The sequence below is a fragment of the Macaca fascicularis genome, chromosome X, assembly GCF_037993035.2.
Source record: "Macaca fascicularis isolate 582-1 chromosome X, T2T-MFA8v1.1".
NCBI lineage: Eukaryota > Metazoa > Chordata > Mammalia > Primates > Cercopithecidae > Macaca > Macaca fascicularis.
In genome coordinates this window covers 95,099,441-95,243,619 of record NC_088395.1, presented here as the reverse complement: position 1 = coordinate 95,243,619, position 144,179 = coordinate 95,099,441, and the positions used below count along the sequence as shown (strand labels likewise).

At 35.9% G+C, this 144,179-nt stretch overlaps 2 long non-coding RNA genes across 2 annotated transcripts; both read right to left on the bottom strand.

The window, feature by feature from the left end:
* Window positions 1-56,163: 56,163 nt before the first annotated feature.
* LOC135969144 (uncharacterized) lies at window positions 56,164-115,374 on the bottom strand. The gene is made up of 3 exons (XR_010584208.1): window positions 115,269-115,374; window positions 102,970-103,041; window positions 56,164-56,259 (listed from the first exon to the last, which is right to left on the bottom strand). It is a non-coding gene; the product is annotated as an uncharacterized lncRNA (long non-coding RNA).
* Window positions 115,375-132,802: 17,428 nt separating this feature from the next.
* On the bottom strand, window positions 132,803-140,343 carry LOC123571055 (uncharacterized). Its single transcript, XR_006695226.3, has 2 exons — window positions 139,669-140,343; window positions 132,803-133,658 (listed from the first exon to the last, which is right to left on the bottom strand). It is a non-coding gene; the product is annotated as an uncharacterized lncRNA (long non-coding RNA).
* Window positions 140,344-144,179: the final 3,836 nt, after the last annotated feature.

Here is a 144,179-nt window from a genome sequence, read left to right as displayed (position 1 = left end):
TTCATTGATATATGTGTGTTTTATTACAATTCCATGCCTTTTACATTTTTGTTCCTTTTTTATTTAAGTGAAAAATACATATATAATTTATTATTTTGCTGTTTTGAAATGCACAGTTTAGTGGTAATATATGCTTATGTGCTTATTATATATATGAAATCTTCTTTGTTTCGTTCATTTCCACCTTTGATAACCATTAATCTACTCTTCATTTTCATGAGATTCACTATTTTAGCTCCATCATATGAGTGAGAAAATGTGATATTTGTCTTTCTGTGCCTGACTTATTTCACTTAATATAGTGATCTCCAGTTCCATCTGTGTTCCTTAAAATGATAGGATTTCATTCTTTTTTATAGCTGAATAAAATTTTATTATGCATATATGCCATATTGTCTTTATCCACTTATTCGCTGGTGAGTATTTATGTTGATTCCATATTTTGAACTATTCTAAATAATGCAACAATAACATGGAAATGCAGACATCTCTTTGATGTACTGATTTCCTTTCTTTTGACTATATACCCAGTAGTATAATTGCTTAATCATATGGTACATATGGTAGCTTTGTTTTTTTTTTTACAGAGTCTTTCTCTGTTACCTGGACTGGAGTGCATTGGGGTGATCTTGACTCACTGCAACCTCTACCTGCTGGGCTCCAATGATCCTCAGCCTCTCTAGTAGCTGGAACTACAGGTGCATGCCACTGTGCTGGGCTGATTTTTAAATTTTTGTGTGGAGATGAGGTTTCACCATATTGCCCAGGCGAATCTTGACATTGGGCTCAAGCAATTCACCCACCTTGGCCTCTTAAAGTGTTGGGATTACAGGTGCGAGCCACTATGCCTAGCAGTATATCTATTTTTTCTTCTTTGAGAAACCTCCATAATTTTCTCCATAGTCACACTATTAATTTATATTCTCAGCAACAATGTACAAGAATTTTCCTTTCTCAATACTCTTGTGAGTTACTATTGCCTGTGTTTTTGATAAAAACTCTGTTAACTGGAGTAAGATGATGTCTCACTGTGATTTTGATTTGCATTTTTCTGATGATTTGTCTTTTTTAACATTTTTCATACATGTTTGTGGTTTATGTACTTTTGAGAAATGTTTATTCAGACCTTTTGCTTTTTTTTTTTTTTTTTAATACAAAGTTTCGCTCTTGTCACCCAGGTTCAAGAGATTCGCATGCCTCAGCCTCCTGAGTAGCTGGGATTAAAGGCGCCTACCACCATGCCCAGCTAATTTTTATATTTACAGTACAGACGGCTTTTCACCATGTGGGCCAGACTGGTCTTGAACTCCTGACCTCAGGTGATCTACCCACCTTGGCCTCCCAAAGTGCTGGGATTACAGGCATGAGCCACCATGCATGGCCTTTTGCTCATTTGTTAATTGGACTGTTATTCTTATTTTGCTCTTGAACTGTTTGAGCCACTTATATATTCTGATTATTAATCCTTTGTCAGATCAATAGTTTGCAACTGTTTTCTTCAATTCTATAGATCGTCTTCATTTTTTTTTGATTGTTTCATTTGTTGTGTGAATGCTTTTTAGCTTGAGGAATCTTATTTGTCTGTTTTTGCTTTGGTACCCTGTGCCTTTCAGGTCTCACACACAAAAAAATTTGCCCAGACCAATTTCCTAGAGTATTTCCCCAATGTTTTCTTCTAGTAGTTTCCTAGTTTCGGGTAGCAGATTATAGTTTCTAATTTACTTTTATTTTATTTTTGTATATGGTAAAAGATGGCAGTCTAATTTTATTTTTTGGCATAGAGTTAATCAATTTTTCCAACATATTTGTTGAAACAACTGTCCTTTTCCCGTTGTGTGTTCTTGGCACCTGTGTGGAAGATGAGATTCTTTTTGCAACTGGGATAATTTATATCTGTGTTCTCTATTCTGTTCTATTGCTCTACGTGTCTGTTTTTCTGCCAATATCATGGTGTCTTAGTTATTATAGCTTTATTTACATATATATATATATATATATATATATATATATATAAATAAAAAATACTTCAAGTTCTGGGATACATGTGCAGAACGTGCAGGTTTGTTACATAGGTACAAATGTACCATGGTGGTTTGCTGAACCCAACAAACCATCATCTACATTAGGTATTTCTCCTAATGCTATCCCTCCCCATACCCCCCACCCCACAACAGGCCCCAGTGTGTGATGTTACCCTCCCTGTGCTCACATGTTCTTATTGTTCAACTCCCACTTATGAGTGAGAACATGCAGTATTTGATTTTCTGCTCCTGTGTTAGTTTGTTGAGAATGATGGTTTCCAACTTCAGCCATGTCCCTGCAAAGGATGCGAACTCATCCTTTTTCATGGCTGCATAGTATCCCACAGTGTATATGTGCCACATTTTCTTTATCCGGTCTAATATTGATGAGCATTTGGGTTGGTTCCAAGTCTTTGCTATTGTGAATAGTGCTGCAATAAACATATATGCACATGTGTCTTTATAGTAGAATGATTTATAATCATTTGGGTATATACCCAGTAATGGGATTGGTGGGTCAAACGGTATTTCCAGTTCTGGATCTTTGAGGAATCACCACACTGTTGTCCACAATGATTGAACTAATTTACAGTCCCACTGAGAGTGTAAAAGTGTTCCTATTTCTCCACATCCTCTCCAGCATCTGTTGTTTCCTGACTTTTTAATGATTGCCTTTGTAACTGGCATGAGATGGTATCTCATTGTGGTTTCGATTTGAATTTATCTAATGACCAGTGATGATGAGCTTTTTTTCATATGTTTATTGGCTACATAAATGTCATGTTTTGAAAAGTGTCTGTTCATATCCTTTGCCCACTTTTTCATGGTTTTTTTTTTTTGTTTTTTGGTTTTTCTTTGTACATTTGTTTAAGTTCCTTGTAGATTCTGGATACACTCTAGAATAAACAGACTTAACAGCTATTTACAGGACATTCTACCCCAAAACTGCAGAATATACATTCTTCTCATCAATACATGGAACATTCTCCAAGATAGACTCTATGGCAGGCCAAAAACACAAGTCTCAATACATTTAAGAAAATTGAAACCATATTAAATATCTCTTCAGAACACAGTGGATTAAAACCAGAAATAAACATCAAAGGGAACCCTTAAAATTATACAAATACATGGAAAATAAATAATCTACTTTGGAATGATTTCTGGGTTAGCAAGGAAATCAAGATGGAAATACACATTTTTTAAATGATAATAGTGACACAAGTTATCAAAACCTCTGGGATACAGCAAAAGCAGTGCAAAAGGAAAGTTAATAGTTAAATGCCTACATCAAAAAGTCTGAAAAAGCACAAATTGACAACATAATGTACCACCTCAAGGAACCATAGAAACAGGAACAAACTAAACCCAAAGACAGCAGAAGAAAAGAAATAACAAAGATCAGACAACTAAATAAAGTTGAAACAAAAAAATACCAAATATAAATGAAACAAAAAGCTAGTTCTTTGAAAAGATTAGCAAAAGTGTGAGACCGTTAGTAAGACTGACAAAAAATGAAGAGAGAAGATCCATATAAGCTCAATTTGAAATGAAACTGGAGACATTACAACACATGCCCCAGAAATACGAAAGATCATTTGAGACTACCATGAACACCTTTATGCACACAAAATACAAAACCTAGAGGGAATGAATAAATTCCTGAAAACACACAATCCTCCTAGATTCAATCAGAAAAATAAATAGAAATCCTGAACAGACCAATAACAAGCAGGAAAATTGAATCAATAATTTTTAAAAAGCCAACAAAATTCCCAAAACCATATGGATTCACAGCTAAATTCTAACAGAAATTCAAAGAACAATTGTTGCAAATCTTACTGAAACTATTCCAAAAGATTGAGAAACACGGAATTCACGTGAAATAATTATTTGAAGCCAATATCACCCTGATACCAAAACCAGGAAAGAAAATAATAATAAAAAAACCATAGACCAATACCCCTGATAAACTCTGATACACAAATCCTCAAGAAAATACTACCTAACTGAATCCAACATCACATCAAAAAGATAACACATCATGTCCAAGTGGGTTTTGTCCCAGGAATGCAGAGATGGTTTAACATATTCAAGTCAATAAATGTTATAGATCACATACACATAATTAAAGACTAAAGTATACAATCATCTTAAAAGATGCAAAGCATTTGATAAAATCCAGCATCTGTGTATGATAAAAATCCTCAATAAACTAGGCATAGAAGAGACTTACCTCAAAATAATAAAAGCCATATATGACCTACCCACAGCAAACATCATACTAAAAGGAAAAAAGCTGAAAAATTTCACCCTGAAAACTTTAAGAAGAGAAGGATGCCCATTTTCACCACTTCTATTTAACACAGTACTAGCAGTCTTAGAGCAATCAGGCAAGAGAAAGAAATAAAGGACATCCAAGTATAAAAAGAGGAAGTCTTACTAGTGCTATTCACTGATAAGATTCTATACCTAGAAAACTCTAAAGGCTGTTTCAGAAGACTACTAGATCTGATTAATGAACTCAGTAAAATCTCAGGATGCAAAATCAATGTACACAAACCAGTAAAAATGGTAAATACTAAAAATGTCCAAGCTGAGAATTAAATCAGGAACTCAATCTTGTTTACAGGAGCTAAAAAAATCTAGGAATATACTTAGACAAAGAGGTAAAGTATATTTACAAAGAAAACTACAAGACACTGCTGAAATAAATCAGATGACACAAACAAATGGAAACTTATCCCATGCCCATGGGTGGGAAAAATTTGTATTGTAAAAATGACCCTACTGCCCAAAGCAATCTACAGATTCAAAGCAATTCTCATAAAAACGCCACCACCAGCCGGGCACGGTGACTCACGCCTGTATCCCAACACTTTGGGAGGCTAAGGCGGGTGGATCATGAGGTCAGGAGATCGAGACCATCCTGGCTAACATGGTGAAACCCCGTCTCTACTAAAAGTACAAACAAATTAGCTGGCTGTGGTGGCGGGTGTCTGTAGTTCCAGCTACTCAGGAGTCTGAGACAGGAGAATGGCATGAACCCAGGAGGCAGAGCTTGCAGTGAGCCAAGATTGCACTGCACTCCAGCCTGGGTGGCAGAGGGAGACTCAAAAAAAAAAAAAAAAAAAAAAAAACAAACAAACAAAAAAAAAAACAACACCATCACCATTTTTCACAGAAGTAGAAAGAACAATTCTAAAATTCATATGGAAACAAAAAAGAGCCTCAATAGCCCAAGCACTACTAAGCAATAAGAAGAAATCTGGAAGCATTACATTACAGAGTTCAAAATATACTATCCATGAGTGTAAGTTTCCTTAGGCCTCCCAGTCATGCTTCCTGTTAAGCCTGCAAAACTGTGAGTCATTTAAACCTTGTTTTCTTTACAGATTACCCAGTCTCGGGTAGTTCTTTATAGCACTGTGATAATGGACTAATACAGAAAAATGGTACCAGAGTGGGATACTGATATAAAGATAACTGAGAATGTGGAAGCAACTTTAGATCTGGGTAATGGGCATTGGTTAGAACAGTTTTGAGTGCTCAGGAGACGGGAAGATGTGGGAAAGTTTGGAACTTCCTAGAGACTTTTTGAATGGTTTTGTTAAAAATGCTAATTGTGATATGGACAATGAAGTACAAGCTGAGGTGATCTCAGATGGAGATGAGAACTGGTGTAAAGGACACTTTTGCTTTGCTCTAGCAAAGAGACTGGTAGCATTGTGTCCCTGCCCAAGAGATATGTGAAACTTTTAACTTGAGAGATATGATTTAGGGTATCTGGTGGAAGAAATGTCTAAGCATCAAAGCATTCAAGATGTGATCTGGCTGTTTCAAAAAGTGTATGCTCACATGTGTCAGAAAATAGATGGTCTAAAATTGGAACTTATATTAAAAAGAAAATCAGAACATAAAAGTTTGGAAAACTTGCAGCCTGACCATGTGGTAGAAAAGAAAAACTCATTTTTTTGAGAGAAATTTAAGTCTGCTGCAGAAATTTGCATAAGTAAAGAGGAGTGGAATGTTAATAGTCAAGAAAATATCTCCAGGGCATATCAGAGAGCTTCATTTCAGTCCCTCCCATCACAAGCCTGGAGGCCTAGAAGGGAAAAATGGTTTCGTGGGCCAGGCCCAGGGCCCAGATGCTTTGTGCAGTCTTGGGACATGGTTCCCTGTGTCCCAGCTGCTCAAGCTCCAGTCGTGGCTGAAAGGGCCCAAGATACAGCTCAGGCCATTGCTTCAGAGTGTGCAAGCCCCAAGATTGGGCAGCTTCCATGTAGTGTTGTGCCTGCAGGTACACAGAAGGCAAGAGTTGTGGCTTTGGCAACTCCACCTAGATTATGAAGGATGTATGGAAATGCTTGGATGGCCAGGAAGAAGTCTGCTGCAGGGGCAGAGCCCTCATGGAGTACCTCTACTACAGCAGTACAGAGGGGAAATGTGGGGTTGGAGCCCCCACACAGAATCCCCACTGGGGCACTGCCTAGTGGCACTGTAAGAAGAGGGCCACCATCCTCCGTAGTGCAAAATAGTAGATCAGCTGACAGCTTGCACCATGTTCCTAGAAAAGCCACAGACACTCAATGCAAGCCTATGAAAGCAGCTGTGGTACTGTACCCTGCAGAACCAGAAAGGCAGAGCTGCTTAACGCCTTGGAAGCCCACCCCTTGCATCAGTGTGCTTTGGATTTGAGACTTGGAGTCAAAAGACATTATTTTATAGCTTTGAAATTTAATGACTGCCCTGTTGTATTTCAGACTTTCATGAGGCCTGTAGCTCCTTTGATTTGGCCTATTTATCCCTTTTGGATTGGGAGCATTTACCCAATTCCTGTATCCTTATCGTATCTTGGAAGTAACTTGCTTTTTATTTTACAGTCTCGTAGACGGAAGGGACTTGTCTCAGATGAGACTTTGAATGTGAACTTTTGAGTTAATGCTGGAATGAGTTTAGACTTTGGGTGACTGTTGGCAAGGCATGATTGTCTTTTGAGATGTGAAAACAACATGAGATTTGAGAGGGCCAGGGGCAGAAAGATATGGTTTGGTCCTGTGTCCCCACCCAAATTTCATCTCGAATTTTAATTCCCACATGTTGGGGGAACAGCCTGTAGAAGGTGATTGGATCATGGGGGTGAATTTTCCCCTTGCTGTTCTCATGATAGTGAATGAGTTCTTATAAGATCTGATTATGTAGAAGTATGAGGCACCTCCCCCTTCTCTCTCTGTCTCTCCTGCTGCCATGGTAAGATGTGCTTGCTTCCCCTTCACTTTCTGCCATGATTGTAAGTTTCCAGAGGCCTCCAATTCATGCTTCCTGTTAAGCCTGCAGAACTATGAGTCAATTAAACCTCTTTTCTTCATAAATTACCCAATCTCAGGTCGTTCTTTATACAACTGTGAGAACACACTAACACAACACCTTATTCAATAAATGGTGCTGGGAAAACTGGCAAGCCATGGGTAGAAGCATGAATCTGGATCCCCATCTCACATCTTATACAAAAATCTACTCCAGATAAATCAAAGATTTAAATCTCAGATCTGAAACCTCAAAATTCTAGATGAGCATAGATTAGATGAGCATAGATAAAACTATGGACATTGCCTAGGTAATGATTTTATGATAAAGACCCCCAAAACAATGAAAAAATAAGTTGGATATAATTAAACTAAAAAGTTTTATCACAACAAAAGAAAGAATTAGCAGAGTAAACAGACAACCCACAGAATGGAAGAAAATATTTGCAAATTATGCATCTCACAAAGGACTAGTGTCCATAATCTACAAGCAACTCAAATCAGCAGGAAAAAAAAAAAAAAAAAGAAACAAAAAAACCCTAAATAATTCCATCACAAACTATACAGAGGACATGAATAGACATTTCTGAAATGAAGATATACAAAAGGCCAACAAACATTTGAAAAAATGCTCAACATCAGTAATAATCAGAAAAATGCAAAGTAAAAACGAAACACTTTTACACTGTTGGTGTGAATGTAAATTAGTACGACCTCTATGGAAAACAATATGGAGATTCCTTAAAGGACTAAAATTAGATCTAGTGTTTGATCCTGCAGTCCCACTATTGGATATCTACTCAAGGAGAAGAAGTCTTGTATGTTCACATGCATGTTTGTAGCAGCACAATTCACAATTGTAAAGCTGTGGAACCAAAGTATCCATCAATTAACATGTGAATAAAGAAATGTGGTATATATACACCATGGAAAACTACACAGTCATCAAAAGGAACAAAATAATGTTGTTTGCAGCAACTTGAAAGGGGTAGGAGGTTATTATTCTAAGTGAAGTAACTCAGGAATGGAAAATCAAATATTGTATGTTCTCACATATAAGTGGGAGCTAAGCTATTTAGATGCAAAGGCATAAGAATGATATAATAGACTTTGGAGACTCAGGGCAAAGGTTGGGAGGAGAATGAGGGATAAAAGACTACATATTGGATAAAGTGTACAATATTTGGGTAACAGGTGCACTGAAATCTCAGAATTTACCAGTATAGAATTCATCCATGTAACCAAAAACTACTTGTTTCCCAAAATCTATTAAAATAAAATTTAAAAATCAGACTACACAGGAAGCAAACGGAGGAAATTGAGACTATGTAGAGAATATGAAATAATTTTCATGTTGATAGCAATATTTTAAGTTTGAATAAAACTTTATCTTTGGCTGGGTGCGGTGGCTCATGCCTTAATCCCAGGACTTTGGGAGGCCGAGGTGGGTGGATCATGAGGTCGAGAGATCGAGACCATCCTGGCCAACATGGTGAAACCCCTTCTCTACTAAAAATACAAAAATTAGCTGGGTGTGGTGCCGTGTGCCTGTAGCCCCAGCTACTCAGGAGGCTGAGACAGGGGAATTGCTTGAACCAGGGGGGCAGAGGTTACAGTGAGCCGAGATCGTGCCACTGCACTCCAGCCTGGTGACAGGGTGAGACTCCGTCTCAAAAAAAAAAAAAAAAAAAAACTTTATCTTTGCCAAAATACATTTTGACATACACCAAAATTCTCAAAAATTATCTAATTTACATGTTTTAATAATTTGTTTTTTTCTTATTTAAGCTTCATGAGAACAAGAACATTCCTTGCTTTTTCCTCACTGCTCAATCCCTAGTTTCTAGAACAATGTGTAACATAGTAATTGATCAAATATGTATTTGTTGAAAAAAAATTTTAAATATCAAATTTGTTTCTTATTTTATTCTATGATACAGGAAAGCAGACATGATAAATATTATGGTTTTTATTTTATGGATAAGTAAGTAATTAAAGTTCAGCGGGTAAACTTGTTTCCATGGAAAAATAGAATCTGATTCATGTCCTCTTAAAAATATTATCTGTTAATTGTTTGACATAATATCATTGTGCATAACTTTTAAATAAAAAATATACCTTTTGTATAACCTCAAATTGCTTTACATATGATTCTGACAGCCTAGACCTCTTCTATATTTTAATTATTCTAATAAAATGTGTTTTATTTATTTAATTCAGATTTATGGGTTACATGTGCCGATTTGTTACATAAATATATTGTGTGATGCTGAGGTTTGTGCTTCTATGGAAACCATCACCCAAATAGTAAACATAGTATCCAATATGTAATTTTTAACCCTTCTCCCCATATCCCTCCAGTTTTTTGGAATCTGCAGTGTCTTTTGGTCCCATATTTACGTCCATGTGTATGCAATGCATAGCTCTTACTTATAAGTGAGAACGTGTGGTATTTGGTTTTCTGTTTCTCTGTTAATTCCTTTAGGATAATGATCTCCAACTGCATCCATGTTGCTGCAAAGGATGTGATTTCATTCTGTTTGTGGCTGCATAGTATTTCATGGTATATATGTACAACATTCTTTATCCTATCCACCATTGATCGGCACCTAGGTTGATACAATATCTTCACTATTATGAATACTGCTGCAATGAGCATATAAGTGCAGATTATTTTTGGTAAAACAATTTATTTTCCTTTGTAAAAGGAAATTCAAAAAAAGAGATTGCTGGGTCAGATGACAGTTCTGTTTTTAGATCTTTGAGAAATTTCCAAATTGCTTTCCGCAGAAGTTTAACTAAATTACATTCCTACCAACAGCGTATAAGCATTTCCTTTTCTCTGCAACCTCACCAATATCTGTTACTGTTTGACATTTTAGCCGTAGCCACTCTGACTGGTGTGAGACATTATCTTATGTTTTATCAATTTGCATTTCTTTGATGATTAATAATAGTGGGCATTTTTTTCATATGTTTGTTGGCTGTTTGTATGTTTTTAGAGAAGTGTCTGTCCATGACTTTTGAACACTTTTTAATAAGATTTTTTTTTTCTCATTGTTTTCTTTAATTTCCTTATGGATTCTGGATATTAGTTCTTTGTTAGGTGCACAGTTTGCAAATATTTTCTCACGTTCTGCAGCTTGTCTATTCACTGTGTGGATGGTTTATTTTGCTATACAGAAGCTGTTTAATTATGTCCCACTTGTATATTTTTGGTTTTGTCATGTTTGCTTTTAAGAACTTAGTCGGAAATTCTTTGCTTAGACCAATGTCCACAAGAACTTTTCCTAGGTTTGCTTGTAGGATTTCAACAGTTTGAGGTTTTACATTTAAATATTAATCCATTGTGAGTTGACTTTTATATATGGTATGAGATAGTGGTCCAGTTTCATTCTTTTGCATGTGGTTAGTCAGATATCTCAGCTTCATTTATTAAATAAGATCTCCTTCCCCCACTTATTTTTCCAAATTTGTCAAAGCTTATTTAACTGATTGTAAGTGTGTGGCTTTATTTTTGGTGTTCTGTCTTCTGTTTCACTCATCTCTGTGTCTGTTTTTGTACAAGCACCATGATCTTTACATTACTGTAATCTTGTAGTGTAGCTGGAAGTCAGGTAATGTGATACCTTCAGCTTTGTTTTCCTCCCAGGATTGCCTTGGCTATTCAGGATGTCTTTTGTCTTAATACAGATTTTAGAATTTTTTTAATTCTGTAAAAAATGACATTGGTGGTTTGACAGAAATTGTGTTGAATCTACAGATTCCTTAGGGCTGTGTGACCATTTTAGTGATGTTGATTCTTCCACTTTATGGGCATAAAACATTTTTTTCATTTGTGCCATCTATGATTTCTTTCCCACAGCAAACATTATACTGAATGGGCAAAAGCTGAAAACATTACTTTAAAGAACTAAAACAAGAAAAGGATGTCCAATGTCACTACTCCTATTCAACATAACACTGGGATTCCTAGTCAGATAAATCAGGCAACAGAAAGAAATAAAAGGCCTCCAAATAGGAAAATAGGAAGTCAAATTATTTCTCTTCACTGATGATGTTTCTGTACTTAGAAAACTCTTAAGATTCCAGCAAAAGACTCCTAGACCTAATAAACAACTTCAGTACAGTTTCAGGATACAAAACCTATGTACAAAACTCAGTATAGCATTTCTATACACCAATAATGTTCAAGCTGAGAATCAAATCAATAACACAATTCCATTTATAATAGTCACACAAAGAATGAAGTACTAGAAATACTTCTAACCAGGGAGGTGAAAGATCTCTAAAATAGAACTACAAAACACTGATGAAACAAATCATAAAGTGTGTTTATCAATTTCAGATAACTTTTGGAAGTATACAGAAGAATAATTTTAATCTTGTTCTTATATTCAATCCCAGGAAACTTCCTGGTATACTACTTCTCTAAGTGCAGCATAAACCTTAAATATTCTTGGACCATTGACTGAACCTTTGTGTCTAGTTTCTTTTCTCAGCAGTAGTATGTGTTTCTATGTGGGAGTGGGACTGGGTGTTTAATTTATTTAAATGTGATTCTATGGTCATTTCAAACCTTTTACTGAGCAAACAGGGTGTCAGTAACATCATCCTACATTTGTGTTAATAAATATTAAATTGTAGAATGGCATTAGATTTACAGAATAGTTGCAAAATTACTACAGAAAGTTCTCATATGCTCCACACCTAGTTTCCCCTATTATTAATACCTAACATGAATATGGCACATTGTTCAAATTTACAAATCAATTAACCCAATTTGGCACATGTTAAGATTTACAAATCAATTAACCCAATTTGACACATGTTAAAATTTACAAATCAATTAACCCAATTTGACACACTATTATTAATTAAACTCACTATTTTTTTTTTATTATTTTTTAGTTTTAACCTAATGTCTTTTTTTTTTCTTTTTTTTTTCAGTATCCTATCTAGGATATGTCTTCAAAATTAGTCATTATGTTTTCTTACGCATCACATACTCTTTTTGGCAGTGGAAATTTCTCAGGTTCTCTTGGTGTTTGATGACCTTGACAGTTTTTGAGAGGCTCTGCTCAGGTATTTTGTAGAATGACCCTCTATTCCCTCTATTGGTATATGTCTGATAGTTTTTCATGGTTAGACTCAGTTTACAAGTTTTGAGGAGGAAGATCATAAATCTAAAGTACCGCTCTTATCCCATCATAACAAGAGTATGATGTAGATCTTAGTCATCAGTCTGAGGTAGTGTGTGCTAGTTTTATCCACTATAAAGTTCTTCCTCTTTCTTTTTTCATGTTGTGCACTTTGGAAGAAGGTCACAGGTAAAGCCCAGATGTTACAAGTTGTGGTTATGCTCTTGTTACTTCCTATATAAATCATTTGAAATTCTTTTCCACCAGAGATGTATCTATTCTCCTTCATTTATTTCCTTTCAGCCATTTATTTTTATATCAGTATGGATTCAGTATTGGAACTCTCAGTTGGTCACTATCCTCTACTGATTAAGGTTTCTTATTCTTCTGAGAGGTATTTTCTTTTAAAAAGAGAGAGGAGGGCCGGGCGCGGTGGCTCAAGCCTGTAATCCCAGCACTTTGGGAGGCCGAGACGGGCGGATCACGAGGTCAGGAGATCGAGACCATCCTGGCTAACACGGTGAAACCCCGTCTCTACTAAAAAAATACAAAAAAAACTAGCCGGGCGAGGTGGCGGGCGCCTGTAGTCCCAGCTACTCGGGAGGCTGAGGCAGGAGAATGGCGTGAACCCGGGAGGCGGAGCTTGCAGTGAGCTGAGATATAGCCACTGCACTCCAGCCTGGGCGACAGAGCAAGACTCTGTCTCAAAAAAAAAAAAAAAAAAAAAAAAGAGAGAGAGAGAGAGGGAGAGAGGATATTTGTTAATTAAAATCTCAAACTGGTGAATTTTTACACAGAAAGCTACATGTAGTAAATAAATTCTGACATAGGGAGAAGAAATTTTTGGTGCATTGTGTCCACTCTCCCTGAAAATCTACTCCTAGGACAAGTTCCTCTGATTCTCAGTATCTTTCCCTAGGAATTTTTATGTTCGTGAAAAAACTTACGTTACACAGTAGTTCTTTTCTTTATTTTTGTTATTTCAATAGCTTTAGTGGTACAAGTAGTTTTTCTTTACATGGTTGAAGTCTAGGATTTTGGAGCATCACCTGAGTAGTGTATATTGTACCCAGTAAGTAGCTTTTTGTCCCTCATTCCTCTCCCATTTTTTCCCTCTTCTGAGTTTCCAGTGTCCACTATACCACCATGTATGCCTTTGTGTACTCGTAGTTTTGCTCTAATTTGTAAATGAGAACATGTGGTATTTGGCTTTTCATTCCTGAATTACTTCATTTAGAATAATAGCCTCCAGTTCCTTCCAAGTTGCTACGAAATACTTTATTTCATTTTTGATGACTGAGTAGTATTCCACTGTGTGTGTACGTGTGTCTGTGTATGTGTGTGTGTCACATTTTCTTATCCACTCATCAGTTGGTGGCACTTAATTTGATTACATATCTTTGCAATTGTGAACTGTGCTTCAGTAAACATACATTTGCCTGTGTCTTTTTGATATAGTGACTTTTTTTCCCTTTGGGTAGATACCCAGTGGTGGGAATGCTTGATTAAATGATAGATCAATTTTTTGTTCTGTGAGAAACTTCCCTACTGTTTTCCATAAAATTTGTACTAATTTGTATTGCCACCAGCAATGTATTAGGGTCCCTTTTTCACAACCTCTATTCCACCTTCTTTTTAACTTTTTAATAAGACCATTCCGGCTGAGGGAAGGTAATATCTCACTGTGGTTTTAATTTGCATTTTCCCAATGATTAGTGATGTTGAGCATTTTTCATATATGTATTGGTATTTTCTTTGTCTTAATTGATCAGAGAAATGATCATTTGTTCAAAACTATAACAGGAACAAAGTATTTGATTATATGCATTTATGTATATAACTCTCATAAAAATAAAATAATGAAATTTTATGTCATTCAGTTTTTAAATATAAGCTGTAGGAAGATGCTATAATTATATTCTCTCAGTTTCCCAGAAAATAAGCCCCTCAAAATGAGAGAAAATGTAAAAACTTATATCAATATTGAAATTACAAAGAATATTCTAGATACTGCCAGAATCTGGAATAAATGTTCACTCTCCACATTTACTGTGAAGCTTGCAAGAGACAATTTTTGGGAGTGCTATCAGACTTCCAGATCCTCTTTTTTGGGATTTCTTGCACCTTTCATTCAGACAGTAGGTTACATAGGTTATGGTTGTACAATGTGACTCTGTGTCCTGGGCCGCAATTCATATTGATCCACAGTGGCCATTTGTTTTTTTCACTGTTATATGGCCTTTTTAGCCACAAAGATATTTTACTTTTATAACAGTATACAACTATAAAATAAACAAATATTTCCATATTTTTATTTTTATATATTTGTTTCTATAGTTAGAAAACCATTGCCAAACCCCCAAATTTATGGCTTATTATTTTATTTATTTATTTATTTATTTATTTATTTATTTGAGACAGAGTCTCACTCTGTCGCCCAGGCTGGAGTGCAGTGGCACGATCTCGGCTCACTGCAAGCTCCGCCTCCCAAGTTCACGCCATTCTCCTGCCTCAGCCTCTTGAGTAGCTGGGACTATCTAGCCACCCACTGCCACACCTGGGTAATTTTTTGTATTTTTAGTAGAGACGGGGTTTCACCTTGTTAGCCAGGATGGTCTTGATCTGCCCTCGTGATCTGCCTGCCTCGGCCTCCCAAAGTGCTGGGATTACAGGCATGAGCCACCGCGCCTGGCCTATTTTTTAAAAAGTTTTAAATCTCAGGGGTACATGTGCACATTTGTTATATAGGCAAATTGTGTGTTCTGGTAGTTTTGTGTACACATTATTTTGTCGCCCATGTAATAAGCATGGTACCTGATAGGTAATTTTTTTTATTTTCACTTTTCTCCTACCCTCAGCCCTTGAGTAGGCCTTTGTGTCTATTGCTGTCTTCTTTGTGTCCATATGTATTCTATGTTTAACTCCCACTTATAAGTAAGATATACGGTATTTGGTTTTCTCTTTCTGCATTAGTTTGTTTAGGATAATGGGCTTCTTCTCCATCCATGTTGCTACAAAGGACATGATCTTGTATTTTTATGGCTTTATATTATTCTATCATGTATATGTACCACATTTTCTTTATACAGTGTACCACTGATGGGCATCTTGGCTGATTTCATGTCTTTGCTATTGTGAACAGTGCTGCAGTGAAACCACACGGGCAGATGTCTTTATGGTAGAACAATTTATATTCCTTTGAGTATATACCCAATAATGGGATTCCTGTGTCAAATAAGTTTTGTTTTAGTTCTTTGAGAAATTGCTGAATTGCTTTCCACAGTGGCTGAGCTAAGTGACATTTTCACCAGCACTGTACAAGCATTCCCTTCTCTCTGTGCCCTTGCCAGCATCTGTTATTTTAAAAATTTTTAGTAATAGCCATTCTGGCTGGTGTGAGATTAGATCTCATTTTTATTTTGATTTGTATTTATCTAATAATTAGTGATACTGAGCATTTTTTATAAGCTCATTGGCTGCGTGTATGTCTTATTTTGAAGTGTCTGTTCAGGCCAGTTATGGTGGCTCATGCCTATAATCCCACCACTTTGGGAGGCCAAGGTGGGCAGATCACGAGATCAGGAGATCAAGACCATCCTAGCTAACATGGTGAAACCCCGTCTCTACTAAAAATACAAAAATTAGCCAGGCATGGTGGCGGGCTCCTGTTATCCCAGTTACCCGGGAGGCTGAAGCAGGAGAATGGTGTGAACCCAGGGGGCAGAGCTTGCAGTGAGCCAAGATCACACCACTGCTCTCCAGCCTAGGCAACAGAGCTAGATTCTGTCTCAAAACAACAATAACAACAACAACAACAACAACAAAAAGTGTCTGTTCATGTCTTTCACCCACTTTTTCACAGAGTTGTTTTTCGCTTGTTGATTAAAGTTTCCTCTAAAGTCTGCATATTAGACCTTTGTTGGAAGCATAGTTTGCAAATATGTTCTCTGATTCTGTGGTTTCTGTTTACTCCATTGATAGTTTTTGGTTTCTTTCTTTGTTTTGCTGTGTTTGTTTTGCTGTGCAGAAGCAAAGTAGTTTAATTAGGTCCCATTTGTCAATTTTTATTTTGTTTCAATTGATTTTGGCATCTTCATCATAAAGTCTTTGCCAGGGTCTATGACCAGAATGGTATTTCCTATGTTTTTATCAAGGATTTGTATAGTTTTATGTTTTATATTTCAGTCTTTAATCCATCGTGAATTGATTTTTGTATATGCGAAAGAAAGGTCCCAGTGTCAGTCTTCTGCATATTACTAGCCAGTTACCTCAGCAACATTTATCAAATAGAGAGTATTTCCCCAATTGCTTGTTTTAGTCAACTTTGTCAGGAATCAGATGGTTTTAGGTGTGCAGTTTTATTTCCAGGATCTCTAGTCTGTTAAATTGGTCTATGTGTCTGTTTTTGTACTGGTACCATGCTCTTTGGGTTACTGTAGCCTTGTAGTATATTTTGAAGTTACATAATGTGATGCCTTCAGCTTTGCTGTTTTTGCTCAAGATTTTTTTTTTTTGGAAAAGTTTGTACTAATTTTGTGAAGAATGTCATTAGTAGTTTGATGGAAATTACATTTAATTTATAAATTACTTTGGGCAGTATGTCGATTTTAACAATATTTATTCTTTCTATCCATGGGCATGGAATGTTTTTCCATTTGTTTATATAATCTCTGATTTCTTTGTGCTGTGCTTTATAATTGTTGTAGAGATCTTTCACCTCTGTTGTTAACTGTATTTCTAGGTGTTTTATTTGTATGTGTATGACTATTGTGAATGGAACTGCATCTTGATTTGGCACTTAGCTTGGACATTATTGTTGTATGCTAATCATTTTTGTATGTTGATTTTTTTTTTTTGAAACAGAGTCTCACTCTGTCACCTAGGCACAATTTCGGCTCACTGCAACCTCCACCTCTCGGGTTCAAGCAATTCTCCTCCCTCAGCCTCCCAAGTAGCTAGGATTACAGGCACCCACCACCACACCTGGCTAATTTTTGTATTTTAGTAAGAACAGGGTTTCATCATGTTGGCTAGGCTGGTCTCAAGCTCCTGGCCTCAAATGATCCACCCACCTTAGCCTCCCAACGTGCTGGGACTACAGGGGTGAGCCACAGCACCTGGCCCAAGTATGTTGATTTTTGTATCTTGAAACTTTGCCAAAGTTGTTTATCAGATCAAGAAGATTTTGGTGAGAGATTATGGCATTTTCTAGGTATAGAATCATGTAGTCTGCCAATAGGGATAGTTTTACTTCCTCTCTTCCACTTTGGATGCCTTTTATTTCTTTCTTTTGCCTGACTGCTCTGGCAAAGGCTTCCAGTATTATGTTGAATATGGGTGGTGAAAATATGCATCCTTGTCATGTTCCTGTTTTCAAGAAAAATTCTAGCTTTTGCCCATTCAGTATGGTGTCAACTGTATTTTTATAGATAATTCTTATTGAGATACATTAAATGCCTCATTTGTTGAGAGATTTTACGATGAAGCAATGTTGAATTTTGTCAACATCCTTTTCTGCATTTATTCAGATCATCTTGTGGTTTTTAGTTTTAGTTCTGTTTATTTGAGGAATCAAATTTGTTAATTTGCATATGTTGAACCAACCTTGCATTCCAGTGATAAATCTGTCATGACCATGGTGAATTAGCTCTTTGATGTGCTGCTGGATTCAGTTTAATAGTATTTTCTTGAGGATTTTAGCATCTATGGTCATCAAGGATTTTGATCTGAAGTTTTATGTTTGTGTTTCTGCCAGGTGTTGGTATCAGAATGATGCTGGTCACATAGAATAAGTTAGGAAGGAGCCCCTTCTTCTCAATTTCTTGGAATAGTTTTAGAACGAATGGTACCAGCTCTTCTTTATGCATCTGGTAAAATTTGGCTGAGAATGTATCTATTCCTGGGAGTTTTCTTGTTGGCAGCCTTTTTATTACTGATTTGATTTCTGAACTCATTATTGGGCTCTGTTCAGGATTTCCCTTTCTTCGTGGGATATTACCAGTGACCCAGAAGAAATACAAAAGATCTGCAGAGGCTACTGTGAATACCTCTATGCAAACAAACTGGAAAACCTAAAAGAAATAGATAAGTTCCTGGAAGCATGCAACCTTCTAAGATTGAAGCATGAAGAAGTCATTTTAGAGTAGGTTGTTTAATTTCCTTGTAATGGTATGGTTTTCAGTGATCTTCTTAGTATTAGTTTCTATTTTTATTGCACTGTGGCTCATGAGCATTGTTGGTATGTTTTGGCTTTTTATAATTTGTTGAGAATTGTTTTATGGCTGATTGTGTGGTTGGTTTTAGAGTATGTGTTATGTGAAGATGAAAAGAACATATATTCTGATTTTTGGGGTAGAGAGTTTTGTAGGTGTTTGTTATGTCCACTAGGTCAAGTGTGAAATTTTGGTCTTGAATATCTTTGCTAATTTTCTGCCTCAATAATCTATCTAATATGGTCAGTAAGGTGTTGATATCCCTGGCTATTATTGTGTGGTTATCTAAATCTCTTCAAAGATGTCTAAGAACTTGTTTTATCAATCTTGATGCTCCTGCATTTGGAGCATATATATTTAGGATAGGTAGGTCTTGTTTAATTGAGTCCTTTACCATTATGCAATATTACTCATTTCTTTTGTAATCATTGTTGGTTTAAAGTCTGTTATGTCTGAAATTAAAACAACAGTCCCTGCTTTGTTGTTGTTGTTTTCCAGTTGCATGGTAGATTTTTCCTCATCCCTTTCTATGAGCCCAAGAGTGTCACTGCATGTGAGATTTGTCTCTTTAAGGCAGCATGGGTACTGTTTCTTTATTCAACTTGCCATTCTGTTCCTTTTAATTGGGACACTTAGCTTGTTTACATTCAAGGTTAATCTTGACATGTGGCAGATTTGATGATATCATCATGTTGTTAGCTGGTTATTATGCATACTTGATTGTGTGCTTGCTTTCATAGGGTCAGTTGTCTTTGCATTTAAGGTCGTTTTTGTTGTGGGCAGTAATGGTCTTTTGTTTCCATATTTAGTACTAGCTTAAGGACTTTTTGTTAGGCAGGTCTGGTGATAATGAATTCCCTTAACATTTGCTTGTCTGAATGGTACCTTATTTCTTCTTCATTTATGAATATTAGTTTTGCAGGATATGGAATTCTTGGTGGGAGGTTCTTTTCTTAAGAATATTGAGTATTGGTTCTCAGTCTCTTCTGTCTTGTAAAGTTTCTGCTGAAAGGCCCACTGTTAGCCTAATGGGTTCCCTTTGTAAATGAACTGCCCCTTCTTCCCAGCTGCCATTAGTATTTTTCTTTCATTTTGACCTTCTACAATCTGATGACTGTGTGTCTTGGGAATGGTCATCTTGTGTAGTGTCTCAAAGAGGTTCTCTGCATTTTCTGAATTAGAATGTTGGCCTCTATGGCGAGGTAGGGAAAATTTTGGTAGACAGTATCTTCAAATATGTTTTGCAATTTGTGTGCTTTCTCACACTGTCTTTCAATGAATTATATGCTTGTCATTTCAACTAGCTCAGCCTGATTTAAGAAACATCACTGGGGAAGTAGTGCAGTCATTTGAAGTTTAGAAGACACTCTGGCTTTTTGAGTTTCCCAAGTTCTTGTGCTGGTTCTTTCTCATCTTTGTGGGCTGATATTTCTTTTATCTTTGAAGGCACGGTCCTTTGGATGGTTTTTTGCCTTTCTTTTCTTTGTTGTTCTTGGGGTTTTGATTGTGAAATAAGGTGTGTTTTGTGAACTGGCTTTCATTCTCAAAAGATTTCACAGGGCCAAGCCTGAGATCATCACTCTTGGGCTGCATGCTCAAACTCTGGAGGGATGGTGCCAAGTCTTGGCTTTGCTCTTTGGCCCCTTGATGTTAGAAGCCTGTTGTGCTGGAGGGGCCAAAGTGTTCCTGATTCTTTGACCTCAACACCCTAATGACACATGTCAGCCAAGGCGCTTTACAAGGGTAGTGGCAGTGGGATTTTTGCTCACTCGTGTGTGCCAGCAGCCATGGCAGCACAACGGGGTACACATGTGTTGGCTGGGACAGGCCACTGGTGGGAGCCTTTGTCTTAATTTTCATAATTGCTGTATGCTGGAAAAATATTTTGGTGTTTTATTTGGGGCTGTGATCCTGTAGGAGGGGCTTATGAATATTACTCAGCAGATAAGCTCTCACTCTACTGCACAGCTCTTTTGGGTTTTGGTGAAGTTGGCAGTAGTGCCCTGTGGTAGAGGGGGAAAGAGATGGCCCCCTCACCTAGACTACTCCTTAGCCTTGGAGGAGCCCCCTCTGATTACTGGCTTTGTGCCTACATTTCTTTTTGGGGGTATTCTGTTCCGAGAGGCTCCATCAGGCAGGGACAACAGTTTGCAGACCAGCTGTATCCTTGCCGTTGTCAGCCCTGTGGAGGCTGGCACTCCCTCTCCACCACTGGCCTGTGAACCTGGGGATCTCATGTCTCTCAGTGATCCAAGAGTGAGGGCCCATCTTTGCTTAAGCACCACACAAGACAGCAATTCCCACTTGGCTAGGAGATTTGGGCGTGGCTGCCGTCTCCTAATCTGTCCACATGCTTCCCAGGGGAACATGGGGTTGTCCCTGCCCACAGAGTTCAGGCAGAAACAATATCACTGGACTGGAAGCTCTAGTGGGTGTGGCCCATCTGGTTATGAGAGGCAGAAGTGGGTGTGTAGTTTCTCACCCAGCCATCCAGGTGTTTCCCAGGATAACAGGATGCCGTGACCCTCAGCAAAATTCAGGCAGAAGTAGGACTGCTGGGCTAGAAGCTCTATCAAGTATTGCCCACCTGGCTACAAGAGGCAGGGATGGGTGAAGCTGCTCACCGTGACGTCTGGGTATTTCCCAGGATAGCAGGAGGATGCACTCACTTGCTGAGTTCAAACAGTAGTGGGACTACTGGGCTGAAAGCTGTAGCAGGTGTTACCCTCCTGGCTAACAGCAGCCGAGTGAGTGAGGTCACCTGCCCTTTTATCTGCTTCCCAGAACAACAAGAGGGTGGAGCTACTGACTGAGTTTGGGCAGTAGTGAGACCACTGGGCTGGAAGCTAATGCTGAGCCTTGTTTGGCAAGGGAGGGTGGAGCAATCTTACTGTCCCCAAGTGTCATGACTGTTGTGTCTATTGGTACTATGGCACTGGTGCAGGTCTGTTTCATGGTGCATGGCTTGTAGAGGTATCCAAGGACTTGAGGGTTGCCTCTGCCAAACACCTGGGTGGCTTTCTGTACCATTTATAAGTGTGGAGGGGTTTGGGAAGGCAGGGGGATTCTCCAGTTCCCAGTCTTGCACAGGTCCCTCTGGAGAATGTGAATCTGCCAGGGGGCTCTCACTTACCCTTTCCCGTGTTGGGGAGTTTCTCCTAGCTGCACATTGATTCCAAATAGGCTGTGCCCAGCTTTACTCCTTTCTGCTCCGTGTATCCCCTTGCTGCCTTTATTGATCCTGATTTGATGTCTTAGATGATTGGCCTGTAGGGTCAGTGTTCAGTAGCTTAATTATTATATTTTTTCTGTGAGAGTGGCACACATGAACTGCTTTTAGTCTGCCATCTTGACCCAACCCACCACTCAGTAGTTCTTAGGACAATTATAATGGCTGTCATCATGGTGGGATACAGAACAGTTTGGAAAAAGGTAATATGTTTCAAAGATTTATGTTATATGTTATTCATTTTTGCATCGCTAGCAAATGGCACACAGGTGTTCTGCAATAAATAACTGCTTTTTTTCCTATCACCTGCATGCCTACCTGCTGTGCTATGATTAACGTGTCTACAAATTATTACTTCTGCTTAGAGAAGTTTAGAATATTGGAAATTTCAATGATTTGAAACTAGAGAACTTAAACTGAAATCCTTGCTCTGTCACATTAAGTATTTAACCTTTCAGAACCTTAACTGTTTAAATAATAAAAGAAGCAAACATAAAACCAAGTTTTTAGTCTTCAACATGACTGACTAGGGACATTACATGCCAGCTCTCCCTTGAAGAAAGATAAATATTAACAGTGAATGGACAAGTTTAGAGTGGAAAATGAATAGAGGAGAGTCAGGATCTGTTGGAGCACCCATTTGAAGAAGCTTGGGTGCGCAAAGAGAAAAAGCACTAAAATTTTGGCTGGGATCAAACCCCAAGGAGCTCAGAGCTCAGCAGAAAGGGTAGGTGGGAGTTCTTCTCTCCTCCTCTCATCTCTCTGACACAAATTGAATACTTAAAAATAGATGACACCAAGTAGAAGAAAGAATTTAACAGCTCAAAAATTAGCTATTCAAATTAACATAGATAAAAATAATAAAAATCTGAACAAAGACTTTGAGAAATATTGGATTATGTAAAGTGATCAAACCTATGATGTATTAGCATTCCTGAGAGAGAAAAGAAATTAAGAAATTTGGAAAACATATTTGATGACATAATTCTAGAAAATTTTCCCAATCTTCTAGAGAGGCCAACATCCAGATACAAGAAATTCAGAGAAATCCTGTGAAACACTATATAAGAAGATGATGCCCAAAGCACAGTCATCAGACTATCCAAGATTGAAGCTAAAGGAAAAAATGTTAAAGCAGCTAGAGAAAAAGGGCAAATTATAAAAGAAATCCCATTAGAGTAACAAGGGACTTCTGTGCAGAAACCTTAGAAATCAGAAGAAATGAGGGCCTATTTTTAGCCTTCTTAAAGAAAAGGAATGGCAGCCAATAATTTCATATCCTGACAAACTGAGCTTCATAAAACAAAGGAGAAAAAAAGACTCTCAGAAAAACAACTGCTAATGGAATTCATCAACACCAGATCAGTCCTACGAGAGATGCTTAGGGAGTAATTTTTAAAATATAATTTAGACTTTCATTTTATATTCAGAGGATACAGGTGCAGGTTTTTTACATGAGTATATTATGTGAGATTGAGATTTCGGCTACAAATGATTCTGGCACACAGCTAGTGAGTATAGTACCCAATAGGTAATTTTTCGGTCCTAGCCCCCATTGCTCTCTCCCTCTTGTAGTAGTCCTCAGTGATTTTTCTTTCCATACATACACAATGTTTAGTCCCCATTCATAAGTAAAACATGCAATATTTGATTTTCTGTTTTGGCATTATTTTTTATTAGAATGATGGTCTCCAACTGCATGCATGTTTCTGCAAATAGCATTATTCAATTCCTTTTTATGACTGCATAGTATTCCATGATGAATATGTAGTACATTTTCTTTATGCAAACCACCATTGATGGGCACCTAAGTTGATTCTGTATCTTTCCTATTGTGAATACTGCTGCAATGAACATACAAGTGCAGGTGTCTTTTTGGTAGAACAATTTAATTTCTTTTGGGCATATACTGAATAATGGAATTACTGGGTTTAATGGTAATTGTGCTTTTACTTTTTTTGAGAAATTTCCAAACTGCTTTCCAAAGTGATTTCCAAACTGCTTCCCAAAATTTACATTCCCACTAACAGTCCATAAATGTTCTCTTTTATATGCAGCCTCACCATCATCTGTTATTTTCTGTATTTTCAATAATAGCCATTCTGGCTGGAGACAGATAGTATCTCATTTTGGTTTTGATTTGCATTTCTCTGATGACTAGTGATGTTGAGCATTTTTTATGTTTGTTGGCCACTTGTATGTGTTCTGTTGAGATATGTCTGTTCGTGTCTTTGGCCTATTTTCAATGGAGATATTTTTTTCTTGTTTTTGAGTTAAGTTCTTTGTGGATTCTGGATATTAGACTTGTCAGATGTGTGGTTTGCAATTAATTTCTCTAAGTCTGTGTGTTGTCTGTTTACTCTGTTGATAGTTTGTTTGGCTGTGCAAAATATCTTTAGTTTAATTAGATCACACTGGTCAATTTTTATTTTTGTCGTGTTTAGTTTTGAAGACTTAGTCACAATTATTTGCTAAAGTCAGTATTCAGAATTATATTTTCTAGGTTTCTTCTAGGACTTTTATACTTTGAAGACATGCATTTAAATATTTCATCCATCTGGAGTTAATTTTGTATATAGGGAAAGGTAGAGGCCCAGTTGTATTCTTCTCCACATAGCTAGCCAGTTATCCCGGCACCATTTATTAAACGGTGAGTCCTTTCCTCATTGCTTGTTTGTGTCAACTTTGTCAAATATGAGATGTATGTATGTGTGCAGCTGTATTTATTTCTGTGTTTTATATTCTGTTCTATTGGTCTCTGTCTGTTTTTGTACCAGTGCAATTCTGTTTTGGTTGCCATAGCCTTAAAATAGAGTTTGAAGTTGGTTAATGTGATGTCTGCAGCTTTGTTCTTTTTGCTTAGGATTGATTTGGCTATTCAGGCTCTTTGTTGGTCCTGTATGAATTTTAGGATATTTTTATATACTTCTGTGAAAAATGATGTTGGTAGCTTGACAGGGGTAGTATTAAGTCTTTAGATTGCTTTAGGCAGTATGACCATTTTAATGATATTAATTATTCCAATTTGTGATTATGGAATGATATTTGTTTGTGTCATTTCTGATTTCTTGCAGCAGAGTTTTATAGTTCTCCATTTAGAGATCCTCCATTTCCTTTGTTAGATGTATTCTTAATATTTTATTCTTTTTGTGGCTATTTTAAATGGGATTGTGTTATTTGTTCCTCAGCTTGAACATTATTGGTGTATAGAAGTGCTACGGATATTTTACATTGGAATTGTATCCTGAAATTCACTGTAGTTGTTTATCAGGTCTAGGGGATTTTGTCAGTTTTTAAGGTTTTTTAAGTATAGAATCATATCATCAGTGAAGATAGACAATTTGGCTTATTTTATTCCTATTTGAATGCCATTTATTTCTTTCTCTGGCCTGGTCTCTGACTAGGCCTTCCAGTACTATGTTGGATAGGAGAGATGAGCGTCATCATCCTTGTCTTGTTCTGCTTCTCAAGGGGAATCCTTCTAGCTTTTGTCTATTCAGTATAATATAGGCTCTGGGTTTCTCACAGATGACTCTTATTATTTTAAGATATGTTTCCTGGATACCTTGTATGTTTAGTGTGTTTATCATGAAGGAATGATGAATTTTATTGAAAACTCTCTGCACTTAATGAGATAATTGTATGTTTTTAAAATTATGTTTATGTGGTGAATGACATTTATTGACTTGATTACTTTTTAAAAAATTTTTATTTCCACAAGTTTTTTGAGGAACAGGTGGTATTTGGTTACATGAGTAAGTTCTTTAATGGTGATGTGTTAGATTTTGGTACACCCATCACCCAAGCATTACATACTGAATGCAATTTATAGTCTATTATCCCTCACTCCCCTCCCACCCTTTTCCCGGGTCCCCAAAGTTCATTATATCATTCTTATGCCTTTGCATCCTCATAGCTTAGCTCCCACTTATGAGTGAAAATATATGACATTTGTTTTTCCATTCCTGAGTTACTTCACTTAGAATAATAGTCTCTAGTCTAATTCAGGTTGCTGTGAAAGCCAATAATTTGTTTCTTTTTATGGTTGAGTAGTAGTCCATCATATATATACATATATATACACACATATATATCACATATATATACTGTACACACACACACACACACAGACACATACCTACCACAATTTATTTATCCACTCATTGATTGATGGACATTTGGGCTGGTTCCATGTTTTTGCAGTTGCGAATTGTGCTGCTATAAACATGTGTGCAGAGATCTTTTTCACATAATGACTTCTTTTCCTCTGGGTAGATACCCAGTAGTGGGATTGCTGGACCAAAAGGACTTCTAGTCCTTTAAGGAATCTCCACGCTGTTTTTCATAGTGGCTATACTGGTTTACATTCCCACCAGCAGTATAGACGTGTTCCCTTTTCACTGCATTCTCGCTAACATCTATTATTATTTTTTTGATTTTTTGATTATGGAAATCCTTGCAGGTGTAAGGTGGTATCATATTGGGGTTTTGATTTGCATTTCACTGATCATTAGTGATCTTGAGCATTTTTTTCACCTGCTTGTTGGCCATTTGTGTATCTTCTTTTGAGAATGTCTACTTATGTCCTTAGTGTATTTTTTGATGGGATTGTTTGTTTGTTTTTCTTGCTAATTTGTTTGAATTCCTTGTAGAGTCTGGATATTAGTCCTTTGTCAGATGTAGAGATTGTGAAGATTTCTCCCACTCTGTGCATTGCCTGTTTACTCTACTGACTGTTCCTCTGGCTGTGCAGAAACGCCTTAGTTTAATTACATCCCACCTATTTATCTTTGTTTTTGTTGCATGTGCTTTCCAAACCTAAACCCAGCAGAAGAAAAGAAATAACAAAGATCAGACCAGAACTAAATGAATTTGACATAAACAAGCTAAACAATACAAAAGATAAATGAAACAAAAAGCTAGTTCTTTGAAGAGATAAATAAAATAGACCTTTAACAAGATTAACCAAGAAAAAAAGAGAGAAATAAGCTCAATTAAAAATAAAATGGAAGATATTACAACTAGCAACACAGAAATACAAAAGTTCATTCAAGGCTACTATGGACACCTTTATGCACATAAAATAGAAAACCTAGAGGAGATAGTTAAATTCCTGAATATATACCCTTCTAACTTAAATGAGGAAGTATTAGAAACCTTGAACAGACTAATAACAAGCAACGGGATTGAAATTGTAATAAAAAAATTACCAACAAAAAAAGTCCAGGGCTAGCCAGATTCTCAGCTGATTTCTATCAGACACTCAAAGAAGTATTGGTACCAATCCTATTGACACTATTCCACAAGATAGAGAAAGAGGGAATCTTCCCTAAATCATTCTATGAAGCCAGTATCATCCTAATACCAAAATCAGTAAAGGACACAGCAGCAACAACAACAAAAAAACTATAGACCAATATCCGTGATCAACATAGATGCAAAAATCCTCAGCAAAATACTAACTAACCGAATCCAACAGCATATCAAAAAAAAAATTCACCATAATCAAGTGGGTTTCATACCAGGGATGCAGGGATGGTTTAACATATGCAAGTCAGTACATGTGATACATGACATAAACAGAATTAAAAACAAAAATCACATGATCATTCCAATAGATGCAGAAAAAGCATTTGACAAAATCCAGCATCCCTTTATGATTAAAACCCTCAGCAAAATTGGCATACAAGGCCTCAATGTAATAAAAGTCATCTATTACAAACCCTCAGCCAACATAATACCGAACAGGGAAAAGTTCTCTCTCAGAGAACTGAAACAAGACAAGGATACCCACTCTCATGACTTCTACTTATCATAATAGTGAAAGTCATAGCAAGAGCAATCAGAGAAGAGAAATAAATAAAGGCATCCAAAGTAAAGAGGAGGTCAAACTGTCGTTGTTTGCTGATGATATGATCATAAACCTAGAAAACCCTAAAGACTCATCCAAAAAGCTCCTAGAACTGATAAATGAATTCAGCAAAGTTTCAAGACACAAAATTTACACAAATTAGTAGTTCTGCTATATACCAACAGCAACCAAGCTGAGAATCAAATCAAGAACTCAACCCCTTTTACAATAACTGCAAAAACAAAAACAAAAACAAAAACAAAACAAAACAAAAAAAAACTTAGGACTGTACCTAACCAGGGAGGTGAAAACCTCTACAAGGAAAAATATAAAACACTGCTGAGCGAAATCATAGATGACACAAATGAATGGAAATACATCCCATGCTCATGGATGCATAGAATCAATATTGTGAAAATAACCATATTGCCAAAAGCAATCTACACATTCAGTCCAATTCCCTTCAAAATACTATCATCATTCTTCACAGAACTCGCAAAAACAATCCTAAAATTCGTATGGAACTAAAAACGAGCCCGCAAGAGCCCGCAAGAGCCTGCATAGCCAAAGCAAGACTAAACAAAAAGAACAAATCTGGAGGCAACATGTTACCTGACTATACTATAATGCCATAGTCACCAAAACAGCATGGTACTGATATGAAAATAGGCACATAGACCTATGAAACAGAATAGAGAACCCAGAAATAAACCTAAATACTTACAACCAACTAATCTTCAACAAAGCAAACAAAAACATAAAGTTGGGGAAACGACACCTTATTCAACAAATGGTGCTAGGATAATTGGCAAGCCACATGTAGGAGAATGAAACTGGATTCTCATCTATTGACTTGATTCGTAGGTGAGTTCTTAACACAGAAACAATACTTGCTGCCACAAAATCACATCTAAGTACATAGCCCATGCACCCTATGAAGCAACTACACAGTTGACACTAAAATGCAACTATGTAACAACATTATGACAAGAGCAAAACCTCATATATCAATATTAATCTTGAATGTAAATGTCCTAAATGCTTCCCCTAAAAGACCTAGAGTGACAAATTGAACTAGACAGTATGAACATATTAACAATATTGATTCTTCAAATCCATGAGCGTGGACTATTTTTCCATTTGTGTCATTCTATGATTTCTTTCAGCACTGTTTTGCAGTTCTCCTTGTAGCTATTTTTCACTTCCTTCATTATAAGTGGTCTCCTAGGTATTTTAATTATTGTTGCTATTGTAAATGGAATTGCATTATTGATTTGGTTCTTAACTGAAATGCTATCAGTGTATAGAAATGCTACTGGTTTTGCATGTTGATTTTGTACCATAAAACTTTACTGAAGTTATCAGGTCTAGGAGTCCTTAGGTGGAATCTTTATGTGTTTCTAGGTATAGAGTTATATCATCAGTGAAGAGAGAGATAAATTGACCTCCTGGTTTCCTATTTAAATGCCTTTTCTTTCTTCCCCTTGCCTTATTGCTCTGGCTGGAACTCTCAATACTTTGTTAAATAGTAGAGAGCGTGGAAACTCTTGTCTTGTCCACAGTTATAGAGGGAATACTTCCATCTTTTTCCTGTTCAGTATGTTGGTTTGGGGTTTGTCATAGATGGTTCTTACTACTTTGAGATGTGTCCCTTCACTGCCTAGTTTGTAGAGGGTTTTTATCATCAAAAGATGTTGGATTTCATTGAATTTCATTGCATCAACTGAGATAGTTTTATATGTTTTGTTTTTGATTCTGTTGAATAAATGTGTGAATCACATTTATTGATTTGTGTACATTGTATAATGCTTGCATCCCAGGAAGAACGCCCAGATAATCATGGTGAATTATCTTTTGGATATGCTGCTTAACTCCATTTGCTAGTATTATGTTGAAGATATTTGCACCTATGTATATCAGAAAACATTGGCTTGTTTTTGTTGTTGTTGTGCTCTTTTCTGATTTTGGAATCAAGACGATACTGGCTTCATCAAATTCGTCAGGGAAAACCCCTTTCTCCTCAAATTTTTAGAATGGTTTAAGTCAGAAAAATGATAACTATTTTTTATACATCTGGTAAAAATTTTCCTGTGAATATGTATGATCCAAGGCTTTTTTATTTGGTGGATAGTTTTTTGGGTTTTTTTTTTTTTTTTAATTACTGTCTCAATTTGTTGTTATTGGTCTGTTCAAATTTTTAATTTCTTCCTTGTTTATGTGTGTTTTCAGGAATTTATCAGTTTCCTCCTGACTTTCTAGTTTGTGCACTTCGAGATGTTCATAATAGTCTCACAGACTATGTTGTATTTTTGTTGGGTTGGTTGTAAAGTTACCGTTGTTGTTTTTGATTGTGCATATTTAAATCTTCCATTTTTTTTCTATGATCTAGCTGATGTTCTATTAATCTTGTTTCCATTTTTGAGGGAACAACTTTTGTATTTTGTTAATCCTTGTATTTTGTCTCAATTTCATGCTGTTCCACTCTGATGTTTAGTATTTTTTTCTTCTGCTAGCTTTGGGTTTAATTTGCTCTTGTTTTTCTAGTTTGTTTTGGTGCAACATTAGGTTGTTAATTTGAGAAATTTCTATCTTCTTTATGTAGGCATTTAGCTCTATATACTTTTCTTATAACATTGGTTTTGCTGCATCCCAGAGGTTTGACTTACGTTGTCTCTTTGTTTTCATTTCTTTCAAGTTTTTTTTTTTTTTTTTTTTTTTTTTTTTTTTTTTTTTTTGCTTTGTGTTCTTTACCCAAAAGTCACTCAGGAGCAACTTGTCTACTTTTCATTTTCTGTGTTGTTTTCTTTTCATTTTCTGTGTTGTTTTAAGAGTTCCAATTGACATTGCTTTATAATTTTATTTCCCAGCACTCTGAGATGATGCTTGGTATGATTTTGATTTTTTTTTTTTAATTTATTGAGACTACTTTTATGGCCAACCATGTGGCCAGTCTTTGAGTATGTTCTGTCTGCAGATGATAATGTGTATTCTGTAGCTGTTGAGTAGAGCATTCTGTAGGTATCTATTAGACCCAATTTGTCAGGTGTCCATATAAATCTGGAATTTCTTTATTAGTGTTCTACCTTGATGAGCTGTCCGAGGCTGTCAGTGGGGTGTTGAAGTCCCTTGTTATTCTTGTGTGGCTGTATATCTCTTTGCTTAGCTCTAGTAGTAATTCTTTCATTAGTCGTGGTGTTCTGATACTGGATGCATATACACATATTTGCAAACTGTGCATTTGCCAAGGGGCAAATATCCAGAATCTATAAGGAACTTAAATCAACAGAAAAAAAACAAAAACAAAAACAAAAACAGATAACTCAATTCAAAGTGAGTAATGATCAACAGACATTTCTCAAAAGAAGATATACAAGTGGCTAGCAAACAGATTTTTTAAATGCTTAACATCACTAATCATGACAGAAATGAGAATCAAAACCACAATGAAATACCATCTCACACTAATCAGAATGGCCATTATTGAAAAGTCAAAAAATAACAGATGTTGGCAAAGTTGCAGAGAAAAGGGAATGCTTATATACTGTTGGTGAGAATGCAAATTAGTTCAACCCCTGTGACATGCAGTTTGAGTGTTTCTCAAAAAACTAAAAATAGAAGTACCATTTGACCCAGCAATTTCATTACTTGGTATATAAGCAAAGGAAAACTAAGCACTCTACCAAAAAGACACCTGCACTTGTATTTTTATTGCAGTAGTATTCACAATAGCAAAGGCATGGAATCAACCTAGGTGCCCATCAATGTTAGTTTGGATAAAGAAAATGTGGTATATATACATCATGGAATACTCTGCAGTCATAAAAAACAGCAACATTATATCCATCAGAGCAACATGGATGCAGCTGGAGGCCATTATCATAAGTGAATTAACACAGAAACAGAAAAAGCAATGCTGCATGTTTTCACTTATAAGTGGGAGGTAAACATTGGATATGTATGAACTAAGCATCTTTATGTATTAGACATAAAGATAAAAACAATAGACAGTGGAGACACCAAAGCTGTGGAAGGAGGGTTGGAGTCAAGGTTTGGAAACTACCTATTGGGTACTATATTCACTATTTTGGTGACAGATTCAATAAAAGCCCATACATCACAATCTTGCAATATATCTATTTAACTAACTGGCACATGTATCCCCAAATCAGAAAAAGGAAACAAAGCAAGCAAACAAAACAAAGCAAATAGTTTTTACCTCAAATGGATAAAGTAATCCATTGAGGAAATGTGTAATGTTTAGGACATTTTTGGACACATGGAAAATGCTCAATAAATTACAAAAGTTATGCATATAATTGTCATTATCACCATCTCCATTGTCATCAAAATATTCACTGTGCATCCTTGGGCAAGTTGCTTTGTTTTATGTGCCTCAGTTATGTTTTTTCCAAAATGAGGAAAATCCTAATACCTACCCTATAGGATTGTTGTGTAAATTGAACCAAATAGTAAATGCAAAATGTTTAGCATTTATGGATGACACAAAATGAAGGCTCACTAAATGTTAACAATAGTAATAGTATATATTTTTTTATTGTTTTGTTTTGTTTTCTTTTGTTTTTGTTTTTGAGACGGAATCTTGCTCTGTCGCCCAGGCTGGAGTGCAGTAGCGAGATCTCGTCTCACTGCAGGCTCCACCTCCTGGGTTCACGCCATTCTCTTGCCTCAGTCTCCCGAGTAACTGGGACTACAGGCGCCCGCCACCACGCCCGGCTAATTTTTTTTTTTTGTATTTTTTAGTAGAGACTGGGTTTCACCGTGTTAGCCAGGATGGTCACTATCTCCTGACCTCGTGATCCACCCGCCTCGTCCTCCCAAAGTGCTGGGATTACAGGCGTGAGCCACCGCTCCGGGCCAGTTGTAGTTATAATCATTATGAAGCTATGGAATGATAAAACGCTGTCAAGTTTCAATGCCAGAGTGAATATGATCAGAGTAATGACCTAGAGCTGGTTTGCGGTGTATTGTTTGATGAAAGAAAACTCAGGTAAGAAGAAACATTGGTGACGTCTGGCACTGAGAATTATAGAACAAAGGGCAGTTAAATGCAGTAGAGGTAATTGGGTGTGGGAGAACTGTTAACTATTAAGAGAGAGACTTGTCTAAGGCATGGGAAGGACCTCAGACCCTAGGAGCATTGTGGCACTTACTTTTCCAAAATACAGTGAAGTAGTTCTCTGTTCATTTTTTAATTATCTGACATCTGTGTTTTTATATTTATCTAGATTCTCCCTAAAGATAAGCATGAAGCTTTTAGAGCCCAGCTATCCTCAAAAAATTTATTAAATTGGATAGAACTCTGCTTTAAAATCAAACAGGTGAATCCAAATCTTGCATACCCCACTATCATGTTTATATGCTTCATAAGTTAATTAAATATACTTAGCTCCAGTTTCCTGTTCTTTCAAATGGACATGCAACTTAATTCACAGCACTTTTAAGTATTACATAAGATTTGTTCATGAAGTCTCAGGTGACTGGCACATAGTTCATGTATTTTAAATGTCTATCTCTACAATACTATGTATATGGTAAAATAATTGGGACCATGATACCCAAAGATGGACTGGAAATTTGTTTTAAAAAAGACTTTCTTGCAAATTTATCTAAATAATTTCATAGAACTTATTATATGTTCAACATGTTCAACAACATAGATGTATGTATTGTCCTATCAATTATTACATCAATGTATTTTCATTTTCAGACAGTTATTACAAGGCATGTATGTAATTATGTTTTGAATCACAATTGATCTTTTGGATTTTTTTCCTTCAATGTGTGTTTTCCTTCAGTTTAGCGAAGATTTGAAAATTAATTAGGTCAGGCAATACATATCACTGATACAATTTTATAAAAATCCCGTAAATAGCTTTAAAAACATTGTTATTGTTCTCATAAATGTAATGTTCTGTTTGTGCCCTCAGATTAATTTATTCATTCAGAATGACCTATAATGACTTTAATAATTTTTAAATCTCACTTGTCTTACACACCACCCACCTTCACTTTTTATGTTTCCAGTCCTAGAAATGGAAATTGTCGAATATTAAAGTAGATATTTCAAGCTCATCTAAACATTTATAACCTTAAGATAACAGTTTCCTTTGTTTTTCTGATTTAATTATATTTACTTCAGTGATTCTCAAAGTGTGGTCTTCAGATTAGCAGCATCAGCAACAAATGGGAAAGTGTTAGAGATGTCAATTTGTGGGCTCCACCCCAGACTTGCTGAATCAGAAACTCTTGGAATTGGGACCAGTAATCTGGATTTAGCAAACTTTTTAAGTGACTCTTATGCACACAAAAGTTGGAGAGTGATGGTCCAGAGTATGTTTTGGACATATATTGGAGAGAGGGTGTGTGTATGTGTGTGTGTGTGTGTGTGTTTGTGTGTGTGTGTGTCTGAGAGAGACAGAGACAGAGACAGATATGATTACATGCAAAATATACATATTGGTAATATTAAAGCTCACATCTAGAATTTCAATTAGAATATGAGTGCTTACACTTATAATTCTTACTCTCTTAGTAGTATGTGTTACAGCAGTTTGAGTTTTTTAAACTCATTCTCTAAATTTTTTATGATAGTATAACATCTAAACAGAAAAATATACAAATTGTAAATTTTTACAATGTGAACATACCCATATAACCAATGACTTAGTGGTTTGAATAATTTATGGACTTACAGTATAATAAGACCTGTTGGATCCAGGGCCAGGTGAAGTACAGGTGTTCTGCCTGATGGAGGAACTATCTGGGAAGGGAGCCTTTCCCACTGGGTTGGAGGAACATAAACTGGCATAAGCAATGAAACTCACAGCTAGGCCTTTGGGGCCCTATGAGTGTCAAAGTTGTAAAGGCCGGGCTTGAAATTCTGTATTTTACAGTACGATTGATCCTTGATGCCTTGGCATCCATTTAAACATCAATGATGACTAAAACTAGACTAGAAAGAGGAGAAATGCCTCCCTGGGAAGGAAAGTAGGCATTTCACCAGGAGGAAATGGCCATGTGGTGAAGCGGTCACCAAAAACATGAACCTTAGAGGTGTTCCCAACTTTACGGTCAATGAAGGCAAATGAGGGAACTTTATGGCATTGGTGTAGGGAGTGGATGTTCCCAGAGGGCTTGAACTTAGACTAATTGGTCACTGTGGAAATAGCGACACTAAACAGAGGATCTACTTATCTCTTTATAACTTAAGTAAAAATTCCTTTAGGAGCCCATTATGCCTCTCAATTTAATGGGTTCTCTGGATCCTATCAAGGAGATGAAAGTTCCATTGAATGTTTTTCCAAGAGCTAAGTACTGTGTATTGTGAGAAGTGAAGCATGTGTCTTGGTCACTATCAGTAAAATCTGCAGCTCCAAATGAGATAAGGAGAGACCTGATGAGGCATTTTATTATGGCCTTATCATATGTAGAGACACCTGTACCTTTGGTTTACATTTTGGGCATCTGTGAGCGAAGACATTCCCCAGACTTATCTTCTACAAAGGGAGTAAATCTTGGGAAATAGTCCAAGAGTTTGTAAAAATGCTTGGGTAGATCTATGTGTTGGTCAAGGTATCCAGTGCTAAGATGAATGACTTAAGTTTGACCAATTGTGTTGATCCTAGGACCCTGCCCTTTATCGGGAACATCCTGATTAAGGGGATGGAAATGGCCACATTCTACTGAGCAACATCACTTATGATGGTGTTGTTAATATAGTCTGTGCCATCCATAAAGTGTATAGCCTCCCTTGTTATTTGCTCAGTTAATCCTAAGGGGCTCCCTGTGTAGCCAAGGAGTCTTGGGGAGGAATAAGCTCCTCTAGCACAATAGCACCTGTCAAGGCACTTGGCGACAGGGCAGGCTACCCCAAACTGCAAGTAGAATATGTCAGAGGGCCCATATTTGCCTCCATATTGTAGCAAGCAGTCCTTGGTAGCAGTGTCAAGCTTGTGGGACACTACTTCATGACCCAGTGAATAATGGGTAGCAGGGTATGTAGGATCAGAGGCTCAAGGTCTATTAGAACCTCTATTTCCAGAATATTATGTGGCCAGCAATTGCCACTGTAATGGTGTATAGTGCTGAGAAGGGCAGGTTCTTGTCTCAGAAGCTCATGGGCAACTGATGGCCATGATAAGTGGTGCAAAGACTCCATGAGGCATAATAAAGGTTGCTCAAGCCACTGCAGTGACATAGTCTCTGGTACCTGCTGATTTCAATCTGGACTGATTATAGAGCCTTTTATTGGAGGAAGATTTGTTTAAGGAGGGCCCATTTGTACATAACAACATCAGTGAGATTAAGTAAAATTTTAAGTGAGGAAAATGTTGCCTCCAGAACCCAAAAAGAATAAAGATGATGGACTTATATACCCTTAGTGAGTGTGTCAAATAAATTTCTCCAGAGGGGGGTATCATTAATGTGATGCCATACCTTTGTTCCTGGAGAAAATTAGATGCAATGAAAAAGCTGCTGAAGTATCCCATGAGTAACCTGGTAAAGTCGTACTTTATCCCTTTAAAGGGGAAAGCAAACTGCAGCTACAAGGCTTTTCAGGTGGATACTAAATCAAACATGTTAGCCAAATTTATAATTTTAAAATATTTACTAGTTGCTGATTGGATAGATTTGGTAATTTTAATAATATTGGGTGTTGATATGTGGGTTCATTGGATTAGATCAATAAGTTTGAATTAATCTACTGTGAGGCACCATTCATTCTTTCTTTTGTCAGTTTAACAGCAGTCAAAATTGGCCTGCTAAATAAAAAGAGCGATAATTACTACTCCACTAATTAAAGTTTTATAGAATAAATTCCAATTATTGAAGGCTCTGTTTTAACTTCTATTGGGTCATATTAACAATTTTACCTGTGAGGTCCATTGGGTCTCATTATTTCAAGCCAATTTGTAAGTGCAAAATAATCAAGTCTGATATATTTATCATTCTATCAGAACATCTGTGTCCACCATAGGGTATTTTAGGGCAATGGATGCAATGACTATGGGAAATTTAGTCAAGTTAGTAGTTCTGATTGTTAAGGTAGAGCATATGTATTTAATTTCTATTTTATATTTAGTTAATCATCTAAGACTATAGATAATATGAATATCATGCTTAAATTTACTGGGACCAATTATTTTGATCCTTGGACCCTGCCCTTTATTGGGCACATCCTGATTAAGGGGATGGAAATGGCCACATTCTACTAAGCAAAATCACTTACGATGTTGCCATTAATGTAGTCTAACTAATTTTAGCCCCAACATTGATTAAGTTCATGAAGGTTTTCTATTTGGTGCATTTTGGCAAATTTTAAAGTTAATTCACACCAATGTGAAGACACACAAAAGCTGATCAGTACCCCTTTATATTATTTTACTGTATAAGTTATTTTAGCATGTTTTGGATTTCCAGTTGGGTCAAACTATTGACCTTTCATTCTAATTCTGCTGATTTCTTCTCCCTGTGTTCTGGTTTCTTTCTTATCTTTATTTTTCTTTTTTTCTCACAGATATATTTGGGGGGAGGAGGTTTTTTTTTTTTTTTTTTTTTTTTTCCCTCTGCTTCCATTCATAAGTTTCTTCCACTAAAGAGCCTCAAATCAGTATCATCAGGGCTAGGGACCTTTCCCATGGCAATGGTTATATGGTTTTTAAGAATGTCTAACTTTAGTCAGTTTTGAATGAACCCCTTAACTGTGCTACAAGGATACCATAGGTGTTTCCACAATGATAGTGAAAATTAGGACTTTTATTTCAATAGAGCCATAAGTAGGGGACTGGTGCAGTTGAAGAGTTATAGGCCCACAATCCAGAAGCTGACAGGTTAAAACCATCTTCTATTATGACTCCTGCCATTTTCTGCTGCACAGTCTTTCATCGTTTGGGTACCTAGCCATCAGATAGTTTCTGTCTCTATCTGATTATTCAAAAATCAGATCTTCATTTGATCACTCATCATGTGTCTCTCTGGATAGTCATAAGAAAAGAGATGAGGGGGCAATAGAAAATTCTCCTTCTCTGAGAATGCCCCAATCAATCTCTTCATCAATTGGGTCCAGAGATAATAAAGCTATTTTGTCTATGGCTTAGATGAGGGCCACCAAGCCTTGTGATCACAAGATTAGCATTTCGTTTGCTGTTTTGCAGCAGCATTGAGAAAAGCCCAGGTGCACCGACCAGGAGTTTTACATTGGAGAACAGAGAATACCAAATTCTCCTCTACACGTTTTTTCTAATCAGTGTTGGAAAACACGATATTATGAATGTGTAATTTGATTTCTTTGGAGTTCAGGAGTGCACTCATGAAAGCATCAAGGAAAGCAACAACAACACAGGAGATGGGAAAGGACCCAACGTTTACCTGAACAACAGTCATTCTTACAAGGGATTCAGAAAATGGTTCCTAATTCCTTTCTCATTGGTAGCCAGGATTTTGCCTTTCTCAAGCACTTAGGAGGTAAGCACCAGGCTACGTGCATGTTTTGGGGAGGTACTTTCTCTACTAATGGATGGCCAGGTGATCACTCCAAATAATCTCTCATCAACAGCCTACATGCAGTACACTGGAATCTTTATCCTTCAGGGCCTTGGCTTGATAGTCCACCAAAGGGACAGCCAGTTCCAGACGTTGTGTTCTTGTGGTCCCTACTATTAATGGCATATCAGCTTGCCATTGTCCATTATACAACCTTGTTGGTAGTCCCTCTGCCTTAGAATGAGTGGTGGAAGTCCCAGAGACCATCTGCCAGACGCAGGCCCCACTTGTTGCCATTTCATGACAGCATATAATTAACAATAGCTATCTCCTCAGTAGTGAGAATGACACTTTAGGTGGAAGGAGGTGCCAGTACTTGAGATAAACCATAGAACACAATGCAAATCTAAAGTGCAAGCTGGCAGTTCCATCCCAGGCACCCTTCGTGGTATCAGGAACTTATTCATTAGCAAAAGAGCAGTTAATTAAATCTGTCCATATGTTCTTGGTCCTGATTGAGCCATTTGGTTTGTGAAATAAATTGTTCTGTTCACCTACTCTTCACCCCATTGGTGAAAGAGGGATCCCATTCCCTAACAGTACAAGATTGTTGAACACAGACCCCTGACACTAGACAGACAAGATAAACACTTGTTTATTAGTTACATCTATTTACAACCCTGTGGAAGTAGGAGACCACACACCATACAGAGTCACAAGGAGGGTGACACTGGGTAACAGACTAAAAGAGCAGGCCTACAGAATGCCTTCTTTCTAATAACAAGAGGACGGGGTGCTCCTTGGTCCCTGTGTAAAGATGTTATTGGCTTCTTTGAATAATTTTGCCATTTGTCGAATAACTGAAACCTATTAGGTCAACGACTGAGTGGGGTGCAGCTGGTTTGGCCGATGAGGAAACTATCCTGGTGGGAAATTTTCCCACAGTGTGGGGAGCCATATCAGGTTGGGGGAACACATGGCTAGGACTTTGGGACCCTGTGAAACTCAAAGATGTCAAAGTAGCACTTGAAATTAGAGGTCTGACAAAACAGAATGTCCTAATAAATTACCACGGACATGGTGCTTAAAACAACAGAAATATATTCTCTCTAACAGTTCCGGTGGCTTCATGTTCAACATCAGTATCACTGGGCAAAAATCAAGGTGTGGTCAGGATCACACTCTGGAGGCACTAGAGGAGAATATTTCCTGTCGTGTCTACTTCTAGTGGATGCTTGCATTCCTTTGCTTGTGGCTGCACTGCTCCAATTTCTGCCTTCACGTTGCTTTCACGTATTCTGTGTGTGTAGTGGTTTAATCTCTCTCTGCATCTCTCTTATAAGGAAAGTTGTGATTGAATTAAAGGCCACACTGATAAACCAGGAGAATCTCTCCTACTTCAACATTCTTAACCTAATTACATCTGCAAAGGACCTTTCTCTTATAAAGTAACATTTAGAGATTCCAGGGATTAAAACTTGATATCTTTGGATGGTCATTACTTATCCTGCCAAAATTAGTTGGGTCATTTAAAAAATCTGTTCTAACAATCTCTGACTTTAAATTCTTGTGTGTAAACATTTACAATAATGTAATAATTGATATGTTCAGATTTAGGTACACCATTTTATTATTTGTTTTCTACTTGTTTCTTGTGATTTTTGTTGCAATATTTCCTTGTACTCTGTTTTTGGGGGTTATTTAAACATTTGTTCTAGTCCACTATAATTAATCTAATATAATTTTGACTATATCGCTTTATATAATTTTCAGTGGATCCTCTAAGGATTAAAAAATAAATACATAATTTTTACCGTATATTTAAAATCAATATTTTAAAACTGAAATTGGAACATCGATACTTTATCACATTTAGGTCTTCTTAACCCTCCTAACTTTATGGCAACATTTTTTGTAAACTTAGTTATCTTCTCTGATTGGCATCATTAAAATAACAAGATTTTGAAACTTGTAATCTGTAGATGATAAGCCCCTTACCATGGTCTTCTTTGATTTATCTCAAAAATATTTTGTAGTTTTCAATGTAGCAAGCTTGCATATATTTCTTTAAATTTATTCAGAAATATTTGATGTTTTATGATGCTATTATAAATGGTGTTACATGCTTTTAAAATTTATGCTTTATTTAATTGTTACTCATATATTAAAAAACAATTTATTTATATTGACTTCTATAGAGCAAGTTGGCTAAATTTACCTGTGAATGCAAATAATTTTCCTATAGAAGCTCATGAATTATCTATGCACAGAAGTACATAATCTTCTAATACAACCATTTAAAAGTCTTTGTTCTATTGTATTTTTATTCATTTTGCTTATGTTTTCCCCTTGTTTTACTATGAATGATATAGTGGACAAGTTTGTTCTTTTTTGGATCTCAAGAGATAATCTTTCAATATGTCTTCGACATATTACCTACTATTTTGTTTGTAGTAGTGCTTTACTGGGTTAAGAAAGCTTTCTTCCATTTCTTATTCCCTTAAAGTCATATATCATAAATGAGTGTTTCCTTTTATCTATTGTTTTTGCATCTATTGAGATATGTATTTGGTTTTTCTGATGTGGATGTTGATGATATAATACAACGTCCTTTTTTTTAAATGTTGGACAACTTTATTATTTCTGAAAAAAAAATTCTATTCATCATGATACATGACCCAATTTATGTATAACAAGTTTATATAGGTATTAGAGGAGCTAAATTTTATTTAGAACTTTGGCAACTACTTGAATAAAAAAACTGATCTTCCTACTTTGCTATACTCTTGTTGAGTTTTGTTATCAAACTTATTTTGACTTTATAAAAAGAGCTGATAAGTTTACCCTCATTTTTTTGGAAGAATTTATTTAAGATTGACTTTTTTTTACTATTTGGGAGAATTCTCTGGTGAGTTCACTCTAGTCTGTTTTGTTTATTGAAATGTTTTTATAGTAGATTCAATTTCTTTCATGGCCATATGACCCTTCACATTAATTTTTTTCTTGTATTAGCTACTGAAAGTTTTCTCTTCCTAGGTGTAAACTTTGTGAAATTAAATAATTCAAACTTAATGCTGTTAGAACTTTAAATTATCTGAGCTTTGATAGCAATGTAACTTAGTGGCCTGAGTCAAGTAGCATGCAGTTGCAATTTCTGCTTCTCTGATTATACATTAATTCCTCTCTTTATTCTTGTACTGTAGATGATTAGAAAAAGCCAGAGCTAGATAGATCCACTTCAAGTTTATTATCCCTCTTTATAGAATGTTAAAGCAATCTTCCTTAGAATGCAGCAAACTGTAATCACTCAACTTTCTGTTACATATGTATTGGACTCCTACGGATATTGTTGCAACCCTGTTAAATTCTTATATGTCGCCTATATATGTAAAACCTCAACTTCCTCACTGACTATATATATAGTCTATATATATATATATATATATATATATATATATATATATGGCACCAGTGCAGATTTCTTACATGTATATATTGCATAGTAGTGAAGCTTTTAGTGTACCCATCATTGGAATAGTGAACATTGTATGCTACAGATAATTTTTCAACCCTCACCCACCTCTCATGCTCCCATCTTTTGTAGACTCCAATGTCCATTTTTCTATTCCATATGTCCATGTATACAAACTGTTTGACTCCCACTTATAAGTGAGAACATAGTGTGTTTAATTTTCTTTCTCTTTTTTTTTTTTTCACTTAGGATAATGGTCTCCAGTTCCATCCATGTTGCTGCAAAAGACACAATTTCTTTTTTTTTTTTTTAATAGCTGAGTAGTATTCCATGGTATACATGTATAACACATTTTCTTTTTCCGATCTTTCACTGATGGGCACTTCGGTTGATTTTATATCTTTGCTATTGTGAATAGTGCTGCAATAAACCTAAGAGTGTGAGTGTCTTTTGATATCATAATTTATTTCTCTTTGGGTGTAACCCCAGAACTGGGATTGCTGAATCAAATGGTAGTTCTATTTTTATTTTGAGAAAACTCCATAGTGTTTTCCATTAAGGTTATACTAATTTAACAACAGTGTAAAAGCATTCCCTTTTATCTAAACCCTTGCCAACATTTGTTGTTTTTGGACATTTTAATTATAGCCATCTGAGTGGTGGTATAAGGTTGTATCTTATTACGGTTTTAATGTGCATTTCCTCAAGCCTTTTGCTCGAATAGACTCTGTACATAATTGTATTTTCTGAATCTAATTACATGTTTGACAACTTCAACTACATTTTTAAGTTTCTTCACATAAATGTGTGAACAAATGAGTTGATAGTATCCTTTTAATATTTTTTTTGTGTGTGTCTGCTGGATGTGTAGTGAGGTATATACATTGATTTCTTCTCCATCAGTGTTGCTCAAAGTTTACCAATTTTATCCTCTTTTAAAAAAGCAGAGGCTCTGTTAGTTATTTTATGTCTTAGAGTATTTAAAAATTCTTTTTCTTTAGTTTTTGGACTTCAGGTGCAGATACCTTTTTCCTTTAATTAATGCCTTTTCAGACAGTCTCATGTTCAATTACTATTCCTTCCACAATTCAGTTGATTTAATCAAATATGCAAAAGACTTTAAAGGGAAACCTATCTTTTTTTCCTGCTGATAATTCTTAAATTAAGGTTTAGTAGGTGTTGTATGAATGTTGGTTTTATCATGATTATTAAAATTTATTATACCAAATGGTATAAAGTTTATAGTGTAAGTTAAAGAAATATTAAGTTTATAACCTATTTTACAAGTACTATTGTTTTGCAATAATTATTTAATGCCTTTATAGCATTGTTACTAGCTTACTTAAGAGTTTTCTTATGACTGAAATCACCACAGAGAAAAATCATGAATTTCTGATATTGAAATGTCAAAAATCTCTGTCAAATAGGATTTTTTGAGACCTCATGATTAAAAATCAAGGTTTGTAAATGAGACATATGTCTGCAGTTAATATGCTATTTGCTTACAAAAGAAAATAAGTACCAAGGACTAACATTTAAACTTCGAAAGGTAGTTATCGAGAATATTAGGTTATTTATGTGATAACACTCTATATTGGGATTCTATAATTCAATATCTTCTAGAAGCTGTTTTGTTCTATACTTAAATAAAAGTAAATTTTAAAGCAATTACAGTTTAATGAATGTAAATGACAACACATAGAAAAATAATTTCTTAACAATTATTTATTTATTTAGAAATTAAGAATTTTTGAGATAATCTCATACAATACAGTCACCTCCAAACATTAAGAAGCTAAAGGAGACACTGTTCTTCAAATTGCCCACTTGGATATCTTCCAAGTGCACTTTCCTTTCTTTCCTGCTCTAAAGCTTTTTAATAAACTTCCACACCTGCTCTGGAAAAAAAAAAAAAGGCTAAGGGAGACAACTAGTCCAATTTCATTCCTGTAGTATACCTCTCATCAGCAAGTAGTCATCTATTCAATTAATATTTATTGGTATTTTAATATGTGCCTGGCATTGTGCTCAGTATTTTTATATATGGCATTTTATTTAATTTATTCCTCACATAAAATAGATTTTAATGATTTGTAATGAAGAAAGTGAGGCCAGAGGAGTTAACCGAATATGATCACACCTTTGTTAAATGTCATCATAATTTCTACCAGCAAATATATTTTACTTTGCATTTTATCATACTTTGTGTGTGTGTGTGTGTGTGTGTGTATAGATGATGAGAATTAGTGTAAAACATTAAGTACATATTATTATTTAAGTCAACTGCATTGGTCAATCAACAATCCATCAGTAAATCTAAGCTGAGTTTCTGATGTTTCAAGACCGCTTTTCTTAAAGACTGTGGTGTACAAATTGTAGACTGGTAAATGTAATTTAATTGACCATTTCCTTCAAAGTGACCAAGTATTTACAATGGCCTGCTTTTTACCCTGTGCTTTCTCACCAACTTTTGATGAAGTTTCTCTTTTATCTTTAGGACCCTGAACTCTGCTTACTTGCAAGCCTGAACAAGCACAAAAACAAACAGACACAGTCGAATGTAACCTCTTTGCCTGGTTTTCCTGATCGTAGCAGAATAGTTTTTGTGAGAACTCATTGGTTATTTTCCCTTGTTTGTCCAACTTCCCCTCTAATGATCTTGCTTATCTCTGCTTGTCTCCTTTTTACCCTATTAAGGAAGATCATTTTTCTGCTTGATTTTGAAATGTTCACGGAGTTTTTGAGATCTGGAGCAGTCTCCCATTGGAATAGTCTTTCTTTTTAACTGAAGTGTCTTCCTATCTAAGTACCTGTTTGTCTTTATTTGACGTAAGTGTAAAGAAGCCCGTGAAATTGTAAAGGGATTTTAAATGGCTTTAGTTTTGCTGTATTCGTACTGTCTAGGGAATACAAACTATATTTTTCTAGGATAAACCGGAAGGGCAGATAGGGAAGAAATAGTTGTACCAAAGTCAAAAAATAAAATTACAACGAATTTAGCTATAGATCTAATTGGCTTTTGTTTGTGATTCACGAAGGAAGGCAGCCTTTATTCTACAAAATAGAACGAGAGATCTCAATGGACAATAGCAGAACACTGGATTATTTAAATTGGGAGCAAGGAAACAGAACAAAGAAAAAAAAATCTAATTCGTTAACATCAGGTTACTTTTTGTAATGAATAAAGCAGAGGGAATTTTCTTATTATTGAATGAGGTAAACTGGAATCTCTTTTCTTCAAGAAAAAAAAAAAGGTCACTTTGGATATCCATCTGTTACAGTAAGTAGCTAGTAAAGCATGAGCAGGGCAGGAAAGGCCCTATCCACAACCAGAAATGTCAGTAGAAAATAATGCAATGGTCAGGTGGTTTTTATTGTCTCTCTGAAATAATAATTTATCATAGCCAGTTCCAGGGAAAGGCAGTCTCCCTATAGATTTAAAAAAAACAAAAAAACAAAAAAACTGAAACTGGTGATAAGCAGCTTCCGGATAAGATCTCAGGAGGTGAGCGAGTGGGCTCAGACATGCGTGTTAAGAGAGAAAATGGCAGAGTTTAACAGTATATGATGTTTTAGGGGCATTCCACCAGCAAAGGGAAGAATGCCTTGGGAGAGCATGTGTACAAGTCCAGTAAGCACACTGCACATACTCACCTCCCAAGTGCTAGCAGGCCACTACGCATGCAGGTAGCTCACTTCAAGGGAATAATGAAGGGAAAAGGGATACAAGATGCTGGAAGTAGGCCAGCATATAAAACCCTAAGTCCAAAGTGAAATGGAGAACTTGTCCTCCAAGATGCCCACTTGGCCCTCTTCCAATAATACTTTATTACTTTCTTTTAATTCTTTTTCTAAACTTTATTAATAAACGTTCACTCCTGCTCTAAAACTTGCCTCAGTCTCTTTTTTTTCTGCCGTATGCCCCTCAGTCAAAGTCTTTCTTCTGAGGAGGCAAGAACTGAAGTTGCTGCATACCCATACAGATTCACCACTGGTAACTTGGATACCCATCCCTGATAACACGTTTGCTTCCTAAAAGTTTCGTTTTGACTAGTTTGCACTTAGTATGAGTGACTCCACTTTGGTTTGGTCTGGAATGTTGGTGCCTAGTGCAAGAGCTCAGCTCAAAACAATGGCCTCTTGTAAGTTTTGTTTTACCTCAAATAGAGAATGTCAAAGCTGTGTCCTCATTTATTGAAGGTTTATGAGGTAAGAAATAGAAGATTCTCTTTTCTGAAAATAGCAAATGCTCATTTTATTTGCAGTTTCAGAAACATATATATATATATTCTCTTTTGAGATGGGGTTTTGCTCTTGTTGCCTAGGCTGGAGTGCAATGGTGTGATCTCAGCTCACTGCAAACTCCGCCTCCAGAGTTCAAGCGATTCTCCTGCCTCAGCCTCCCTAGTAGCTGGGATTACAGGCATGCGCCACCACGCCCGGCTAATTTTGTATTTTTGGTAGAGACGGAGTTTCTCCATGTTGGTCAGGCTGGTCTCAATGGTCTCATGGTCTCAACCTCATGAGACTGGTCTCAACCTCATGATCCGCCTGCCTCGACCTCCCAAAATACTGGGATTACAGGCGTGAGCCACTGCGCTGGGCCCAGAAACACATTTTTAAAATCATTATAAATAACAATTATATGTGGCTACATAAAAATACGTCTACTATTAACCAAGAAATACAATTAATTTCAAAACTTCATGTTCCATGGGAGATTAGAATTTAAATAATAAAAAAGCAAGTATCTCCTTAAATAGCTTTAACTATTATTGTCCTGTATCTCAGTAAAAAAGTTACTTTCTGAAAATATTTGAGCAGATTTATTCTGAGCCAAATATGAGTGAGCGATGGCCTGTGACACTGCCCTCAGGAGATCCTGAGAACATGTGCGCTCAAAGTGGTCAGAGTACAACTTGGTTTTATACCTTTTAGGGTGACCGTGAGACATCAATCCATACAGGTAACATGTACATTGGTTTGGTCCAGAAAGGCAGGATAACTGGAAGTGGGGGCTTCCAAATCAAAGGCAGATTCACAGATTCTTGTCTTCTTGGAAGTAATAATTAAGTCAAGAGACATGTAGTGATAGATAAGCAGCAGCAAACTTATTTAAAGGGACGATAAACTCTGAAAGCCAAGTCAGAGCAGGCCCCTTGAGAATGAGTGTCAGCTGACACTGGGGAACCCTCTTTATAAGAATCTTACATAATTATTCATAAAAGTGGCATGAAGGGGTGTTGCTGGCACACATGTTTTGGGCGGCCCCCTGGGTGTGCATGTGCTGTAACCATACATGCTAAGTGCATATGTCATATGTCTTATTAGCATGTTAAATCTCAACCGGGGGGTGTTTTAATTATTATAATGAACAGAAGGTTACTTTTAAGGTGAGGCAAGTGGAAGTGCGCATGCTCGCTACTGAGGAACGTCCCTACTGAAGTTATTTCCTACTAGGGCCAGGTTAAGTCCCAGTTTAGGGCCAGATAATCCTAACCACAATTACGTATGTGACTATTGTTTTTGTTTTTGTTTTCTGATTTTTTTAGTGGGGCACTGATTGCTAATGCAGCAAAGTTTCCAGGGCTTTGTGTCTCCAGGGTTCCCTTTCCTGCTCATGTCTACCTATCCGCCTGCTCTAGCAGACGTGTTCTTACACATTTATCACTGGGGTTCCAGTGAAAACTTAATGTCATGAATAAAGCATTGGTTGGAGAAAAAAAATGACATGTTTTTAAAATAAGATTAAATGTGTTTCATAAAGTGTTAATTTTCTTATACGCGATTCTATATTATACATAAATTAGTTTGGTCTTTTTCTGGGAGTGAAAGGAATTCATATATTTTCTCTGTCAACACATTTTTAAAAATATATGACATGTACTATTTATGCCCAAGTTATTTCATTATAAAAGTTTGAAATGTTTTTAAAAAATATCTTCATGCTTTATTCTTAGCATTGGTGTTCTAAAGTAAGGGAAATAAAGTTTTGGGAAGATTATTAGTTTTAATCCACAGGATCAGCATGTATTTCTTAGAGTAAAATTGTAAGATAGTATGATCAAAAAGCAAATACTTACAAAGCCTTATTTTTTCTTCTATATCCCACTGTTTATGAGATCATGACCCAGATTCTCTTTTACCACTCATTATAGACCTAGTTAGTCCCAGGTTGCTGGCATTCCAAGCTACAATCACAATAGTAGAAGACATAGCAGCATCTCAACTCTGAGAATAAAGACACAGGACCAAAATATCTACGGTTTTACCATTTTTAATATCAAAATATATGACTAACTCCAGAGGTCATACAAATTAAATATATTATTTTATTGTATCAAAACAGTGCATGACTAGAAACAAATCTACCAATTAGGAAAAAATATGGACTGGTTTATCAGCTACAATTAATACAGTAATAATGAAAAAGGGAATAATTAAAATAATAATAAAAACAAAAAGCAGAAGAAAATTGTAGCTACATAGAAATTGAGTTTGTTAATACCTTTTATTAACATTGTTACATCCAATGAGAACACGTGGACACAGGGAAGGGAACATCACACACCGGGGCCTGTTGCGGGGTGGGGGGCTAGGGGAGGGATAGCATTAGGAGAAATACATAATGTAAATGACAGATTGATGGGTGCAGCAAACTACCATGGCACGTGTATACCTATGTAACAAACCTGCATGTTCTGCACATGTATACCAGAACTTAAAGTATAATAATAAAATAGTTGAATTAAAAAAAATACATTGTTACATCAAAGCAGAAGATGGGGAATGATAGAAGACAAAGCAGCAATGAAGAAATACAGAAAATATTTCAAAAATCCAAAGCTCCACTGCTTGACAGAGGCACAGAATCTACACAACAACATAGAGTTAAATTAAAATAAGGCTTTATAGCAGCAGTGATGTATCTCTTGAAAGTGTATGTGACGATCTAGCAGTAGTGATATCTATCCTGAAAATGTACATATCAATCTATTTTTAAAGGTACCTGTTAAAAAATAAGCTTCAAGAAGCCCTTAATTATCAAAGTGTCACAATTTAACGTCCCGAACTTTGTACATACAAGCATGTAGGTAAATGTATATGCACTCATACAACAAGCTTCAGCCCAGTATGACTATTAAACAGTACACACACACACACACAGTACCTGACCACCTACAATTGCATACAACAAAAATTTTTTGGTTGTGTTACCATTATCAGCAGCTACACATTTAAAGAATAATATTACCCAGTGAACAGTCTGGATCTTCAGTGAGTGATTTCTTTATATCTGGAATGCATATTTTTACAATTGTTAGAAAATATACAACGACAAGAGAAGAAACAGGCAGGCACAAAGCCAGCAACAAAAAATTTTCATTGAAATTTATAAAAAACAATCAATAATACAACCCAGTAGATCTTAGAAACAAACAGGTTTAGTACTTTAATATAAATGCCAGGAAATTAAGTAATTTTTTTTTTGTTTAAAGGAATGAACTAAATATTTTCAAAAGTAAAAAGTAGAACTTACTACTGTAAATTTCAGCAAAATACAGTGCCCAATTAAGATTGGGAATGAGATCTAAATTCTTGTTTAACACTAGTGGCATGGCATGGTACACAGGTTTATTTTTTGGTTCCTGAAAGAGGTTTGGTGGAACCAATGGCCTTGGTTTTTTAATTCATCAAGGACAATGCAGGCAAGGTGCGTGGCTCAAGCCTGAAATCCCAGCACTCTGGGAGGCGGAGGTGGGTGGATCACGAGGTCAGGAGATCGAGACCATCCTGGCTAACACGGTGAAACCCTGTCTCTACTAAAAATACAAAAAACTAGTTGGGCGTGGTGGCAGGCGCCTGTAATCCCAGCTACTCTGGAGGCTGAGACAGAATGGTGTGAAGCCGGGAGGCGGAGCTTGCAGGGAGCTGAGATCACACCGCTGCACTCCAGCCTGGGCAACAAAGCCAACTCCGTCAAAAAAGAAAAAAACAAAAACGGACAATGCAGCGCATATATATTTTGAAAACAAAAGAAAAAGGAAGTCCATAGAAATATGAGTTGTCTACAGAATTTTCCTTTGAAAGATAATGTGATATTTCTTTCTTTTGGCACACAATATTAATTTATTATATCATTGTATAACATGCTTTACTTAATTATTTAAAGCTGCCTCTCTCAAATGAGCACAAACTTCTTACGAACAAGAACTTCATAAACTGTTGGTGGGAATATAAATTAGTTCAGTCATTGTGGAGAGAAGCTTTTCAGTTTTTCAAAGAACTAAGAGTTTAACTGCCATTCAACACAGCAATTCCTTTTTTTGTTGTTGTTATGTATGAGAAGGAAAATAAACTGTTCTACCGAAAAGACACATGCACCAACATGTTCATCACAGCACTCTTCACAGTAGCAAATACATGTAATCAGCCCATGTGCCATCAATGATAGATGGGATAAAGAAAGTATGGTACATATACACTGTGGAATATTAAACAGCCATAAAAAAGAATGAAAACATGTCCTTTGCAGCTGCATGGATGTAGCTGAAGGCCATTATCCTAAGCAAATTAGCAAAGAAACAGAAGACCACATATTGCATTCTCACTAGCAGTGTGGAAGCTAAACATTGGGTATATGTGAACATAAAGATGGGAACAATAGACACTACAATAGGAAAAACAAGAGTGGGGAGGCAAGGTGGGGGTAAAGGTTGGAAAACTACCTATTGGGTACCATGCTCACTACCTTGGTGATGGATTCAGTCATACTCCAAACCTCAGCATCATGCAGTATTCTTTTGTAACAAATCTGCACATGTATTCCTTGATTCTAAAATAAAAGTTAAAACAATAAAAGGACAATTGTATTTTTTTAGGTAGTGTTTTGGGGCCAAGGTGGCTGACAAGAAGCAGCTGGTGTGTGCCACTCTCGTGCAGAGGAGATAGAGTGGTAAGTACAAACTAGCTCTTCATGTGAATTGTCCAGGAGGTCATGTTGGCATTCATCAAGGAAGCAATGGTGACCTATGGAGAGCAGATAGGAGTGAGGCAGGACAGTCACCCACCAAGCACTGGCACAGAGGGAAGGGAGGCTCCCCATCATGGGGAAATGATCAGTGAGTGAGAGCTCCTGGGGACCCACATTTCTGCTGTGGACTTTTGCAATACTGGGCACTTGAGAGTCCCCCCTGACTTCCACCCTGCCTGTCCCTCTGCCCTTGGGACTTCCAGAATGGCATAGAGAGCTGCATGGAATTTGGATAAACCTACCGCTCATGCTCCAGGAAGCCCCAAGGGCCCTGGATTGCTGAGCACCCCATCATCAGCTGCCATAGCACCACCACCAAGGGAGGCCAGGCTACCTTGCATGCCTCCAGTACAGGAGATGTATCCACAGTGCTAAGGAGTGGATAGACTGCAGGCCCTACCACCACTACACCTTGCCAGGCAAAGCCCGCTGACCTGAGACCCAAACACAACCACCCTACCCTGCCTGAGGACTCCAGCAGGTCACAGCTCTCTAATTTTTCTGGGACAGAGTTCCCAGTGGTAACCTACAGGACTGCCTCAATTGCCGCTGCCATGACCTTCACCCCTCAGGCTGGGGTGAGAATTACGAGCCCAAGAGCCATCGTAGTCCGCCAGCATGCCGCAGCTGTGGAAAAGTGGCCAGGCAGTTTTCCACACAGGCCTCTGCCCCTGCTACCCTTCAATGGGCAGGGCCTCCTTACCTGCGCCCCCAGTGCAGCTGCCGTACAATCACCTAATCACTTCAGTCAGCAGTGGCTCTTTATTTATCTGGGGTGGAATTCCCAGATACCACTGACAAGCCCTATGCCATTGACACTGCAGCAGTACCTGTTCTTGCTTCCCTTGGGCTGGGGAGTGAACAAAGACCCTGATTGCTTTACTCACATCTACAACATGCTGCAGCTGCCATGCAAAGAGGAGGTCAGTCTCACTTCCTTCTGAGCCCCAACCTCCTGCTCTTCACCAGTCAGGATCCCTGGAATTTGGCCACAGCACGGCTTCCCCATCTCTGTAGGTAGAGCTCACGAGACAAGCGACAGACTCTTTGCCATTGCCACTGCCAAATTTCCCACCCCACTGCCCCAAAATTGCGGAGAGAAGAAATAGCCTGAGCTTGCCCAAGAGCTGTAATATACAGGCTTGGAGGGCCAAGCCAAGATCTGTGGCCAGTACTTCAGTGGGAGAGGAGCCCATAGTCTAGGACTGAGAGAGGGCGTGGCTGAAATCATGAGGAAATAGAGGAGCCGGGGGCGGGGAGGAGGGGCAAGGGGGAGGCGCTGAGTAGTAACTTATCTGCTTGCCATTATTAAGCACAATCTGATGGGTCAGAGCCCAAACTAGATCAAAAATACATGACTAATATAACCCCCTATTAAATCAAGGGCAATAATTCAGCTACAAAAAAATACATATACTGCACAAAGACTTGGCCCTCTGAAAACATCCAGAAATGAAGTCAAACGACAAGACTCAAATTATAACACAGCTAAAGGAACATTAGGCCACACAGATGAGAAAGAGCCAACAAACGAACTCTAGCAACTCTAAAAGCGAGAGTATCTTCTTATCTCTGAAGAACCACACTGGCTCCCTAGCAATGGTTCTTAATCAGAGTGAAATGTCTTAAATGGGAGACATAGAATTCAGAATCTGTATGGCAATGAAGATCATCAAGATTCAGGAAAAGTGTGAAACCCAATCCAAGGAATCCAAAGAATCCAGTAAAATCATTCAACACTTAAAAGACAAAATAGCCATTTTAAGAAAAAACAAAACAAAAAGCGATCTTCTAGAGATAAAACATATACTATGAAAATTCATAATACAACCATAAGCGTGATTATGAAATTATGAGATACACCAAGCTGAGGGAAGAATTTCAGAGTTTTAAAACTGGTACTTCTACTCAACCCAGTCAGACAAATAAAAACAAATTAGAAAGAATGTACAAAACATCATTACAATATGGGATTCTGCAAAAAGACCAAATCCATGGCACACTTGCATCTCTGAAAGAGAAGGAAACAGAGCAAGTAACCTGGAAAACATGTTACCCTGGTAGCAAATCCAGACAAGGAAACATCAAAAAAAAAAAAAAAAAAAAAAAGGAAAGAAAGAACACTACAGGTCAATATATCTTATGAATATTGTTGCAAAAATAAAAAAAAATCCTAGCAAAACAAATTCAACAATACATTAAAAATATTACTCATCTTGACCAAGTGGGATTTATCCCTGAGATGCAAGGATGGTTTAATATATGCAAATCAATCAGTGTGATACATCATATCAACAGAATGAAGGATACAAACTGTATGATTATTTTAATTAATGCTGAAAAAACATTTGATACAATTCAACATCCCTTCATGAAAAAAAACACTCAAAACCTGGAGATAGAAGAAAGATTCCAATACATAACAAAAGCCATATATGACAGACCCATAGCTATTAATATTGTTATACTGAATAGGAAAAAGCTGAAAGCCTTTTCTATAAAATCTGGAACATGACAAGGATACCCACTGCCACCAACCACTCTTATTTAACATAGCACTGGATATTCTAGCTACAGAAATCAAACAAGTGAAACATATAAAAGGCATCCAAATTAAATTAAATTATTCTTGTTTGCAGATGATATGATCATTTATTTGGAAAAACCTAAAGACTCCACGAAGAAACGGAACTAATAAAAAATTCAGTAAAGACGCAAGATTCAAAATCAACATAAAAAAGCAGTGGCATTTCTATATGCAAAAAGTAAACAATATGAAAAAGAAACCAAAAAGCAATCCTATTTACCATAGCCATACATAAAATTAAATTCCTAAAAATTAATGAAAGAACTGAAAGATGTCTATATTAAAAACTGTAAAACACTGATGAAAGGAATTGAAGAGGACACCAAAAAATAGATAAATAATCCATATTCATTGATTGGAAGAATCAATAGTGTTAAAACGTCCATACTACTCAAAGCAATCAACAGATTCAATCCAATCCTTATCAAAATACAAATGACGTTCTTCACAGAGATAGAAAAAAATCCTAAAATTTATGTAGAGCCATAAAAGACACAGAATAGCCAAAACTATCCTAAGCAAAAAGAACCAAACTGGAGGAATCACATTACCTGACTTCAAATTATACTACAGAGGTACTGTAATGGAAACAACATGGTATTGGCGTAAAAACAGACACATAGATCAATGGAACAGAATAGACAAACCAGAATCAAATCCACACATTTATAGAGAACTGATTTTCGAGAAAGGGACTAAGAACATACACTAGGGAAAAGATAGTCTCTTTTTCTCTTCCCATCATTGGCTGAAAAAGACAGTCACTTCAATAAATGGTGCTGGAAAAACTGGGTATCTATATGCTAAAGAATTAAACTAGACAAGTATCTCTCATCATATACAGGAACCAAATCAAAATGGATTAAAGACTTTAATACCTCAAATCCTGGAACTAATACAAGAATACTTTGGAAAAAATCTCCAGGACATTGATCTGGGCTTACATTTTTTGAGCACTACTCTAGAAGCACAGGAAGCCAAAGCCAAAATGGACAAATGGGATTACGCCAAGTTGAAAAGCCTCTGCACAGCAAATGATAAAATCAACAAAGTGATGGACAACACACAAATGGGAGAAAATATTTGCAAACTACCTATCTGACAATGGATTAATAACCAGAATATAAGGAGTTCAAACAGCACAGTAGGAAAAAATAATCCCATTAATACATGGGCAAAGATTTAAATAGACATTTCCCAAAAGAAGGCATACAAATGGCAAAGAAGCATATGAATAGTTGCTCAATATCATTGATCATCAGAGAAACATAAATCATATCTACAATGAGATCTCATCTCACCCCAGTTAAAATGGCTTATATCCAAAAGACAGGGAATAATAAACGCTGGTGAAGATGTGGAGAAAAGGAAACCCTCGTACACTGTTGGTGGGAATGTAAATTGGTAAAACCACTATGGAGAATAGTTTTGAGGAGGTTCCTCAAAAAGCTAACAATTGATCTACCATGTGATCCAGCAACCCCACTGCTGGGTGTATACTCAATGAAATGAAATCCATGTAGTGAAGAGATGCCTGCACTTCTATATTTGCTGCAGTACTGTTTACAATAGCTAAGATTTGGAACCAACTTAAGTGTCCCTCAATGGATGAATGGATAAAGAAAATGTGGTACATATAAACAATGAATTACTATTTAGTCATAAGAAGGAAAGAGATCCCGTCATTTGCAACAACAGGGATGGAACTGGAGACCATTATGTTAAGTGAAATAAGCCAGGCACAAAAAGACAAACAGCACACGTTCTCACTTATTTGTTAGATCCACAAAAAAATCAAAACAATTTAACTTATGATACTCTATTGAGTTGCAAACAGTCCAGTTACACTCTGGTTACCAGAGAATCTGAAGGGTAATGGGGGATGGTGGGGGAGGTGGCGATGGTTAATGGGTACCAAAAATATAGAAAGAATGAAAAAGACTTACTATTTGGTAACATAATAGTGGGACTTTAGTCAATAATAACTAACTGTACATTTTAAAATGACTTACAGAGTGTAATTGGATTGTTTGCAAATCAATGAATAAATGCTTGAGGAAATGAATACTCCATTCTTCATGATGCAATTATTTATTTCACATTTCATGCCTGTGTCAAAGCATCTCATGTACCCCATAAATATACACGCATGCTATGTTCCCCCCCAAAAATTTAAATTTAAATTTAATTTTTAATTTTTAAAAAATTATAAGAAAAAGTAGTTTAATAAAATCAAAGTTTCTCATAAACATCCCTCAGAAAACTAAAAGTAGAAAAGAATATTCTGAAGCTGATAATCCTTACCAATAACATAAACTGTCGATTAACACATATTTTGTATGTTATATGCATTATATACTGTATTCTTACAATAACATAAGCTAGATAAAAGAAAATATTAAGAAAATCATAAAGAAGAAAAAATGGATTTGTTATTCATTAAGTGGATGTGTATCACCATTCATCATAAAGATCTTCACCCTCGTTGTCTATGTTGAATAGGTGTAGGAGGAGGAGAAAAACAAAGGGTTGATCTAGGTGTCTTGAGGGTAGCAGAGACAGAACAAAATCTATATATAAATGAACCTGTACAGTTAAAACCCATGATGTTCAAGGATCAAATGTACATGAACAACTGATTTTTGGCACAAGTACAGAGAAAATGCAATGTAAAACTGATATTCATTTTAACTAATGATGTTAAAATTCGTATAAAAAGCAAAACAGTTACAATTTACTAAAATTATATGAAAAAATGACAAAGTTGAAGAACTTACTTTGCCTAATTTCAAAATCATTTAAAGGTACAATAATCGCCCATGTTTGGTTATACATGCTTGTAGTTTCAGAAGCTCAGGAGGCTGAGATGGGTATATCCTGGGCAAAACAGTGAGACTCCTTCTCTAAAAATAAAAATAAAAATAAAAATGCAATATCCAATATGTCATTTTAGTAGAAGGATAAATATATAAATAAATGGGAAAAAAGAGTCTAGAAATAGAACTACTCATATATTATTAATTAATTTTAAATAAATGTGTCTGGGTACTTAAAAGGGAAATAGAATATGTTTTCAAAAATGTTGTTACATCAACTTGGTAGCCACATGGAAAAAAAAACAAACAAATTTTACATCACACCATTCCCAAAAATAATTTGAGATATGTCTGTACCTAAATTTAAAACTTGAAACTATGTAAACTGTGGAAGAAAACATAAGAAAAAAAAGGTTTTCTATCTCAGGATAGGCAACTATTTCTTTTCCATAACACAAGCACACATGCACACAAACAAACACGAAACATAAAAAAAATTGTAAGTTAAACATCACCATAATTTCAAAGAATTTAAAATCAAAAGACGAGAAAGATAATGAAAAGCCAAGGTGTTTAGACTGAAAGTACTTATTCACAACACTTCTATCCAATATTTGTATCCAGAGTATATAAAGCACAATTACAACTAAGTAATAGCAAATGAAACAATCTAATTTAAAAATGAGCAAGATATTTAATTAAACATGTTGCTAAACAGAAATGAATGGCAAATAAGCACATAACAAGATGCTCACATTATTCGTCATAATGTAAAAGGAAATTAAACCAAAAATATAATACACACACACACACACACACACAAGTGATTCTAATTAAAACAACTGACAATTCTAAGTATTAAACAGGATATGGAGCAATTTGAAATCTCGTATATTGCTCTTCACAATGCAAAGGGAAATAGACCCTTTCAACAGAACTTGGCAGTTTCTTACTAAGTTAAGCATCCACTTACCATATTACCCTAAAATTTTACTCCTAGGAATTTACCTGATAGAAATGATAATATGGTCGGGTGCAGTGGCTCACACCTGTAATCCCGGCACTTTGGGAGACCGAGGCAGGCAGATTAGAGGTCAGGAGATCGAGACCATCCTGGTCAATATGGTGAAACCCCGTCTCTACCAAAAATACAAAAATTAGCTGGGCGTGGTGGCACATGCCTTTTATCCCAGCTACTTGGGAGGCTGAGGCAGGAGAATCAATTGAACCAGGGAGTTGGAGGTTGCAGTGAGCCGAGATCAGGCCGCTACACTCCAGCCTGGTGAAAGAACGAGGCTCCGTCTCAAAAAAAAAAAAAAAAAAAAAAAAAAAAAAGACATGTTAATATATGCCCTTCAAAAGGCATATACTGAAATGCTCACATATTCCTTATGGCTTTATTCGTAATAGCCTGAACCCGAAACTAACCCAAAAGCAAATGATGTAGAAAATAGATAACTAATTTGTGGCGTGTCCATGAAGTGGTACATTACTCAGCAAGAAGAAAAAGGAATAAAAAATTCATACATGAAACAATGTGAATTCGTTTAAAAGCCTAAAGAAATGAAATGCTTAAAATGCGGCATTTCATTTTCTGAAATTCCTGAAAAGGCAAAACTATAGTTTCAGAAAGCAGATTGACTATTGCCAGAAACAAGAAGGGGAAGAGGTTGATGAGGGTTGATCACAAGGGATCTGGTTTATTTCAGTTAGCATAATGTCCTCCAGGTTTATGCACAATGTCACATGTAGCAAAATTTCCTCATTTTTTAAGACTGAATAATATTCCAATATATGTATATACCACATTTTTTAAACCTGTTCATCTGTTGATGAACATTAAGGTTGTTTCCATACCTTGGCTGCTCTAAATACCACTGCAACAAACATAGGAGTACAGATAACTTTTATATGTTCTAACTATGATTATTTTAGATATGTACCCAGAAATGATTTTGTTGGATCATATGGTAGTTCTACTTTTTTTTTTTTAAAGACGGGGTCTTCCTCCTGTCACTCAGGCTGGAGTGCAGTGGCACTTTCTCAGCTCACTGCAACCTCCGCCTCCCTGGTTCAAGCCATTCTCCTGCCTCAGCCTCACAAGTAGCTGGGATTACAGATGCCCACCACCACGTCTGGCTATGTAGTTCTACTTTTAACTTTTTGAGGAATCTCTATAGCGTTTTCCAAAGTGGCTGCACCATTTTACGTTCCCAGCAACAGTGTACAGGGAAGGGTTCTAATTTATCCACAAGCCTACCAAAACTTTTATCCTTTGATTCTTTTATAATAGTCATTCTAACATGCCTGAGAATATCTCATTGTGATTTTGATTTTCATTTCCCTGATTATGAGTGATGCCGTGCTTCTTTCTGTATGCCTGTTCACCATTTGAATGTCTTCTTTGGAAAAATGTCTATTCAAGCTTTTGCCCATTTTTTTAAAAGACAGTATTTTCAGAGTTTTAATTTCACGACAACATTGAGAAGAAGGGACAAAGATATCATACACAACTTCTGTAACCATACATACACAACCTCCCCAATCATCAATATGCCCCACCAGGGTGGTACAATTTTTTACAATAGAGGAGCCTACATTGACACATGATATTACCAAGAGTCCATCAATTACGTGGTTTCACTCTTGGTCTTGTATATTCTGTAGGCTTAGACGAAATTATGACATATGTACACCATTATAATGTAATTCAGAGTATATTTAATGGTTTAAACATTCTTTGTGCTCTACCTATTCATCCTCCCCTTGCCCCAACACTGGCAACTACTAAAATTTTTATTGACTCCATGATTTTGAGTTTTTTGGAAGTTATATAATTAAAATCATGTAGTATGTAGCCTTTTTAAATTGTCTTCTTTCACCTAGTAATACAAATTTCATTTCCCTCTGTGTCTTCTCATGGCTTGATGTCTCATTTTGTTTTAGTACTTAATAATATTCAATTATTTGGATGTACCACAGATTATTTATTTATTCACCTACTGTAGGATATATTGGTTGCTTCCAAGTTTTGGAAATTATGAATAAAGTTGCTGTAAATATCTGTGTGCAGGACTTTTTGTGGACTTAAGTTTTTAGCTCCTTTGGAAGTTGAACATGCACACGAGAGAGATTGTTGCATCACAAGGTAAAATTATATTTAGTTTTGTAAGACTCTACAAAACTGTCTTCAAAAGTGGCTGTACTAGTTTGCATTTTCACAACAATGAATGAGAGTTTCTGTTACTCCACATTCTCACCAATATTATGTGTTGTCTGTGTTCTTGATCTTGGCCATTCTCATAGTTATGTGGTGGTATTTATTTGTTTTTATAAATTTGCATTTACCTAATGACATATAATGTGGAGCATCTTTTTATATGCTGATTTTTCATCTGTATATCTTCTTTGGCAGGGTGCCTATTAAAGTCTTTGATCTGTTTCTTAATCAAGATATTTTTGTTATTGAGTTTTAAGAGCTCCTTATATACATTACATATTATCCACTTATCAGATATATGATTTGCAAATATAAGTTGCCTTTTCATTCTGTCAATCGTTTCTTTTGCTGTGCAGAAGCTTTTTAGATGGATGTACTTTCACTTGTCTGTTTCTGCTTGTGTCTTGTGCTTTTGGTTGCATATCCAAGAAATTAGTGTCAAGACCAATGTTATGACAGGTTGTCCCTGGGAGTTTTACATTTTCAGGTTTTATATTTCAAACTTTTATCTATTTTGAGTTAGGGGTGTGTGTGTGTGTGCGTGTGCGTGTGTGATGTGAAGAAAGGGTCCAATTTCATTCTTTTTGCATGTGGATTTCCAACACCATTACTTGAATAGATTATCCTTTTTGTTCAGTATTATTGACAAACTTGTTAAAGATCAGTTAACTGTATACAACATTCATGGGTTTATTTCTGGGCTCTCTATTTTTTTTTTCGACTACATTGTAGGTTTTTTTTAATACCAATATCATGCAGTTTAAATCACTGTAGCTTTGTAACATATTTTAAAATCAGAAAGTGTGGTGTCTTTAGCTTTGTTCTTTCTAAAGATTTCTTTGGATAGTCAGGATCTTATATGGTCCCATTTTACAGATAAAATTGACAAACTGTTAACTAGGCTAACTATTAAAAACAAAAACAGAGAGAATTTGCAAATAAATGGTATTATAAATGAATTAGGGGACATTAGAACTAAAGCCACAGAAATGAAAAGAATTATAAAAAGGTATGATGAATATTTATTTGCCAACAAATTAGTAAAGTCAAAGAAATGGATAAATTCTTAAAAACATATAATGTATTAAGACTGAATCATGAAGAAATAGAAAATGTGAACAGACCAATAACAGAAGTTTATTGAATTAGTAATCAAAAACCTCCCAACAAAGAAAAGCCCAGATGGATTCACTGATTTATTCTACTGCACATTTAAAGGATAATTAACACCAATCCTTTTCAAATTCTTTCAAAAAATTGAAAAGGAAAGAGGACTTCCATACTCATTTCATGAGACCAGGATTACACTGATGTCAAAGCCAAATAAAGATATTACTAGGGAAATCAACTACAGGCCGGTATCCCTGATCAACTCCTGTAAAAATATCAGAACTTAAAGTATAATAATAATAATAATAATAATAATAATAATAATATCCTCAACAAAACACTAGCAAACTAAATTCAACAGCACATTAAAAGGATCATACTCCATGATCAAGTAGAGTTTATTCCTGGGATAACAGTGTTGCTCAACATATGCAGATGCATCAACATAAAACATTGCATTAACAGAATAAAGAAAAAGTACATGATTATCTTAATAGATGCAGGAAAATCATTTGATAAAATTCAATAGCCTTTCATGACAAAAACTCTCACAAATGAGAATTCTTAAGTGTCAAAAGTGATATTTATAAGTCTCTTTATCCCTTCTCCTCAATCATTTTAAAAACCAAAAAGCAATGTTTATTTTTATACCTGTCTTCTTTCTTTAACACTTTATTTTTTATTGATTTAATATTTAAATTTATGATCTTGACACATAATATTTGCACATATTTTTAGGGTACAATGTGATATGTGAATGCATGTATACATATTATAATGATCAAATCAGGGCAATTATCAAATCCTTCACTTTCAAAACTTTCTTATGAAATATAACATATACATATAATAATTCACAGAACAAATGTTTAGATGTCCATAATTTACTTATAATGTAAACACCAATGTCCCACCAAGTATGTCAAGAATTAGAACATTGACAGCTCCCAAAAGTTTCCCTCATACTAGTTTCAAATTACTACCCTCTTCTTTCCCTGCAAAGATAACCAGTATGGTGCCTTTTGTGGCAATCATTTATTTGCTTTTGCTTATAATTTTACTTCTTAACTGTGCATCCTGAAACATTGTAGTAGTAGTAGTAGTAGTGGTAGTTTTTCTATTTTTTGAATTAATCATATGTATATGTATGTGTTTGTGTGTGTGTGGATGCATATAATATATATATTATATATAATACATATATCATAGTATATATGAGTTTTTAATATACATACACAAATATATACTTATCATATATATCTAGTGTATATCTACATGAATAATACACTGCATAAATCACTATATACATACAGTAAGTATGTATGTAATATATACAGTATATATTTATATATGTATGTAATATAACATGTAATATGTATCATTTATGTATATTAGTATATAATACATATATTTGTATATATCAGTATATATGTGTATAATACAGTGCATTATATTTTACAGATAGTATGTATATATAAGTTTATAATACATACACATATATAATAGTATATATGTATAAAATACAGTGTATATTTTATATATTTTATAGTGTATATGTGTATATATATAATCTGTGCCTTATAATTTTAAAATTTAGAACCCTTATAGTTCTATCTCCATTATCTAATTTGTTCTGTTGATTTTCATCAGTATCTTCGCATCTCACATGTTCATATGTCTGGTCATTTCTTTCTGCATGCTGGATCTTTCACTTGCAAAGTTGTTTGAAAAACCAATTTGATATTTAGTCTGATGTGATCTACCTCATACTAAACAGATAGAGTATACTTTTTCTTTTATCAGCTTCCAGAGATCACTAGACCTAAGAGACACTGCAAACATTAGCATTCCTGGATAGCTTTAATCCAGTTAAAGAATTGAATTGGTCTAAAACTAGTATAAATTTTCTGGGAGGCGTCCTACTTTTTATTCACTTTTCAACATGGAAATCAGCACTTTTGAGTCTGAAAGCAAATGAATTGTGTTCACCAGGCCACTGAGGCAGAGTCTCTAAAATGGTCTACTCTGACCCCTGCCCTTGGTGGCATGCCCTCGTGTAATTATCTCCCCTTGAGTTTTAGCTAGAACAGGTGATTCATTTGTAATCATTAGAATATGGCAAAAGAGTTGGGATGTTCCTTCCTCCATTAGGTTCAGTTCCAAGAAGATTGTGACAACATTAGGCTCACCACACTGAGCATCTAGATAGACAGATCGATAGATTGATAAACAGACTAGATAGATAGATAGATAGATAGATAGATAGATAGATAGATAGATAGATAGACAGATAGATAGATACATAGATAGATAGATAGATAGATAGATAGATAGATAGATAGATAGATAGATAGATAGATAGATAGATAGATACAGAGGTATATATCTCAGTTTTTGTAGATGTGCTTGGGGGAGGTTACTTAATTTGCTATTACCAGTTTGATTTTTATTTTTTATACAATTAATTCATAGTTTATTTCCCTAATTAGAATTAATATTTTTGCAACCTATTCTCCTTTGAAAATCAGAAATCTGACAGAATCATACCTATAATCTTATACATTTTAAATTTATTGATCTACAAATTCAAATAATTCAAATTTATGTTTGTCTATTTTACTTCACAGTTTAATCCAAATAAAAACCGTAACCCTCTAAAACATTAAAATGAACAAATATTCCCTAAAACAAAAATTAGATAATTTGCAAAAGGGTTTTACTTTCAAGAGACTGATCATAGTCATACAACAAATATTTCAGAAATGAAAAAGCTCATGCTTTGTTCAAAGTAGAGTTTTTATTTGCACAACACCTGTCTGTGCTGCTTATGTCGTGTTTACATATGCACTCAACACAATATTCAAATTTAGAAAAATAATCAAGTAATTTTCTTGTGTGCAAATTTCCTACAAAGTACATATTAGTCTCTACTTACTTCAATATCTACTTTGTAATTCAGAAATGAGTACCCATTTCCCCATCGTTCCTCAAGAAAAAAAGCTTATATTGTTACACACCATAGGTGGCTCCACTTCAGTGATTTCACTGAGTAAAGTTGAAGTCTTTTGAGATTGTCTATAGGTAGATATTACAACATAAATGCAAATAGAAAAATTCATTGATTCGCAAATCTTGGGAAAAAGTCAAAGGTTACTTTAAATATTATTTTAAAAGTTGTAGTCTGTTTTGATGTTTGTATTTTGAAGCTTAACTTATATAATAAAAATATTCTGTTTTCAGAATCCATTTTTGTACTACTTAATAAAATTTCTTTACATATGTATTGCAAATTGTCTTCTATAAAAAGGCTAGAACGGAACATTGAGTATCTTCAAGTTTGTTAAAGCATAATCAGTGAATTACTACCATCTTTTTCTGGAATGTTTGATATATATAGCACGAAACTCCTAATTACATAGCTATCATCTTAAGTCTCAGCACACATCATTCAGCTGATGTATGTATCACTGCAGAAACGAACAAATAAAAATATTTGTATGTGTATATTAACCAATAACATCCTAAATCTAGAGTTAATTGAATCATTAATTTAAATTTAGTCACAGGGTACACTGTAGATTCATAAATATTTATTTACAATTTTGACAAGCTATAATCTTGGTAGCTTTTACCCTTCCAACAAACAAAAATACTGATACACTTACTGAGAACATGGAACTGATAATAGTACTTCATTTTATGAATGCAAATGTTATAGAAGCCAATATTTATCTCTTGATTTTAAGCTTTTAATAAGACTGAATTTAAACTCTGTGAAGTAGAATTTCAAGTCTAATTATATCTTTATTAATGGCATGCCTTTTATACACATTAACCTAATTGTTACACAATTATATAAAGATGTCAGTGTAATTACTGTTGAACAGTTTTGATAGAAATGTAGTTAGGCTTTCCTAATGTTATTATTGTCCGTTATTTATTCCCCATTGGATTTATATTTCGTTACTTATAATATTAAAGATAGACAGTATTAATGTACCACAAAAGCTGAAACACAAAGAAATATTGTTCCTTGTTCTAGATTCCACAATTTTTGAATATACTAAATATCTAATAATAGACTGACAACACTTTATAATATGCATAAATTTTCACATTGAATGGTATAGGATTTTTAGGACGCAAACCTGGATGCACATGTAAACCATCTATTAAATAGCTTCTTAGGTCTAAGAAATTTATATGTTCTAATGACTGGACTCAGCTTATTAAAAGTAAATGATAATCATTTATAGAAATTTTAGGTTGAGGCATTTCTATTTTATTTAAAGTAAATATATGAATAATGAACTAACTGTTAGCCACGTATTTCAGAATACCTTATAAACTTTCTTACAAAGAATAGAAACATAAAATTTATTATATACAATATCTAATATATACTTAAATTAGATATTTTAATTTCAAACATGCTCTAGATTTCTAATCCTGCAGGAATAAAAAGTTGGATAAAAGTTTTTAAAGTTTAGTTACAAAAAATTTTAATCTATATTATGAAGAAGAATGCTTAGATACAGTTATTTTTCTTATTTACAATTTAAGTAGCTCTTAAATTGGAGCTGACACAAGTAAAGTTAACAGAGTTCAAGCACGTGTTTTGTTTGTTCATTTTACTTCCGAGCAGTTTTAGCTGGGGTACATCATTGTGCTGTTTTTGATAGAAGTGCGAAGGGGACATAGCTTGATAATTTGGGGGAACATATTTCTTATAAACCTTCTCTACTATGAAGGAGAACACTCTTTATTGCCTACTTACCATAGTAGTAATTCTCAAAATAATTTATATAAAATACTAAACATTAAATGATAATTTGGACCATTAAGTTCACGTAATTTCTGATATTTAATTTTTCTCTTTATGATCTGTATGATATGCAACATTAGTTTTAAGATCTCGTATATGCTTGCAAATGTACAATGAGTGGTAAGGGACCTGATTTGTGACTCTGTACCTCATCCTTTCATGTCAGGTGTTTATTCAAACTTCAGAGACCATCAGAGTAAGTGAAACTGACCCAATAGTACAATAGATAGATGTTTTTTGTTTGTTTGTTTTATGAACATATAAATTAACTCGTCGGATCTTAAAGCTGTTTTTGTTTTGTTTTGTTTTTTTGAGACGGAGTCTGGCTCCGTCGCCCAGACTGGAGTGCAGTGGCGCAATCTCGCCTCACTGCAAGCTCCCCCTCCTGGGTTCACGGCATTCTCCTGCCTCAGCCTTCCGAGTAGCTGGGACTACAGGCGCCCGCCACCTCGCCCGGCTAATTTTTTGTATTTTTAGTAGAGGCGAGGTTTCACCGTGTTAGCCAGGATGGTTTGGATTTCCTGACCTTGTGATTCGCCTGCCTCGGCCTCCCAAAGTGCTGGGATTAGAGGCATGAGCCACCTCGCCCAGCTAGAACTGTTTTATCTGAGTTCCTTCTTCAGGAAAGGATCCCCAGGCCTCTGAAGAAAAAAAAAAAAAGTATCAAAGAACTGAAGCTTATCAGATCACCACATCCAAACTATGAAATGCCAGACCCCTCATTCATTATGATTGCTTCCTTGCCGCTCCCTAATTCCTGTTTCCTTAAACACTGCAACATTTCTTCCATAATATATAAAGCACTCGTTTTAGTTGGTCAGGGAGACGGATTTGAGACTGATATCCCATCTTCTCAGCTATGGCACCTGTTTAAAACCTTCTGGATAGTTCAGTATTTCCTGCTTCCCAGGATTTCAATAAAATTTAAGGTTACTAAGGATAAAAATTATAGTTAACATGTAAGTCTGTATAAAATATACCAAAAGATGTATTTTTAGTGAGAAAAAGAAAGCTTTTGTCTAATTCAGAAGTTATCAAAAAGTTAATTCAAATTATGAACTTAAAAGTGTTATTTATGAAATACGGTAGTAAGGACCCAGTAAGTGAGATAGATTTGAAGAAAGTTACGAACATGAAGGTGTATTTTTGGTAAGGAGGATTATAAAGAAGAGAATAATTTATACGAGAAAAGATCTCGTATGGTGAATTTTTGTCCTAAAGTAAAATGACTGTTTATTAAAAATAAATCTAGGACAAAACAAAGTCTAAGGATATTATAGATGGTCTGTGTAAATCATATGTAGTTTTTCCTGTTTCTCTGTGTGTCTGTTTTCAGGTACATACAGAGAAAGTAGGAAACTGAAAAAGTTTAGATAACAAAATATTTTTTAAACCTAATAGAAAAGTTGAGAAATTTGACTAATTAACATTGCTCATAGTTAATGGCCTTAGTCTTGATGAAGGCAAAATAATCAATAAGGTAAAAAATATATTGGCAGTTTCGCAATTTCTGAAAATATAGCTAAGCATGAAGCCGGGTTTAGCATGGAGCCAAATTTCACATACATTTTTGTATCGCTTCACACTGTCTTTGATATTCTACATAGATGGTATGACTACTAGGGTACTTACTGGTCATGTACCTAAAGTGAATTTCTTAATTGCATCTTAATTGCACAAATTGTGTAGTAGTAGTGGTGAACTTAAAGATGTTAAATTGTGTATTGGGACTAAAATATTTACCACATGATTTTTTTTTTTTTGGTTCTCTCTTTGGGTATCACTGTAACCTCCAAGACAAACTAAATAGGAGAATATGTGGGGGTTGCTTTTCTGTTTATTTCCTGTTTTTGTTTCTTATTTTTCTATTTATTTGCTGTTTGTTCTCCTTTGGGCTTTACTTGATAGGATGATTTATGCTTTTTTAATTTCCAATGCAAGGCCTTTGTTTGGTTCCATGAATAGTCATTTTGATTTCTATGCATTTCTAACAAGACATCATTTGTTCAATTCATCTTATATTCCTCAGCTACATTTGTAAAACCTGCAAAAATTGATAGAACATGCCTGCCATTTAAAATTTGGTTGCTTTTACTTACCTCTGATGAGCCAGAGAGCTACAAGAGCTTTATACTTACTGGTCAAAAAACCAAAAAAAATAAAAGACTTATTTTTATATGTTCTGAACAGAAATAATACATTATATATTTTGTTATTTGAAAAAGTAGATGAGATTAGAAATGTTTAAATAGTGTTTATTTCCAAGATAGTTCATTTAAATCAATATTTTGAGTTGGTTTCCTCTTACTTCAATAAAAGAAAAAAGCTGTGATATGGATATAAAGGTTTAGTGTTCAGAAAAGATTGGCTTTGTCCTTGAGGAAATGATATTGAGATTTTTCTCAAACTACTTTAGTTGTGTTTACCATTATTAAAATTAAGTAACATTTACTTAGATTAAGTGTTAATAAAAACTGAGACTTTCTAGTGATTTTTGATCCCAAGCCATTTTTCACTGATGGGCAATCATGTGCATACTTGAAAAAAAATATGTACAAGTGTTCTACTGGCCCGAAGATTTTAGTGGTGAAAGTTATCTAATAAGTTGTCAGTAATGTATCCAGAAACCAGTCTTGGAAATGCCTAATGATGCTCTTTTAAATAGCTGGAACAAAATACAGAAATTACTGTGTGCTTATTCTTACTTCGTTCCTGTTTTTTATTTGTTTGTTTGTTTGTTTGCTTGTTTTTGACAGTCTTGTTCTGTCACCCAGGCTGGAGTGCACTGGCGCAATCTCGGCTCACTTCAACCTCCACCTCCCGGGTTCAAGCAATTCTCCTGCCTCAGCCTCCCAACTAGCCGGGACTACAGGCGCATGCTACCACGCCTTGCTAATTTGTTGTATTTTAGTAGAGACGGGGTTTCACTGTGTTGCCCAGACTAGTCGCGAACTTCTGAGCTCAGGCAGTCTGCCTGCCTCAGCCGCCAAAAGTGCTGGGATTACAGATGTGAGCCACTGTGCCCAGCCCATACCTGTTTTATTGTATAATATTTCAGTGAAAGATTATTTATTCTCATGTTGAACTTTCTAAACTAATATTTATATTTACCTTTTTTTGATGGAGAGAAAAGTTAGGTGTCTTTCTTTGATAAGTTTGGCATAGAACCCACCATTTTTTGATGCCTTTGATGACAGTTCTATCACTAGAATACTAGCAATTCGACGTATGCAAAGAATAACCTAACTAATATGATACAGTGGTTTGAAGTGCTATAGGTATTAACTCCGAAACACCAAATCACATTGTTTTAATTTGTAACATGTAAGACAGAATGATAGGATTTTCTGTAGAATAAGTATCCTATTAACTAATCCTTGTGCTATTAAGTTACAGGGCTTTGAATCCTGGGTCTGAAGAGAGCACCAACCCTTGATAAATTTTGTGCATTGACACCTGTCAAATCCCGTTTCTAACTCTAGAGAAGATGGCAATCAAAATGAACTGCTTTTGTGAGACACAAGCCTAGAAACTAAAACTATTTAATTATTCTAGGCCCAGGGACTATCATAGAAGAGGGGGTACATGAGATTGTTAGAAGTGATTAGTTCATTGTGTTTGTATATTAAGCATTCATATCAACAGCACACTGATGCAAGGCCAGTGTCTGAGCCCTTGGGTCAGAATGACAGGGTTTTATTTTTGGAGCATTGATGTGCATTTTCATAAAAAATTGTGAACGGTTATAAAAAGTTTATAAGGCTGGGCATGGTGATTGACGTCTATAATCCCAGCTCTTTGGGAGGCTGAGGTCGGTGGATCACTTGAGGCCAGGAGTTTGAGACCAGCCTGGCTAACATGGTGAAACCCCATTTCTACTAAAAATACAAAAACAATTAGCTGCGTGTGTTGGCGTACGCCTGTAATCCCGGCTACTCTGGAGATTGAGACGTGAGAACCACTTCAATCCGGGAGGCAGAGGTTGCAGTGAGTGAAGACTGTAGCGTTTCACTCCAGCCTGGGTGACAAAGTGAGACTCAGTCTTAAAAAAAAAAAAAAAAAAAAGTTTATGAACATTTTACGTATGGTCAAACTGATAAAAATTTTAAAACATTTGTTTACGAGGTTTTATTAAAATTCACTTTAACATTAATAATGTCCCATACAAAGGTAAAATTTTGGTTTTCTCTTTTGGACAAAATATTTGTGTAATATTAATAAGAGAAAATATTTTGTTTACCTTTAGAACAAACTACAGGGAAAAAAATGGGAGTGGGGAGAGACAGATTAAGTTGGCTTCATGCTATCCTTATTAGGTCTTATTGTTTGATAGATTGAGTCTCCTTTCTATCAAAAGGTAAACATTTTTTGTTTTATCCCTTTTTCTAAATGAATGCCTATTTTATAGTTACCTGTGATTCTATTTTGTTATATCATGTGTCTTAAAACTTTGATATTTGGAAAACTTTCCAAGAGTGAAATGTCAACTTCTAAATTCAGGCTTTTTGACCTCAAAGTAATTTTTTTAGATATTAGATTCACTGAAGTTCAAGGGAGACATATTAAATTTAATAGGTTTATTTGTTATGTTAGAATTATGCAGGAAGCATTATCACTCTGAGGTAGTGTTTAGCTTCCTTTGAGTTATATTTATATGGATGTATTGTTAATATGCATTCCAGGATTGTATGAGATTCCTAAAATTCAGATATGTCTTAATATATCTTATCAGTAACAAATGTATTATATTAACTCGTATGCCACAGAAATAATCAAATTTCTTTGTCAACTGTGTCTTTAACTATGGCTGTCTTAAGACTTTTGTCATCCACAATTGTTGTTTGCTTTGATCCTTCTCAAAAAAGGACTTATCACCAGCTACAGTCCAGAACTTGTTTCTTTGAGGAAGTCCATGAAAAGGACTCTTGAATGAAGGTTTCTGGTAACTTTGGAGACTGTGTCATTGGATTAGAGAGAAAACTTCCAAGGCACTAATTGAAAGGCTGATGTGCTCAGAAAGATTGCTTACCCAATATAAGGCAGAGCAGAACTTTATCACATGGGCTAAATTAATGAAGATCTGAAATACATTTATGGCTTTGTTGTTTGAAATATTGGTGATTCTTTTTGTTTTGGATTTTAGAGTCTGAGGAATTTTATTTCTGCTGAGCTATTTTTAGTCTTTAAGTATACTTTACATATGTCGAGTATACTTTTGTAAACCAAAGTATAGATACATATTTATCTATGTATATGTGTTTGTACATATATGTATACACACATATATACATATATATGTGTGTATATATGTATGCAATGCATACTTAAGTTGGGAAACCTACAATTTTGTTACATAAACATGAAAAAAGTTCTTATTGTATATAAGCTTAAATAAATATGTTTATTTCTTTTCTCAGTTAAGTGAAACTCTTTTTAACGTAATGTTTATATTTACCTGTTGTAAATATATATATAATATACTTATTATCTGTAGAGAAATCATCTTAGTTCAGAATTCAGTTGACAATTTAGATGTATTCATATTGAAGGTAATTTATTTTTATTTGGACATGAATGGAAATATCAACAGTCTACATAAAAAACTTTTCTAATTTAGCATTTGTCCTTTCTTTTCACGCTCCATTTATTGGTTATCTGAATCTTCAATTCGAGCTTTAAAATGTGAACCAAAGTATTGACCTCACGTTTTTTCCTAGGAGAACTAGAGGTATTGGTACAAATAATATGCAGTCTTCACTTAAGGTCAATAATTATGAAGGCATCATTTTTCCCCATTTATTGTTTTCATTGTAACATTTCATTTTGAGGGAAAAGGCTAAATAAGTGAAACAACTCAAACTCGTTATTTTTATAATTCATTATACAAGTTAAATAGGACTTTAACTTGTATAATGTTGCACTCTTTATAAGAGTTGCACACATATAAATTGAGCCATTTTCTACACTAATCATCTGGTACATGGCTTTAGACTACCCCAGGAGGTTCTATTTTGAAGTCTTAGTTTTTCCTTTAAGAGCTACTGGTCTTCAGACAGACAGAAGGTTAAATGAGACTTGAGTAGGAGCAGCTGGGAATTGTTAACTAGATACTATTTAAAAGGATCCAAAAAATAGAAAGCATATTCAGTTTCTTGTCAAGCTCTAGAAGCTATGTGAACTAAAGTCTTTAAGACTGATAAGGGATTTTCTCGTCTTCAGCTGAAGTTTGGATTTGAACTTCTCTTAGATAAATATATGAAACTTTCTTACATTGTATTCTGGCATGTCTTTTTAAATTATAACAGACACAATATTTGTAGAACATCGCCAGCCAACATTTCTTTAACTAAGATAAGTGACATATTGTGAAATGTCTTTTCACATTAAGTGGAGAAAGCACAATCTGGTGATTTCATTCCTAAGAAAAAAATGTAATTTGAAGATTACAGTATATTGAGGGGTTTATTCTTCTCCACTATGCTTTGTGTCTCAGAATTCCTACTAGCCTATCCCTCAATTGTTCATTAGTACTTTCATTCTTTTTTTAAAAAAATAGCAAGCGTGGATAATTAATGAAAAATTACAACTTCAGGGTTGTTTGTAAACATTACTTGCAGTTCAAGTTTGATTCCACTATTTTTATTATCAAATAAGTATTCTACAAATGTCACTTCTGTTTGGCATTATTTGAACCTGCCTCAGAAAAAAAGCAACACCAAAACAGATAAAGGATATGTGTCTTTGCAACATGCCATCAGATTTGTGAGCATGAAAGGCAGAAAAAAATATTTTTCTCACTTGTATGATGGAGTTAAGAGGATAAAGCTACAATATATTACATCTGTAACAGAGAGAATAAACAAAATACATCAACTTGAATTTTAAAACATGTATGTTTGCACAGCATTTCAGATAATTTTCAGCACAAAAATTTTGTGATGTTTGCAGTGCATAGCGATTTGTGTAATGACTAATGTGTTGTCAACATTTGTGCATGGACTGGGAGTGAAAGACTGTCTTTACACATTATAAAGTAAACATGTTATGCTTATCAGTTAAATTATTAATGGTTTTAGCTTTCATTATTCTTAATTTTTGTGATGTTAAAGAAACTCATTTTATGAAATCTTGTATTTGATTTTTTATTTCAAGCTTAGATTTTGTTTAACCTTTTTATTTAAGCATTTTTATCATTCACGCTTTATTGCATAACTAGTCTTTTATTTTTAAAATTATCTCTATAATCCTTTACCTTTTCTCTAAGTATTTTGTACAAAATTTGGTGAAAATTGCCACTTGAGGATTATTTTTTGTCAAAATGGCTTTGTTCATTATAATTGCAATAGACAACTATTAGAAGTGAATGTTCAGGATTTAATTAATTAACTATATTGATGGAAAGTTTATCAAATTAGGATTCCAAGGCAAAATACCTCTGAAAGTGGGTGAAGCCAAAGAAAAAGCACTATCTGAGGGAAAAATCAGTTTCTGGTGGTTAGTCCCCGTAGTGCCTGCCATAATCCCCACCTCATGGTATCTACGCCGTTTAGTAATATTCTTTCCATTAAGTGTAAGACCAGTCACTTGCTTCTGAAGAATACAATACAAACAGTGATGGAATGTTACTCCTGTGGTTATTTTATAGTATCTAACACTCTATCTTTCTCCCCTTTGGGCTTTGAAAATGTAAGCTGCCATATTGTAAAAGGGCCTATGGAGAGAGACTCATAGCAAGAATCTGCAGGCAACCTCTCAGAACCGACAGAAGCAGCCCACCTCATGCACATCAAGCAACAAACTAGAAGCCTCCTGTCCTACAACCTCAAGAAAATAACCAGAGTGACCTTGGGAGTGAATCCATATGTAGTTGAGCATTTAAATGAGAACCTAATCGTAGCCAACATATTCATTGCAGCCTTGCAGAAGACACAACAAAATTGTGCCTTGACTCCTGACTCACAGAAACTGTGATTTAGTATGTGTGTGTGTTGTTTTAAGTAAGTAAATTTTTGGCAACTCCTCATGCAGAAATGAAAAGCTAATAAATAAGGTGGAATTATTAAATAAAGCAAATTAGCATAGCCATTGCCATGCATAGTTATTTTTGTATTGAGAACATGTAAAAAACGCTCTTAGCAAATTTGAACCATACATTATATTATTTTTAACTATGGTCATTATGTTCTGCAATAGATTACTAAAACTTATATTTATGTCTCACAGAAACTTAGTACCCTTTGGCCAATATTTCACCTTTCCCCCATTCACTTCTCCTCAACCTCCAGCCTCTGGTAAGCACCATTCTCCACTCTACTTCTATGAGTTCAACTCTTTCAGATTTCATTATTTCACTTTGTATACATATATCAAGACATCATATTATACTCCATAAATATATACCATTATTATTTATCAATTATCTTTAAAAAACTAATGCACAATCATTGTTTAAGTCTGAGGTATATAAAATTATTTAAAATAATAAGTTAAAAGAAAATAGCAGTGACCATACAGATAATGCAATATGAATTAAAATCGCAATGTAAGACACATGTTAACCCCAATAATGTTCTGGGATAGGCTTATATGATGTAATACAAGAGAAACTAAAAGAAACCTCCTACTTCATAGTAATTATCATACAGGATGTTTTCATAAACATCAAAATTAATTCACGCTTATGTCTATAAAATGTGAGAGTACTGCCAGAGGAAATAAGAAAAAATAATTTAGCCATATATATACTCTATTAAGAAAAACATAAAATGTCTGAAAAGTAGGAAGTGTTCATGTTTTAAATTTTTTACTCTGCTTTGACTCATAGAACGGTAACAAACTGCATTTAAATTGTCTTTTTCAAATAATTTTATCTTTTACAATGTTACTCTCATATATATGCAAGCCCTTACAAAATCCATGTTAAGTCCTAATCATAGATAAATGCTATTTCTAAATGCTATTTCAGATCAATACATACTTTGCACTTATAATTTAATTCTTAAGGCTACTACTGTGTAGTCTGGTTAAAAATATATATATAGGCAGGTGATGTAACAGTATCTCACAACTTAGTTTGTAAAATTTAGTACTTGCCAAATCAGGGGCGTGGTGCTGTCTTGGGCAGATTAACTGTAATTCACCCAAATAGAAATTGCTTATCATGGAGATTTTCAAAGAATGACTTAACAGAGAATGAGTTTATGTTAATGACTAAAAGTGAAATTTCTTTATTGAAAAATAGCATTGTGAAAATGTTAAGAACAAGACTAGCCAAAGTGTTCGATAAGGCCATTCCTCTTACTGGACTATATTAAATTTTCAATTTTGAGACAAAGGCATAAATTCAGCTGTCAATGAGGGAATAATTAGGTTATCTATATCAACTGATTTCAGGCTATCCTTGTGTATACAGCTAAAGGTGTTTCAAGTTACCTAGCAGCTCATACATCCCAAGAAGACAAATGGGGACTCCCACGATTATGAGTTCTAGGTAACCTGACTCCCAAAGTGTGGTGGATTGCTTGCAGGAAAGCCTACTTCTAAATAATGAACTCAAATAATCCCTTTATCATTAATCTCTCCTTTTCCTGGCAGAAACGAATTTGGTTACTGACTCCTTGGCTTTTACTTGGTTTCAGAGATCCAGATTCCCTGTTTCAAATCCAAAAGTTGCCATTCCAAATATGGCAGTACACATAACTGATCCGGTTTCTGAAGAGAGCCACAGTGAGTATACTAGTACCCTGGCTGTTCAAGTTCTTAGGAGGGTAGGCAGCTACCACGCATAAGCAGGAAAGCACACGATGCTTGGAATTAATTAAACAATTAAATGTTTACCTAGGGGACTGTGTACAACCAATGTTCATATAAGTGTAATTCTCTTTATGTGTCTTTAAAAAAATGTTTTAGTTCAGTGATACATGCACATGTGTGTTACATAGGTAAACTTGTGTCATGGGGGTTTATTGTACAAATTATTTCATCACCCAGGTATTAAGCCTAGAGCCCATTAGTTATTTTTCCTGATCTCCCTCGTACCACCCTGTACCATCCAGCAGGCCCTAGTGTGTGTTGTTCCCCTCCATGTGTCCATGAGTTTTCATCATGTTGCTTCAACTTATAAGTAAGAACATGTGATATTTGGTTTTCTGTTCCTGCATTAGCTTGCTAAGTATAATGGCTTCCAGCTCCATCCATGTTCCTGCAAAAGATATGATCTCATTCATTTTTATGGCTGCATACTATTCCATGGTATATATGTACCACATTTTCTTTTTCCAGTAATGGGCACTTAAGTTGATTCCATGCCTGTGCTATTGTGAATAGTACTGCAGTGAACATACACATGCTTGTGTCTTTGCAATAAAACGATTTATATTCTTTTGGGTATATAGACAGTAATGGGAATGCTGGGTCAAATAGTGTATCTATCTTTAGGACTTTGAGGAAATGCCACACTGTCTTCTACAATGTTTGAATTAATTTATATTCTCACCAACAGTGTATAAGTATTCCTTTTCCTCCACAACCTCGCCAGCATCTGTGTTTTTTTGTTTGTTTGTTTTACTTTTTAGTAATAGCCATTCTGCCTGGTGTGAGATGGTATCTCATTGTAGTTTTGATTTTCATTTCTCTAATGATCAATGATGTTGGACTTTCTAAATATGATTGTTGGCTGCATGTATGTCTTCTTTTGGAAAGTGTCTACTCATGTTCTTTGTCCACTTTTTAATGTTTTTGTTTTTCTTATTTATTTATGTTCCTTATAGATACTGGATATCAGCCCTTTGTCAGATGCACAGTTTGCAAAATCTTTCTCCCGTTGTGTAGGTTGTCTGTCTACTCTGTTGATAGTTTTTTGTTTGTTTGTTTTTGTTGTTGTTGTTTTTACTATGTAGAAGCTCTTCAGTTTAATTAGATACCATTTGCCAATTTTTGCTCTTGTTGCAATTGTTTTTGTCATCTTTGTCATGAAATATTTGCCCATGCCTACATCCTGAATGGTATTGCCTAGATTGTCTTACAGGGTTTTTGTAGTTTGGAGTTGAATATTTAAGTCTTTGTTTCATCTTGGTTAATTTTTTTATATGGTGTAAGGAGAGTGTATTAGTCCCTTCTCGCACTGGTATAAAGACATACCTGAGACTGGATAATTTAAAAAGAAAAAATCTTTATAGTTGGCTTATGATTTTGCAGGCTGTACAGACTTCAGCTTCTGGGGAGGTCTCAGGAAACTTAAAATCATGGCACAAGGGAAAGGGGAAGCAAGCGCATTCTAAATGGTAGCATCAGGAGAAAGAGAGAAAAGGGAGAGGTACTACACACTTTCAAACAACCATGTCTCATGAGAACTCTATCGTGAGACAGTACTAGGTGGATGGTGCTAAACCATTAGAAACTACTCCCATGATCCAATCACCTCCCATCAGGCCCCACCTCCAACACCGGGGTTACAATTCAACATGAGATTTGGGTAGGAGTACAGAGCCAAACCATATGAGAAGGGGTTCAGTTTCAGTCTTCTGTATATGGCCTACCAATTATCCGAGCATAATTTATTGAATAGGACGTCCTTTCCCCCATTGTTGTTTTTGTCAGGTTTGTCCAAGATCACATAGTTGTAGGTGTGAAGTCTTATTTCTGGGTTTCCTATTCTGTTCCATTGATCTATATGTCAGTTTTTGTATGAGTACAATGCTGTTTTGATTACTGTAGCCCTATAGTATAATTAGAAGTTGGGTAGTGTGATGCCTCCAGCTTTCTTCTTCTTGTTTGGGATTGCCTTGACTATTCAGTCTCTTTCTTGGTTAAATAGTTTTTGTCATTATGTGAAGAATCTCAACGGTAGTTTAAAAGCAATAGCATTGAATCTAAAAATTGCTTTTGACATTGTAGCTATTTTTACAACATCGATTCTTCTTATCCATGAACATGGAATGTTTTTCCATTTGTTTGTGTCCTCTCTGATTTATTCAAGCAGTGGTTTGCAGTTCTTCTTATACAGATGATTCACTTCCTTAATTAATTGTATTGCTAGGTATTTCATTATCTTTGTGAAAATTGTGAATGGGAGTATATTCCTGATTTGGCTCTTGGCTGGACTGTTGTTGATGTATAAGAATGCTAGTAACTTTTGGACAGTGCTTTTGTATCCTGAGACTTTTCTGAAATTGTTTATCAGCTTGAGACGCTTTTATGCTGAGACTATGGGGTTTTCTAAATATAGGATGATGTCATTTGCCAACATAGATAGTTTGACTTCCTCTCCTCCAGTTTGAATGCCCTTTTTTTCTCTTGCCTGATTGCCCTGGCCAGGACTTTTAGTGCTGTGTTGAATAGGAGTGGTGAGAGAGGGTATCCTTGTCTCGTTCCCATTTTGAAGGGGATTCTTTCAGCTCTTGCTCATGTATGATACTGACTGTGGGTTTGTCATATACGGCAGTTACTATTTTGAGGTATGTTTCTGCAATATCTAGTTTATTGAGAATTTTTCACATGAATGGATGTTGAAGTTTATCAAAAGACTTTTCTGCATCTGTTGAGGCAATTTTGTGGTTTTTGTATTTAGCTCTGTTTATGTGATGAATCACATTCATTGATTTATATATGTTGAGAGAACTTTGCATCCCAGGAATAAAGCTTACTTGATCATGGTAGATAAGCTGTCTGATGTGCTGCTGAATTTGGTTTGCCAGTATTTTGTTGAGAATTTTTATATTGATGTTTATCAAGGATATTGGCCTGAAGTGTTTTCTTTTTGGTTGTATCTCTGCCAGGTTTTGGTATCATGATGATGCTGGCCTCATAGAATGAGTAAAGGAGGAGTTCTGCCTCATCAATTTTTTGCTACAGTTTCAGTAGGAATGGTACCAGCTCTTCTTTGTATATCTTTCATAATTCATCTGTGAATCCATCTGGTCCTGGGCTTTTATTGGTTGATAGGTTATATATTATTGCCGCAATTTCAGAGCTCATTATTAGTCTCTTCAGGGATTCAATTCAATCTTCTCTCTTTTCTTCTTTATTAGTCTAGCTAGTGTTCTATCTATTTTGTTAGGTTTTCCAAAAACCCAGATCCTAGATTTGTTGATCTTTGAATGGTTTTTTGTGTCTCAATCTCCTTCATTTCAACTCAATTTTAGTTATTTTTCATCTTCTACTTCCTTTGAAATTTGTTGCTATTGGTTCTCAAGTTCTTTAATTGTGATATTATATTGTTAATATGAGTTCTTTCTTTTTTATGTGGGCATTTAGTGTTATAAATTTATCTCTTAACACTGCCTTACCTGTGTCCCAGAGATGCTGGTATGTTATATCTTGGTTCTCACCAGACCTGCCTTAAAAGAGTTCCTGAAGGAAGCACTAAATATGGGGTGAAAAAAGACCATTACCAGCCACTACAAAAACACACTGAAATACACAGACCAGTGACACTATAAAGCAACCACATAAAAAAGTCTGCACAAGAACCAGCAAACATCATAATGACATAATCAGATCCACACATATCAATAATAACTTTAAATATAAGCGGGATAAATGCCCCAATTAAAAGACACAGAGTGGCAAGCTGGATAAAGAACCAAGAGCCATTGTTATCCTGTCTTCAAGAGACACATTTCAAATGCAATAACACACATAGGCTCAAAACAAAAGGATGGAGAAAAATCTTCCAAGCAAATGGAATACAAAAAAAAAAAAAAAAAAAAAAGCAGGGGTTGCAGTCATACTTTCTGACAAAACAGATTTTAAACCAACAAAGATTTTAAAAGGCAAATAAGGGTATGATATAATGGCAATGAATTCAATTTAACAACAACAACAACAAAAATCTAACTATCTCAAATATATATGCACCCAACAGAGAAGCATCCAGATTCATAACGCAAGTTATTAGAGATGTTCAAAGAGACACAGACTTCCACACAATAATAGTGGGGCACTTTAACACCCTCACTGATGATATTAAACAGATTATCAAGACGGAAATTTAACAAGTATATTCAGGACCTGAATTCAGCAATACATCAAGTGAACCTGATCGACATCTACAGAACTCTTCACCACCAAACAACAAAATATACATTCTTCTCATTGCCACATGGCACATATTCTAAAATCAACCACATAATCGAAAGTGAAATACTCCTCAGCAAATGCAAAAGAACTAAAATAATAGCCATTAGTCTTTCAGAACACAGCACAATCAAATCAGAAAGCAAGACTAAGAAGTTTACTCAAAACCATACAATTACATGGAAATTGAATAACCTGCTCCTGAATGAATTTGGGGTAAATAATTAAATTAAGGCAGAAATCAAGAAGTTCTTTGAAACAGATAAGTGTAATTGACCAATGAATTCCATAGCAATATCCCTGCACAGCTTGAAGAGATTAAAACCATTTTGTGTTTAAATTAATATTATTTTTTTCTCAATAACGCTTGAACACATAATTGGTCCTGATCTTGGTTTTTTTTTTTTTCCAGTAAATTATTTTATGTGACATGAATCCCAACATCTGTATTGGCTTTTACTTAATGAAAAAAAAAATTGCTGTAAAGGATTGTGAAAGGAAAACAAATCTTGAGACCCCAAAATCACTGAGCTAAAAGGAAAAGTCAAGCAGGGAACAGCTTAGGGCAAACCTGCCTCCCATTTTGTTCAGTCATCCCTCTCTGCTCATTGGGATAAATGCATATCTGAATGCCATCTTGGAAAAGCTAATTATAAAGTCTAATCTGAAACCCCCCTCCCCACTTCAAGTTGTCCCACATTTGCTTCCAGTCGTCCTGCCTTTCCAGACCAAACCAATGTTTATCTTACATAATTGATCGATGTCTCATATCTCTCTAAAATGTGTAAAATCAAGTTGTGCCCTGACCACCTTGGGCACATGTCATCAGAACCTCCTGAGGCTGCGTCATGGGCATGAATCCTTAACTTTGGCAAAATAAACTTTCTAAATTGACTGGGACCTGTCTCAGATATGGTGGGTTCACAGGATGCTGATGACTTACAATTATTCTAAAAGATGTTTTTGGGAAACCGCACCCTTTCACTACTAAAATAATTCTGTGAATCAAAGTTGGTTGGTCCTCTGACAAGCCTCTGCCAGGAAGGATGGAAGGTCTGCAGGGCCCTGAATTTAGTGCTAAGCAATCATCTCTTTTTTCTTTTTTACTGCTAAATATTCATATGACTCACCTTCTCACGCTATTTCTTTTTCCTCACACATACTCTACTTCTTGCAGAATGAGATTTCTATTTTACTGTTTTACTAAAATGCCATTTTTGAAAGTCAACTTTCCTCTCCTTTGTGCCTCTGGAACACTTGTCACTTTCAAAAACTTCACTCTTATTAAAGCGTTCTGATTCTTTAGCTTCATGGACACTAGGACATATCTCATGTTTTCAGAGAGTCCTCTTTTGATGACTAACATACATGCACATTCATATGTACACACACATTCATATGTACACACACAACACACAAACACTCACAAGCATGTATGTCATGTAACTTGGGTGTCCATACAATACAATTTAAATTTTGTGGTTCACCTTCACTGCTGTTTTGAGACACCAGTATTCCTGATGGCTGAATACTGTTCTCTTGTGCATTTATATTCAGTTTATGATTTCAACTCCTGTCCTTTTAGGTCATGTATATTTTTCTCCTTTATATTTTTGCTTCCATTCTAACTTCCTGAGCACCACATACAATTGTCTTTATTTTCTAGTGTCTAGTGATTTGTTAAACATTGTAAAACTTGCTACTTCTCAGAGTAAACAGATATAATGAGGGTGCCTTTAGTTTCTGTTGTCGTATTTCTAAATTTCGTTATGGCTATTGTTCACTTAGGAGATTATTCCGTGGTGGGAACAGGACATAGATGCCCATTCTCAGAGATCTCATTATATATAATTCCCTTGTTTATTTTCTAACTTTTTCTTCTTCCTGCTCTTCTCAGAGGACCTTTGTAGATTTGTGAAGGGGAGGAATTGCGGCAGAGAAGTGATTCTGCTTGATTATATATTTTATCAAGCCTTCTTGGTTTACACTTGGAAAAGAAATGGAAACTTTGACATTTTAAAAACAAATATAAAAATGTAATGTCTTTACAAATCTGAATCTTCAGTGGCAGCTTCGCAAAAGCAATGGCTATCACTATTTCGGGTTTCTGAAAAGTGAAGGCTCATGGAATGAACAAGTATATGGGAACAAATTTTATCTATATAATACTATATATTATGAACATAAACATATATGTAATCAGAGTGTTAGTCACATAGTATTTGTTCAACAAATACTTTAATAAAAATTCTGGTGCAGTTGCAAAGCATTGTTTTTTAGAAAAAGGTTTAACCTGGACCTATTGTTGTTGCCCTTTCTATCAAAATATTTGGAATAATCATTGTATTTAGATTGCTTGAATATTCTGGGTATAGGTCAAAACTTGCAGTAAATATTCTTTCATTTTTATTAACAAAAGCATAGTGTTTGAAAAATTATTTACAGAACATTTAGGCATTTTCATTGGTATTCTATCATTTTCTAATATAAAAATTCAAAGAAAAAATCAAACTCCTCTCCTGTGGAGGAATAGCTAGTACAAAAATCTAAAATAATCGTTATTTTATTATAATAAAAAGTCGCCTTTGAATTCTTCAGATTTTTACATTACTTTCAAGCTGAACCTTGTAAACGAAGAGTTTGACAGAACCCTTTAATGAAGGGTAATTACAAAAACAAAATATGGTTTCTAAATTGTAAAATTGAGAACTAGATGTAAATGTAGTAATCTTATTCTAGTCTCTTTAGAATTTTTTATATTTTATTGAAGTAATTGATGTTCATAGTTATATAGATCAAATAAATACTATTTTCATGCATTTAAAATATTTTTGAGCATCTAACATGTGATAAGAAGTATTGTATTGACAGTAGATGCAGTAGTGGGCAAAGTAGTTATAATCCTCATGGAGTTTTCAGTTCAGTGAGAAAGATAAAATTTAATCAAACACTACTACAAACATATATTAAAACTATGACAAATGGGTGGTATTTATTAAATAATTACTTCATTACTAGAACAATTTTTGAAGCAAAACCCCCACATAAGTTACTAACATTGTTTATGACTTTTTAACTATTTAGGGGATTATGAATATATAGTCCACCGTCACTCATAAAATGCAATTGTATCTTCTTATTTTATGGCATCATAAATCTCACTGAATCCTCTCAATTCCTTTCCCCTAAAAGAAGCCCTTGTCCAATCCATACCTATCACACTTTGCTCCAACTTGTCCCCTTAAATGCCTTTTATTGTTGTTGTCGCCACAGCAAATCATGTTATCCCACCATGCACATTATCTTATGAGACAGTTTCTTCATCTTGATCTGTTCTTTTTTCAGTCTTTTGGATAAAAATGTGCTTGACTTAAAAGTGTATCCAAATGGACACCATATCTTAGGTGAAATATTTTGTTATTGTTGATGAAGGGAAAAAAATTGGACATTTGCAAAAGACTATAAACTCCCAGCAATTAATACAGTTTTGATATCACAGTCTTCCCTTTGTTCCATAAGAAAAGCTCCATGCTTAAATGTACACCAAAACTCTAAATCCTAACCTCCTTCAACGCCATTTACTTCTTATTCTCCTTGGAGTGTGTAAGAATCTTATTGGTGCCTCAGGAGGTAGTGCCATGGAGAACCTGGCTAAGTATAGTACATCATAGAAAGCACTGGTTAAAGTAGGCACTATAAACCTCTTATATGAAGCATCACTAGTCATCATTATTCCTTGGTTCATTCCATGCATAGCTGAACCTATGTAATTCTTTGGAATTACATCTGATGATATTAGGCTCACTTACAGTAACATTGATAGAAGACAGTTGCTGCTAGGTGGTCACTAAAGAGCAGTTATAAATGTATCATATGAATTCCAGTTGCTGTCTACTGTGCTGTTTACTTTTCTAGGATGTAGAAGTCTCCAAATGAAATTTATATTTGTGGCGTTGGCACAAATCTCAGTTTATACCTTGTGAAATCTTACACAACTATTAGCATCTCTATGTCTTCATACATGTCCATCTTTGTATCATTTCTGTGGTGCTATCTTCAAGTTAAAATCTTTCCTCGTATGTATAGCTTCCAAAATTATTGCTCATTCATTGCCTCTTACTGCCCAGGGTTAATTATGATTTTGGTGTCTTATTAAACCTACCTAAGTAGAGTCAACGCTTTTTAGAAAAAAGGAAGTGAGAAAGAGTTAGTGCCAGCCCAAAGCTACTGTTAAGGAGCATACAGTGAACTGAGAGCTTGACCAACAAACTCTCCACTTCCTCTATGTGCTTGCAAACCACTCTCAGAAGAATAAAAGGAAAGTACCTACTGGGCTTCAGAGGGGCAGACATTTTAAGAATAAATGAAATTAATAACTATTTCAGTATCCCATAATGACCCCTATTAAAGAAAAGCAGATCAGAGAAATATATAAAAAAGTAGATTAGAATAAAAAACAATTCTGGTTTTAAGAATAAAATATTCATTGCAAATTTGTTAATGCTAAGCCAGGGCTGTCATCCTTTGAGATATTAAGTTCTGAATAGAAATACAACAAAGAAAACTAAAGTATTGCATTCCAGAAGGATTTATATTGGGTTGAGTATCAATGTAGAATTAGCAATGAGGAGTTATTTTTATCCAAAGTGGATGAAAAATAATATATGGAGAGGTGAAATATGAATGTGGCATAAGCATACATCATTTTCTTTCCCATTATTCTCTCATCTTCTTATAGTGATTTCTTAGCTAGATGGGAAATAGTAAACTTGATACGTGATTAATGATGTTTTTATACTCTCTTAAAGAAGAAAAAAGGAAGTAAAGTCTTGTCCTTACTCTATCAGGTTAAGAGAAAACTTACAGGTTGAAAAAATAAAACAAAACTAGCCTATAAAAAAGAATTAAATTTGGATCCTTTTAATCTCCAAATAAATTTTTTATGTTCATCAGTAGTTGCTAAATAATAAGGCTTTTAAGTCACTAATGTTCAAGACCTACTTGACTACTATTAGAATAACATTAGAAATATTGAACAATGTCTTTTAAAATGTGTTTATGTTGATAATACTAACGCTGAGTAAAGTTAGTCCTATAATATAGTAGGGGTTTTATTTTATTATTAAGTCCACAGAGAGTTTTACTGCTTTGGGACTCCCTAGCAGACAGTAACGCATGTATGGTAGAGAGACTCTGTTCCTCAATTCACCCCAGAACACTGTAAGGTTTTAGCTTCTTCAGGGTTTCAGTAAATTAGTGTTGGTAACTGAATTTGGCATGGGCGTTCCTGATGCTACACAGCAAGTATAGTATTAACCATAAAGAATATCAGCAAAAACAGAAAATTTATAGTTGTCAATTTGCAACTATATTGGCAGTTGGGTCCAACGGAGACAGTATTGCCCAAAACATGCGTCATGGTAGTAAATTACACTTTACATAAGCAAATGTAAACTACTTCCTGGAAATGCCTAGACATATTTGTAGAAGGACTTTTCAGAGTGGTGTGGTCTTGCATTAGCACAAGATATTGGGGCAATGTCCAGGAAAATATATTGAATTATGTTGACGATCCATTTTTAACTATGGAATGAGAGGTAATGCTTAGGTTATATCTGTCTATCTATCTATGAGTCTTCAGGTTACAACCATCACCTATTTTGTATAGTTCCTCTTCTTTTCTTCTCTATTTTTATTCTTCTCCCTTTTCTCTTCTGAAAAATCCTGTCTTAGGTTTCCAAATTAGCTGACTTCTGTGAGGAATCAAGAAGAGATATGATCCAGATAGTGCATCATCTAGGAAAAAGAAAGTGATATCTAGGACATTATTTGCCAGTCCAGAATACGCAAAACACTACCCATAATTTTACTACTAAACATGGTTAGCCATAAGGAAGCACCCAGACATCTCTATACCAAATTTTAAAATTCCTATGGTTCACATGAAGGAAAAATAAGCTTCGAATAAATTTTGGAAAAAAAACATCATTTAAATAACTTTGGGTATATAAACTTCTCAGTACTTACAGGGGAATTTGAAAAATCATTTATGTTAACTGTTTCTTAGGAAACAAGTATTCTCAAACCCCAGCTTTCATCTACATAAAAAGCAGTGGCTTTGAGAGGCTTGAGTTTTTCTCTCCAATCATAAGTTTACCATAGTTTAGATATCAGATTAAATCTGCCTGATTTTGTTTGCACATGAAATGATAATTTTTGTGTTGTTTGTAAACATTTGAATTAAAAAAATAATAATTGTTCAGAACTTTCAAAATTGTACAATTATTTGAATAGAAGACTATACATTTTGGGTGATGATTTAGAACAACTATTTATTTTACATTACACAATCATAATTAGAAAATATTTGCATGTGTTCTGTCAACTAATGGCAAAAGGGAAAAAATTATAATTTACTATGCCTTTAAATAGTATTTCCATTCAATAAGGAGACATCAGAATTGTATATAATATTTAAAATGTATTCTAATAACTCTGAACAATTTCTCAATATAAGCAGATAGTACTGTCACAGTTAAGCCCTATAAACATAAAATTATGAAAGATGGTCAACTGCTAATATATAGCTCAGAGGAGCAGATTAAGAGAAAGGCAGTTCAGTTGTATTGGGTTTATACCATAGTTTTGCTGACAGTTTGTTGTCTCTGTTTTATTGTGATAAAGAATTACAACCGTTGTGCAAGTTTACCTTCTGTATCTAGGCAATTTTTCATGAAAATCTCAATGTTGTCTAGTACTTGCTTTTATTTCAAGAATATATGTATTTTGTGGAAATATTTCAGGAAAGGCGGTATTAGTCAATCATACAAAATTTTCTTCTTGCAAGCTTGCATCTCGAAAGTTTCAAGTGCTTCTTATTTTACAGAAGAAAAAGAGAAAACATAAATTATTACAAAACCTGAACTTTGTGTGGGTCAATATAAAATTTAAGGCAACATCTACTCTGAGTCTGGATATGAGAGGATATTGACATAATAATACAAGGTCTCTTCTCCCATTTTCTATTCAATTGTTTATCTTGGATTTTTTGATTATGCAGATTGTGGATTGTGATTCTTTCTCTAATCTTTGTGTTTCAACGTCTTCTCAAGATAGTAATTTGTGTTTTCACCTTTAAGAGATATTTTGATGAATTTCTTAATTTTATTGTAGTCAAATTTATCAACATTTAAAAATGATGGGATGGGATGACTGTAACAAGAACAATTAAGAAATAAGTACAGGATGAAAAATTCAACAAATGCTGAATGTACGTTACAGTTAGAGAGGTCCCACAGCTTTGGCAGATTAGGGATTTAAGTACAGAATGACTTCAAATGTTGACTAAATGTTACAGCAAGGGAGGTCACGCGACTTTAGCAAATTAATGAGTTTTTAAATAGCCAAAGGCTGAGCAATTTCTACTACTTATTGAATAAATACACAAATCCTCAGATTTAGGGAATCCAAATGTCTTACACTGGAATACTATAAAGAAATCTATACTGATATTTCTTATAGTTTAAAGAACGTTAGAACAAAAAAATATTAAAAGCAAAAGGATGTGACAAAAAGAATAATTGCAGACACTCCCTATCCAGGCCCAGAGACACTGAGTATGTGGGAGGGCAAGTAGATAAATCCCAGTACAAAAAGCCATCACCTAAGGAAGCATACCTTTTTGTCCAAAGTGGAGGAGAGGCCCAATTTGAATAACTACCTGGAAAGCGTCAAAAAGTGGGCAAAGGATATGAATAGACATTTCTCAAAAGAGGACATTCATACAGCCAACAGACACATGGAAAAATGCTCATCATCACTGGCCATCAGAGAAATGCAAATCAAAACCACAGTGAGATACCATCTCACACCAGTGAGAATGGCAATCATTAAAAAGTCAGGAAACAACAGGTGCTGGAGAGGATGTGGAGAAATAGGAACACTGTTACACTGTTGGTGGGATTGTAAACTAGTTCAACCATTATGGAAAACAGTATGGCGATTCCTCAAGGATCTAGAACTAGAAGTACCATATGACCCAGCCATCCCATTACTGGGTATATATCCAAGGATTATAAATCATGCTGCTATAAAGACACATGCACACGTATGTTTATTGCGGCACTATTCGCAATAGCAAAGACTTGGAATCAACCCAAATGTCCATCAGTGACAGACTGGATTAAGAAAATGTGGCACATATACACCATGGAATACTATGCAGCCATCAAAAAGGATGAGTTTGTGTCCTTTGTAGGGACATGGATGCAGCTGGAAACCATCATTCTCAGCAAACTATCACAAGAACAGAAAACCAAACACCGCATGTTCTCACTCATAGGTGGGAACTGAACCATGAGATCACTTGGACATAGGAAGGGGAACATCACACACCGGGGCCTATCACGGGGAGGGGGGAGGGGGGAGGGATTGCATTGGGAGTTATACCTGATGTAAATGACGAGTTGATGGGTGCTGACAAGTTGATGGGTGCAGCACACCAACATGGCACAAGTATACATATGTAACAAACCTGCATGTTATGCACATGTACCCTAGAACTTAAAGTATAATAAAAAAATAAAAAATAAAAAGTAAAATATTTTTCTTTTTAACTTTAAAAAACAAAAAACAACAACAACAAGAAACAAAGTGGAGGAGAGGCCCAGTTTGAATAACTACCTGGAAAGTGTAGCTTCTGACAAGCCTGAGATCCCCCTGCCAGGGGAGAGACCCCTGATGGCATTTGGTTCCTTAAATATATTTCATTTCTTTGTTGATATTTTTATTGTAATCTTTGTTTCAAGATCATCATAATTTCTCATTCAAAAATTTGAACAATTTTTTCATGGCATATTTTTCCAGATAATTCTAACATCTGTGTCATCTCTTTATTGGTGTCTTTTAATTGTTTGCCTGAGTAATTTTAAATTGTAACCTGGAGACTTTGAATATTATATCCTGAGACTTTAGGTCTTGTTTACATCCTATACAGAATGCTAATATTTTGTTTTAACAGGCAATTGACATATATTTGGTTCAGGCAGTGAGTTCTTATCCACCTTCTATGGGCTGTGGTTCAAACGTCAATTTTGTTTTCAAAGCCATTGTATTGTTTATATGATCTGTCACACCTATTCATTACCTAGTTGTCAGTCTCCACCTGAAAATAAGATCTATCTGTTAGTTCTCAAAAACTGTGGCAAGAAAATTCAGATTTTATCCATGAATTAGTCTTAGGCAAGTCTAGGATTGTAAAAACAGCTTTGTGGGCCTGCTTTCCCAAAGTCCTCCTTCTCCTTTACATTCAGGTTCTCTTGGTCTCCCAATTTTGGAAGGCTGACCAAAAACCATCCACTTCTGATATTATGTTGCATTCAGGTCATGTGGCAGGATGGCAGGGAGGTACTAAAAATAATTCAATAACATTTGGCCCAGCCATCTTGTAGCCACTGAATCCCTTCTGCCCTGTCGGTGTTTTCTTAGTGTTTTGACTTCTGCACACATCCTTCATCAGCTATGGTAACCTCCCAAGTAGTACATGGAAACTGAGGAATGAGAATAACACAGGGTCTATTACTGATAATGTTTCATGTGCTGAGGAGAGTAATGTTTATTCTGCAGCCATTGAATGAAATGTTCTGTAAATATCCATTAGATTCCTTTGGTATATAGTGCAAATTCATTGCCATGTTTCTTTGTTGATTTCCTGTCTGCATAATCTGTCCAGTGCTGAAAGTGGAGTATTAAAGTTTCCAGCTATTATTGTATTGGCATCTGTCTTCTTTTTTAACTCTAATAATATTTTGTTTGTATATCTGGGTGTTCCTGGACCAAACTGAGGGCTGAGCTGCTATTTCTCATGGCCCAGTAATGAGATGCAGGTGAACTGGGGAGAAAAAGAGTAAGAAGGGGTTTTGTTTTCTGCAACTGGTTACAGGGAGAAGGCCTGGAAATTATCACCAGACCAATTCAAAATTACGAAGTTTTCCAGAGCTTATATACCTTCTAAGTTATACGCCTATGTGTAAGTGTGTGTTCATCTAAAGACAAAAGTGATTAATTTCTTTTAACCTATAACTAAGGCCTGAGTCTTGAAGACCTTCTTCTGGAGGCTTAGTAAATTTACTTAATCTTAATAGGTCTAGGTGCTGGGGTGACTACCCTTATCTTATCTCCTCTAAATCATAAAGGTTTGGGGAGTTCCTTTAGACCCCAATAAACTTGTTTGTGGAGGCCTGGGGAGTTTCTTCATACCCACAATAAAACTTGTTTCATCCTAAAAGGGTCCTGTTAAAAATTCCTTCATTGGCTGGGCGCAGTGGCTCACGCCTGTAATCCCAGCACTTTGGGAGGCCAAGGTGGCTGGATCATGATGTCAGGAGATCGAGACCATCCTGGCTAACACGGTGAAACTCCGTCTCTACTAAAAATACAAAAAAATTAGCTGGGCGTGGTGGTGGGCGCCTGTAGTCCCAGCTACTCAGGAGGCTGAGGCAGAAGAATGGTGTGAACCCGGGAGGCGGAGCTTTCAGTGAGATCTCGCCACTGACTGCACTCCAGCCTGGGGGACAGAGCGAGACTCCGTCTCAAAAAAAAAAAAAAAAAAAAAAAAAAAAAATTCCTTCATTATCTTGTCATGCTTCAGGGCCCAGGAAAAGCCTAAAGCCTAGGCAGAACTCTTTGTACAGTCCAGGCTTTGTACAAGGGCACTGGCTCAATCAGCTTTAAATGTTTAACCTAGTTACTCAGTGCTGAGACAATTGTAATGGAGGCCTGAATTTATGAGACCTGGCCGGCGACAATGGTGCTCCATTGCTGAGTCAATATATATTTATAATTGTTATATCCTCTTTCTGAATTGCCTTCTTTATCATATGTAATACCTACTTTTACTCTTGTTACAGGTTTTGTAATGAATTGCGTTTTGTCTGACATAAGTATAGCTACTATTATTCTTTTTTGGTTTCTGTTGGCATGGAATTTTTTTTTTTATCCCTTCAGTTTCAGTCCATATGTGTGTTAGAGTACAGTGTGTTTCTTGTAGGAAACAGATCGCTGGGATTTATTTTTTAATCCATTCATCCACTCTTTGTTTTTTTATTGTTTACTCCATTTACATTCAATGTCATTGTTGATAAGTAAAGACTTACGGGGGGGTGGAGCAAGATGGCCGAATAGGAACAGCTCCAGTCTCCAACTCCCAGCGCGAGCGACACAGAAGACCGGTGATTTCTGCATTTTCAACTGAGGTACTGGGCTCATCTCACTGGGGAGTGCCGAACGATCGGTGCTGGTCAGCTGCTGCAGCCTGACCAGCAAGAGCTGAAGCAGGGCGAGGCATCGCCTCACATGGGAAGTGCAAGGGGGAAGGGAATCCCTTTTCCTAGCCAGGGGAACTGAGACACACAACACCTGGAAAATCGGGTAACTCCCACCCCAATACTGCGCTTTAAGCAAACAGGCACACCAGGAGATCATATCCCACACCTGGCCGGGAGGGTCCCACACCCACGGAGCCTCCCTCATTGCTAGAACAGCAGTCTGCGATCTAACCGCAAGGCAGCAGCGAGGCTGGGGAAGGGGCGCCCGCCATTGCTGAGGCTTAAGTAGGTAAACAAAGCTGCTGGGAAGCTCGAACTGGGTGGAGCTCACAGCAGCTCAAGGAAACCTGCCTGTCTCTGTAGACTCCACCTCTGGGGACAGGACACAGTAAACAATAACAAACACAGCAGAAGCCTCTGCAGACGCAAACGACTCTGTCTGACAGCTTTGAAGAGAGCAGTGGATCTCCCAACACGGAGGTTGAGATCTGAGAAGGGACAGACTCCCTGCTCAAGTGGGTCCCTGACCCCTGAGTAGCCTAACTGGGAGACATCCCCCACTAGGGGCAGTCTGACACCCCACACCTCACAGGGTGGAGTACACCCCTGAGAGGAAGCTTCCAAAGCAAGAATCAGACAGGTACACTCGCTGTTCAGCAATATTCTATCTTCTGCAGCCTCTGCTGCTGATACCCAGGCAAACAGGGTCTGGAGTGGACCTCAAGCAATCTCCAACAGACCTACAGCTGAGGGTCCTGACTGTTAGAAGGAAAACTATCAAACAGGAAGGACACCTACACCAAAACCCCATCAGTACATCACCATCATCAAAGACCAGAGGCAGATAAAACCACAAAGATGGGGAAAAAGCAGGGCAGAAAAGCGGGAAATTCAAAAAATAAGAGCACATCTCCCCCGGCAAAGGAGCGCAGCTCATCGCCAGCAACAGATCAAAGCTGGACGGAGAATGACTTTGACGAGATGAGAGAAGAAGGCTTCAGTCCATCAAACTTCTCAGAGCTAAAGGAGGAATTACGTACCCAGCGCAGAGAAACTAAAAATCTTGAAAAAAAAGTGGAAGAATTGATGGCTAGAGTAATTAATGCAGAGAAGGTCATAAACGAAATGAAAGAGATGAAAACCATGACACGAGAAATACGTGACAAATGCACAAGCTTCAGTAACCGACTCGATCAACTGGAAGAAAGAGTATCAGCGATTGAGGATCAAATGAATGAAATGAAGCGAGAAGAGAAACCAAAAGAAAAAAGAAGAAAAAGAAATGAACAAAGCCTGCAAGAAGTATGGGATTATGTAAAAAGACCAAATCTACGTCTGATTGGGGTGTCTGAAAGTGAGGGGGAAGATGGAACCAAGTTGGAAAACACTCTTCAGGATATCATCCAGGAGAACTTCCCCAACCTAGTAGGGCAGGCCAACATTCAAATCCAGGAAATACAGAGAACGCCACAAAGATACTCCTCGAGAAGAGCCACTCCAAGACACATAATTGCCAGATTCACCAAAGTTGAAATGAAGGAAAAAATCTTAAGGGCAGCCAGAGAGAAAGGTCGGGTTACCCACAAAGGGAAGCCCATCAGACTAACAGCACATCTCTCGGCAGAAACTCTCCAAGCCAGAAGAGAGTGGGGGCCAATATTCAACATTCTTAAAGAAAATAATTTTAAACCCAGAATTTCATATCCAGCCAAACTAAGTTTCATAAGTGAAGGAGAAATAAAATCCTTTACAGATAAGCAAATGCTTAGAGATTTTGTCACCACCAGGCCTGCCTTACAAGAGACCCTGAAGGAAGCACTCAACATGGAAAGGAACAACCGGTACCAGCCATTGCAAAAACATGCCAAAATGTAAAGACCATCGAGGCTAGGAAGAAACTGCATCAACTAACGAGCAAAATAACCAGTTAATATCATAATGGCAGGATCAAGTTCACACATAACAATCTTAACCTTAAATGTAAATGGACTAAATGCTCCAATTAAAAGACACAGACTGGCAAACTGGATAAAGAGTCAAGACCCATCAGTCTGCTGTATTCAGGAGACCCATCTCACGCGCAGAGACATACATAGGCTCAAAATAAAGGGATGGAAGAAGATTTACCAAGCAAATGAAGAACAAAAAAAAGCAGGGGTTGCAATACTAGTCTCTGATAAAACAGACTTTAAACCATCAAAGATCAAAAGAGACAAAGAAGGCCATTACATAATGGTAAAGGGATCAATTCAACAGTAAAGACTTACTCCTACCATGTTGTTATTTGTTTTCTGGTCTTTTCTTCCTTCTTTCTTTCATTTCTGTCTTTCTTTATTAAAGGTAATTTTCTCCAGTCATATGTTTAATTGCTTCCATTTTATTTTTTGTGTATCCATTGTATTTTTTTTAATTTGAGGCTTGCAAATAATATCTCATAACCTTTTATTTCATACTTCTGTCATTTAATACTGATTTCATAAATAAATAAGCAACAAGAAAACTAATAAAAACTCGATGCTTCAACTTCATCTCCCCCACTTTTTTTGTTTCTATTCTATTATTATACTCTTTATGCCTTTTAAATTTGCTTTAGTTATAATTTTTGATAATTTATCTTTTATTCTTTCAACTGAAGGATATGAGTAGTTGACACACCACAATTACAGTGTTATAATATTCTGTGTTTTTCTATGTACTTACTATTGCCAGTGACTATTGTACCTTCAAATGATTTCTTACTGCTCATTAACATCCTTTTCTTACAGATTAAATAAATAAGATCCTTTAACATTTCTTTTAGGACAGGTTGGTGTTGATGAAATCTCTCAGCTTTTGTTCTTCTGGGAAATAATTTCTCCTTCATGTTTGATGGATATTTTCACTGGATATAATATTCTTAGATTTTTTCTTTTCTTTTTTTTTTTTTTTTTAGAGATGGAGTCTCGCACTGTCACCAGGCTGTGTGCAGTAGTGCAATCTTGGTTCACTGCAACTTCTGCCTCCTGGGTACAAGCAATTCTCCTGCCTCATCCTCTCGAGTAGCTGGGATTACAGGCACGCACCACCACGCCCAGCTAATTTTTGTAGTTTTAGTAGAGATGGGGTTTCACCATGTTGTCCAAGATGACCTTGATCTCTTGACCTCATGATCCATGATCCACCCGCCTTGGCCTCCCAAAGTGTTGGGATTACAGAAGTGAGCCACCATGCCTGGCCCTTAGATTTTTTTTCTCTTTAGCACTTCAATGTGTCATACCACTCTCTCCTGGTTTGTAAGATTTCCACTGAAAAGTCTGCCGATAGACATATTGGAGCATCATTGTATGTTATTTATTTATTTTCTCTTTTGGCTTTTGGAATCCGTTCTTTGCCATTGGCATTTGGATGGTTGATTATTAAATGTTTGGAAGTAGTCTTTTTTGGATTAAATCTGCTTGGTGTTCTGTAACCTTCTTGTGCTTTAATATTGATATGTTTCTCTAGGTTTGGAAAGTTCTCTGTTATTATCCCTTTGAATAAACTTTCTACATCTATTTCTCTCTCTGCATCCTCTTTAAGGCCAATAACTCTGACATTTGCCCTTTTGAGACTATTTTCCAGATCCAGTGGGCACATTTTCTTCTTTTGGATTCTCTTTTCTTTTGGCTCCTCTGGGCATGTATTTTAAAATCGCCTGTCTTTTAGCTCACTAATTCTTTCTTCTGCTTCATCAGTTCTCCTTTTAAGAGACTCTGAAGCATTCTTCAATATAATTGAATTTTATAGCTTCAAAATTTCTGCTTTATTCTTTTTGTTGTAATATCTTTGTTAAATTTATATGATAGGATTCTGAATCTCTTCTCTGTGCATGTTTTCTTGAATTTCGTTGAGCTTCAACAAAACAACTATTTTGAATATTTTGTTTGAAAGGTCACATATCTCTGTTTCTCCTGGATTGGTCATTGGTGTCTTGATGTTTGTGAATGTTTATCAGTGTCTGGGCATTGAAGTGTTAGGTATTTATGTAGTCTTCACAGTCTAAGCTTGTTTGTACCCATCCTTCTTGGGAAGAATTCCCAAGTATTCAAAGGGACTTGGGTGTTGTGATCTAAGTCTATGATCAGTGAAGCTGTATTTGCATTAATAGGCACTCCAAGCCCAGTAACACTGTGGCTCTTGTTGACTAAATCACCTTAATGGTCTTGGGAAAGATAAGAGAGATTTCTCTGAACTACCAGGCAGAGTAAATTGTTCATTTCCCTTGCTTTCCTCTGAACGAATGAAGTTTTTCTCTCTCTCTCTCTCTCTCTCTGTGTGTGTGTGTGTGTGTGTGTGTGTGTGTGTGTGTGTGTGTGTGTGTAGGTGTGTGGAGTTGGGGAAGGAGTGCCACAAGCAACACTGTGGCCACAACCACTGGGACTGTGCTGAGTCAGACCCAAAGCCAGCACAGCACTAGGTCTTTCACAAGGTCCATAGTAGTCACTGCCTGGCTAACATTTACGTTCATTGAAGGCTCAAGGGCTCTACTATTAAGTGGTGAATTTGACCAGATATATCTCCTTCCTTTCTGGGAAGTGCATCTCCCCCAAACCCTGCTTGGTTTCAGAGATATCATTTAGGAATCAGGGCCTGGATTTGGGAATCTTAAGAATCGACCTGGTGCTCTATTCTACTGTGACTGATCTGGCACCCAAGCCACAAGACAAAGTTCTTCCCACTCTTCCCTCTTCTCTCCTAAAGCAGAGGAATCTTTCCCCTCAGGCCTATGGCAAATACTGCCTGACTATCACAGATGTTCACTCAAGGACCAAGGACTCTTCCATCAGCTTGTGGTGAATATTGCAAGGCTCAAGTATCCCCGTTCAGTAAAGTAGGCTTTCCTGTGGCCCAATGAGAGACTGGAAATGCCATCTAGGAGCCAAGGCCTGGAATCAGGAGTCAGCTTTTTTTTCTGGCCCATCATGTTTCTAGATGTGTTATCCAGGAGCTAAGGCCAGGAAATAGGTCCTCGTGACTGGTGCCCTACCCTATTGTGTCTGAGCCACTATCAAGAGGCAAGACAAAATTCGCCCCACTCTTCTCTCTCCTCTCCTCAAGTGGAAGGAAAGGATCTCTCAGAACCTCTTTGAAAATTGTTGTACTTTCATTAATACATTCCTATATAGCACACATGATTCTCATAATTTCTGGCATAGCAATAAAAATAATTTGATATTTTGCCTAAAAGTATTAGTAACATTTAGAAACCTTGATGGAGTTTCCACATGAACAAAGGTTTCATTTTAAAAGTTCAATAAATTGGTTAAAATTTGAACCATCATAAAAACTCTACCAAATGTCACAATAGGTAACAGCATATACTTTGCCTAATATCATGAATAATGGTTCTGGTGTACAATTATAAATATACTTTTGGTTTATATATATCTTTGTCCTTACATTTATGTAATGCATTCCTATAGTCTCTTTTCTTTTCCTCTGTTGGTCCAATTTATAATTTTGTACTTGTGACAAACCAAGACTATGCCAGAAAATATAATACACTTTCCTCTACTAAAAAGTAATTGGAAAGATTCTATTTATTTCCATCAGTTAGCGATATTCTACACTATAATATTAAAATAAAAAATATCAATATTTTTTTTGTTTTGTTGTCAGGGAGCTTTGAGAAATAATGTGAAAAACATGGCAAATGTGTGGAATTCTAAGGAATTCCCACTTAACAAAGCTGAGGATCACCACATTTGACAAAAAATAAAAAAAAAAGATCTAATATATGAAGAGAAACTATCATTACCCAGGAAATAAACTCAAAGTGTACTTACGACACAAAATATTTTTTGAATTTATTTTAATGTCAAGTGTGAAGCAAAATGACTTATTTTGAAGTACAGTGGCTATAGATACTAACAGGATAAGAGTGATACTTTGGAGTTTTTCTGTAGAGTAAGGTTGATTATATTTCGGCATTTAGAAAAAGATATTTAGTTCTGCAATTAAAATTCAATGTACCTTGGAGACCAAGATGGCCAATTAGGAATAGCTCCAGCCTCCAGCTCCCAGTGTGAGTGACACAGAAGATGGGTGATTTCTGCATTTCCAACTGAGGTATTGGGTTCATCTTACTGGGGCGTGTCAGACAGTGGGTGCAGGACAGTGGGTGCAGCCCACCGAGAGAGAGCCAAAGCGGGGAGAGGCATCACCTCACCCGGGAAGCGTAAGGGGGAAGGGAATTCCCTTTCCTAGCCAAGGGAACCGTGACACACAACAACTGGAAAATTGGGTCACTCCCACCCTAATACTGTGCTTTACCAAGGATGTTAGCAAACGTCACACCAGGAGATTATATCCCGCGCCTGGCTTGGAGGGTCCCACACCCATGGAGCCTCCCTCATTGCTAGCACAGCAGTCTGAGATCTAACTGCAAGGTGGCAGTGAGGCTGGGGGAAGGGCACCCACCATTGCTGAGGCTTGAGTAGGTCAACAAAGCCGCCGGGAAGCTTGAACTGGATGAAGCCCACCGCAGCTCAAGGAGGCCTGCCTGCCTCTGTAGACTCCACCTCTGGGGACAGGGCATAGTACAAACAAAAGGCAGCAGAAACTTCTTCAGATTTAAATGTCCCTGTCTGACAGCTTGAAGAGAGTAGTGGTTCTCCCAGCACAGGGTTTGAGATCTGAGAATGGACAGACTGCCTGCACAAGTGGGTCCCTGACCCCCAAGTAGCCTAAGTGGAAGACACCCCCCACTAGGGGCAAACTGACACCTCACACCTCACACGGCTGGGTACCCCTCTGAGACGAAGCTTCCAGAGGAACGAACAGGCAGCAACAATTGCTGTTCAGCAATACTCACTCTTCTGCAGCCTCTGCTGCTGATACCCCAGCAAACAGGTCTGGAGTGGACCTCAAGCATAATCCAACAGACCTGCAGCTGAGGGTCCTGACTGTTAGAAGGAAAACTAACAAGCAGAAAGGACATCCACACAAAAACCCCATATGTACATCACCATAATCAAAGACCAAGGGTAGGTAAAACCACAAACATGGGGAAAAAGCAGTGCAGAAAAGCTGAAAATTCTATAAATCAGAGCGCCTCTCCCCCTCCAAAGGTACATAGCTCCTCGCCAGCAACGGAACAAAGTTGGAGGCAGAATGACTTTGACGAGTTGAGAGAAGAAGGCTTCAGACGATGAGACTTCTCTGAGCTAAAGGAGGAAGTTCAAACCCATCGCAAAGAAGCTAAAAATCTTGAAAAAACATTTGATGAATGGCCAACTAGAATAACCAATGTAGAGAAGTCCTTAAGTGACCTGATAGAGCTGAAAACCATGACACGAGAACTATGTGACAAATGCACAACCTTCAGTAACTGACTCGATCAACTGGAAGAAAGCGTATCAGTGATTGAAGATCAAATGAATGAAATGAAGCAAGAAGACAAGTTTAGAGAAAAAAGAGTAAAAGGAAATGAACAAAGCCTCAAAGAAATATGGGACTATGTGAAAAGACCAAATCTATGTCTGACTGGTGTACCTGAAAGTGATGGGGAGAATAGAACCAAGTTGGAAAACACTCTGCAGGATATTATCCAGGAGAACTTCCCCAACCTAGCAAGGCAGCCCAACATTTGAATTCAGGAAATACAGAGAACGCCACAAAGATACTCCTCAAGAAGAGCAACTCCAAGACACATAATTGTCAGATTTACCGAAGTTGAAATGAGGAAAAAATATCAAGGGCAGCCAGAGAGAAATGTCAGGTTACCCACAAAGGGAAGCCCATCAGACTAACAGCAGATCTCTCAGCAGAAACTCTCCAAGCCAGAAAGAGTGGGGACCAATATTCAACATTCTTAAAGAAAAGAATTTTAAACCCAGAATTTCATATCCAGCCAAACTAAGTTTCATAAGTTAAGGAGAAATAAAATCCTTTACAGACAAGCAAATGCTGAGAGATTTTGTCACCACCAGGCCTGCCCTACAAGAGATCCTGAAGGAAACACTGAAGATGGAAAGGAACACCTGGTACCAGCCACTGCAAAAACATGCCAAAATGTAAAGACCATCGATGCTAGGAAGAAACTGCATCAACTAACGAGCAAAATAACCAGCTAACATCATAATGAAAGGATCATGTTCACACATAACAATATTAACCTTAAATATAAATGGGCTAAATGGTCCAATGAAAAGACACAGACTGGCAAATTGGATAAAGAGTCAAGACTCATCAGTGTGCTGTATTCAGGAGACCCATCTCACGTGCAGAGACATACATAGGCTCAAAATAAAGGGATGGAGGGAGATCTACCAAGCAAATGAAAAACAAAAAAAGGCAGGGGTTGCAATCCTAGTCTCTGATAAAGCAGACTTTAAACCAACAAAGATCAAAAGAGACAAGGCCATGACATAATGGTAAAGGAATCAATTCAACAAGAAGAGCTAACTATCCTAAATATATACGCACCCAATACCGGAACACCCAGATTCATAAAGCAACTCCTTAGAGATTTACAAAGAGACTTAGACTCCCTCACAATAATAATGGGAGACTTTAACACCCCACTGTCAACATTAGACAGATCAACGAGACAGAAAGTTAACAAGGATATCCAGGAATTGAACTCAACTCTACACCAAGCAGACCTAATAGACGTCTACAGAACTCTCCACCCCAAATCAACAGAATATACATTCTTCTCAGCACCACATTGCTCTTATTCCAAAATTGACAACATAGTTGGAAGTAAAGCACTCCGCAGCTAATGTAAAAGAACAGAAATTAAAACAAACTGTCTCTTAGACCACAGTGCAATCAAACTAGAACTCAGGATTAAGAAACTCACTCAAAACTGCTCAATTACATGGAAACTGAACAACCTGCTCCTGAATGACTACTGGGAACATAACGAAATGAAGGCAGAAATAAAGATGTTCTTTGAAACCAATGAGAAAAAAGATACAACATACCAGAATCTCTGGGACACATTTAAAGCAGTGTGTAGAGGGAAATTTATAGCACTAAATGCCCACAAGAGAAAGCAGGAAAGATCTAAAATTGACACCCTAACATCACAATTAAAAGAACTAGAGAAGCAAGAGCAAACACATTCAAAAGCTAGTAGAAGGCAAGAAATAACTAGGATCAGAGCAAAGCTGAAGGAGATAGAGACCAAAAAAAAAACCTTCCAAAAAATCAATGAATCCAGAAGCTGGTTTTTTGAAAAGATCAACAACATTGAGAGAACACTAGCAAGACTAACGAAGAAGAGAGAGAAGAATCAAATAGATGCAATAAAAAATGATAAAGGGGATATCACCACTGACTGCACAGAAATACAAACTACCATCAGAGAATACTATAAACACCTCTATGCAAATAAACTAGAAAATTTAGAAGAAATGAATAAATTCCTGGACACATACACTCTCCCAAGACTAAACCAGGAAGAAGTTGAATCCCTGAATAGACCAATAGCAGGCTCTGATATTGAGGCAATAATTAATAGCCTACCAACCAAAAAAAGTCCAGGACCAGATGGATTCAGAGCCGAATTCTACCAGAGGTACAAGGAGGAACTAGTACCATTCCTTCTGAAACTATTCCAATCAATAGAAAAAGAGGGACTCCTCCCTAACTCATTTTATGAGGCCAACATCATCCTTACCAAAGCCTGGCAGAGACACAACAAAAAAAGAGAGTTTTAGACCAATATCCCTGATGGACATTGACGCAAAACTCCTCAACAAAATGCTGGCAAACTGAATCCAGCAGCACATCAAAAAGCTTATCCACCATGATCAAGTGGGCTTCATCCCTGGGAGGCAAGGCTGCTTCAACATTTGCAAATCAATAAATCTAATCCAGCATATAAACAGAACCAAAGACAAAAACTGCATGATTATCTCAATAGATGCAGAAAAGACGTCTGACAAAATTCAACAGCCCTTCAGGCTAAAAACTCTCAATAAATTTGGTATTGATGGAACGTGCCTCAAAATAAAAAGAGCTGTTTATGACAAACCCACAGCCAATATCATACTGAATGGGCAAAAACTGGAAGCATTCCCCTTGAAAACTGGCACAAGACAGGAATGCCCTCTCTCACCATTGCCATTCAACATAGTGTTGGAAGTTCTGGCCAGGGTAATCATGCAAGAGAAAGAAATAAAAGGTATTAGATTAGGAAAGGAAGAAGTCAAATTGTCCCTCTTTTCAGATGACATGATTGTATATTTAGAAAACCCCATTGTCTCAGCCCAAAATCTCCTTAAGCTGATAAGCAACTTCAGCAATGTCTCAGGATACAAATTCAATGTGCAAAAATCACAAGCATTCCTATACACCAATAACAGACAAACAGAGAGCCAAATCATGAGTGAACTCCCATTCGCAATTGCTTCAAAGAGCATAAAATACCTAGGAATCCAACTTACAAGAGATGTGAAGGACCTCTTCAAGGAGAACTACATATCACTGCTCAACGAAATAAAAGAGGACACAAACAAATAGAACATACTATGCTCATGGATGGGAAGAATGAATATCATGAAAATGCCTATACTGCCCAAGGTAATTTATAGATTCAATGCCATCCCCATTAAGCTACCAATGACTTTCTTCACAGAATTGGAAAAAAACTACTTTAAAGTTCATATGGAACCAAAAAAGAGCCCGCATTGCCAAGACAATTCTAAACCAAAAGAACAAAGTTGGAAGCATCATGCTACCTGACTTCAAACTATACTACAAGGCTACAGTAACCAAAACAGCATGGTACTGATACCAAAACAGAGATATAGACCAACAGAACAGAACAGAGCCCTCAGATATAATACCACACATCTACAACCATCTGATCTTTGACAAACCTGACAAAAACAAGAAAAGGGGAAAGGATTCCCTATTTAATAAATGGTGCTGGGAAAACTGACTAGCCATAAGTAGAAAGCGGAAACTGGATCTCTTCCTTACACCGTATACAAAAATTAATTCAAGATGGATTAGAGACTTAAATGTTAGACCTAAAACCATAAAAACCCTAGAAGAAAACCTAGGCAATAACATTCAGGACACAGGCATAGGCAAGGACTTCATGTCTAAGACACCAAAAGCAGTGGTAACAAAAGCCAAAATTGACAAATGGGATCTAATTAAACTAAAGAGCTTCTGCACAGCAAAATAAACTACCATCAGAGTAAACAGGCAACCTACAGAAAGGGAGAAAATTTTTGTAATCTACTCAACTGACAAAGGGCTAATATCCAGAACCTACAAAGAACTCAAACAAATTTACAAAAAAAAAAAAAATCAAAAAGTGGGCAAAGGATATGAACAGACAGTTCTCAAAAGAGGACATTTATGCAGCCAACAGACACACACAAAAATGCTCATCATCACTAGCCATCAGAGATATGCAAATCAAAACCACAATGATATACCATCTCACACCAGTTAGAATGGCAATCATTAAAAAGTCAGGAAACAATAGGTGCTGGAGAGGATGTGGAGAAATAGGAACACTTTTACACTGTTGGTTGGACTGTAAACTAGTTCAGCCACTGTGGAAGACAGTGTGGCGATTGCTCAAGGATCTAGAACTAGAAATACCATTTGACCTAGCCATCCCATTATTGGGTATATACCCAAAGGATTATAAATCATGCTGCTATAAAGACACAAGCATACATATGTTTACTGCAGCACTATTCACAATAGCAAAGACTTGGAACCAATCCAAATGTCCATCAGTGACAGACTGATTAAGAAAATATGGCACATATACAACATGGAATACTATGCAGCCATAAGAAAGGATGAGTTTGTGTCCTTTGTAGGGACATGGATGCAGCTGGAAACCATCATTCTCAGCAAACTATCGCAAGAACAGAAAAACCAAACACTGCATGTTCTCATTCATAGGTGGGAATTAAACAATGAGAACACTTGGATACAGGAAGGAGAACATCACACACCGGGGCCTGTTGTTGGGTGGGGGGAGGAGGGGATAGCATTAGGAGACATACCTAATGTAAATGACGAGTTAATGGGTGCAGCACACCAACATGACACATGTATACATATGTAACAAACCTGTACATTGTACACATGTACCCTAGAACATAAGGTATAAAAATAATTAATAAATAAAATTCATTGTAGATTTTATATATGTGTTGAGGAAAAGAATAAATTGCAGGGCTCTGGATGTCAAAAAATTTCTTAATGTTTCTCAAGATCTAGAAATCATGCTGCATACTCACCTATAGACATAGGCAGAGAGAAAATTTGACATTGGGGTCACAGTCAAAGAAACAAATGTCATCTTCCTGAATCTGTAAAAGATATAATTAAGGATGTAATATAAATAATAAAACTGCATCAGTACAGAATGAGAAAATGTCAATTTTCATCCTGGACACAAAGCAAGTTATAAATAAATGTTTGTTAAATTACTACCTGACTGAATGAATAAATGTAATTATGGGAAATAGTAATATGAGATATATTTTTCTTCTTTAAATTTTTAATTTTTGTGTGTACAAACTAGGTGTATATATTTGTAGGGTACAATAAAAATTTAATATAGGCATGAAATGCATAATAATATCATGGTAAATGTGATATCTATTCTGTAAAGCATGTATCCTTCGTGTTACAAAAGATCCAATTTTACTGTATTTAAAAATGTACAATTGTTATTATTGACTATAGGTACCCTGTTCTGCCATAAAATAGCATGTCTTATTCATTCTTTTAAACTTTTTTTACCCATTTACCATCTCCACTTCCCCCCAGACCACCCACAAGCTTTCTCAGCCTCTGGTAATCATCCTTCTGCTTTCTACATCAATGAGTTCAATTATTTTGACTTTTAGAACCCACAAATAAGTGAGAACATGCAATGTTTGTCTTTCTGTGTTGGGCTCATTTCACTTAACATAGTGACCTTTCAGTTAAATCCATGTTGTTGCAAATGACTGGATCTAGTTCTTTTTTGTGGCTGAATAGTATTTCATCGTGTATAAGCATCACATTTTCTTTATCAATTCATCCATCGGTGGGCAATTAGGTTGCTTCCAAATCTTGGCTATTTTGAATAAATAGTGCTGTGATAAATATAGGGGTGCAGATATCTCTTCAATATACTAATTTCCTTTCTTTTGGGTATATATTCAGCAGTGGGATTGCTGGACCATATGGTTGTTCTATGTTTAGTGTTTGAGGAACATCCAAACTGTTCTCTGTAGTAGTTATACTAATTAACATTCTCACCTACAGTGTACAAGGGTTCTCTTTTCTCCACACTCTCACCAGTTTTTGTTATTGCCTTTCTTCTGGATAAATATCATTTTAACTGGGCAAGATCATATGTCATTGTAGTTTTAGTTTTGACCTGCATTTTTCTGATGAAAAATAATGTTTGCCACCTTTTCATCTACCTGTTTGCCATTTGTATGTCTTCTTTTGAGAAACATCAGTTGAGATCTTTTGCCCATTTTTAATTGGATTATTCAAATTTTTCCTGTAAAGTTGTTTGAGTTCCTTATATATTTTGATTGTTAGTCCCTTGTCATATGGTTAGTCTGCAAATATTGTCTCCCATTCTGTGGGTTATTGTATTAGTCCATTCTTGCACTGCTATAAAGAACTACCTGAAACTGGATAATTTATAAGGAAAAGAGAAATAATTGACTCACAGTTCCACAGGCTCTACAAGAAGCATGGTTGGTGAGCCCTCAGGAAACTTGCAATCACAGTAGAAGGTAAAGGGGAAGTGGGCAGGTCTTACGTGGCCAGAGAGGGAGAAAGAGAGAGCAAGGGGAGTGCTACATACTTTTAAACAATCAGATCTTATAGAACTCACTCACCATCATGAGAGCAGCAAGTGGGACATCTTCTTTCATGATCCAACCACCTCCCACTAGGCCCCTCCTCCAATACTGGGGATTACAATTCAATATGAGATTTGGGTGGGAACACAAATCCAAACCATATCCTTTGTCTCTTCACTTTTTTTATTTTTATTTTTTCTTTGCTGTACAGAAGCTTTATGTCTTGATGGATCCCACTTGTCCATATTTTCTTTGCTTGCCTACATTTGTGGGGTATTACTTAATAAATCTTTCGCTAATCCAAGGTCCTGGAGAGTTTTCCCAAAATATTATTTCAGTGGTTTCATAGTTTGAGGTCTTAGATTTAAGTCTTTAAGCCACTTTGATATGATTTTTATATATGGCAAGGGATGGGGTCTAGTTTCATGCTTCTGCATATGAATATCCAGTTTTCCCAGCACCATTTATTGAAGAGACTGTCCTTTCCACAATGCAAGTTCTTGGCATCTTTGTCAAAAATGAATTCACTGTAGATATATAGATCTGTTTCTGGGTTGTCTATTATATTCCATTGGTCTATGTGTCTGTTTTTATGCCAGTACTATGCTGTTTTGGTTACAATAGCTCTGTAGTATAATTTGAAGTCAGGTAACGTGATTTTTCCAGTTTTGTTCTTTTAGCTCAGTATAACTGTGGCTATTTTATATTTTGTGGTTTTATTTAATTTTAGGATTGTTTTCTGTTTCTGTTAAGAATGTCATTGACAATTTGGTAAGGATTACATTGAATCTATAGGTTGCCTTGGGTAGTATGAACATTTTAACAATGCTGATTCTTGGTAGTATGAACATTTTAACAATACTGATTCTTCTAATCCATGATCATGAAACATCTTTTCAACAACAGAAAACAATCCAAAAAAGAAACCGAATGTAATCACATTAGCTATAAATAAAATTAAAAACCTAGGGATTACTTTAACAAGAAAAGTAAAATATTTCTACAATAGAAACTATAAAATACTGATGAACGAAATTGAAGGGATTATTCTGCCAATTATTTAGAACTTATGTGTCAGGCCCTTTCCAAAATTTTGTACTTACTTGACTTTAACAAATACGACAAAAACAAATTATAACGGCCTATTGCCCTCAGTTAGTATGTAGTGTAAATTAGATCTTATCCTTGACAACCCTACCAGGCTTCTACCACGTACTTTAAATTTTTCAGTGGATATTTACACTCAAGTTCAAATTCTTAATTCAATCTCTAAAAATTTAAGTAGCTATCTTCCATTCAAAAACTATGTCCTCATCTGTCTTACCCAATTTAATCTATGATAATATAATTTTGTCAAGTACAAGGCTCACAAATTAAAGATGTATTTAAATTTTCTTCTCCTTTTACTTTATCTTTCACACGTGTATAATCAACCACTGAGGTCTGTTGTTTATTCTTTCAAAACATTTTTCCTTATTTTTATGTCTACATTGCAGTACTACTACCACAACTGTATTTTAAACTGTATTTTAAATCAACAGATCTAAAATGCTCTCTAATATAATATCTACCTCTCCCTGATAAAAGAGTTTTTGTTTGAGGTGGAATTTGTGGGAGGAAATTTGGTCAGTGAGAAGGGAAATGTCCCTGTATTTAAAAATTATATTATATTTGGATATTTTAAACACTGTCTTCTAAACTGCAGGTTTGTCTCTAACAAACTTGTAAAATTTTACAGCTATAAGAAACCTTAAAAATTATCTAGTCTAACACCCTAATTTTTCAAATGAGAAAACAATTATATAGCAGTTAAATGACTTGTGTGGGGTCTTTCAATTTGTACAAAACTATCTAAATTGTATCTAATTGTCTTTCCACTCCATATACGTCTCATTGTTTGGATTCATTTGCAAACTATTTGTGATGTGTGTATGTAAATATGTGCGTGTCTGTATGTCTTAACATTTTGGTTCTTCACATACCTGAAAACTAACCGTTAATCATGGCCTCAGAAACTTCAATTCTGAGTCAAGTTTATGCTTTTGACTACACATTTTCTTCTGTTCATTATATAGTCTTGTCTCTGAATTAAACCTTCCCAGATAAAGACAGATTTCTATAATTTCTACTTAATATCTCAAATCTATAATTGCATTTTGGAAAGCATTTACTATACTCAAACATATTTTTTGAACATATGAATGTTAGTTAGAAACCCATGGTTTTCTAAGGGTTTGAAAAATTAATTATCATAATTTTCTAAGCCTAAAGCTTAAACATAGAAATGTAAAATTTTTAGACATTCACCTTTGCAGTGCCACTTTTCTAATATTCATGAATTTCTCCCATGCATCTACAAGTTTTTAGAACTAGTAAGTAGTTACTTTACAATAACCTCATTCATTTTCAGCACCCCAGGAAGCAAGATATTAGGTCTTATGTATTTGAATACATCAAGAATATTCAAATTACTTTTTTAGTAGGTCTTCCTGTAGTCTGCTGTACCAGCATATTTGATAAATAAGATTAGTATCTTCTCACAGTAGCTATAAGTTATAGGACAAGAAATACAACAATTCTTTAACAATTTTATTTTTAACTCTCAACTTGCTGTGTTGATATAATTGCTTTATTTTTTCAGCATATATTCTTTCCTCTTTCATGCATGACTATTAATAGTGAAAAAGCTTATTCTTTTCTTTAAAGAAATCGCTCTATTCTTATTTTTATATACCTCTATTAAATGCTATTTAAGGACATTTTACTGGTCTCATCTTACAATTTGTCCTTAGCAAGGCATAAAATATTTTCTTAAACAAAGAAAGAAAACATGCAGTTTCTCAGTAATGTTTGTTGGAAGATGTGAAACATATGAGTGGGGCTTCTTGGGTTGAGCTTTTCCCTTAAATCAAAAACAAAAACAAACAAAAAAAACCAGTACAATGAATTTTTGATTATTGGCCTTTGATATTTCATATGCCATCATTTAACTCATCAAAAACTACTTAACTTTCTATTTTCTGAGGCCTTTATTAAGTTGGTTAACTGTTTTTTAAAATCCTTCATCTAAAGAAAAACCTATTTTTCTTTGACTTTAAAGTGATGAATTGAAAAATTGAGATCAATATCAATATTAATTTATCGTATCCTAATGTCTACCATGTCTATTTATACATTTTTATACTCATAAAAATCGTGGTAAACTAATCTTCATTTCTTTATGTTTTAGGATTATTTTTATTTTGTCAAAGATTTTAATAAGTTTAACTATTTAATCCAGCTGCCACCTCTGAACCATGATTTTATTGATATGTTACATATTGATCTGGGAATATACTTCAGCTTTATTCATTGTGGTTTATTTATTTAGTCACTTGGTATATTAAGAAGCTGATTCTGTTTTTTTCTGATGTTTACTGCAATGTACATTTCTAAATTCTTAATAGAAATACATTAAACTGCTATTACTGAGAGCATTCTTGGACCCAATACACTTGTAAAATTCATATACAATTTGGTATTCTTAACTTACATGAACCTTCAATCTTCCATTTTTAATCCAAAAAAATCGATATATATATATTTTTTTACTTTAACAAAATAGCACAGAAGAAATTAAAGCCAAAATGAGCAAGAAGTTTTTCATACATCCAGTTAACACCACAGGAGGGGGATGACAAGTTAATTGCCACTATGTCTTATATTTTAATTATATTAAAGTAATGAAATGCTCTTAAAACTAACAGAAGGATCAACATGTTAAAAATAAGTTCCTTCAAACTATTCGTTGACTTATACTTCAAGTAAAGTAAAATCTAACTATTCTAGAAAAGAAGACAAAAAGTTTACTAAGTTTATGGAAGGTGAGATTAACTAAACCAATAAAGGATTACATTGTTGAGGGAATGTGTGGCATTGATATTTTCAGAGCAAAATACTGACATAAAAGGGCAAAAGCTAAATCTTTATGCAAAAGCTAGGTCCTTGATTGTATTTTGGATTTCACTTAGTATTAAAAGGGTATTTTTTCTCATAAGCTTTAAAAGCATGAAAGCAACATATAGAGAGACTTACCTTGTGGAGATTAAATTATTTTGCTTTACAGGGTTTTTATAGCAGTATCCCAACCTTATTTTGACATCTTAAGATTGTGTTATAATATACAGCATCCAATCATATAGGAGAATGTGACGAACTACTACGGCCCATAAACTTTCTCATACTATGTACTTCTACTGCATTTTAATATGATCTCCCTACTTTATTCCTAAATCTGACACACTAAATTTTATTGTCTTCAGCAGTGTTGTTAGGATGAGTGCCCACTAAATATCAACCTTAAGTGGAGATGTCTGCACCTTGATGCTGCATTTTCTTTGCTTCAATTAACTTTAGTGCTTACTCATTTTCAATTAACTGTGTAATATCTGTTAATCAAGTCCCATTATTAATGCAGGGAATTTTTTCCAAGACATCAATACATGTTTTTGAAATATATAGTGTTAATCTCAGCACTTTGGGAGGCCTAGGTGGGTGGATCACTTGAGGCCAGAAGTTTGAGACCAGCCTGGCCAGCATGGCAAAACCCCGTCTCTACAAAAAAAAAAAAAAAAAAAAAGCCAGATGTGATGGTGCATGCCTGTAATCCCGGCTACTCCGGAGGCTGAGGCAGGAGAATCGCCTGAACCTGGGAGACAGAGGCTGCAGTGAGCTGAGATCGCACCACTGCATTCCAGCCTGGGCAACACAGCAAGACTCTGTCTCAAAAAATAGTAAGCATGTAGATTACTATACTATGACTTTAAAGGTGACTAGGGAGAGCAAGCATTAAAGGGCCTAATAAACAATACTAACAGTAAGAATCATTGTTTGTGTTTTCCCAATATTCATAATCATTTTCTCCTCTCTCTCTCTTATGGTTAGAAGCCAAATTTTTGTATGGGACAACATTGTACCAGTCTTAAGCAATGGATCAGAATGTATCTAATTCTAGGGGCTGGACCACAGTGACTCATGCTTATAATCCCAGCACTTTTGGAGGCCAAGGAGGGCAGATTACCTGAGGTAAGGAGTTTGAGACCACTTGGCCAACATGGTGAAACTCTTTCTCTATTAAAAGTGCCAAAATTAGCTGGGCATGGTGGCGCATGGCTGTAGTCCCAGCTACTCAGGTGACTAAGGCAGGAGAATCATGTGAAATCATGTGAAACCGGGAGGCCAAGATTGAAGTGAGCCGAGATAGTGCCACTGACCCTTCAGCCTGGGCGACAGAGTAAACCTCCATCTTGGGGGGGGGGGGCGGGGACGAATTTTTCTAATTCTATAAAAGCAATGTGTTACCCTATTTCTTAGGCTACATTATAGATATGAGTGTTCATGTGATCCAGTTCTAGAAGTCTGCCAGTTACCTTTGGAAAAACTTTGTATTTCCCAATTAAATTTTAAAAAAATTTTTGAGACGGAGTCTCACCCTCTCACCCAGGCTGGAGTGCAGTGGTGTGATCTTGCCTCACTGCAAGCTCCGCTTCCTGGGTTCAGGCCGTTCTCCTGCCTCAGCCTCCTTAGCAGCTAGGACTACATGTGCCTGCAACCATGCCCGCCTAATTTTTTGTATTTTTAGTAGAGACGGGGTTTCACCTTGTTAGCCAGGATGGTCTCGATTTCCTGACCTCATGATACGCCCGCCTCGGCCTCCCAAAGTGCTGGGATTACAAGCGTGAGCCACCGCGCCCGGCCAGTGTTATTCCTTTTTATTCTCCAATTCTTCTGCATTGAATGTTGACGCAATAGCTAGAACTACAGCAGCCATCTTGAGATAAATGAAGGAAACCTCAGAAACACCAAGAGACACATAATAAATGCCAACAGAAAGTACTTACCGTATTACATTGTTTTATCTGGGAAAAAAGTAAACCAATGTTGACTAAGCAACAGCAGTTGTTTATATTGATATGATTATTATTTACAACAAAAGACACCTCAAATATATATCTTTTCTAAACATAATGTATTAGCCAGCCTTTGGTGCGGTAATAAGTAACTCACAAATCTCATGAATTGTAGTAAACACATATTTATCAGTACTCAGTCTTTGAGTTGGCTATGATTCTATTTAGCTCTCCTGATGTTGACTTGGTTTATATTCAGGCTGAACAGAGCGCTAAGGTTTGCATGATGTGTTCCTATCTTAGGACTGAGAGTGAATTAATGTCTGTTATATAAAACATTTTATTCTGCAAACATCTATCAGAACCTCATGAGAAGTGCGAATAATTAGCTTTTATTGGACATTTGTATATCACATTTGATCATATGCCATTGCACAAGCAGGTCACATACCTAAGCCTAACATTAATGGGGCATGAAAATATATTCATCCCACAGTAAAAGGGAAGAAAGGGGAGTGAAGATATTTTTAACAATATGCCCTTTACAACAAACAATTTTGAGAATTATTATAATTAATTCTTATGTAATTATTTATTCATCTTTATTTTTGTAACTATCAGTTCTAATATTTAAAAAGTATCAAAATATAATGCTTTACGAAATATTTTACAGAAAAATCCCAGTAAGCATGGTGCTTTATCAAGAACAAATTACTATCAGAACACAAGGAAATTAATGGCTATAATTGAAGACTAGTGAGTTAGTCAAGCTGGAAGAGATTGAGGTTGTCAATTTAAATATCCAGTTTTTTGGGGGAAAAAAAACTAAAGTGAGTCACCACTTCTCATCTTAAAAAATAGATATAGATTATGTCAAAAAAATTTTGATTCAAATATAGAAGCTGAAGACATGCAGAGTTATTTTATTATTGATGCTACTGCTTATTCCTAATAAGTAAAGTTATTGTACATCCCCAAACATGTAAGTTTATTATCAGAAATTAAAATGTATCCAAATAACTTTCTCTATTTCTCTCTCTTTGTATTTCTCTCTCCTCTGCTGATATATAGAGACTCACATATATAAATACAGATGTTTATATTTTTACATTTATGTTTTTGTAATTTTTTATATTTATATACAGACATATAAATATAGATAAATCACAGTTAATGCAAACATGCTAAGTTTTGAGTACCGTCTTTACTCTTTAAAATTGTATTTCATAAAATTTGTAAGAAGTATAGAGATTTAGCTAATCATTTCCTAAAATTATGGAAAATCCAAAGAAACATAATATTTAACTATTTAAAAATCATCAATGTGTGGACACTTGTCAATCACAAAAGAGAAAATGGTTGGTAATATAACATAGCTGCGAACATCAGATGTGCATCTAACCTCACGATTATTAAAGCACCATTTTCCCACACACTTATTACCATACACTAGTGAAACAGATACTTTAGAAATAGGAGGGATGCAAGAACCTCAAATTTGTTCAATTTCACATTTATATTCAAGTATTTAAGAAGAATAATTAGGTTAGGAACTAGAAATGGGTTATAAAGAGTACTTTGCTTCTGTTAATTGGTGCAAATGATATTTCATAATCAGATATTAGAAAGCTTGAGTAAGGAAATTTAGTTAAGTTTTTGAAGTTTTAGATTTTTCATCTCAAGGTTTTATAATGTTGACAGTAAAAGTAATTTGAGAAGCAGCAGGAAATGATTTTACCTTTGAAAAAGTAAAGATAAACGTAGGAACATGCAAGTATTGCAAGAAGATTATAGTTAATAATATCGTAATCTTAACTAACAAAAACATTTTCCACAGGCTTGTAGAAAGTAGAATTAAGGCTCGTATACAACCAAGACTACTTTATCTGACAAAACTGTGCTTCAAAAATGAAGGAAGAATAAAGAATACCCCAGAAATGTTTACAAATGCTGAGAAAGTACATTACCACCAGATTTGCATTACAAGAAATGCTGAAGAGAGTTTGTTAAGATGAAAGAACACTAAAGAACACCATAAAAGCATAAGAAAGTGGAAGTTCACTGGTAATAATAAATATATACACAACTGCAGAATATTGCTCTAACAGCACTGCGCAAATCAATTTTATTCTAATATAGAAGATAGAAAAGTGTAAAAATAACTATAACTTTAAGCATAGGTTAATGGTTACACGATAGAAGATGTAATTTGTGATGTCCATAACATAATTTGGGGGCAAAATAAAAGAGTAGGGTTTTTGTGTACAATTCAAGTTAAGTTGTTATCAGCTTAAAAAAAGTTTCTATCTATGAGATGTTTTATGTCAGCTAAACGGTAACAGTTATAAAAATGAATGTCCGTGCCTCCCTCCAAATTCATGTTGAAGACCCAATATGATGGTATTTGGAAGTGGCGCTTTGGGGAGGTAATGAGATCAAGAATATGTAGCCTTTGTGAATAGGATTAGTGTTCTTATGAGAGAGATGAGAGACAAATAAGAGAGGCGATTTTACTCTCTCTCATGAGGATACATCAAGAAGGCTGCTGACTATAAGTCAGAATGAGGGCCCTCAGCAAGAACCCAACCATGGTGACACCCGATCTCAGATTTTAGCCCTAGAACTGAGATAAATAAATATTTGTTGCTTAGGCTTCCCAGTCTATGATAGTTTACTATAACAGGTAAGACAGTAACATCAAAGAAAATACTGATAGAAGACGCATAAGAGAAAATGATAAAGGAATCAAAGCATGTCACTACAAAAAAAGAAAAAATGAGGAAACACAAGAGACAAAAAGAGGAAAAAAACAAAATAACTACAAGACAGACAGAAAACAACAAAATGGCTATAATAAGTCCTTCCCTGTCAGCAATTGCTTTAAGTGAAAACGGATAAAACCACCCAATGAAAAGAGGAACGCAATGAATTTTTAAAATCCAATGATACATTGTTTATAAGAGATTTACTTGAGATTTAAAGACACATGTATTGAGAACATTTGTATGTAGAATATATAAAAATAAGAACACACATAGACTGAAAGTGAAAGCATAGAAGAAAAGTACAGTATGCAAATGGTAGCCAAAAGGGAGCAGGGGTGACCGTACTTATACCAGACTAAATAGACTATAAACTTTAAGTCAAAAACTCTCACAAGAAATAAAGAAGACATATATATATAGATATAGATATTTACATATATGTATACATTTACATATATGTGTATATATACATATACACACATATACACACACACATATATATAAGGTTTATTCACCAGGAATGTAAATTTTATATATATACACATGTATATATATGTGTGTGTGTGTGTGGATACCCTATAACAGAGAATGCAAATATATGGAACAAACATTGACACAAATGAAGGGAGAAATAGAGTGTTAAAATAATAATAGGAGACTTTGATACTCCACTTTCAATAATGGGTGGAACACTTGTATAGACTGTAAATAAACAGAACATGAACAATATATAGATCAAATGGACCTAACAGACATATACAGAGCATTTCACCCAACAGCAATAGAATACACATTCTTCTCAAGTGCACATAAAACATTTTTCAAGATAGAACACATTCGAGGTTACAAAAGAAGTCTTAAAAGATTCAGGAGATTTAAATTATACCACATACTTTTCTAACCATAATAGAATGAAACGAGATGCAAATAGCAGAAGAAAAACTGGAAACTTCACAAATATTTGGTAATTAAACATTCTTGAACAAGGAGTGATTCAAAGAAGGAATCAAAAGTGAAATTAGAAAATATGTTGAAAAAAATGAAAAAAAAACATCAAAATATATAAAATGCAACAAACGCAGTACTAAAAGGGAAGTTCATAGTGTTAAATGCTTACTTCTTTAAAAGGAAGAACTATCTCAAGTAAACAACCTAACTTTGCACCTCAAGGAAATAGTAAAAGAAAAAGAAAGATAAACCATAGCAGAAGAAAGGCAATAATAAAGATGAGAGTAGAAGTAAATAAATAAATAGAAAACAATTAAATCTAAGCGTTGTGTTTTGAAAATATCAGAGAAAATAGATACACTTTTAGCTAGAATAAAAAAATGAGGGCAAAGACTCAAGTGAAAAAACAAATCAGAAATGAGATAGGAGACAACTAATCCCGAAAGGAAAAAAAAAAAAGATCCTAAGAAACTACTACAAAGCATTATACAACAACAAATTTGACAGCCTAGAAGAAATACATATATCTCTAGAAATTATACAAACCACAATGACTAAACCATGAAAAACTAGTCTGAACTGGAAGAAGATTGAATCATTAATCAGAACACTCCCAACAAGAAAGAGCCTAGGACAACATGGCTTCACTGGTGAATTCCACCTAATATTTAAAGAATTAACAACAATCCTTTTAAACTCTTCCACAAATTTGAAAAAGATGGAAGTCATCTAAACTCAGTTGATAAAGTCAGTATTGCCCTGATGCCAAAGACAAAGACACTATAAGAAAGAGAAACTACAATCCAATATCTCTAATGAACATGGATATAAAAATTCTAGAAAACCAAATTCAACAGCATATTAAAAGGATTCTACACCATGATCAAGCAAAATGTATCATTGGGATACAAAAATGTTTCAACATATGAAAATCAAACAATGTAATACAACGTATTAGAAGAAAGAAGGATGAAGATCACATGATCATTTTTTAATAGATTCAGGAAAAGCATTTGATAAAACACAAAAGCCATTTAAGTTAAATACTAACAATATAGGAAAAAAGAAAATTTCTCAACACAATAAAGGCTATTTATTAAAAATTCACAACTAATATTATACTTACTGGTGAAAGACTGAAAGTTTTTCCTTATGATCAGGAACAAAGGAATAGCAACCAAAGGATGTCCGTATTTGTCACTTCAATTCAGCAGAATAATATGAAGTCTAGCTAGAGCAATTGGCAAGAAAAATAAATAAAGACATTTATATCAAAACGAAAAAAGTAAAATTATCTGTGTTCAAAGATGACATGATCTTATATATGGAAAATTCTAAAATTCCACATAAAACTTGTAAAACTAATAAATTCAGAAACTGTGCAGAATATAAAATCAACTTACAAAAAGTAGTTACATTTGTGTATACTAGCAACAAAAATAGGTAACTAAAATTAAGAAAAGAATCCAATTTACACCAACCCCAACAAGAATAAAAACCTAGAAGTAAATTTAACCAAGGAGGTGAAAGATTTGTACAGTGAAAACTATGAAATATTGCTGAAGAAAACTAAAGAAGACACAAATGAATGAAAAGTCATCCTATGTTCATGGGTTAGAAGAATTAATGTTGTTAAAATGCCTTATACTACCAAAAGCAATCTATAGATTCAATGCAAATTCTATTAAAATCCTAATGTTTTTCAATAGGATTCATTTGTTTTTCACAAAAAAATACAAAAAATAATAATTCATGTGGAACTACAAAGGTTACTAAATAATCAAAACAATTTTGAGAAAGAAGACCATAACTGAGGGTTTCAAACTTTCTGATTAAAAAAAAATTACAAATCAGTAGGAATCAAGACCATATGATGTTGGCATAAAGACAGACACTTGATAATTGAAATAAAGAGGTCCAAACTAAATCCCTGGATATACTATAAAATGATTTTCAACAGAGGTGCCAAAACTACACAATGGTGAAAAGATATCTCTTAAACAAATGGTGCTGGGATACTGGATAGCCACTTAAAAAAAGCTGGGCCATTATTATAATCTGTGAAATAAAAACATAGATAAAAATCTTTATAATACTGGCCTTGACAATTAATTTCCTGGATCTAACACAAAAAGTACAGGCAGAAAAATTTTTTAAAAACTGAGACTATATCAAACCAAAAAGCTCCCTATAGCATAAAAAATAAGCAGCAGAGTGAAAAGGCAACGAACACAATGGGAGATAATATTTGTGTGTGATGTATTTGATAAAAGATTAATATGCAAAATACAAAAACTCCTAAAAATCAATAGCAAAAAACAAAAAATCCCATTTAAAATGAGCAAAGTACTAGGATAGTTATTTCTTCAGAAAGAATGTGTAAATGATCAAGTTTATAAAAAGATGCTAAACATTACTAATTCCTAGGGTCTGAATGTTTATTTCTCCCTAAAGTTCATATGTTAAAATTCTCCCACTCAAATTGATGGTATTAGGAAGTAGGAACTTTAGGAGGTGATTAGGTCATGGGGGTGAAACCCTCATGAATGAGATTAGTGCCCTTATAAAGAGTCCTGAGAGAAATGACTCACCCTTTCTTCCTTGTAAAGACAGAGAGAAGTCAGCAGTCTATAACCCAAAAGAGGGCCATAACCAGGACCTGACCATGTTGGCACTTGGATCTCAAACTACAGTCTCCAGAACAATAAATAATTAATTTATAATGTTTATAAGCTAACCAGTTTGTGATATTTTGTATACTAGTCCAAATGGACTAAGACCCTAATCACCAGGGAAATGCAAATAAAAATTGTAATGACTGGTAGAGCCACCAAACGCACACACTTGGTGAATGCCTACCCACCAAGACCTACTGTCTGGCTTGCCTGGAGTGCCCCACCCTCAGCAAAGCCACACCACTGTCTTCACAAATACCCACAGTCTAAGCAATTGAGACACCCGTAGACACTGCTGACGTTGGTTAAAGCCAAAGAAATCATACAGACTACCCTACTGTGAATACCCAGAATTAAAGCCAAAGCACCCTACCCAACTGACACTATAGAACAAATTTACAGGAAAATGTCTTTTCCTGTGAAAGTTACTCCATAAAACTGAAAGAGACAAATGCTTCATCAAGTGTGCAGATATCAACATAGTTACAAAAGAAATATAAAAAAGTAAGAAAACATAACATCTCTAAAGAAGTATCACCACTTTCCAGTAACAGACACTTCAAAACAAGGTACGTATAAAATACTTGAAAGGCAATGCAAAATAATGATCTTAAGGAAACTCTGTGAGATACAAGAGAATACAAATAAACAATTCATTGAAACCAGGTAAATAATTCATGACATGAATGAGAATTTATACAAAGAGATATAAATCATAAGAAAGACCCAACAGAAATCTTAAAGCTAAATAATTCAATACATAAAATAAAAAATACAATAAAGAGCATGAATAGACTAGATAAAGCAGAAAAAATAATGTCTGAATTTGAAAAATATGTCTTTTGAAATATCCCAGTCAGGTGAAAAATAAAGTAAAAAGGAGTGAAGAAAGCCTGTAAGACTCATGGGACAATATTAAGCAGACAAACCTAACCATGACCCTCAAGGAAATACAAATGCAAGAACAGACCAAACCCAAAATTAGTAAAATGAAAGAAACATTGAATATGAGAGCAGAAATAAATGAAATATAAATTTGAAAAATAAATACAAAACATAAATAAAGCACATTTTTTAATGATAAATGTACAAACCATTTGCTAAACTAAGTGAGAAAAAAGATAGAAAACCCAAATAATCTGGACCAAGTGGACCTAATAGACATCTACAGACTTCTCCACCCCAAATCAAGATAATATACATTCTTCTCAGCACTACATAGCACTTATCCTAAAGTCAACCACATAATTGGAAGTAAAACACTTTTCAGCGAATGCAAAAGAGTGGAAATCATAACAGTCTCTCAGACCATAGTGCAATCAAATTAGAACTCAGGATTAAGAAACTCACTCAGAACTGCACAACTACATGGAAACTGAACAACTTGCTCCTGAATGAATATTGAGTAAATAATGAAATAAAGGCTGAAATAAAGGCAGAAATAAAGTTATTTGAAACCAATGAGAACAAAGACACAAAGTACCAGAATCTGTGGGACACAGCTAAAGCAGTGTTAAGAGGGGAACTTATAACGCTAAATGCTGATATCAGAAAGCAGGAAAAGATCTGAAATCGATACCCTAACATCACAATTAAAAGAACTAGAGAAGCAAGAGCAAACAAATTCAAAAGCTAGCAGAAGACAAGAAAGAGCTAAGATCAGAGCAGAACTGAAGAAAATAGAGACCCAAAAAAACACTTAAAAAAATCAATGAATCCAGGAGGTGGTTTTTTGAAAAGATTAACAAAATAGATAGACCACTAGCCAGACTAATAAGAAAAGAGAAATAATCAAATAGACACAATAAAAAATGATAAAGGGGATATAACCACCGATCCCATAGAAATACAAACTACCATGAGAAAATACTATGAACACCTCTACATAAATAAACTAGAAAATGGGGAAGAAATGGATAAATTCTTGCACACATACACCCTCCAAAGAATAAACCAGGAAGACGTCCTTGAATAGACCAATAACAAGTTCTGAAACTGAGGCAGTTATTTATTTATTTGTTTGTTTGTTTGTTTGTTTATTTATTTATTGAGATGGAGTCTCACTCTGTTGCCCAGGTTGGAGTGCCATGGCACGATCTCAGCTCACCACAACCTCTGCCTCCCTCTGCCTCCTGGGTTAAAGTGATTCTTGTGCCTCAACCTCCCGAGTAGCTGGGATTACAGGCGTGCACCATCACGCCTGGCTAATTTTTGTATTTTTTAGTAGAGACGGGGTTTCACCATGTTGGCCAGGCTGGTCTCGAACTCCTGACCTCAGGTGCTCCACCTGCCTCGGCCTCCCAAAGTTCTAGAATTACAGGCATGAGCCACCATGCCTGGCTGAATTGTAAGTTTTAAATTGTTGGGTTATATGACATGTGAATTGTAAAAACTGGTAAAATAGCCAAAAAAAAAAAAAAAAAAAAAAAAAAAAAAGAAGAAGAAGAAGAAGGAATAAGTTTTAGAGCTCTATACCACTGCAGAGTCACTATAGTTAACATTAATTTATTGTATATTTTCTAATAGCTAGAAAATAGAATTTTGAATGATCCTACCATGAAGAAATGATATTTGAGATTATTGATATGCTAATCACTGATTTGATCACTACACATTGTATACATGTAACAAAATATTACACTGTATTCCATAAATATGTATAAAAATTGTCAATTAAAATACTCTTTCAGAAAACATAGAAAATAACATGTTGGCAGGGTAGTGGAAAAATTGAAACACTTGTGCATTGCTGGTGGGAATTTACAATAGTACAATCTTTCTTTCTTTATTTGAGACAGAGCCTTGCTCTGTCACTCAGGCTGGAGTGCAGTGGTGCGATCACAGTTCACTGCAACCTCCACATCCAGGGTTCAAATGATTCTCCTGCCTCAGCCTCCCAAGTAGCTGGGACTACAGGCGCACACCAAGGGTACAATCTTTATGGAAAACATTATGACAGCTCCTCAACAACTTAAACATAAAATTACCATATTTTAATTATATTAAAATACCATATGTTTAATTCTATTAAACATAGAATTACCATAAGCATACATACAATATATTCCACCTATTAAACTGTAATTCTGTACAGATTTTACTTTTGTGTATATGCCAAAAAGAAAGCAGAGACTCAAAAAGATTGTATTTTTTCCTCAATATTCAGAGCAGCTTTATTCACAATACCAAAGTGTCGAAGCATTGCAAAAATCCATGGAGAGATGAATTGATGAAGAAAATTTGGTATATAAATTCACTGGAGTATTTTCAGCCTTAAAAAATGAAGAAAATTATGACACATGCTACAACATGGAATAACACTAACGGTGTTGTGGTAACTTAAATAAGCCAGTCAGAAAAAGACAAATACTGTATAATTTTACTTATATTCAGTTCCTAGTATAGCCTAATTTGTGATGACAGAAAGTAGAATGGTGGTTGCAAGAACAAGGGTAAAGGGAGAATGGGCAATGTTTATGGGAATTAAGATTTGGTTTGTGAAGATGAAAAAAGTTCCGGACATGGATAGTGGTGATGGTTGCAGAATATTATAAATGTATTTGATTCTACTGAATTGAGCAATTAAAAATGGTTAAAATGGTAAAATGTATGTTATATATATTCACCAGTATAAAAGTATAAACAAAATCCTCCAAAGTTGCAATGAAATATATCACCTTAAACCTGTTAGGATGGCCATTTTCACAAAAGCAGAAAATTACGAGTGTTGATGAGGATGTAGGGAAATTTGGACCCTCGTGCACTGCTGATGAAAATGTAAAATGGAATATTCGGTGTGGGAAATACTATGTAGTTCTCTCAAAAAATTAGAAATAGAACTACCATATAATCCAGTCATCTTAACTCTGGATATTTATCTAAAATAATTCAAAGAGGGATCTCAGTGATATTAACACTTTATGTTCATTGCAGCCTTATTCAAAATAGACAAGAGGTGGAAAGAACCTAAATTTTTATACACAGATTAATGTATAAGGAATATATATATACACACACACCCCGCACAGATGGGGTATTATTGAACCATATAAATGGAAAATCTGTCATATGCTATAATATGAATGAACCTGGAGGAACATTATCCTAGGGGAAATAAGCTAGTCACAGACAAATATTATATGATTCTACTTGTTTGAGGGATCTTAAATATTCAAACTCATAGAAGCAGTAGAATGATGGTTGCCAGGGGCTGAGGGAAGTGGGAAATGGGCAGTTTCTGTGTAGCGAGTACAGAGTTTCAGTCATTCAAAATGAAAATATTCTTGACATCGGTTGTAAAACAAATGTGCATATAGTTAATGATACTGTACTGTATGCTTAAAAATTTGCTAAGAGGGTAGAGTTCATATGAGGTGTCTTTTACCACAATAAAAAATAGTTTAAAAAAAGAAACCTTATGTATCAAGTAATGGTATTACATGAGCATCAACAATCGGAAGATACCTCACTGAACGTCATCTCAAGATATTTGGCTTTTAATCTTTATTTTAATTTTTCTCAGTGTTTGAGCTGAGCTCCATTTATGTAGAAATTGTCGAGAGTGGGGCTTGTTGGCTGGGCAGGGTGGCTCACACCTGTAATCTCAGCACTTTGGGAGGCCGAGGGGGGCAGATCACGAGGTCAGGAGATCGAGATCATCCTGGCGAACACAGTGAAACCCCGTCTCTACTAAAAATACAAAAAATTAGCCGGGCGTAGGGGCGGGCACCTGTAGTCCCAGCTACTGGGGAGGCTGAGGCAGGAGAATGGCGTGAACCCAGGAGGTGGAGCTTGCAGTGAGCAGAGACCATGCCACTGCACTCCAGCCTGGCCCTGGGCCCCACTACACTCTTAATAATTCAGTCTTTGGTACTGGGAACTGAACAGCCTGCATTTTAAACAAGTCCCCAGTGATCATAGCAGCTTTATTCACATTGGACAAAATGTAGACGCAACGCAAATATTCATGGACAGATGAATGGATAAAGAAAATATGGTATATACATAAATTGAAATATAATTCCAAGGAATTCATGCATACGGTAAATTTGAGACCACTGGATGTGAGCAATAACGATTAACTTTACGTGAGAAAATAAAATAAGCATAATTCAAGTTTAGAAAATATTACTCAAATATCAGTGTGGAGAATAGATTAGAGGAGAGCAAAACTGCAGTCCTGGACATCAATTTGAAAAACTTTGTAATGCCTTAGGCATGAGATAGTGACAGACCATGGTTAAGGAAAGAAGAAAGTAACAAATCATTTAGGAAATTCTAAGAAACTAAACTACAGAGAGTCTGATGCTTAGTTACATATTGACAATAAAGAAAATGGAGAAAGCCAATTTCTGACTTGGGTGACTAGATGGATAATTGTAACATTTATTAATATACAAAATATAAAAGGAGCAACAAGTTTGATGTAGAGATCACTAATTCAATATGGTATTTGTTAAATCTAAAATATGAAGTATTCAAATAGAGCTATCAATAAGCAGCTGGATATATTTATTAGGAAAGACATGACATCTGGAGAGGCAGTTCTGAGAGGTACCAACATCTTAGCTGGTATTTGAAACTATGGTGGCCCATGGCATCAAGCACAGAATGTGTATTGAATAAGAACACACTGCATATCATAATAGACCTTAAAGTACCACCAATATTTCATGTGAAGATAAAGAAAGAGAGCAGTCCATGGAGAAGAAAAATATAGAATGCTCACAGATATTAGGCAGAATAAGGAAGTAATAATGCCCATGAAACCAAGGGAGAAAATAATTTAAGTGAGGAATATCAACAATATAAAATGGTATACAAGACTAAGGTAAGGAAAAGAATAGGATGTGTTACTAGACCCTCATCAGTAATTTGAGATAACTCAAAAAGAGAAGAATATGTATTTGAGGTACAATCATTTCAATACTATTTTTTTCTTTTTTTTTTTTTTTTTTTTTTTAGACGGAGTCTGGCTCTGTCACCCAGGCTGGAGTGCAGTGGCCAGATCTCAGCTCCCTGCAAGCTCCACCTCCCGGGTTTACGCCATTCTCCTGCCTCAGCCTCCCAAGTAGCTGGGACTACAGGCACCCGCCTCGTCGCCCGGCTAGTTTTTTTGTGTGTGTGTATTTTTTAGTAGAGACGGGGTTTCACCGTATCAGCCAGGATGGTCTCGATCTCCTGACCTCGTGATCCGCCCGTCTCGGCCTCCCAAAGTGCTGGGATTACAGGCTTGAGCTTCAATACTATTTTCATTTTATGTTATTCTTCAGTAAATAGTGGGATTTGGATGTTGTAATTTGTCTTAAACTGAATTTCATGGGTTCTTATTTATAATTGTGCCAAAATTACCTTATAATAATTGTAATCTTACTTAACATAGTTACCATATTACCTGTTTATGTATATCTGGTGTTAATTTTACACTTGGCTAAAAATGCAGAATGGCAATTTACATTTTATATGGCTAAGCTTTATATAGTATAACACAAATACCAACATTATATAAGCTCTAATTTTTTTACTCTACGTATGAAATTTCTTTCTGACCTTAAATTTAATATCCTATCTTATATTAGAATTTTTATTTTCTTCTTTTTGAAAGTCTCGGAGTAAATGTTCTCAACTAATTCAAATACAATCCATTTCATTTACAGTATAATTGGCTGCCTTGTTTTAGCATTATATGAGATGAAAATGTGAGAGAAGGTCACTTGGGTTTCAAGTAATTAATAATTAGAAGTTTTTATATTGTACAGCAGTCCCTTTATGTTACTGGACCATTGATATAAGAAAATTATATGTTTTCCAAATCTCTTACCTTATGATTTGTTTATTTTTATGTTTTTTAATAATTTAAATCTAATAGGAAAAATAATATGTGTATTCAAATCACAATCTTGAACCTTGAAATTTCTTTACTTGACGTTTTCCCCACATTTCCTAATATTTCCCAATTAGAGAAAGCACTCAGTAACTGCATGCTGTATGAAATATGAGCAGAATATAATGAGATGAAATCAAATAATAAGATAAGATAATTTGTATAGGTTCTAATTATCTAAGTAAGGGTGTTGGTGATGCATTGTTCATTACAGCACATATGACCGTTTCTCTGATTTCATTTGACAATATACTCAACAGAAGTAGAAATACGGTGATGTAGTAAACAAAAATGCAACCTTGGGCTGCATATCATCAAAGAGTATGCAGACTGGGATAAATGTCACTGCACTTTATTTTGTGCTGGAAAAACTATACCTCGAGATTATTTAGTTCTTGATACTAGGAATTTAAGAGCATGTACCAGAACATTTTTATATGACACACATGTGATGGATAACTTTAAATAGCATATGATACATGCCCTGATTTCTTTTGATAGAGATATAATAGTAAATATAGCAAAATAAACTCTTAAAGTAGCCAGAGAGTCTAATAGTAGTGAGCGATAGTACTCTATGTAACTTTGTGCAACCACATTAAATGCAGGGGTTAAAATGCCTCAGCCTGAAAATTAATTCTCTTAATGAATGTAGCCTCCCTATCTACTCTTTCCTGTAGTCCCCTGTAGTTTGATCTCACACTGACCCTCCTCATTATTAAATTCAGATGTATCCATGGAGGAAAATAGGCAACAAAAATTCTCCAAGAAGGCATAACCAGTGCCCATGGATTTCCATGGAAGAGGATTTTTTTCAGAAAACCCAGGAAAAGACTCCACTTTTAAGGCAGTTAGTCTTTATTATTCCTGTTCAGTAAAATAAGTGCCATGAATCAGTGATTACCTGCTTTCCTTTCTCTACTGTCCAGAATGAGGGCTTTGGTAGTAGTTACACTCTAAGTTCCTGACAGCTCTATATACTGGGCTATTAAGGGAATATCACTTGTCTTTTCATTGTGGTTCGGCATGTGAAAAAAAATCCACACCCGGTTCTGTTTTAAAGACCTTAATATAATCTAGAGATGTTGAAAATTGAGCTTAATGCCATAACCTACTCCAACTTTGAAGTTAAGCAAGTGGGTGAGTAAATAGAGATATGTATGCTACCATTTGTAGAAATGCATGTGTAATACAAGCAATCAGATTAAATATTGGTTGTCAAAGGGCAGAATAAAACAGAAACTTTTATTGACTACCAAATGTTTATTCCTTTCTTCATTCTTAACTGTATCCCAATTTATTTGTCAATTGGAATTGGTCCATTTCAAAATATAAGATGTGATTGCTCTAAGACAAAAACTAGGTGAGAATATAGTAAATGATAAATGTAGTCTATAATAGGGTAAATTGGTCAAAAATTGTGCCATGACAATTGAGAAAAGGGATTATGTTTTGCTCATTGAAGAATAGTGGGTGGTGCCCAAGATAACTGAATGAGAACAGCGCCAGCCTCTAGCTCCCAGCGTGAGCGACACAGAAGAGGGGTGATTTCTGCATTTTCAACTGAGGTACTGGGTTCATCTCACTGGGGCGTGTTGGACTGTTGATGCTGGTCCGCGGGTGCAGCCCAACCAGTGAGAGCTGAAGCAGGGCAAGGCATCGCCTCACCTGGGAAGCATAAGGGAGAAGGGAATTCCTTTTCCTAGCCAAGGGAAAGTGAGACACACAACACCTGGAAAATCAGGTAACTCTCACCCTAATACTGCGCTTTACCAAGGGTCTTAGCAAATGGCACATCAGGAGATAATATCTCACACCTGGCCTGGAGGGTCCTACACCCACGGAGCCTCCCTCATTGCTAGCACAGCAGTTGGAGATCTAACTGCAAGGGGGCAGCGAGGCAGGGAGAGGGGTGCCCACCATTGCTGAGGCTTAAGTAGATAAACAAAGCCACCAGGAAGCTCGAATTGAGTGGAGCTCACCACAGCTCAAGGAGGCCTGCCTGCCTCTGTAGACTCCACCTCTGGGGACAGGGCATAGCTAAACAAAAAGCTACAGAAACCTCTGCAGATGTAAAAGTCCCTGTCTGACAGCTTTAAAGAGAGCAGTTGTTCTCCCAAAACGGAGGTTGGCATCTGAGAATGGACAGACTGCCTGCGCAAGTGGGTCTCTGACGCCTGAGTAGCCTAACTGGGGGACATCCCCCACTAGGTGCAGACTGACACATCACACGTCACATGGCTGGGTACACCCTGAGACAAAGCTTCCAGAGCAAGAATCAGACAGCAACACTTGCTGTTCAACAATATTCTATCTTCTGCAGCCTCCGCTGCTGATACCCAGGCAAACAGGGTCTGGAGTGGACCTCAAGCAAACTCCAACAGACCTGCAGCTGAGGGCCCTGACTGTTAGAAGGAAAACTAACAAACAGAAAGGACACCCACACCAAAACCCCATCAGTACGTCACCATCATCAAAGACCAGAGGCAGATAAAACCACAAAGATGGGGAAAAAGCAGTTCAGAAAAGCTGGAAATTCAAACAATCAGAGTGCATCTGCCCCTCCAAAGGAATCCAGCTCATTGCCAGCAATGGAACAAAACTGGATGGAGGATGACTTTGACGAGTTGAGAGAAGAAGGCTTCAGTCGATCAAACTTCTCAGAGCTAAAGGAGGAACAACATAACCAGTACAAAGAAACTAAAAACCTTGAAAAAAGAATGCATGAATGGATAACTAGAATAAACAATGCAGAGAGAACTTAAAAGAACTGATAGAAATGAAAACCATGACACAAGAACTACGTGACAAATGCACAAACTTCAGTAACTGACTTGATCAACTGGAAGAAAGCGTATCAGTGATTGAAGATCAAATGAATGAAATGAAGCAAGAAGAGAAGTGTAGGGAAAAAAGAGTAAAAGGAAATGAACAAAGCCTCAAAGAAATATGGGACTATGTGAAAAGACCAAATCTATGTCTGACTGGTGTACTGAAAGTGATAGGGGAGAATGGAACCAAGTTGGAAAACACTCTGCAGGATATTATCCAGGAGAACATCCCCAACCTAGCAAGGCAGCCCAACATTTGAATTCAGGAAATAGAGAGAACACCACAAAGATACTCCTCGAAGATATCCACAAAGATAAAAGTAAAAGAGTTGAGAAGAGCAACTCCAGGACATATAATGGTCAGATTTACTGAAGTTGAAATGAGGAAAAAATGTTAAGGGCAGCCAGAGAGAAATGTCGGGTTACCCACAAAGGGAAGCCCATCAGACTAACAGCAGATCTCTCAGCAGAAACTCTCCAAGCCAGAAAGAGTGGGGACCAATATTCAACATTCTTAAAGAAAAGAATTTTAAACCCAGAATTTCATATCCAGCCAAACTAAGTTTCATAAGTGAAGGAGAAATAAAATCCTTTACAGACAAGCAAATGCTTAGTGATTTTGTCACCACCAGGCCTGCCCTACAAGAGATCCTGAAGGAAGCACTGAAGATGGAAAGGAACACCTGGTACCAGCCACTGCAAAAACATGCCAAAATGTAAAGACCATCGATGCTAGGAAGAAACTGCATCAACTAACGAGCAAACTCACTCAGGATTAAGAAACTCACTCAAAACCACTCAACTACATGGAAACTGAACAACCTGCTCCTGAATGACTACTGGGTATATAACGAAATGAAGGCAAAAATAAAGATGTTCTTTGAAACCAATGAGAACAAAGATACAACATACCAGAATCTCTGGGACACATTTAAAGCAGTGTGTAGAGGGAAATTTATAGCACTAAATGCCCACAAGAGAAAGCAGCAAAGATCTAAAATTGACACCCTAACATCACAATTAAAAGAATTAGAGAAGCAAGAGCAAACACATTTGAAAGCTAGCAGAAGGCAAGAAATAACTAAGATCAGAGCAGAACTAAAGGAGATAGAGACACAAAAAAACCCTGCAAAACATCAATGAATCCAGGAACTGGTTTTTGAAAAGATCAACAAAATTGATACACCACGGGTGCAGCCTGACCAGTGAGAGCTGAAGCAGGGTAAGGCATCGCCTCACCTGGGAAGCACAAGGGAGAAGGGAATTCCTTTTCCTAGCCAAGGGAAAGTGAGACACACAACACCTGGAAAATCAGGTAACTCCCACCCTAATACTGCGCTTTACCAAGGGTCTTAGCAAATGGCACACCAGGAGATAATATCTCACACCTGGCCTGGAGGGTCCCACACCCACGGAGCCTCCCTCATTGGATGAAGAATAAGAGAAAGAGATAGAAGCCCCCAAAAATTGAAGTTGTTCACCTAAATAGCAGGAAGTTATTGTTACCATCCATTTGAAAATGAGGCAATACTTAAAGTCATGGGGCTAGATGACAACACCAAAGAAGAGAATGTAAATACAACAGAGAGCGGTCTAAGAATAAACTCCAAGATACACCATTGCTTTCAGGTCAAGAAAATGAAGAAAAATTCCAAGAGGGGACTGAGAAGGAGTAGCAATGAGAAGAGAAAAGCCAGAAGAATTTGGTGTCCTGCAAGTCAAATATGTATACTCCAATGTAAATGTCACTGCATCTTGGTTTTTCTAATTGCCACATCAGGATTCAGCTTTCCAAGGGATGCTAAAGCAGTTGCTACACATCCACTCGCCTTCTGGCTTCCAATGTAACTCCTCTGCTTTTCTCTTCATTATTGTAAATTTGTGTTAAAAAGTATCAATTTCCAGTCATTTTATGACTTCTGTATAAACACGCTAGCCTAGTTTTAAAGATACATTATTAGTATGTCTCCAAACATTCTCTCCTAATCTACTGTCACTGCGTCCTCTTTGATATCATTATCTTTTGCCTATGATGATATAGCAGTTTTCTAATTTCTCTGTCTTTCCTCCATTCACCCTATTACTGATGAAATTTGCTCATAGCTGCCAGTATGGTCTTTCTAAAAGGAAAATATTCGTTCACAGCACTCTTCTACTTTAAAATTTTCAATGATCTTACACAGGATTTGGAATAAAGTCCACCTTCCATCTTATATGTAAATTCATTCACAAAGTGAACACTGTTTTCTTTTCCAGCTTTAGATATTCTTGAAATCAAATATCTTTCAATATACTTAACTGTATATAATTCCTGGAAACAGCCATGATGCCTGTCACTTCAGGCTCTTTGCACATGCTTCTCCTTATTTCCAGATTACAGTCTTTTCTTTTTCCATCTGAGATAGCTTGTATATTTGTCCCCACCCAAATCTCATGTTACATTATAATGCCTAATGTTGGAGGTGTGGCCTGGTGGGAGGAATTTGTACTATGGGCTCAGATCCCTCATGAATGGCTTAGGCAATCCCCTTTATGATAAGCAAACTCTCCCTCTGAGTTCACACAAGATCTGGTCATTTAGAAGTGTGTGCCAACTCTCCCCGCATTGTCTCTCTCTCTCTTGATCCCACTCTGGCCATGTGACATGCCTGCTCCCCCTCTGCCTTCCACCATGATTGTAAGCTTCCTGAGGCAATCCCTAGAAACCAGGCAGATACCAGCATGATGCTTTCTGTAACACCTGAGAACTGTGAACCAATTTAACCTCTTTTCTATATAAATTACCCAAGCTTAGGTATTTTTCTGTAAGAAGGCAAGAATACAGTTAAATTTCATTACCTGAACAGCTGGGAAAGCCCAAGCAAAAGGAAAAAAAAGCACAAAGAATGCTAGGCTCTTCCCGTCTTCTTGACATTTTTATGTAGCTGATATTTGGTTGACAGGAACTTCTGAAGAAGTGAAATAAAGTGTACAGTATGTGTAGAAAGGCAGATATCCTTTAGGAGTTAGGAAGTAATTAGATTAATGATATGCCCATGAGCTTCCAGTGATTTTGAACATCTACCGGTGGAGCTAACCTACTCTTACATACTCTGGCCATTTTACAGCTCAATTACCAACATTGGATGACAGCAAAAGTTGTGAAAGCCTGCAGATAGCTTCCAGAATATATTTCCCTTCAATGTACTCTGAAGCGTATTCTTTTTTCTGATTAAATCTATAACCCATGCATTTGTAATGTGTGAGAAAATAAGCCCTTGATTCTGATTACTACATCCTCAAATATCTAATAGGAACAGACATTAGGTTATACACTTTCAAATCAAACAAAAAGATTTGCATATGAGAGAACTAGCCAGGAAAGTGAATAGGGAGGAAAAAGACTGAAGATCGTATGTATATTTTGGTGTGTTTCCCTTTTTATGGTAAAATGTCCTACATGAATCCCCTTTCTTGACATGCTGCCTTAGTCTGTACAGAAGACTAGAACTACCTGTCAGAAACCAGAAGGAAATGTTGATTGTAAGGCTCAGTGCCAGCACTTGGCTAGCAAGTCATGCGGGTACTAAATAATGAGCTCAGATTTTAAAATAACTGCTTCAGAATTGTTTGAGGACTGGTAGAAAGAGAAAGAAAAGGCTTTCAAGTATTAGTATACATTCCTCCGACACTTCTTTCTCAGAATGGGGATGTTTATGTCATGTTAAGCTACTTAGTTTCCTCTATTAAAAGTGGCACCTGTATATTGAACTAAATACAAGCGTTTCACAAGTACAGTGAAAATTATAGTAATAATAGTAGTAGGTGTGTATTAGGTTGATTTTACTGTGGTGGTCTTAGGGACAAATTGGTTTTCTTAATGATAACTGATAATAGTTTTGACGTATGTGTGCCAGACTCTGAGAAAGTAAGTTAAGGTTTCAATCCCCCAAAAGGTCTTACACAGTCAAAATTTGCCAAGTATGAAATTAGTGGGTTTACTTGGAAAACACAGGCCCTTAGAGTGGTTCACATGTATTAAATTCTTACTTTGTACTAGATGCTTTGTTAAAATTATTTGCTTATTTGATTTCAGTTAATTTTTACTAAAGCACAATCTTTATACACATTTGTGTTAAATGAGGATACTATGGATTAGTGAGGAAAAAGTCACTTAGAAGTGCTCACCCAAATAAAAAGTAGATGTGCTATGATTTAAACGTTAATTACTTTGTTGCATTAAGAATATTTCATTCTGATGCTTGTGGCCTATGGGGAAACACATCAAATGTAGATAATAAAAATTCAATTGTAGGGGATTAATGAAAAGACCACTTAGTCAAGCGAGTAGACTCTTCATCTCACTCATTCTTTAATCTATTTAATGTTAGGTGGCTTGGTTTATGGAGATGTGGGGTAATGATCATACTCCAAACTCTTGGTGTTATCCTCCCAATCGTTGTAATAATAGTCTCCCTGGCGCACTGTATTCTCTCAAAGATTTTAAATGCTTTCATGCAGCCATCTCTGGAATGTCAAATGGTCTCTTTTCAACTGGAATGACAAAAGCTGGAAGAAATGTGATACCATGAGGACACTGTAACGTATGAATAACATGTTGAGACTGGAAACTTAAAATGATGGTAACTGAGAGTGATGCTAAGGCCCTAAGTTTTGATCACACTCTCACCTAAGTGAGAATCTGGCCCCAAAAGGGAAATTTTTTTTTTTTTTTTGAACAAAATTATGGGAGGTCATTCTTTTGGACTGAGCCCGTGTACTAGGCCCCAACAGACCAAACCAAACTAAAACGGAGTCACTCATGCTAAATGTGACATAATCAAGCTAAGGCTCTAAGAAAACACATAGATCATGGAACAGACCAGGTTTTGTTCTTCTCTTGTAAACAGGATGTTCCAGCATAAGGAGGTACCCTCTACTCAGTCCTTTTTCCCTCCTTGTAAAACCCATTGTTCTACTATGGTTTGCAAAACCATGTAAGTACATTTACAATAGTAATAGTAATATTAATGACTAAGGTTTTGATCAATCTCTCAAAATTGAGAAAATGACCAAAAAGGGAGAATTGTTAAAGCAAACTAAATATGTCCTGAGAAGGACTCCCTACTTCTATATTTGCGTCCTCGTGGATGAACTGTAACCTAGCTTAATAGTCAGACAAAGTTGAAAACCTAACTTAGTAGTATATGCAGCTGTAACAATTGCTGAGTGCTGGCAAATCGCAGCAGCCATACTTCAACCACTCATAGACTGCTGAGTGTTCAAACTGTGTTCTAATAAGGCAAACACTGAGCTGTAACCAATCTCACTATTTCTGTACCTCACTTTCAATTCCTGTACATCACTTGACCTTTTTTCCTCTATAAATTTGTTCTGACCACGAGGCTTCCCTGTAGTCTCTGTGAATCTACTGTGATTATGGGGCCTGCCCAATTCCTGAAAGTAAATCAAACTCCTTTACATTTAATTCAGCTGAAGTTTTTGTTTTATCAATAGTTAAAGCAAACCTGTATCTCACAAGCAGTGGTTTAGAATCTCTTCATATGTTTCTCATTTAATTTTTGCTATCATCTTTTGAGATAGATATTACTATTATTTTTCAGGTATGTTTTACTTTAAATATGAGCTCTTTATAACGGCTAAAAGTCAATCTAAAAATTACCCAGAAGGATTTCAGCAAGATGTGCACTAGGAAGTTCCAGGCCCTCATACCCCAATGGAATCATTAAAAATATAATTAGATCCTGAATAAAATAACTTCAGTGTAGCTCTGGAAAAATGATGAAATGTCTCCTGCAATCAAGCAAAAGCCAAATCAAGAAAAAAGCCACATTTGAAGTGGTACAAATTTATAGCATTATTACTTATAAATTGGCAATTTATATCTGTATAAATTTATGGAGTATAAAGTGATGTGATGATTTATTAATAAATGTGAAATAATTAAGTCAAACTAGTTTAGATGTTCATTACCTCAAATACTTCGCTTTTTTTTTTTTTTTTTTTTTTTTTTGGTGAGAACCTTTGAAATGTACTCTTAAAAAAATTTAAAAAAATTTGAAGTGTAAAATATGCTATTATTAACTATATTCACCATACTGTGCAATATAACTCAAAAAATGTATCCTAACAGATTTTGTACCTTTTGATTATTATCTCAGCATTTCCCCCACCCTCCAGCCTCTATAATTACCATCCTACTCTCTATTTCTATGAGTTCAATTGTTTTATAATCTTATGAACTCTGAAAATTTGAGACAGCTATTAGTTAATTTAGAAAGTTTATTTTGCCAAAGTTGAGACTCCGCCTGTGACACAGCCTCAGGAAGTACTGGTGACATATGCCCAAGGTGGCTGGGGTACAGTTTTGTTTTAGACATTTTGGGGAGGCATAAGATATCAATCAATACATGTAAGAAGTACATCAGTTCTGTCCGGATAGGCTGCCTCAACTCAAAGCAAGCCCCATCACTGGGGGCTTCCAGGTCACAGGTAGGTGAGAGACAGATGGTTGCAATTTTTTTTTTTTTTTTTTTTTTTTTTTTTTTTTTTTTTTTTTTTTTGAGACGGAGTCTTGCTCTGTCGCCCAGGCTGGAGTGCAGTGGCCGGATCTTAGCTCACGGCAAGCTCCGCCTCCCGGGTTCAGGCCATTCTCCTGCCTCAGCCTCCCGAGTAGCTGGGACTATAGGCGCCCGCCACCTCGCCCGGCTAGTTTTTTGTGTTTTTTAGTAGAGACGGGGTTTCACCGTGTTAGCCAGGATGGTCTCGATCTCCTGACCTCGTAATCCGCCCGTCTCGGCCTCCCAAAGTGCTGCATTCTTTTGAATTTCTGTAAGTCTTTCTCAAGGAGCCAATCAAAATATGAATTTTTCTCTGTGGGCAGAGAAATGACTTTGAATAGAAAGTGAGGCAGATTTGGCCTGAGAGGTTCCCAGCTTGAAGAGGTGCAAGATAATTTCCTTTCACATTTCCTCCCTTTAGTTTTTCAAACTCTTTTGGAGGAAGCATTTTGCAAGAAAATGAGACTCTGGTCTCAGGTTTCATCTGTCTCTCATGGCTAGGATGATTTATTCCTAGATGGGTAGGTGCCGAAAGCTCATTTTTAGCAGGTTGTGAAGTCTCATGTCCTGTGAAGAGAAAACAGCGGTGCGGAAAGGATAAATAACAACAAACAAAAGAACAATCCTGGAAAAAATCAATATAAGCCACATTGCTCTGTAGTCCATACATTAGTAGGCAGATATGAAAGTGGCTTATGTACATAAATAGGTTAATGTTATTTTCTTCTGAAGGTTGTCTTCCTTCAGTTCGCAGGGTTTTAAGAAAACACAGCTTAGTTTTCACTGACTCCAAATTAGGATAAATGGGAAAAAAAAAAAAAAAAAAGGAAAAAATGGAAAACATTATTTTGAAGACGTGTAACCAAGAAAAATTAGAATTGAGACCAAACTATAGAAAATAATAAAAATGGGGGGAAAAACCCCATTAGACAAGACTAGAATCTAACAACAGGTGTACAATCAATTTGAAACATAATTTCATTCTCTCTCTAGTTTCCCATTTTACTAAAAACAAATCATGGTAAAACTGGTTTGCTTATTATGGCCTAATTATTTGTATATAGTGCAGCAAGAATAATTATTTTTTACATAGGCTGTAAAATTGGCTTTGCTGGAACTTTGTTCCATAGGAGGAATCTCAGATAATCCTTTTTTTTTTTTTTTTTTTTTTTTTTTTTCTATTTTGAGACGGAGTCTTGCTTGTTGCCCAGGCTGAAGTGAAGTGGTGTCATCTTGGATCACTGTAACCTCTGCCTCCTGGATCTGAGAGATTATCTTGCCTCAGCCTCCCAAGTAGCTGAGACTATAGGCACCCGACACCATGCCCAGCTAATTTTTTGTATTTTCAGTAGAGTCAGAGTTTTACCATGTTAGCCAGGATGGTCTCGATCTCCTCACCTTGTGATCCATCTGCCTCTGCCTCCCAAAGTGCTGGGATTGTAGACGTGAGCCACTGCGCCTGGCACAGATAATACTTTTTAAAAGCTGAGCCCAGCCATGGATTTGTGCTATCAAATACTATGATTTGGGTGAATTTCCTCTCCTCTTGAGGTTCCAGGAATAATCTGAGGCTTCTGTGCCTGTCAGAAAGTGACATTCCTTACTTACCACAGGTCAGAAACCCTGTACCAGGACTGTGTACACAAAATGTGAGGCCAGTTTTCCAAGGGCTTTACTGGCTCCATAAGTCAAGTTTGATTCCTTAAAGGAAAGTACACCGTTCCAAAGCCTTGGTCAAATAACCAGTTTCTCCAATTGTGTCCTGTTACAAATGAAAACAAATTCCTATTGCACTCATGCAAATAACTGTATTGCCATAAGTTAAGAATACTCACAGATAGTTTCCAAATTCTGGAAAAGCAGGTAGAGAAAAACAAGTATGCTCCAAGTTTTGTTGATAGGATTATACTAAATTATTAAAAGCTGTCAATAGCTTTAAGAAAAAAGTTTTAAGACTCTGAAAAAGAAAACAAACAATCAGCAAGCATTTTAAGAAAAAGTCAAAACAGTTGGTTCAGTTCATGCAGTCAGTTAATTCCTGTTCTGCCTGATACTCATGAACATATTACCTCTCTATGAATCCTGCAAGATTTTTCTCTATTCTGATGCATAATTTCCGAAGTTATCAGAAACCTGCATTTAAGAGCACCTGTTGGAGTTTTATAGATAATTATAAAGCCATCTTCTAAAGAGGACCAAAACACGACAATAATTGTCTATGGATGAAAAAATGTTTTAAGGCAGCCATAGTCAAAAGACCCAATTGACAAGGAAATTTTTTACCTCTGTGACACACAATAATTTTAACATAACAATTATGATTATTCCTGATAATATACACTAAGTTATATCAGAATTACAGGAGTTTCCCATAATTGTGGAAAATATGCCAATAACATATTTATACAAATACAGGCCAAGGAAGATCAAACACCATTTCATATCTGACGATGCCTTCTGTATAATTTTTATACCTGATAAGCCAAATTGTGTCGTTTTTTGGACTTTAGGAAACCTAATGTCTTAAAAGATTAATTAGGTTAGAAAAATACATAATTTATTATTTGATTTTGGAAAGTTTGTCAGATACAAAAGCTTTAAAACACTTGATATTACAAAATAGGATTACAGGTCATTGCAAAGTTATTTATTTAACCAAAGTGATAATTCAAGGATTTCAAAGAAAAGCAAAAGCTTTCATTCTATTAGGGTTAAGAAACCCTAATAGAAACACCATGAAGTCAATTACATTTGTTTTTTTAAATTTTGTAAACAATCTATAAAATTTAATCTTCATTATAAAATATAACTTCCATAAGCCTTTTATAACCTTTATAACCTTTATAAAGAAGTTGGTTAATGCTTCAAGAAAACTTTGTTAATCTGACACAGAGGGACATATATTGGTTTTGCATCAATATGCCTTTGACCCTAATAATTAACTTATAGAGAAACTGAATTTATTTTATCTTTCAAAATGGGCCCTTACAATCTTACACAACCACCTCTTGCGCGATAGTCCCTGGGCCTTGAAGAATGGAATAGCTTTAATTTCTTGCCCTGTGTCTCAGGAATGCAATTTATTTTGATTGGCATCTTCTATGGGGCCTAAGGAAGAGGCTTTAATTGTTGTCAGTGTTTAAGATTTAGCAGGACTTGGTGTTCTTTTTAGACCCAGGAGTTAAAGCCCTGTAACTCAATGTTAGGAGGATTTTAAAGGCACATACAGGAAGATACATGGATGTAATAAATTTAATTTAAAAAGAAAATTATTGGGCCAGGCCTAGTGGCTCACACCTGTAATCCCAGCACTTTGGCAGGCCAAGGTGGGTGGATCACTTGAGGTCAGGAGTTCAAGACCAGCCTGGCCAACATGGTAAAACCCCATCTCTACTAAAAATACAAAACTTAGCCGGGCCTGGTGGCATTCACCTATAATCCCAGCTACTCAGGAGGCTGAAGCACGACAATCACTTGAACCCGGGAGGCAGAGGTTGCAGTGGAACTGCACTGCACTCTAGCCTCGGCAATAGAACGAGACTCAGTCTCAAAAAAAAAAAAAAAAAAAAAAAAAAAATTCTCATTTTTTTTTTTCCTGAGCAACCCAAAACTTAAAAATACAACCAGTTATATTATTTTAGGACTGAATTTACCATACAAAAATTTTTCCTATATAAAATTATTTCTCCTTAAGCTTTTTTATCTCAAAAAAATACTCTTTATTTCTATAACATTATTTACATTTTTAAAAAATTTCCCAGTTCCTTTTACCTTGTTTTATACATAGTCTTTAAGCTTTGACTTAGACAAAAGTTTTTTACTTTTCTTTTAAAAGGACACACTTCTATTTTTTTATTTTTAGCAAGAATATCTTCCTACAATATAAATTTATTGGAAAATATCCAAATAATGAAATATTTTTTACTTAATTTAATATAACTTTAGATTCTAAATTATAATCAGTTAGTACACAAGTATTTATAACATTACATTTACCTAATTATTTTATTTTAATTGTTTACCTAGATTATTTATGAAAACTGTGATAGTCATGAATTTAAGTTATGAAACTGCCATTGCAAAATAATAACTGAGCCAGTGAGAGAAAAATTTGACCTAATTGATTCCTTCTTGCTCTTAACCGTCAAGCCGTCCTTGTTCATTCCTGGGCATAGGCGGAGCTAACTTTGGAAGGAACTAAGTTTATACTTCAGTTTTGAAACAAAGACAATTACAGACCTTTCCCAAAACAAACCTCTCTGTGGACTAGACTGCCTAAAACCACAGGATTAGAAGCTAGGTATTCTTGATAAATCCAAGATGCAGCTATTTTCATTAAACCCGTATCAATGTCTGTTTTATTAAAAATTACACAAGCAAAGATCATTCTGTTTTGGACTGGGTTTATAGTTTTGTAACCCTTGTGTCAAATGTTGACACCTTAAAGTATTTGGCAGGGATAAGTATGAAATTGCTTCATTAATAAATGCAAACAAAAATGAATGCTGGCAATTCTTAAGACACTTTGAATATTACTTTACCAATAATTTTATTTGTATTTATGTATTTATTTATTTATTGAGATGGAGTCTCACTCTGTCACTCAGGCTGGAGTGCAATGATGTGATCTCGGCTCACTACTTTAACTTGCGTCCATGTGAAGAGACCACCATACTGGCTTTGTGTGAGCAACAAGCCTGTTTATTTCACCTGGGTGCAGGAGGGCTGAGTCCAAAAAGAGAATCAGGAAGGGAGATAGGGGTGGAGCTGTTTTATAGGATTTGAGTAGGTAAAGGAAAATTAGTCAAAGGGGGTTGTTCTCTGGCATGCAGGGGTGGGGGGTCACAAGGTGCTCAGTGGGGGAGCTTTTGAGCCAGGATGAGCCAGGAGAAGGAATTTCACAAGATAGTGTCATCAGTTAAGGCAGGAACAGGACATTTTCACTTCTTTTGTGGTGGAATGTCATCAGTTAAGGCAGGAACTGGCCATCTGGCCATCTGGCCATCTGGATGTGTACGTGCAAGTCACAGGGGATATGATGGCTTAGCTTGGGCTCAGAGACCTGAAAACTGCAACCTCCGTCTCCCGGGTTCAAGCGATTCTCCTGCCTCAGTCTCCTGAGTACTTTGATTACAGGCACCCACCATCATGCCTGGCTAATTATTGTATTCTTAGTAGTGGCAGGGTTTCACCATGTTGGCCAGGATGGTCTCCAACTCCTGACCCCAGGTGATCTTCCTGCTTTGGCTACCCGAAGTGCTGGGATTACAGGCATGAGCCACTGTGCCTGGCCTACTTTACCAATTATTTTATTTATTTATTTATTTATTTATTTATTTATTTATTATTTTTGAGACAGAGTCTCACTCTGTCATCCAGGTTGGAGTGCAGTGGCACAATCTCAGCTCACTCCAACCTCCGCCTCCCGGGTTCAAGCGATTCTCTTGCCTCAGCCTCCTGAGTAGCTGGGATTACTGGCACCTACCACTGTGCCAGGCTAATTTTTTTATTTTTAGTACAGACGTGGTTTCACCATCTTGGTTAGGCTGGTCTTGAACTCCTGACCTTAGGTGACTCACCCACCTCGGCCTCCCAAAGTGCTGGGATTACAGGCTTGAGCCACTGTGCCCAGCAATAATTTTAAAGCTAGCTTATTTATTAAATATTTCTTAAGTTACATAAACTTGAAAAAGGATTTGACTAGTCTTTTCTTTTTTATTATTTGATTTAAGCACTTTTATTTTTCTTTAAGCCAATTAATTAGAGCTGTTTTATATATTTTTAGTAGTGAAACATTGTGTACACAACGCAAATACATAGATGTATTAGGCATGCCGAAGGAAGTACATTGTATAGATTTATAAAGACCCCTCCCTACCCCCCCCCCCATTTTTTTACTATCTGACATTTTCAGATTCTTGATAACCTCGGCAGTGGTCAGCTAAATAACCTTAATTTGCAAATTAAAAGAAACAACTCCGGTGAAAATCAAATAGCGAAATTTACATCAAAGTACAGAGAGAAAAAGCCTGATGGTGCTAGAGAGATGCTTTTACACTGCACTTATTTTTTTAAAAAAAAGCAAAGACATTTCTGAGTGTCTAAACTACATTCTTCCTTAAAAACCCAAGAGTAGCCTCTGTTGCAATAACTATTTAGGTCAAAAAATGAGGTGAAAACAGAATTCAGTCAACTGAGGGAAAAAAAAAAAAAACTTTTGCTCAAAAAAAAAGACAAGGTCTTGGGAGACAAAAAAAAATCAAACAAAAAACAAAACATGAAAGCCTTTTAAATACAAAAACATGCACACATGCATACATACATGCACATATCTTGGATGTTAGCCTTTCAATGAAGCTGGCTTTTAACCATTGAGCTCCTTTATCAACAACAACAACAAAATCTTTTTAAATTTCACTACGATATTCCATGCTGCTAAACCTAACAATGATCACACAAATCATACAACTTCTGAGCGCCCTAAGTGTAAACAGAAGTTAACATCAGCTGGTTGTTAATGCTAACTCTAATTGCTTGAAAAGAATTTGCAAGACAGAATGCCAAACCAGTTTCTTACCTGGTGATGGGTCTCAGGCTTTAGACTGTTCTTTACCATCCTAGAAGCAGGAAAAACAAAAACAAAATCTCCCCTGTTGGAAGCGAGCTCAAATTCCATGAACTCCAACCTGACTTCCGTCGCCTTGGAAGCAGGAAAAAAACTTGCCTTCCTTGTGTCGGAAGCAAGTAAAACTCCAAAAAAAAAAAAAAAAAAAAAAAAAAGAAGAAAGAAAGAAAGAAAAAAAAAGAGTTTTACGGCAAAAGAAACTTTTGATCTCAACCAAATGTTGGGAGATCAGGGATTCTCTGGAAGGGTTGCTCTCAGATTTCAGCGAATTGTCCTATTGGTTTGAGCCATAAAGTTAGCTCATGCTGGTACGAAGCACTGATAGATTTGTCAAAGGTCAGAGACATTTCCACTCAGAATCTCCCCATGGTTATGAAAATATGAACCCCAAAAATTTGAGGCAGGTCTCAGTTAATTCACAAAGTTTATTTTGCCAAGGTTGAGGACGCATTTGCGACACGGCCTCAGGAAGTCCTGATGGCATGTGCCCAAAGTGGTGGAGGTGTTATTACCAGACTGTTTGTTCCCCAAAGAAGACCACCAGAGTCCAGAGTCAAAGCCAAGCGGCAAGGATCTTTACGACAAGTTCGAACCTGGTCCCTCCTTTACACAGTATACAAGAGGGCCCCGAACAATGCGAGCGTTTGCTTTTTATAGCCCGAAAGTTGCAGGGGAACAAAGAAATTCTTTTGGCTCCTGCGCTTTCAGTAACCTTGAACGGCTGTCTCCTTATCGGAGACTTTCCAGGTGGTGTTTGTACTGGGCTCAGGGAGTTTGAGAGATATATGGTGGTGGGATGGGAGGATGGGATGTGTTTGTGCTAGGCTCAGGGAGTTTTGAGCCCGGGGCTGAGGAATGTGCCCAGCTCCTTTCAGAGGCACAGCTTGGTGCCCAAAGTGGTGGAGGCACAGCTTGGCTTTAGACATTTTAAGGAGGCATGAGACATCAATAAATATATGTAAGAAGTACATTAGTTTCGTCCTGAAAGGCTGTAACAACTCAAAGCAAGGCCTCCCCTCTGGGGGCTTCCGGGTCACTGGTAGATAAGAGACAGATGGATGCATTCTTTTGAATTCCTGATGAGACTTTGCAAAGGAGGCAATCAGCATATGCATCTATCTCTGTGAGCAGAGGGATGACTTTCAATAGAATGGGAAGCAGATTTGCCCTGAGCAGTTCCCGGCTTGAAGGGGCCAAAGATATTTTCCTTTCACAATCTACATATAAATAAGAATATGTAGTGATTTTCTTTCTGTGCCTCATTTATATAGTGGTTTTTTAATCCTATCCATGTTGTCACAAATATCAGAATTTCCTTTTCTTATTTTTATTTTTTTATTATACTTTAAGTTCTAGGGCACATGTGCACAGCGTATAGAATAGTGTTTCATTGTGTATGTGTATCATATATTCTATATTCATTCATCTGTTGATGGTTGCTTAGTTCCTAATCTATAACTTGCCTACTGTGACTAGTGCCTCAATGAATATAGAACTGCACGCATCTTTTTGATAAACTGATTTCAAATCTTTTGGTTAAATACTCAGAAGTAGGATTACTGTATCATATGATAATTCTAATTTTTGTTTTGTGAGGAACCTTCATTTTTCCATACTGGCTGTATTTGTTTACATTCTGCTATGGTTTAGATGTTTGTTCCCTCAAAAGCTTATGTTGAAATTGAATCTCCAATATTGGAGGTAGCCTAATGGTAGGTGTTTGACTCATGGAGATGGATTCCTTATGAATAGATTAACGGCCTCCCTTGGGGTTAATTGAGTCCTCGTTCAGTTAATTCCTACCAGAACTGTCTGTTAAGAAGAGCATGACACTTCCTTACTTTCTCTCTTGTTTCCTCTCATCGTGTCATCTCTGTACAAGCCAAATCCCCTTCACTTTTTTGCCATAGGTGGAAGAAGCATGAGGTTCTTACCAGATACAGATGCCCAATCTTGATCTTTTCCAATCATCAGAATCACAAGCCAAATAAACATTTTTTAATGTATTTTGTGGTCTCAGGTATTTCTTTATAGCAACACAAAATGGACTATGACACATTCATACCAACAGTGTGCAAGGACTTCCTTTTCTCCACATACTTGCCAACTCTTATCTTTCATTGTTTTGATCATAGCAGTTTGGACAGAGGTGAGATGATACCTCAATGTGGTTTTAATTTACATTCTCACACTATTAGCAATGTTAAACACTCTTACATACCTATTGGCCATATAAAAATTTCTGTCATTTGCAGCAATGTGGATGGAACTGGAGGTCATTATGTTAAGTGAAATAAGCCAAGCACAAAAAAAGCAAACATTTTATGTCCTCATCCATATATGTGAGCTAAAAATGTGAATCCCATGAAGATAGAGAGTAGATTCATGATTACCAGAGGCCAGGAAGGGAAGGTTTTCTGCCAATATATTTACACTGCTAATTGTTTTCTTTGCAGTGAAGAAGACTTTTAGTTTGTTGTAATCACATGTATATATTCTTGCTTTTGTTACCTGAACATTTGAGGTAAAATCCAAAAAATCATTACACAAACCAATGTTGTGTAGTTTTTCCCCTGTTTTCCTCTAGTGGTTTTATAGTTTCTGATTTTACGTTTAAGTCTTTAATCTATTTTGCGTTGAGTTCTTGCATGTGATGTGAGAAAAGGGTCCACTTTTATTATTCTGAATGTAGATAGCCAGTTTCCTCAACATCATATATTAAAGGGACTATCCTTTTCCCATTGTGTATTCTCAGTCCTTTTGTGGAAAACCAACTGGATATATATGCACAGGTTCATTTCTTAACTCTCTATTCTAGTCCATTGGTTGGTTGATGTGTCTAGTTTTCTCCAGTACCATGCTCTTTTAATTACTATAGCTTTGTAGTACAGTTTAAAATCAGGTAGATTGTTGTCTCCAGTTTTGTACTTTTTGATCCATATTGCCTTGGTTATTCAGGATTTTTGTGGTTCCTTATAAATTTTAAAAATGTTTTCTATCTCTCTGAAATTTGACACTGGAATTTTAATAGAGATTGCATTGAATTTGTAGATTGCTTTGCATAGTAGGGGCGTTGTAACAATGCTAATTCTTTCAATCCATGAAATTCTAATATCTTTCCAGTTATTTGCATCTTCTTCAATATCTTCCATGAACATTCTGTAGTTTTCATCACACAAGTCTTTTACCTCCTTGGTTAAATTTATTTCTACATATTTTATTTATTTTTGTAGCTATTGTAAATGAAATTGTTCTTGATTTTTTTGAATACTTCATTGTTAGTGCATAGAAATACTACTAATTTCTGTATGTTGATTTTTTCTTGCAAATATACTGTATTTATTTGTGAGTTCTAATTGTTTTTTATGGAATCTGTAGGGTTTTCTGTATATAAGATCATGTTTTCATAAAACAGGACAATTTCTCTTGTCTCTTTCCTATTTGGATGCCTTTTATTTATTTCTCTTACCTAAATTTCTCTGGCAAGGACTTCCAATAAAATGTTGAATAAAAATGCTGAGAGTGGGCATCCTTGCATTTTTTCCCAGATCTTAGAGAAAAAGTTTTCAATTTTTCATCACTGAATATAATATTAGCTATGAGATTCTCATATATAGCCATTGTTGTGTTGATGTACATTCCTTCTATTCTTAAGTTGATTAGAGTTATTATCACGAAAGAAGGTTAAATTTTGTCAAATTATGCAGAAAAATAATTTGAAAAAATCAACAATGCTTTATAATTTAAAAAGCACTTAAACTAGGAACAGAAGGCAGCTACCTCAATATAATGAAGTCCACTTACGAAAAACCTACAACCAACGTTTTATTCAATGATAAAAGACCAAATGGTTTTCCTCTAAGATCAAGGAAAATATAAGGTTATCTGCTTTTACCACATGTATCCAACATAGTATTGGCATTTTTAGTCAGAACAGTTAATCAAGAAAATGAAGTAAATTGCATCCAAGTTAAAATAGTAGGAAAAAAGAGGTAGGATGAGGAGTCTTAGTGTTAGTGATCACTGTACCCAACAGCAACAGTAGTAAATAATGCTTATCTGGTGCTTATTTTATATCCGGAGCTCCTCTAAGAGGCTTAAATGTAAATACACGTATTGTCTCCATTTGAAGGAAACAAAAAAAACCTACAGTACCAAAACTTCAACTATAAGCAGCCCTCTTTTGTATTGTTTTTATATACATGAGTTTTAGATACCATGTGTATTAGTCTGCTAGGGCTATCATACAAAATACCACAGACTGGGAACACAGCCCCTTTCTGGAAATCATGGGGAAGAATCTCCTTCCGAAGTTATTTAGATTATTGCAAAGCTCCATGCTGTTGTAGGACTATGATTTCCTTGTTGGCTATTGGCCGAAAGTCAGTCTCAACTTCCAAAGGACTCACAAAGTCTCTGGTTTGTGATCCTTTGCCTCTGTCTCCAAAGTCATCAATAATTGG